General features: G+C 33.1%; 7 protein-coding genes and 1 long non-coding RNA gene across 8 annotated transcripts; 2 read left to right on the forward strand and 6 right to left on the reverse strand.

Annotated features, from left to right (window-relative positions):
- Window positions 1–1467: 1467 nt before the first annotated feature.
- On the reverse strand, window positions 1468–15294 carry LOC115883776. Its single transcript, XM_030902187.1, has 2 exons — window positions 15150–15294; window positions 1468–1805 (listed from the first exon to the last, which is right to left on the reverse strand). The coding sequence occupies exons 1-2, from the start codon at window positions 15292–15294 to the stop codon at window positions 1468–1470; spliced, it is 483 nt and encodes a 160-aa protein (XP_030758047.1).
- Window positions 15295–38464: 23170 nt separating this feature from the next.
- Window positions 38465–39288, reverse strand: LOC115883730. The gene is made up of 3 exons (XR_004050441.1): window positions 39105–39288; window positions 38946–39053; window positions 38465–38893 (listed from the first exon to the last, which is right to left on the reverse strand). It is a non-coding gene; the product is annotated as an uncharacterized LOC115883730 (long non-coding RNA).
- A 3453-nt stretch (window positions 39289–42741) lies between these two features.
- On the reverse strand, window positions 42742–48771 carry LOC115883709. The gene is made up of 2 exons (XM_030902106.1): window positions 48397–48771; window positions 42742–47880 (listed from the first exon to the last, which is right to left on the reverse strand). Exon 2 carries the CDS (start codon window positions 47866–47868, stop codon window positions 42742–42744), a length of 5127 nt encoding a protein of 1708 aa, XP_030757966.1. The 5' UTR covers window positions 47869–47880; window positions 48397–48771.
- A 33704-nt stretch (window positions 48772–82475) lies between these two features.
- LOC115883794 (protein ALP1-like) lies at window positions 82476–85977 on the reverse strand. Its single transcript, XM_030902199.1, has 2 exons — window positions 85491–85977; window positions 82476–83952 (listed from the first exon to the last, which is right to left on the reverse strand). The coding sequence occupies exons 1-2, from the start codon at window positions 85802–85804 to the stop codon at window positions 83031–83033; spliced, it is 1236 nt and encodes a 411-aa protein (XP_030758059.1). The 5' UTR covers window positions 85805–85977; the 3' UTR covers window positions 82476–83030.
- Window positions 85978–103562: 17585 nt separating this feature from the next.
- Window positions 103563–104126, reverse strand: LOC115883710. Its single transcript, XM_030902108.1, has one exon. The coding sequence runs from the start codon at window positions 104124–104126 to the stop codon at window positions 103563–103565; it is 564 nt and encodes a 187-aa protein (XP_030757968.1).
- Window positions 104127–112924: 8798 nt separating this feature from the next.
- LOC115883780 lies at window positions 112925–115671 on the forward strand. The gene is made up of 3 exons (XM_030902189.1): window positions 112925–113214; window positions 113267–113409; window positions 115477–115671. Exons 1-3 carry the CDS (start codon window positions 113087–113089, stop codon window positions 115527–115529), a joined length of 324 nt encoding a protein of 107 aa, XP_030758049.1. The 5' UTR covers window positions 112925–113086; the 3' UTR covers window positions 115530–115671.
- A 1296-nt stretch (window positions 115672–116967) lies between these two features.
- Window positions 116968–117303, reverse strand: LOC115883711. The gene has a single exon (XM_030902109.1). The coding sequence runs from the start codon at window positions 117301–117303 to the stop codon at window positions 116968–116970; it is 336 nt and encodes a 111-aa protein (XP_030757969.1).
- Window positions 117304–118063: 760 nt separating this feature from the next.
- On the forward strand, window positions 118064–119476 carry LOC115883712 (piggyBac transposable element-derived protein 3-like). Its single transcript, XM_030902110.1, has 3 exons — window positions 118064–118092; window positions 118273–118700; window positions 118800–119476. The coding sequence occupies exons 1-3, from the start codon at window positions 118064–118066 to the stop codon at window positions 119474–119476; spliced, it is 1134 nt and encodes a 377-aa protein (XP_030757970.1).
- The last annotated feature ends 24703 nt before the right edge of the window (window positions 119477–144179 follow it).

The following is a 144179-nucleotide window of genomic DNA, read 5'->3' on the forward strand; positions in this document are numbered from 1 at the left end:
ACCAGCTTACCACGTTGCAATGCAACGCCTGAACAGTCTCGCTATCGAGGACTTGAAAGCTTTAATAAACTTTGTAATACTAGTACTCGAATTTTTTAATTATAAACATTCTTTATTAATTTATGTTTTTATTATTTGTTCTTAAAGCGGCACAACAAATACATAATCTGTGAAAATTTGAAGTGTCTAGTTAAAACAGTGTATGAGATAAAGCTTGGGGACAGACGGACTTGACGGATAGACGGACGACGGCGAAGTCTTAGTGGATGGTTACATTGGATGCGGATACGTGCGATTTTTTAGTCTTGCGACGTCGTACGATGTCGTACAATGTCGGAAGTTCAAACAAACTTATTAATTTAAGGTTATGTGGTTACATTACCTGCGTTTTAGGCGGCTATCACACCAGCAATACGCGACGGCGACGATACCGCGACGATATTGAAATGATAGCGACTTGTCGGCGACCAGTTCCTACGAAGACACTACACCACGGCTACGCTACCGCTACGTAACTTTAGTATCAAAAACAAAAAACTGGTATTCAGTGTTCATCATGTCTTCATCAAGTGAAGATGAAGCAGTCGTAGTGGCATTGTATTATTTAAGAAAGCGAAGGCGCAGATTTTGGGTTCACCCTTATATTACAAATAACTCTCATCGAACAGCCTTTATTTGCGCAAGAGAATTATTATATGACGAAAATAAGTTTCAGTCATTTTATCGAATGTCAAAAGAAACATTTAGGTTACTAGTCTGCATAACAGGTCCCGCCATTCAGAAATTGGATACAGAGATGTGTGAGTGCTGAAGAACGATTACTAATAACTTTGAGGTGAGTTTATTTATAATATATTTATAAAAAATATTACCTAATACAATGGTGTACTTACGCTAATAATATTAAAAAATAATAAAGGAAAGTTAAGAATAAGGAAGCTGAGTTAGTGAAGTGCTAGGGCCAGCAAGTAGGTCATACTAGTTAGATCGTGTGGTAGGTACGTGGATTGATGAAGTAGAAGATGGATTACAATATTGCAGAAACGTGGACTCAGAAGGTACCGAATAAGGTGAGGAAGGGCTGGTAAGAGGAGTATATATTTGGGTTGATGCAACAGAAAGTGGATGAGAATAGTGCAGAAGCGAGGACTCAGAAGGTGAGAAATAAGGCAAAGAAGGGCTGTTACGAGGAGTAGATATTTTGGTTGATGCAACAGAAGGTGGATTAGAGAAGTGCTGAAGCGAGGATCCAGGAGGTAGCGAATAAGGTAAAGGACTGTTACTTAGCGTATCAATTATCTCGAAGACTTTACGCTTAAACTGCCTGAAAGTGGTTTCTGGGATCTCGTTGACTTCTGGCAGTAGGCTTTCCAAAAAATTGTCTTCGAGGATTGGCTGATGTTTCAGAAACACTGACCTTTCTCTTCTTTGCGTCGAAAAAATCCATGATTGATTTGTCAACTGTCTTTAAATTTTCGTATTTTCGTTTTCTTTGTATAGGTTTAGGAATAATAGAGGTGGTGGGAGAATCAGTATCTTGTTCCTTTCGACTAAACTGTGATCCTGTTCCGCCATTTTGTCGTTTTCCACAACCTGTTCCACGATAGTATCGCTGGCAGGTGACAATGGGGGCGGCAATACATTACCTTGCCCTGTATTTTGAGTTTTAATTAAAGGAACAATAAATTCCATATATTTGTTTAAATAATATGGCTTTCCTTTCTTTCCTGGTCCACTAGGGGGTAGTTTTCGCTTGCGTACAAAGATAGACGTTAAATTCTTCCATTTGTCTTTTGCCAATGACACTGAAAAAAAATTCACAGATTTTGCAACATGCGCAACCATCATAGGCGTATTGAAAATACCAGACACAAGTCGGCGGTTGTCGGCAATCACCTGTTTTTTTTTACATTTTATATTAATTTGTGACGTCATTTGGAAGAGCTCAATAGAAATATAAAAGAACTAAACCTTGTTTGAAAAGCAATTTGACATTCGTGACGTCAGCACTCCGGCAGTCTATGGTGCGTCCAGACCTGACGAGCCGAGCGCGAGACGAGAGCAAGACAAGAGCGAGACAAGAGCGATACGAGAGCGAGACATTTTCTATCCATTTTTTACGCAAACCTGCCACGAGACAAGTCGAGTGGGATCATAGTGAAAGGAAGCCAAACACATATTAAATTGCAAGTGAATATATATAACAAACGATGGCCAAATAATAACGCATACAGTAATAAATTTTTGTATCTTTAATATGGTATTCGGTCTTTAACATGGTGTTCATCGTCGGTTTTCCCCCTTTTGGCTGTTTTCCCCTTTATCCCTTACACGACGTTTTTTACATAATAAGTTTTTTAATGTTTTTAGAACAAAATGTTAAATAGAAAAGTTATTGGTAAACTTAAGAAGCACATTTTAACATTGCTATAGAGTATACAGGGTACGTCAAAAAAGTGTTGCGGATATATAAGTTGCAGATAGCCGAGAGGAAGCCAAATACATATTAAATTGCAAATGAATATAACAAACGATGGCCAAATAATAACGCATACAGTAATACATTTTTGTATCTTTAATATGGTATTCGGTCTTTAACATGGTATTCATCGTCGGTTTTCCCCTTTATCCCTTACACGACGTTTTTTACATAATACGTTTTTTAATGTTTTTAGAACAAAATATTAAATAGAAAAGTTATTGGTAAGGTTAAGAAGCACATTTTAACATTACTATAGAGTATACAGAGTACTTCAAAAAAGTGTTGCGGATATAACATATTTTCTAATGGGAATACCCTATTTTTTATTTTATTATTGGGTTATACATACGTACAATTCGGTAACTTTTCTTGGATTTTTTGATATTATATATCTAAAATTAATAGATGTTGTAATAATTCAATTTGTTTAAAGAAATGTTGGATTTCGGTAGGGTAAAAATTATCAGTGACGCAAAATTTTGAAATTCTATCAGAAAAAATGATAATACATACGGTGTACGATTTAAAAATTTGAGATTACTTAATTTTAAATAGTCGAAATTTATAAATCAGACCTAATATCTCGCAGTCAGGCGAGCCTACCAAAAACACGTCCAAACTTTCGAGCTTTCTTTGATCGGCCGTTGAAAAACCGACAGGGGACGGATAGCTCCGCGGGTTGACTCGCGAGGCTCCGCGAGACTCGTCCACACAGCGAATTTGGAGTGTCTCGCGCTCGTCTCCATAGGTCTGGACGCACCATCGTATCACTGATCGCCATTCGCAAATATATTCCAGATACGTATAGTGAACAAGTTCGCAACGTTAAATAATTTTGATATTTAATTTTTATCGTGATGGCTTTTTATGAAAGTGTATATATAGAATAAATTGCATTAATTTGCAATACCACCTCGAACCCACAGTTTTGTTATGGAGCCAGATTAAACCAATCATAATGAGTATTATGTTACCGTAAAAGCCCGAATATTGGTTAAACGTAGAGTTGCCCACGTAGGAGCCCGAAGTATACCAAAAAGTGGGTCGGTTCGGTTAAGTTTAGACTAGATATTTTTATTAATTCAAGACCAACTAAAGCCTAATTCTAATCTAACCTAAACTCACCCCTTCTTTTGCATATTTCCGGCTATTACCTGGGTATTCCTAGGTTTAATTAATATTCGAACTTACGGTGTAAATTTATGGAGGTCCCATAAATTTAAATTCGCCGTACAACAAAATTTCAGCAATTTTCTCAATAAAAATTATAAATCATAGTATTTTTTATAGAAATGATGGAATAAGGGTGAACGGGGTGCCGGTAAACCAAGAAGATACTTGGAATGTAAGTGTTAATTTATACTCGAATTGAATTGCCTCACAGTATAGGCATATTTTGAACCCTTACCGTACATATAGTTACTGTAGATAAAAATAAAATAAAATATAGTTGGCTCCAACGATAATTTAGTTTCCAGCTTCTTTTCATCATACCTAATAAAAAAACCGTGACAACCACTACTTATAGTATGTACCTACATATGTATTTTTTAAACACCATTATGAAATTTAAGTATAAAAAGGTGCCCATAATGTGAGTAACGGTATTGATGGTTTTTTGTTATGAGTAAAATAAGCAGCAAAATATATTATCGATTGCAGCAACTATGTATACCTAGTTTACATTCAGTATGTCCAATTAATATGGAATATTATACCTATACATGCTTTTAAACATTTGCTATCATTATATTTTGATAGTTGAGTTTTTGAAATTATTTGTTAGCTTCTTAAACAAAACAGACCCATAATAATTAAAATCTTTATCATCCAAGACTTTCAAGAATTATGAAGTAATCTCACGTCAATTTTTTTTTAAATTATTGCATGCCTTAAGTATTTGCAAAGTTAACAAAAATATTTCTTTGCATACCTTGCAATTAATATATTTGGTCTAATTTATCAGTTCTGCATCATATCCGAAATTCAGATTGTGTGTGACACAACGAAGACTCAACGTGCAACGTGAAAGACAAGAAAAATGGCAAGTAAAAAAATGTAAAGTTTTAATTACTAATTACACAGTCCTTCCATTGAGTTCTTCTGCCTAGAATCTATATTGCCTCCCTAAGATTTTAAATATAAATGATTGAAACTCATAGCAAGTTTACCACAATTTAAACTTAAGATAATTATTTAATTATTAAATCCATAATTATATTAAAATATAACACTTACGAAGTTAATAAATATTAACTATTTTTATTTAATCATTTAATAATTATTCTGATAAAAACACGCTTGAATTTTTATTTTAGAAATCATACAGGCTATAATCATTAATATGACTATATTAACAATACTTAAATTAAAATTTATTTGAAGGAATGCTACTTGAAGTATTAACTCGGAAATAATTATTAAAAACTGCTCATCGCGTTATCGATGTCGGCGTCTTGTCACTGTTGTCTGGCTGATTGGCCGTTTAGATACCTATAGTTTGATTTCAGATAATGCAGATTTTAATGTGCCATTTGTGGATTTTTTATTGGAATTTTTTTTACATATTTGGTATACTCTATGAAGTGCGCATGTCCATTTTTCAATTATTAAAGAGCGTTTTTAGATACATTTAAAATTAATCAATTATAGTAATTGAATTATGGGTTTGTTTATTTTTTATGAAATGTATTTTTTTTTTCTATTAAAATAAACATAGCTTTACTTACAAAATCATTAGCTAGCCATTTTTAAATACAGGGTGTTAATTAAGTAGTATCTGGCCAACTTCAGGAGGTGATTCTTTCCGTGTTTTTAAGGTAAAAAGTTAATTTAAACATGTGTCCGGAAATGCATAATTTTAAAGAAACAGGGTGTCAAGATGTTTCCTAATAGACATTTTTTTATTAATATCTCAAAGACCCGTTGGCCGATTTTATTGAAATTTCGCCGTGTTGTGAACTTTGATAAGTTAGCACTAATTAAATGATAATAATTATTATTTACAACAATATTCAAACGGTAAAAACTTATCAACTTATCCCAATAAATATTTGACAACACCTTTGATTCATTTGTTTTAACGTCTGTTGGCGGTGGAAACCATGCAAGCTTTTTCTTTGTCCTAAGTTGTTAATTAAAAAAATAATAATCATATAAAAAAATATGATAATTAGTCTAAATTTATTATTTATGTGATTCTGCTCTTTCTCGTATAATTTGTCCCTTACGGAAATAGTTAGATTAAAATAGCCAAACTGTACCTAACAACCCATGCCTTAACATATTTTCTTTTAAAATAATATCGCTTTCTTTATCCGCCGGTCCAGATTTGAACGGCCTTGCCCTGTTCGCTCATCAATGCAGGCTCTATCGACATAAGTACGTGTTGACAGGCAGGTTATTGAACCCATGTTGCGTCTAGCATGTCGTTTTTTCAAAGATGGGTCCCATATAAACGCGGCCAGAAGTATTTTCAATACTAAATACTTTATTTATGTGATTCTGCTCTTTCTCGTATAATTTGCCCCTTACTTCTCATACGGAAATAGTTAGATTAAAATAGCCAAACTGTACCTAACAACCCATGCCTTGACATATTTTCTTTTAAAATAATATCGTTTTCTTTATCTGCCGGTCCAGATTCGAATGGCCTTGCCAAAGGCCTTGCCCTATTCGCTCATCAACGGCGGCTCTATCGATAAGTACGTGTTGACAGGCAGGATATTGAACCCATGTTGCTTCTAGCATGTCGTTTTTTCAAAGATGGGTCCCATATAAACGCGGCCAGAAGTATTTTCAATACTAAAATAACTACCAATCAAAATATATTGTGCATTTAGTGATTGAGTAGAAGTTGTGAAGAAAATCGTATGAACCGTTTTTTCAAAAAAAAATTTACAAGTAAACTGGTGTTTTACGACTTTTTTCCAAAATCAAAACAGTAGGTTTTAAATAATCTTCTATTCTTTAAATTTTCTACTTTTGGCCAGTTAGTAAGGCCAATATTACGTACTAATTTCAATATTACGTACTAATTTGTGTTTCTAAGCAAATTTAAAAAAAGCCTCTTTACTCTAGAAAAAATTGAAAAAAAAAAAACGATTTTATCCAGTTATATTATTGTAAAACGTGTTGTGTTTATAAAATCTATCAAAAATATTATCATAGAGCGAGAAAGTGTGTGCAGCCTTGTCATATCACTTATTTTAACATTGAAAATGTTTCTGTTATCCTATATAAGGGAACCCAAATCGAATTAAAATGCTACATTTGCCACACCATGACGTCATATATACAAGGGTATAGGAAATCTCGGCGCAGCGGCGGCAGTCGGCCAGCGCGCGCAAAAACCATTACATCGCTAATTGTTTATTGATATATCTTTATTAGTTTAAAAGCAAAAAATATGGGGTTTGCTTTGATACCTTGTCAAGACATAAGCGAAACTTTTAAATTGTTTCTTTTTTCATTTAGGCCTTCGTTTTCGTTAAATGAAAGTTATATTAAAAAAATCTATTTTTAAACCAAATTTTCGCATGATTGAAATGATTATTCATGTTTAAAGTTTTTTGGTCATAAGCGCTAATGGAGATGTTTTTGTAAATAATTATAAAAATTACTCCCTGCGAAGACTTTATTGTGTACTGGATCAAAAATAAGTATTTGTTTTCTCTATACGGTGGTATTAATATATCGATTTTTGATGATAGTGCCCTTTTACCCGGTCTAATTTTGTACTACTTTCGGAATAAGGGTCCCCATATGATGTACTGTACTTCCATCCCTGAAAAATTCAGCTTGTGACACCGAAGTGAGAGGTAAAGTCAAAATAAGCTTTAATCTACCTACATCATAGGTAGGTGTAGGTACTCTAGTTATATTCTACCTAGACAGTAGCTGAACTAACTGACAGTAGTAATTAATTTGTTATCCAATAAGTAGTTGTCATCATTGTCATTATATAAGTTTAATCATCTTATACCTCCTATAACGGTAGGTTTTGGATTTTTCCTGATTGGTTTGTTAAACAAAAATATACTGGGCATTTAAAATGTCTGTTACACGTTAATTCGTTAAAGAAATATGTTGCACACATATTATTTTAATAATAATAGTATAATAGTAATGGCTATATTATGTTATAACACATACATATGTATTGAATGTACCGTATGATTGAAAAAAAACGGCGTCCAGTTGGCTGGGAAATGAACATCGATGACATTTCCCATATAAGTTTACATATAAAATGACAGCGATCTTCATTCCATAGCCATCGCTGACGCCGTTTTTTCTCGATCATACGGTACTTATTTTAACCAATGCATTGTTTTGTTTTTTTAATCTCACAAATAAGAAATATTTTATAGTTTTTATTATAAAAAACAGTGATTATACAATTTATTTACACCCCTTACACTGTTTTCTATAAGGGGTGTAACCAGGAGTATATTTCGTAACCTCTTACGATATAAGAGGGCACAAAGTGTTTTATTACTTAATGCTTAAAATTTAATAATATATTTGTACATAAAATAAAATAGACTAGAAAGTCAATTAATTAATATTGACGTAATTACTAAATAAGTACAAGATTTTTTTTCTAATTATTTTAGTGTATTTTTAGTCACCTAATTATAAAGGAGAGATATCCAACCATTGCATTATTTTACTCACAAATAAATGTTTTATGGTTTTTATTATAAAACAACGATTAATTTATTATACACCCCTTAACCCAAACACTCCAAGGAGGATATTTCGTGACCCCTTATTTAAAGTGGACAAGCTTTATTAGTCAATGTTTTAATTACCCAGCGTCTTTAATAAAAATCTAATGTAATTTTTCATAGAAATGATCTGACATAAAAAGCAAATTTTATCAAAAAACTTTTTGATTATCTACAAGGAGTAAACCGCTGACAAATGTCTGTATACTAATGCCAAAGTAATGCCAAAAATACAAATTAAATACCAAAATTTCTCATATAATGCCCCACTAATGCCAAGCTGATTCCAATATAATACCACTAATACCACGAATAATATGTAACACATTTGTTTCACGAATTAACCTGTAACAATACTGGTAGGTACGTGCACAGATTTTTTCCTAGGTAACTTAAAAGTCGTTAAAAAGTCTAATTATATTTAAAGAAGATATAATTCCAACAAATTACATTATAAGGCCAATAATGCACAAGTAATACCATTAAAATTTTAGCGTTTTTAACTTGTGTAACATATTTCTTTAACGAATTAACCTGTAACAATAGTGGTAGGTACGCGCACAGATTTTTTCGCTAGGTAACTTATTAAGTCGTTAAACAGGCCTATAAAAGCTATAACAACATAGGTAACTAATATTTATAATTTAATTCGAGTTTTAATCTCAAATAATAAATGTTTTTACTGGTGTATTTCTGAAGTGTTCATTATTAAAAGTAGATATTCTTCAAGTTATGCGAAGTAATAAGTAATGTTTCCGGTGAGACCGCGTATATGTCACCGGATTCTGGTTAGTATAAAGACTTTTTCTATAGAAAGAGTTTTTTCTATATTTTCCTTTCAAAATAAGACTAATTTCTTCTTATTCTTTTAAATATTACAGTGTTTCTTTTTCCTAAAATGTTATACTTAATTTTCGCTTAAAATTAAAAAATCACAAATGGAGGAAAATATACGTTATTGAATAAAGTTTATACAAATCACTTTACCATAACAAAAAAGTAAAAACATGTCATGGCGGAAGATATTCAGGTGGCATTTCACACATTTATCTATTAAAATCGAGATTAAAATAATAAACTTGCGTAACATGTTATACATGAGATAGAAAGTTTCAGAATCGATTAATACGCAATACGCTACGCAGTCAACTTATTCCTACGCGCGGATGAGCGTCTTCAAGACTCTTTCATCGGCCAGGGTCACGACGCCGCCGAAGAGAAATCGGCCTACGTTTGGCTAAACAAGCTGGACACGGTGGACTACGATATTGGCGAGTCTGAATATTTATAAAAATTTGCAAAGTAAAATATGTTGGAAAAATAATTAATCCCTACATACAGGGTTCGGCAATAGTGCGTCGGGCATCTGTAACTTCTAGAATAAAAAACTTGAGAATTTTGTTTAAGAGAAAACCTAGAGTATGTATGAGGATGTATTTCCTGAAAATATTTTAACTTCTATAGGGTGGTTCAAAAAAGTGTGAGTGGATCTGGATGATTTTTTTTAAATGGAACACCCTGTATTATTGTATTTTTTGGCTTCCTTTCAGATCAGTTTACATAATCCTAAGATATCAGTAAATCTATTTCGATAGTTTCAGAGATATTTAAAAATAAATCAAAATATATATTTTTCAACCCTTCTTTAAAAAATATTAAACATACAAGAACTGTTCTGAAATCAAAACTATATTAGATGTTTACATTAGATGGTCTGTTCTTACTTTGCTATAAATATGGTAATCATAAATCATACAGGATGTTCAATATTTTACATACTTTCAAAAATATGAAATAATTTTTCTTCGTTTTTTAAATGGAACACCTTGTATATTATTTTTTCTATTTGATGGAGAAATAAAAATGAACATTTTTGTATTTAAAGTATTTCAAATATTTTAATAATTTTCCGGATACACGCAGTATTATTTCATATGGCGCTTTCAATGGTAAAATACGAGAGAAAAATCATCGGGTGGCTTTGATAAAAATTTACTGCGGAAAATGCCATATAAAATACAAAACCGGGAATATCTGCGAAACCGTTAAAAATTTTGAAATACTCTAAATGCAAAAAATGTTCATTTTTTAATTTTCCATCTATTGAAAAAATAATATACAGGGTGTTTTCCCATTTAAAAAAACGAAGAAAAATTATTTTATATTTTTGAAAGTTTGGCGTAGAATTTTAAACATCCTGTATGATTTACGATTTCCATATTTATAGCAAAGTAAGTACAGACCATCTAAAGTAAATATCTAATATAGGTTTGATTTCAGGACAGTTCTTGTATTATTAATTATTTTTTTAAGAAAAATATATAATTTTTATTTATTTATTAATATCTCTGGAATTATCGAAATATATTTACTCATGTCTTAGAATTATGTAAAGTGATCTGAAAGGAAGCCAAAAATACAATAATATACAGGGTATTCCATTTAAAAAAAATGCATCCCGATCCACTCACACTTTTTTGAGCCACTCAATAGAAGTCAAAATATTTTCTTGAAATGCATCCTAGTACATACTTTAGGTTTGCACTTAAACGAAATTCCCAAGTTTTTTATTTTAGGAGCTACAGATGTCCGACGCACTATTGGCGGACCCTGTATATAAAAGCTCAAAGGTTTTTTTTGGTTTGGTTGCATCCATCCCGCCGAAACCGCTTTACAAATCTTGATGATTCTTTTTTTAAATGAAAGGTATATATGTGTAGATTTGTTATGAAGTATTTTTATAGTGCTTAATGGCTATTTCTTTGTGTAAAACGACTAAATACTAAAACATACCTGAAAAACACCTACACACAATACCTCCAGAAATAAATTATTTGTCATTGTCAGTGGTGTGTCAGTTAGATTATATATTACGTTTTTAGATATTTTAGGAGTGAGTTCATACCGCCAGCTTTAGTTACATAAATATTAGCACAAAGGTTCGTTTAAACGACGTTAGTGAATTAGCTACACAACGCGATTTTAGGAAATTCATCCTCTTAGAGAGTAAAATTATCTCGGAACAGTTTGTTGTATGAAAATTCCTTACTATTTGGTCTAGAAGAATGAAATCCTACAAAAAGAATTAGAAGAAATTTTTGAAATTCTTCAACCAAATGGGTAAAGTTAGTAAATAATAATAATAATAGCTCCCGTATATAGCGTTTAACGCCTTGGGAGTAGCAAGGTACAGCTTGCTATACTAGAGCCGTTCGGTATACAAGGAAGGTAATGTGGCTAGCACTACGCTTCAACCACCTATTGTTACTTCAGGATTGTGAATCCCAAGTACTCATTTAAGGCTGAGTCGACCTAGGTACCCAAACTATTTTTATTTTAATAAAAATAGTCGGCTGATGAAATGCCGGGTGTGGGAATCGAACCCACACCTTGAGACTGGTAGACGAGAGCCTGTACCTCTACGCCACCAGGCACCAAAAGTTAGTAAAAATTTATATAAAACTTGGTGACCTCTGGATTATACACATAAAAATTGGCACAAAGGTAAAGCGAATTTATGAAATTTATACACTTAGGGAGTAGAATAGGGAATGAAAGTTTGCTGTACGAAAATGCAATACTATAACATTATAAAGCAGACAGTATAAAATTTTATACAAGGGTTTATTTAGTGACATCATAACGAAATATATCTTCCTCAATTATCCTTCAAAGAATAAAAAATAACCTATAAAGAGAGTATTAGTGCTCCTAATAAATAAAAAAAGATGAAAAATAAAAAACATCTATGCTCACTAGCTCTCTATAAAGAAGTAAAAAATCGGGAAACACATAAAAATTCAAAAAATTCCAAACACAGGGTCAGCTAATTTTAACTACAAGGGCTATCATTCCATTGTATTAATGTGCCGCGGCCTTTTCTAATTTGAAGTTGAATAAAACACAAGTTTACTTAATCGGGATGAGTTGCATAGAGGACACTAGCTTTTTAATTTTAACAGCCGGGTGGTCGGGGTTCAAAGATATTAATAAAAGGGCGCCACGAGATTATACTCTATGAACTCGGCATAAAAGATGTTACTATTAAGTAGACTTCAACACTAACCTCGAACTCCTCGAACTGTTGAGTGCAACTACCATGAACTTCAATTATACTATAACTCATTGAACTTAAGTGACTCTAACTTAACCATGAGACTAGACTGCAAATAATACTACTAAAAATATTTAAGCAATTTATTGAAATATTAAAGAGTTAAATAGGATATATAAGAAAGAACAAAAGAAATGAAAATGAATGTAAACGATTGAAAATGTAAATTAATCCGACTGTAAATCAATAAGAACTAAACCTATGACGTCAAACCGCCTTATCTAACTTAATACAAGATACAAACAAGGTGGTTTACATAAATGAAATCTATATTATACTAATCTAAACTAAAATTGTACAGTCTTACTCTATTCGATTGTACTTGAAAACTTCCTCCGGCTGAGCTACGGTGTATAGCTACAGGGTGGCTACGACGGTGTACAGCAGCTCGATACAATGTCACTGGAGCCCGTCAGCAAATGTACAGGCAGGTGTAGGACTTCAAAAGGTGAACATAAAAACCCCTAAATCATATTGGTTGTCTTAGAAAAGAGCCTCAATTATAGAACAAGGACTAGTACAACGTGTAGGAGTTAATAAAAGGTAATAAAGAAGGACTAATTAAATCTGAACTTTACCTCAACGAGGGTTTATGATGTCCAACGGGTACCTCTACATGGACAACAGGATGGAATTCTGTACTGTTCTGTGCTCTACGGTCTGGATCGGTCTTCTTGCTCTTGGAACTCTACTCGGGAACTTCTTGGGCACGTGGAATCGGAATATCGGTCGGAAAAAGGCTATTTTAATCCCATTACGGAAATTGGTCGGCGGTCCATGTTAATCCCACATAATACAACCACGTCTCTAACCAAATGTGTTTCGGAAGACTTAGTCCTTCTCTAGGAAAAGACCTGCTAAATACCAACAGGGAATGCTTCACGAAACAAGTAGGCAGCTCATCACGATGATACCCGGTCGGTGGATACACAAGAAGTCATGCCAGGATTCGATTTCCTTCACAAAATCAGATTTCAACCGGAAATCTCCCTCCAGGATATAGATAGAGAACTATATATCTACTCTACTCCAACTCACAAAAAGGCATAAATAAAAAACAATGTTCTAGAATATGTTCCACTGCCATATTCCATATCCGGTCAATGAACGAACTTAACTCAGAAATTCCCACAATTAAATGATCGAATTGCACACTGCGATCCACATCAAAAATAAACAGTTTAACTACGAAATTTTATCTAGTAATTATAAAATTTCAATAACCAAAACAAAGGATAAATAAATCCAACAACATCTGATTTGATCTGACAGTGACAAGTGAAGGACAGGTGATATCAAAGATAAAGAGAGGTCGACAAAAAGTCTGCTGGGGCTCATCCAATGACAATATTGTGTAGCTGTAGCTGTATAATATCGCGGTGTATATCGGGTTGCATAATCGTAAAATTTAAATAAAATAATATTTAACAATAAAATTATAGTAAACATGATGCAAAAATAATAGTTATTTGCGATAATTTATGAGTTAGCACACAGAGGTCGTAGCGAGGAAATTTGACTGTTAGAAATGGCCTGTAGCGATGCAGATGGAATATTTACTACCATAGAAACAGGATTTGCTAGTCGAAACAGTGACGGTGGAATTTTTCGAGGATCAAGACTAGATGGCTGGAAAGGTAGGAAAGAGATGGATTGGATCTACCCACGGAGGAATAAGAGAGGGGAGATGTTACAGCTGTTGCAAAAGAGGTTCACCTAGCCGCCCGCCATCTTAGATTGTGGTACTTTTTGTAACTTGTGCATTTTTCTCGAAATTTAATGTTTTTCATCGATAATTTGAGTGTTTTCTATTACAAAAACATTTAAAACCATGGTGTTGTGTGCTGTACGCAGTTCTAGGAGCAGGAAAGGTATCGACTCGAAGAAACTCACCCGCGTAACATTTCATAGGTTAGATAAACAGTGTGCAGGTCCGTAATGACCGAATTAACGAATGAACATTAATTAGTAATTTATGCCTATTTTAAGTTTGGTGTAGTAATGCCAAGTAATTTGTTCATTGCGATACACACGATTAATATTACACAATGATTTTACATTAGCTCAAGGCAAATTTTCATCATTGTTTGTTTTTATTATTTGAAGTTTTACTTAATCAGGTCCTGTCCAAAGGGTACACTTTTGGCCCCGCCCAAACAACGAAGTGAAACTGTTTTTATCCTACAGAAATACGTGTAGTAGCGACTCCGCTTTCTTATTCCTCCGTGGATCTACCAGAACATACAGTTTTACCACATGATGAAGCTGGGCAAGAGTTCCCGCATTATTTCGTCGGTGATGAAGGTTTCCCTCTAAAACGTTATCTGATGCGGCCATATCCACAAAGGGTACTAAATAATGTAAAACGGATATTTTTAACTGCAGACTGAGCCGAGGGAGCAAAACAGTTGAATGTGCGTTTGGAATGATGTCCCTAAATTCCAGAAAACAAATCAAGTTCCATAAATTTCAAGTTCTTAAAACTGCAATCCTTTGTACGAAACCGACAACTGTAACAGATATTATCAAGCGTTGTTGTGCTTTACATAACTTTATTCGTATTAGAGAAGGACGTTTGTATCAAAATACTATGCTAATAGGAACAGAGGAAATATTTGTATTCGGCCAAGAGAAATCGTACCAGAAAATTTATTAGCGATGCCAAGACGTTCCCCACAACACTTACGAAATTATCTGGCAAATTACTTCATTAAAGACGCAGGAGCACTGCCATGGCGATGGAAATACTGCGTTGTCGAACACGAGAATTGAATCAAACTGTATAATAAATAATTATAATATACACATTTTAAAAATTTACCTGTGCTGTTTGTTTCTTCTGCAATGTCACACCAAGCTTTTTCCGTTACATCTCTTCTGGAATATTCGGATAAATTATAATTGTATAAGCAGGAATACTTCTCAATTATTTGCACAAATCTAATGTTATTTTCTTCCTCACTCATGATAATACATGTACAACGTCGATTACGGTCGCAACGAGACTGAGCATCTCAGTCGCGGGAGATCGGTTTCTTCTACGTAGCGTAGCGATCGCGTCGCCGTTGCCTTGATCTGCAGATTTCCATTTAAAACTATTTGCCGCGACTGCAAAGCTACGTCGCGTCGCGGTATCGTCGCGCGTCGCCGTCGCGTATTGCTGGTGTGATAGCCGCCTTAGTGGGATGTTATCGTACGATATCGGGCGAATACATGAGAATATCAAACAGGTTCCTTTATCTCTGCGACATCGTGCGAGCTAAAGTCAATAATTTAAATTTTAATCTAAAATAATCCATTTACAATGGACCTAGAAAAATTAATTTTGTGTGTTGAGTCAAGAAACCCCTGGTGGGACCAAACAAGCAAAGAATATCATAATACAATTATAGTAAAAAAACATTGGGAAGATGTAGCAAGGGAAATGGCGGAAACAAGTAAGTAAATATGCATTTTTATGTTTATTAAGTACAATACACAATTATTGTATAAACTTAAACAAAAAAAATCATTTAACATTATTACTCTTAGACAAAAAAATATAATACCTACATACAGGGTTTTTATGCGAGAATGCATATAGGCTATTTTTCTTGTTTTCGAATATACCTATACAAAAATGTTAAATACAAAAGTTTAAGCAAATGAAAAGGGTATATCAACGTGTATGGTATATTTAAAATCCGGAAAGAAAGATTCTTCATTTTAGACAGAAATAATAGCGTGTCCCATTTAAAAAAAACGTGTTATACCTCAAAAATACGACAGATATTTTTTGTTGATATATTCCTGAGGATACCCTTATCATTTACTAAAACTTTTGTATTTAACATTTTTGTATACAGTGAGAACGAAAAGTCGCGCATATAATGTCGATAAAAACCAAATAGATTTTTGGTTTTTATCGACACCATACATAATAATAATACATACATTAGTAGGGACATTATTATTATATTATAACTTAATTCAATACGAAGCGGTGGAATGGTAACCCATCCAGGATGCTGTGCCAACGAAAATTTTTATCTTTACTTTGAACTGTGTGAGATTTGCCGTCAAGCGGTGTTACTAGACTCGTCCTATTTATGCAGACGAGGCTGAAATATAATTCTGCAGAATAGCACTGTAGACATCGTAGTTACGCCCACGGATTCCTGCACACCTTCTAAAAAGATCAGGCCATCCTGATGGGAAGATGCGGTCCTTGCAGTTTCCACGAGCACGTCAGTATCTTGAAATTCCTCCAGTGAATATGGCTGCCGACATATTAAAGTATTGGAAAACTTCACCTTACAAATATTTAGATACTTTGGCCCTAAAGTATTTATGTATTCCTGCAACGTCAGTGCCGTCTGAAAGGTTTTTTTCACAGGCAAGTATTATAATTTCAGCTAAACGAAGTTGATTAAAGTCAAAAAATGTAAATAAAATGATTTTTGTAAACAAGAACCAAACATTTTTAAGTTTGTAAAGGAATATTTATCTATGTGATCTCTACCTCTACAGGACGAACAAAGAACTAATGTTTTTTTTTTATTGTTTTGTATTATTTATTTTTTTATTTATTTATTTATGTTAGGTGTGGAGTGTTAACCTAGACCAATAGTAATAGTGTAGTACCATACCAAACATCTTGTTTTGTAACTTGAATGATTTTTATTTTTTATTAATAAAATATAATTAATGTTTAGATACATATTTTAAAAAAAATAAAAATCGGTTTTTTAATCACACCGATTTTTTAAAAAAAAATAATATTTAAATTTATAATCGAAAAATTGATCTATCGGGGAATCGATTTTTTCCCACCTCTAATGCTCAGTCACACTGAACAATTTTTGCCTTAGTTATAATTTGTTTTACTTTTTTCTTTGGACTTATGGTGATTACGATCCAAAATTATACTAAATGAACCATCCGTAACTTAAAAAATAATAATTTAGGAATTTACTTATAATGCCTCATATCTCTGGGGTTATTTAAGTGTTTAATTAGCATCGGTTAAGGAAGATACCAGGATGTCCGATTTGACCACTTATGACCTAGCCCCAGATCACTGTGCGCCGCCCGCCTCACTTCCGTTGGAGAAAATACAGACAAGCAGAGACAAGCGACGCCGACCGACGCGCGACGTGGACGTAAATCTTAAAACAAATACCGTTTGTTATAATATCTGTCTGTCGTTGCCAACACCAAACAACAAGTAGGGCCTACGTATTATTTTTGTTAGTTGTAAAAAATTAGAGTAGAATGAAACCCATTACAAAAGGTAGATAATACAGCAATAACGAAAGGAAAAATAAATTACGGTCGATTTGAGTTTGGGAAGTGGGAGGGGGTGAGTTTTTAAGGGTAAAAATCGGTTTATCTCGATTTTCGGCGAAACTACGAGTCCTATGGAAAAAAGTTAAATGGCAAAGTTGTCGGTAATGAAAAGATCTACAACTTTTGTATTTACACTTTTTTCACATAACCTCAAAATTTATGTGAAAAATTCAAATAACCAAGTTTTTGGTTTTTTATTTTTATCTTTTACAAAAAAAAAATTTCCATGAAATTTGGTGAAAACTTACCTTTTTGTGTACCAAACATACTGTAATTTTTTTGATTTAAAATATTTATTTTTTTACCTTATTTTAATTAAATAGTAAAAAACCTCCCTAATTTTCAATAGAAAATTCACGTGTCAAAATATCCGCTTTTTTTAAAAAGTCGGTGGGCTTTTTGTTCGTTGAAATCTCTATTTTCTGATAGTGCAAAAAAAATATGCCTTGCTATGGTAAATGTTCTCAGAAAATGCAAAAAACCAAAAAAACTCGAATCCTAATTTTTTTTTAATCATTATGTTCCACTTTAAGCTTTTTTATTAAAATTAACACTTTAATTACTCGTATAACGTAAGATTCCATGTTACATTAATTAACAAAAAAATAATAAATCGAAATATACTACTATAATTAACAATCAAAGAAAAATACAGGCCAGTGAACAACATAGTTCATAAAAATACACGTGCAGGCTGAGTTAGTTTAAGAGAATTGTGACAAATTTACTTTAAATGAAACCTTTAGAATCAACATAGCAAGGTAAATATTACTTGTATTTTAATCTGTATCAATCTAAAATAAAAATAGTAATATTTGCTTTCGTAAATAGTATATTTACCGCAACATAACCTAAAAAATTATAATCGAATGATATTTCAGTACAAGATTAAAAAATTTTAACTTCGTTTATTTTGCACAAACTAATTTAGTTATACTCATGATAAAACTATGAAGGCATTATTAATTTGATTTTGTCTTTTCAGATTATCAGTATGGATAAATCTGTTGTATAATTTGCAATAAGGCAGATGATAAGCCAGCGTGTGAAATAAAAAAAAAACAGCTTTGAACCGTTTAGTGGAGTCTAGCAGGAAAAGAATCGATAATAAACACAAAAAATTTGAGACTTTGACGTCAGCATTTATTCATCGAACTTGTCAAAGTCAATATAATAGTGAGACTGCGATAGCTTCGTTCTGTACTTCAAAATACAGAAAATCACAGGAAGGAAAAGAAATAAACAAAGACGCTCTTAAACTTAATTTTCAATATCATTGTTTTCTCTGTGGTAGGTTTTTCGGAAATATTTCAAAAGAAAAAGTTTCATCTGTTCAAAGTAACGATACAAGAGATAAGTAACGATACAAGAGATAAGAGACAATATATTCAAAAACAAAACACATTGAATGATATAGATAAAAAATGTTTAGCCCGTTTGAAAAATGTGCCTGATTTAGTCGCAGTAAAGGCGCATTATCACAGTGCTTGTATTTCTGCTTTTTATAATAAAAGGACTGAAAGGAAAAGGGGTCGCTCAGCATGTGAAGACACGAAGAATTTTATTAATTATATCATTAACAACGAAACAGAATGCCAATTTTCCGTCAATGAAATAAAAGAAAGTTTTTCAGGAGATCTCCCAGACTACACAACTATTAAGACCAAATTGAAAGAGCATTTTCAGAACGATATCGAGTGTCATTTAATTAAAAGAGACATGATAATTTTATTCAAAAATGGTACTGCAAGTAAGAAACTCTGCAAAGATTGGTACGAAAAAAGATTAAAAAGTAAAGAAGACGAACGAAGTAGAATTGTTCAAATGGCTGCTGAAATTGTTTTGGAAGATATACGTTCTAAAGTATACGATATGACATATTACGAAATTCCAGATTTAAATGAAGGTGATCTATTTAAGAATGTTCCTGAAACGTTGAAAGTTTTTTTGAATATTGTGTGTAAAAGTAATAAAGAAAAGAGTACAAATAATGTTCGTAGGATGGATAAAAAAGTGGCCACAATGTCTCATTGCATCATCACATCTGTAAGGCCACGTTCTTTTTTATCTCCTATTTTACTTGGTCTGTCGTCAATGATACACAAAAAATATGCCTCTAAAGGATTGATTGACTCATTATCTAATTTGGGTTTGTGTTCTTCATATAAAGAAACTTTACGCTTTGAAGCATCGATTATCAAGGACCCTGCAAATCATACGATTTCTCCAGATTCATACGTTCAATTTGTTTATGACAATGCGGATCATAATACATGCACGATTGATGGCAAGAATACTTTCAATGCAATGGGTGGAATAATGGTTGTTACTCCCGCGTCTAGTGTCACTTCAAAGTAAACCATCTCTAGATTATAAGAGATTCCATCTTCTGAGGAGATAGGCGAAATCGGATTTGTGAAATTGAAGCATTTTGAAAACAAAAATTCTGATGGATTGAAAATGTTCAAATTGAAGATATTTTAGATCTTACGGACAACTATGAAATTTCTTCTGCAGATTTTACATGGTCTTATTCAAAATTTGCAAACAGCAAATCCGATGGTTGGAATGGGTTCATGGAGAAGTTACATACTAATTCGACTTATCATACTTCAAAAATTATTCCTGTGCCATTTATAAAAAAATCCACCCAGTGATTACTATACAATTTTTACATCGATGGTAGAAGCGGCTAAACAATGCCAAAAACAAGGGCAAAAAATTGTGTTCGTAACGTTTCACCAACCGCTATACCACAAACCTCGTGAAATCTTAGCCAGTATTGATTTATTAAATAATGATCACTACAATTTTTCGCCAATCCAAATAAGACTTGGGGGGTTTCATTTATTAATGTCGTTTCTCGAAACGATTGGATTTATCATGAATGGTAGTGGACTTAAGGAGGCTTTTTGTGAAATATATGCAGAAAATTCATCCGATAAAGCTCTTTCCGGGCACGCATATGCACGAGCTATCAGAGGACATTTTCTAGTACAGCTTGCCTTGTCTGAATTAATTTTTTCATCGATGGAGTTGTCGGACACAGAAAAGGGGCTAATGGATACATTTTTGCTTGATTTTGGAACAGAAAATTTTGAAGATAATTTGCACTGCGAAGAGTTTAAGATCATAAAAGAAAAATTTGTCGAGCATCTAAAATTTGTCCAAAAAAGAGATCCTACAGCAAAACTTTGGGTGCAGTACTGGCAAATGATCTCATTGGTTAAAGATTTCATACGGGCTGAACGTACAGGTAATTGGGAATTACATTTAAAATGCGTGGAAAGAATGCTTCCCTATTTCCATGCAAGTGGGCACTTTTTATACGCAAAATCTGCTCATCTTTATCTGCAAGATATGCGTAAGCTTAGAGAAACAATAAATGCTGATTATGAATTTACGCGATTCACCGAGGGATTCTTTACGATTGGACGTACCCACAAGTTTTGGTCGGGAGTTTAGACAGATATGACGATCGAGCAAGTTTTGATTAGATCTATGAAAACTCAGGGTGGACTTAACACATGGTCGTGGTTTGTCTGAAAGCGTTTTAACAAAATTCGTATTAACCATAATCATACTTGTCGAAGTTTGCAATGAAATGGAAGATTTTTGTAATGTTTCTTTTGCAACTACAGAGCAGCACATTGATTCCAGGGAATATCGAATAAAAAGAGATGTAGCTGATTTGCAATTATTACATAAATTTTTCACCAGGTATGATCCTTTTCCAGAGACTGATAACATTATGTCAATATTTTCTGGAATTATTGGCAGTAATTCCGTAAATTGCCACGAAGCGTATGAAGAAGGGAAAAAATCTTTGCAAGCTATTGTGGGAATGAATTTTGGCAGTGTAAAATTTAAAAGAAAAAACAAAGTCTTATCTCTAAAAACAGTTCAATCTTCCGTTAAAGTAAACGGAGATATTACAGCAATTGATCCGTTATTGCTATTTCAAAGAATATCTCTAACGATCGACAGTAAAAAAGATATGGAAACTTATTTACAATACGAGCTGCACCTTTTCCATTGTCTCTTTTTACCGAAAATGGCCTCAGGAAAAACGTTAAATCTCAGCTCTACGAATTATTTGTGAGTACGAATGGACCAACGCATTCTGACGACATTGTGCATGTCGTCGACGGTGGATTTTTACTGCACAAAGTAACTTGGCAGAAAAATGAAACGGTGGAAGAGATCATGAATATATATTTACGCTATGTAGAAAAACATTACGCAGCAGGCAGCTGTATCGTTTTTGATGGGTATCCCGAAATTGAAAAATCAGTTACTGTGACAACAGTACCAGCAGCTAGTTCAACTAAAAGTGGAGAACGTAGTCGTAGAAAAACATTAGACAATATTCCAGAGTTTCATTATCAGAACCATACAAAAATACCATTTTTGCAAGAAAAATTTTATCTAACGAGAAAAACAAGGACAAAATTATAAAAACGTTAATGGAAACATTACAGTCACAAGGATTTTCTTGTAAACAAGCAGAAGAAGATGCTGATGCTGATATAATTAAGACCTCGATAGAAATTGCCAAAGAACCAAATAAAACTGTCATTCTTGTGGGTCAAGATATTGATCTTTTGGTCCTTTTGAATCAACTAAATTCGAATAATCATGATATTTATTTTCTCAAGCCAGGTTCTGGAAATGTGAAAGATCAATTTTTTACGTCTAATAGTTTTAAATATGAATCTTCCAAGAATATCGTTGCATTTCTGCATTGTTTTTCAGGTTGCGATACAACATCTGGATTTGCCGGAAAAGGAAAGAAAACTATTGTAAATTCATTATTAGACGCTAAAAATTTGTCACATTTGGCCAATATTTTTTTATCAAAAAGATGCAAACAAACAAGATATCGTGAAAAATGGATTAAAATTAATCAAATCTATTTATAAGTGTGAAAAGGATAATATAACACTGAATCAATTACGATATCAAAAATATCTACCGATGACGACATATATCTACCGATGACGACACTTTCGAAGAAGTATTATTGGAAATGAGTGAACGCTCCAAACGTAAACGAAACTTATTAATATTTGGGGTAAACGAGCAGGATCAGGCTGCACCTGCCAATGACAGGTTCGATAGCGACAAACAGGCAGCAGAAGATTGGGGCTGGAAGCAACATCAACGTAGCATTATGCCCAAATTTACACATAAGGAATTAATTCCGGAAATATTGTTCAAAGTATTTGCTGCAGCTGTGAAACTGGATGTAACAATTTAAAATGTGGCTGCCGAAAACATGGTTTAAAATGCACAAATTTATGCTCAAATTGTCATGGCTCTGAAAAATGCTCTAATGCGAAAAAAAAGCCTACGAGGAACTTAATGATTCCGATGAAATTGTGGATGACGAAGCAATTCAGACTGGAAATAATATCGGAGACGAAGACGGTGATGGTCTTGAAGATTTTGAAGATCTGTTGGAATCGGAAAGTTTTGTCGAATCTAACGACGAAGGAAGGCCAGCAAAGAGACAAAAACTGATGTATTAAAAAATATTATCTAAATTCAATAATACGATTCACAGGTATATTTATATATTATAATTTTCTATGACAAAAATGTAATTAGAACTTAATAAACCAGCTTTTTTACTGAAAAAAATTATAGAAGTCACATTTTTTAGATTAAATTCCCTTTAAATCCTATCTATAATATTTTAAACAACTATTTTCGCATGTTTTTTTGCAATCTTATTGTTTTATAGATTTATAATTATTTTGTTAATTAATGTAAAATGGAATCTTATGTTATACGAGTAATTAAAGTGTTAATTTTAATAAAAAAAGCTTAAAAGTGGAACATAATGATTAAAAAAAAAATTAGGATTCCAGTTTTTTTGGGTTTTTGCATTTTCTGAGAACATTTACCATAGCAAGGTATATTTTTTTTTGCACTATCAGAAAATAAAGATTTCAACGAACAAAAAGCCCACCGACTTTTTAAAAAAAGCGGATATTTTGACAATTTTCAATTGAAAATTCGGGTGGTTTTTTACTATTAAATTAAAATAAGGTAAAAAAATAAATATTTTAAATAAAAAAAATTACAGTATGTTTGGTATATAAAAAGGTAAGTTTTCACCAAATTTCATGGAAAAAGATTTTTTTTTGTAAAAGATAAAAATAAAAAACCAAAAACTTGGTTATTTGAATTTTTCACATAAATTTTGAGGTTATGTGAAAAAAGTGTAAATACAAAAGTTGTAGATCTTTTCATTACCAACAACTTTGCCATTTAACTTTTTTCCATAGAACTCGTAGTTTCGCCGAAAATCGAGATAAACCGATTTTTACCCTTAAAAACTCACCCCCTCCTACTTCCTAAACTCAAATCGACCGTAATTTATTTTTCCTTTCATTATTGCTGTATTATCTACCTTTTTTAATGGGTTTCATTCTACTATAATTTTTTTTGGTTTTTTACCTTTTTTAACGGCTTTAGCACTGGTCTACTTCGTGCTGGTTCGTATAAAAGTACTGACAGTAGCGAACCGAGTACAAAATTATACCTATGTATGTTGTATACCTTTGTACCTGTTGTTGTCCCTACCACGTTCGCGTTTTTCGCACAATTAACGGCTAAAATGTCGGATGAAGCGCAGCCATACATACCCCTTTCCCGAGTTAAATAAGACCGGTTAGAACACCTAAGGCTTTTGTTCGAAGCGACCTCGCGCGATCACTCGCTATATAGTCGAGTAAAATCACTGAGAAAAGTCGCTTCCTGCTCTAAAAAAAATTTTTGAAGGTATCTCTCTCTCTCTTCAGTCTTGACCCCCATTAGTGTAGTGGTCAGCGTAATCTCATGGATGATTTTTCTCCATGCGCCTCTGTCTTTTGTCATCTCGATGACATCGTGCATTGGCTTGCTACAGCTAGTCGTGATCTGGTCTATTCATCGAGTTGGAGAGCGGCCACGCGGTCTACGTCCCTCCACCTTGCCTTGAATTATGAGTCTTTCCATATTGTCCGGACTTTTCCTCATTATATGTCCAAAATATTTTAGTTGTTTTAGTCGGATTTTACAGGAATTTTTTTGAAGGTATAACCACATAAAATCTTTATGAAATGATCGGTTAGGGCTTTGTGCATGTGAAATGACTAATTACGACCTTTTTTTGGAGGGGGGGGGGCAGAAATTTTTTATCCGGGAAAATGTCAAAAATCTGTCAAAAATGTATAACCATGTTTTTTCATTTTACCTTTTCTACGCGATAACTCCTAAACTAATCAACTTATTCACATACTCTTTTTTTTAATCGACTGAGAACACATAGGCGATGATAGCTGAAGTAATTAAAGTTCCATAGTGAGTGTATTCTTTTTTGGAAAATGGATTAAATTTCAAACATTAACTTTATTGTATCATGATTTTCGGTAAGCGAGAAGCTTTTTTATTTGAAGGAATTTTTACATAGTATCTGCGTATGAAATAAAGAAAAAATATTGAAAAAGTTTTTAAAACTTGTTACAACTTTCTATTACTATTATTTTTATAGTTATTCTGATTTAAAGTTAGCATTATCCCGTGCGCGAGCTGCAGAGACGCCGCGCACGCAAACCAAACCAAACCGCCCGGCCTGCATCACGTTGTACGGCGTGCTAGATGTGGCATTAATTTATGTTTTAGAGTAAATGTAGAGAATTATTTTTAAGTAATTATTTAATATCTGAGTATATATGTCGGTGTCGATTTAATATGACATTTTATTTTTGTAATAAATAATATAATAAATAAAAAAAAAAAAAAAAAACATTATTTTTATTACATAATAAGGACATATCTTGAAGTTTGCATAGGATTGAAACTCTTTATTAAACTACGAATTTCTTCTTTTTAATATAGGTGTTATTATTTGTGTTTTCTGATTATGCTCTTCATACCACTTACATAAAGATTTAAACAAAAGCCTAAAAAGAGCATCGGCAACTAAAGTTATTCCTCGAATAGCCCTGGAATATTATTTTCATCTTACATCATTGTACAAGTATTTTAGACGTAATTATCTGTTTCCGTAAAATGACAAAAGGCCTCCATCTCCAAAAATATACCCAATATTGAAAAAAAAACAGATTAAGGTTCATTCCGCCTAGCATAAATGTTAATTTCCCATATAATCAGTTAGTACTATTCCGTAATATTTCGCGAGCTGTTGAATAAATAATCAAGTGTGCTGTTATATAAATATGGTTTTGTTTTAAAGTTTGTGCTAAATCTACTAATATTACCATCAAAGTATATGGTATCGCATTCAGTAGGTGGATTGTAAAAATGGCAAGTAAAATATTTTGAAAACACAAATTTCGTTGTCAACTAAAGTGTTATTAAAATCAGTCCAGTTTAAAAAAGTTTCTTCCTACTTAACACTGCGAATAATTTGCCATACTAGATTCTTGTTTTAGATTCTTTTCTACCCAACGTAATAGATTTTAATGGAGGATGTTAGGCTAGATAATATTTATTTGATCTCTACCTAGAACAAATAGCATTTAATATTAAATAAATCAATATAAAATAAATTATTAAAGCGTATTAAAGCAGACTCTACGTATAAATATTTATTTAATATTAAATGCGATATACATACATATTTATGTATTATGTTTTTATTCAACTGTAGTCATATAATGTAAGTATTATTGGTTTTAAGTCAATTCAATTTTAACAATGTTCCATGCTTATCAGGCTTTGTAACAACACTTTGTTCTAGTTAGAGATCAAATAAATATTATCTAGCCTAACATCCTCAATTAAAATCTATTACGTTGGGTATAAAAGAATCTAAAAAAAATATTCGAAGAAGAAAAAAAATAAAAAAAAAGAATCTAGCATGGCAAATTATTTGCAGCGTTAAGTACTATGAAGTAATCGACTAAAATACAACCACTGCTTTGATTATTTTATTACTTTTCATACTTGAACACAGAAAATAGAAAACGAGCCGTGTCCCGCCTAGACTGACTCTCAAACAACGACTATACGACTGACTATAAGTCCCTCATCACCGTCAATAAAACTAATTATATAACACCTTATCGATTAACATACAATCGTAGCAATAATATTTATGCATAAAATATATAGTTCTTCTCCACAAAGTATTTTGTTCCATGGTCGCCGAAAATTACTGCCCACAGTACGAAGAAACTTTTTTAAACTGGACTGATTTTAACAACACTTTAGTTGACAACGAAATTTTTGTCTCCAAAATATTTTACTTGCTTATCCACCTACCGAATGTGATACCATAATATATACTTCGATGGTAAGATTAGTAGATTTAGCACAAACTTTAAAATAAAACCATATTTATATAACAGCACACTTGGTCATTTATTCAAAAGCTCGCGAAATATTGCGGAATAATCCTAAATGATTACATGGGAAATTAACATTTATGCTAGGCTGAATGCACCTTAATCTGTTTTTTTTAATGAAATAACTTTAGTTGACGATGCTCTTTTTAGGCTTTTTTTTAAATCTTTATGTAAGTGGTATGAAGAGCATAATCAGAAAACACAAATTATAACACCTATATGAAAAGAAAACATTCGTAGTTTAATAAAACAGTTTCAATCCTATGCAAACTTCAAGATATGTCCTTATTATGTAATAAAAATAATGTTTTTTTCATGTTTTATTTATTATATTATTTATTACAAAAATAAAATGTCATATTAAATCGACACCGACATATGTGCTACTCAGATATTAAATAATTACTTAAAAATAATTATCTACATTTACTCTAAAACATGAATTAATGCCACATCTAGCACGCCGTACAACGTGATGCAGGCCGGGCGGTATAGCGCGGCGTCTCTACAGCCCGCGCACGGTATAATGATAACTTTAAATCAGAATAACTATAAAAATATTAGTAATAGAAGGTTGTAACAAGTTTTAATAACTTTTTCAATATCTTTTCTATATTTCATATGCAGATACTATGTAAAAATTCCTTCAAATAAAAAAGTTTCTCGCTTACCGAAAATCATGATACAATAAAGTTAATGTTTGAAGTTTAATCCATTTTCCAAAAAAGAATACACTCACTATGGAACTTTAATTACTTCAGCTATCATCGCCTATGTGTTCTCAATTGATTAAAAAGAACAGTGTGTGAATAAGTTGATTAGTTTAGGAGTTATCGCGTAGGAAAGGTAAAAAAATGCAAAACATATAGACATACATCCCTAACTAACTAATGCTAAAGAATAATATTCTTTGCTAATACCAACTAATACAAATATATGGCAACAGCGCCCTTCATAATGCATTCTCTGTGTAAATACTAGCACCTCAATAAAAAAAATAATGTCGCACCTCTAGAAGAACAATGACGTAAGTGCAAAATTCCAAAAAAAATAGTTAAACGTGTCAAACGACTCAAAAATAATAATCCTTTCCAATGGTACAACGACTTAATTGTAATACGCACTGGTGTCGGTAGATGGAAGGTGCGTCGTTGTTCCATTTTCCTAAAAAGACCACGATCCTACGGAGCAGCAATGACGCAACGTTCAGTTGTGTTTTGAAGCTAGACTGGAACGCACGTGTTTCGCTAGAACAACGACGGAATTGCTTATTTTTATGTTTTGTGGAGATTTTCTGGAAAGTTTCTAGTGATATAACGACGTAATTGTAAATTGTGGCATTGTGGATCTATAGTTTAAAGGATTTGGGTTTGCTGTCAGTGGAATAACGACGTAAGTGTTAATTACGGCAATCTTAAACTATATATTTTATTTGTTATAGTGGCGTAAATGTTTCATCGGTCACTGTTCACTTAAATTTTTTAATGTCTTTTTATTGAATTAATGAATTATGATGTATATATAGACTTGGTCTCCGAATAGTTAATTTATTATACTGTTTTTTAGCTTCAATCTCAACAGAACTTAAATACAGAATGACTAGTCGCGGTAAAATGCTGGTTACATTGGCCACAAAAACTGCTAACGATAATGTAAAACCCATGATTCCTGCCCAATCCTGTTTAATACAGCAATCCCATAGTGCCAAATCTACAGGTAAAATGCAAATAATGCCTTCCATGTACATTTTTACCATTAATTTGTTCAGAAATTTCAGAATCTCTCTGCAATTCTAAAAAACCTGCATCGCAGTTATGTCCTAAAGATGATGTGAATGTAAAGTTTAAAGTATCCTATGCTTCTCAAGAAATATTTGCTGCGGCGCTAAAACCTCCACATGAGAATGTTATTGAAGTAGTATCCAATTCTTCACAATTAACTGATAATTCGACTGATAATGGCTTGCCAATTAGTTATGAAACAGAGCAAAACGCTTTTACCAATTCTACAAGTAAGTCGCAAATACTTTTATTATTCACACACCCACTATTTTTTGTTTGATAACTCTAGATGATGTCTCTAATTTGATTGATGCCATTCCACAGCCAAGCACGTCATCTTATGTAACTGGCGAAATGAAAATGAATTTGAGAAAAATATCAAACCCCAAAAAATATGAAAGTGGCTGTTCCGAAGACGAGGATGTTTTTGCGGAGGAGAGCAGTGAGTATGAACCGTCAGAAAGTGGAATATCACATATTTCTTCGGAAGATAATCGGTCAATGCAGTCCAATAATGAAAACAATGACCCATCGCCTCCGAAAAAGGGGAAAAAAAGAACACGAAACCCCGAGAATTGGAAAAGATTGAAGGCCAAATTCTTGAAGAACTCTGGAAAGACATATCAATCAAGAATGGGTAAAACTGTCAAGGAGCGCGTAATGGGTCCACCTTGTCCTAATCGATGCAAACTGTTGTGTTCCACAAAGTTTAAAGACGATATTAGAGCTAGGCTTTTTGAAGAATACTGGAAGTTAGCCTCCTTACAACGTCAACGCGATTTTTTGGCTTCATGCATTGAACCACTCCAGTTAAAATATCGCCGTATTTTTACATCTAATACCGAGCCTAGAAGGCAGAATTGCGCATTCTTCTTATTAAATAACGGAAAGCGAATTCGTGTATGTAAGCCCTTCATAATTTCTACCTTTGGAATAACCGAAAGAACAATTCAGACTGTCATTAAGTCAAAAACATCCGGTACAGGAATAATTGAAGAAGATAAACGCGGACGGCATGGTAACCAAAAGAAGATTGACAATGAATTATTGAATTCTGTAATAGTGCATCAATTCCATTCCTCGGATAGAAAGCCACTATTTAAGAGCCAAAACTACACGCGAATTTGTAGACGGAGGGTTATGTATTGCCGAAATGTATAGGAATTATAAGGAAATACAAAATAATGGGAACAAAGCTGTAGCAAACTACGAGACTTATGCACGAATCTTCAATAATGAGTTCAACATTGGATTTTTTGCTCAGCGAAAAGACCAATGTGATGTCTGCGAAACCTACAAGAATGCACCTACAACAGAAAAAGAAAATTTGGAGAGCGCTTATCAGTTACATCAAACAGAAAAACAGTTGAGTCGTGACGAAAAGACCAGAGACAAGAAAAAAGCTTCCGAAGTTGGATCAAACATGGTTGTAGTAACGTATGATTTGCAAGCCGTTCTTCCTGTGCCGGTGGGACAAACGTCTGCCCTTTTTTATAAATCGAGACTGAATTGTTATAATCTAACCGTAAGTATTTTGGTTTTGAACAATATACGATACGCGACTAACTTACATTATTTTAAAGATATCTGAGATACAAAATGACAAAACAGTCTGTTATTTTTGGCACGAAGGGTTAGGGCATAGAGGCGCTAATGAGATTGGATCCTGCGTTTTAATGTTCCTTGAAGATCTAGCGAGTACTCGGGCTGATACTGAAGTTGTGTTTTATACAGATAATTGTGGTGGTCAACAGAAAAACCGGTAAGAATCACCTATGCAGTAATAATTTTTTAATTAGCTTATAAAAATAGTAATTTTTATTAAATTAATTTCAGATTCATAATAGGAATGTACTTATATGCAGTGGAAAAGTTGCAAGTAAAGTCCATCATACATAAGTTTCTTATCCGAGGGCATACGCAAAACGAGGGAGATTCGGTCCATAGCACTATAGAAAACTCGCTCAAGAAGGCAAAAAAGTCGGGACCAATATACGTACCTGACCAGTACGTTTCTCTAATAAGATCGGCAAAGAAAAAAGGTAATCCTTTTATTGTTAGAGAAATGAATTTCGACGATTTTATGGATTTAAAGCTTCTAAGTGATGAGATGGCCTTCAATTACTCAAAAAATGTAAATGGTGAACAGATTAAAATGTCAGACATCAAAATGCTACGTTTTGAAAAAGGTAGCGATTCTTACTTCTACAAGACAAGCTATAATGATGCGGAATGGCAACGTGTCCAGATTAAAATCGTCAACAGGCGTTCTTCTGGATTAAGGGATATAAAAAATATAATTTTAAAACCCGCATACAATTCCAAATTGCCAATAAGTGCAAATAAGAAGGCAGATATACAAAGTCTAATACAGAGTAACAGTATTCCTAAGTTTTATGAACCTGTTTTTAGTAGCATTTTGTAAGCTATTTTGTTTCTTGTAACATTTCTTTCGTTCTAAAATACTTATTTTAACAAAAAGTTTTGTACAATATAAAGTTTATTAAAATATTTTTGGACTAAAATTGTGTCATAATTTCATAAATAATAAAAGTCCCAGAAGAACAATGACGCAAATAGAAGGTCATTGGCTTCAAGAAGCTGCAGCTGCTATTTTTTTGGAAATATCCAAAAACCGAGAGCACTATCTAAAAAAAGCAAACATTTTCTATATTATTACAGCTTATCAGATTTCATGGAAAATTACTGCTGCTCGGTTAACTAGCGATAAGAAATAAAAAAACTTAAATCGCCTTTTCTGAGAAATCGATTTTTTGCACTTACGTCATTGTTGTTTTAGAGGTGCGATGTGTCCTTATCTTTATTTGACTCCGCAAAAAATCAAAGATGCCGGCTTCTTTCATAGCATTGCCACCGACCGCTGTCGGGTTTCTAGGAAGGAAACCTACGTCGCCGGACGACAACTAAAATCCAGTTTATATTTTATTAAAATCGATCCTGACGAATAAATGAATGTGATAAATGAATGGTTTTTGCTGCCGAATTACTAGAATACAATATTTCAAGGCAGATGACGCATCTATTCGATAATTTTTATTCGAATAGTTTTCGACGAATGTTTTCTTACTAGCTATCGAATTATTCGAATGAATTGCAACTATCGAATGTTTCGATAGTATTAATTCGATAGTTCCCACTACTATCATTCCTGTTTATATGACAGACTATTATATGACAGATTTAAATTAATAAATGTTTTTGATGAGGCTATTGGCAATTCTGGCACCACAGCTGAAAATATTTATAAAACGCTTACAAGTACCTTTACGTCTCATAATGTTCCCCTTGAAAACATATTGAGCTTTGTGTCTGATGGCTGTAATACAATGATGGGAGCACACAATTCAGTCGCTTCACGCCTTCGAGAAAACTTTGAAGGGATAGTAATAAATAAGTGTATTTGTCATTCTTGACATTTAGTGGTAAGTCAGGCCTGTAAAGTACTCCCAAGAACATGCGAGGATATGTCAAGAGATATTTATATTTTTTTTTAAAAATAGCGTCAAACGCCAAACTGAGCTTAAGGAGTTTCAGCACTTTTGTGAAGTCGAACCGCATAAAATTCTAAAAGCATCAAAAACGAGATGGTTGTCACTATTAAGTGTTAAAATAATTTTAGAGCAGTGAACTTACAAGAAGTGCTTTGGAAGATAGAAGAAGAATGTTATCATCATAAAATATTTTATATGCTTTAAAAAATCCTCTTAATAAAACATATTTTAATTTTTTAAATTGGGCCCTTCCAAAGGTAGTTCAGCTTAATGAATATTTTCAGAGCGATAAGGTGGTAATTTCTGATGTCTACCATAAAATGTATTCTACATTATCAAAAGCAACCCTGAAATTATTGATTCTCTAGTTAGCATTGAAATAGATAAATTTTGGGCGGAACTGCGTATTTTAGAATATTTGTCAGGGGAGAAACCGTTTCAGAATATAGCTTATTTCGCACTTGTATCGTGCTATCCACATTCAAATGCGGAATGTGAAAGACTATTTTCGAAGTGTAATCTCATAAAAATTGATATACGTAACAAGCTGGAATGTGATACAGTAGATGCATTATTGCTTTCTTCTCAGGCTATCGAATGAATAGTGATATGTATAAAAAATCAGCAGATGCAATATATTTGACGAATATATCTGCTGATTACTCATCGGTTAATTAGGTAGTTAAGTAAAATCCTATAATATCGATCTCTATTATTACAAATTTATTATACCTAGGTAGGTATATTTTATGTTGTTTTTTAAATCACCACTTGAATCCTTTATTTGGTGTGATTTTTTTAGTGTATAAGTTTCCATTTTCCATGTTAGAATATGTAAATGTTAAATATTTTGTTGTTTTTTTTATAGGTATTCTTTCTTGAAAAGTTTTACCTATATTTTCAAAGCCAAATATGTAGATTATTAATGTTGAATTATTAATAATATATTTTATGGTACCTACTAGAGGTGTGTAGTTCGTGAAGGAACTAGTTCCAATGAACTATTCCAACCCCGGAATGAAAGGACCTAGTTCCCGATTTCTTAAAAACTAGTTCCTCAGGAACTATTCGCATTCGCTCCGCGCTCCAACAGGTCCGAGACCGATACTATACCACTTATACCAGAGGTACAATACGCGACTGCGACGGATCGGCTAGCGGCTAGCGGCGATCGCTAAGCGAGAGCGCGGGAGTGGGGAGTGCCAGCCATATGCCATACGTTACTATTCCCGGACCTAAAGTAATGTTTTTTAATTATTTACTATTAGTTACTGCTGAAAAATACGTAAACATTAAAAAAAGAAAGAAAATTAAACATTAAACTTTTTTTTTCTAAGTTTTTTTTTATTTTTTTTTCAAGTTTTTTTTACTTTTTTTTAGTTTTTTTTACTTTATTTTTTCAGACTTGAATAATGTAATTATTGAGTCTGCTAAACGTCCTAAGAAAGAATTCATGACATTGATAGTTGTTGTCACAGTTAAATTGAATTCTATATTAGGTATTAGGTATTATACAAATTTGAAGCTTTATTTCTAACAAACAAAAAAAAATAAATTGTAATCATTCGGATTATAATTTACTAACATTTACACAAAGAAATAATTTTGTATTACCGTATTACTATTATAAGAAATTCAGGTGGTAGTGGTTTTTTGTAGTAGTGGTGGAATTTTGAGCACGAAGTAATGGGATAAATCGCCAACAGTTAGCGCCACTGATAACTTCTAACTGATAAAATTTTACGTCTGCATAACCGTTCCTGTTTTGCGCAAATGGTGGTTTAGTTTTTTTGTATATTAATTGGTTTACCCAAAATTAATATTTCATTAATATGCCTAAAAAGCGCAGTGATGTGTGGATGCACTTTGATGTTTTATCCCAAGATAGAAATAAAGCAAAATGTTGCTGCTGCAAACAAGTTTTTTCGATATCCGTTAGGAAACTTATATAGACATATGAGAAGAGTTCATCCCAGTGTGGCCAGATTTCTCACGGCGTAGTCGCCACGCAGACTCCAATTTATCGCCCAAAATCGCCACTTTAAGGCGATTTTCGAGTACTTAACAGTTTGTTATGGTTGATAAACATGCTTTAAACGTCAATAGTCAACCGATCGGTAGCTAAATGACATTTAAAAGCATTGTTTATCTGTCAACCATAACCAGCGGTGGTTCGCTCGAAGTAGTTTACATCCCAACCAATAGATGGTATAAGAAAAAAAAACAATCGGTTATCTTAAATCATTCTTATTGCTTAGCTATACTTATATATGTACCGCTTTACAAAAGCTGTTCACAAATGTTAATACATCATCAATATCAATAATTAATAGTAGAATCTTGAACATTTTCTGATAGTTTTAAGGAGTAGTTTTATTATTATTATACATCAATTCGAGAATTAAATTTAGAAAACATATCTGTCGTGGGTTCAAAAGATTTGCAACATATTTGCCTAACATAAAAAAATAACGAATTACCATTATCGAATTTAATAAATTTAGCATCATTTGATTTCTGATTTTACATTTGACCAGATTCATTATTGAGAATGTTCTTTCCACAACAGCATTGAGGACGGGCAAACTGAGAAATGTAAACGCCAATAAAGAAAGATCTTAAACATTAATTCGCTCGTTGCTTTTATGTCACAACTTTTTCCAAAAAGTTACCGCGTCGTCTGGGATGTTTCAAATATTTCCGCCCAGTTATTTAGTATATTTCGGTACTGTGCCTCTAGGTCAGTCAAGGTTCCGATTTGCATACATTAAAGGTAGCTTCAAATTTTTTTTCGTTTTTGGTTTAAAATCAGACCTGACTAAAGTTTCGTATTTGTAAAAATACATCTAAATGATTAGCATTCTATTTATTAATTGTGTTAAAAGATCTTTGATAAATTGAAACATTTTTTCTTTTTTATACCTATTATTTCTTCAGAATTTAGTTATTGCATCTATTTCTGTTCAAAATAATAAATCAAGATCACAAGAGTCTAGGTCTAAAAAAAATTTTGATCGTATTTCATTACATTACTTAAAAGCTCCAGATTCTTTATCAAGATGAATAATTATCAGTGGCTTAATAATTTGTCCTGCTAATGACCATATTGTTGTAATTACGTCCTCAAATGCTTTATAGAAACTACATTTGCACTTTGAAAATATAAATTAAGATAGTATATCTGTTTTAATATTGACATAAAAAGTTAAATAAACCTTGTTAGTTTTATTTTTTATAAGCATTACTCAATTGTGCACTGTGACATCTTTCTTTATTAGCGTTTATTGTAAAAAATGTTTCTAGTTCTAAATATTGGGCTAAAATTTTCTCCACTGCTCGGTATCTCGACAACCAACGTGTACCAGATAATTTTGTCATCTTAGTAAATTTGTTATCATTGTTTATTAAACTAACATTTCTTTATATTTACTTTGTCTTAGAGTGCTATTTTGAAACCAATTATGTTTCTTTAAGTAAGAAATCAATTTCATCAGCAAATATTTCCGCGAGGCCTCAGCTAACAGAGATGTAGGCTATGACATATACATTTTTACAAGTACTAAATTATTTAGCTCAAATTTAGTTTTTAAAAGGGTAAAAGAGAATGATTTTTTTCCGCATAAATTAGATCCCCCATCTGTACCTAGTCCTATCAGATTTTTAGAGGCAATTTAATTGATTCAAAATTCCCACATACTTTTCAAACAAAACCTGAGCAGTAGCTTCAACTACACTAATAAATGATAAAAAATTGTGTAACAACATCATTTCTTTTTGAGAATAATACTTTATCATTATGCATAATAATTCTGTTGGTGGACACATCCGTCGACTCATCTAAAATAATAGAAAATGGAGAAGTACCTACGTCTTCAATTAATTCATTCAGTATGATGGAGCTATCACATTCTTGATTATGGCTGAACATTTTGTCCTGTGAAGATGTAACTTCGTGGTGGTTGAGATCGAAACGATGTTGGTTCGTTCGTTATCATTAAAGCTGTTAATGATGTCTGTCAGGTGGTCGACACTTCGAATAGTTGTGTGAGTAGCTACGTAACAAGCCAATATTATTTCTTTTTTTAATGGAATTATTTGCTACAGATATACCTAAAAGTAAAAAATTAATGTGTAACTAAAAAAATAAAACATACACTGCAGAAAGTTATTAACATACCAAAACTTGAAGGGGTAATTGACGTTTATCCACCTTACAGGCTTGCTGTTTGTGTTTAGAGGTATTTGCATGCTTTTCAGATCAGATTTGTGGGACCTCAATCCAGTTTCACACTTTGCAATAGCTCGGAAACATCTGAATTGGGGTTGGGATTAGATGTGAGCCAAGCTACAATAACAACAATTTCTATTTCTACCAACCATAACCAAACCAACCAGTAATCAACGCGCCAATAACTACTAATAATTAAAACAACTGTCCCATGGGGGTAACATCATGTCTACTTTCTAAATAGCAAGATAACACCAAATGCAATAAGGTTAGAAAATAAAAATTTTAAATTACGTTTCCATAAAACCCTGCTTAAACATGAATAAAAATGTTATAAGTTATGTTATGTAGGTAATAATACAACCATGATATTCTACCAAAGTCTAACCCAAACGACCACAGAAAACAGGGATATGTGGTTTTACTTTACGGAAATGTTGTTTTTACTTCTGGTAATTACTCTCAACAAGGCTTCACGTTCCATTCCTTCTTGTGTTTTTTTTTCATATTTCGCCCATTTACCCATAGTCTAAATGCGACAGGCGACACAAATGCAAATATATTATAGTATAAATCACAGGTATAAATCTCTGGTATAAATAAGATTAACAGAACACGAACGCCTAAAAGTCCCTAGATATATAAAGTACCGCAATTGGTTTGTTCAATGTTATTGGCGCCAAAATGGCGGATTTTTGTGGTATTTCTGGAAAAACTGTAGTGGTAGGACTGTTTAAATGTCACATTTGTCTGAATTTGTCATGTCAAATGTAGAGAAGCTGTCAATTTCAGGTTAAAAATATTTATCCACATATTTTAAAATAATTATAAAGCCACTAAAATGCTACAAATTTATTAGTTAATAATGTATAGGCGTCGATATCTTTAGTGAAGAAATGTGTATTACACGAAAAGGCCGCCATTTGATGTGTTTTCTAACATCGTCGATATTCAATACACGTTAGGTAGTGGATTGAATTATTTGTAGTATAACCTATTGGTACATAAAACTTCATTATAGAACAAGACAAGACCACAATAGATCTGGGAAGGTCGCAGTGGGTCTGGCCGAGATCAACCTCTAGAAATCTAATCTAGAACAAGACAAAGACCGTATTTGCAAACTACCATACATATCTTTTAAAAAGGATGCTAAGTGTAAGTGAAATCTCTACGTAATCATTCCCTAAAATGTTTAGTGTAGTTTAGTTTTCAACATTTTGCAGCAAGAAGTTTAGATAAATCTACAATATATTATCATCAGACCAAACGAAGGATAATTATTTAAAAGAATAAGTTATGTTATGATACATATATAGATTTGGATGACATCGCTTCAGGTGGTTTTACCAGTCAGGACTAACAGGGATATTAATCAAAACAATGAAAAAAAGCTCAAATAAATTTGATCCTAATAACAAGAATGTTGTTTATGCATATGCTAACTATATAGTTATTTTCATGGACTTAAATAGATTAGTTTTTATGTATTTATTGATAGTAATTAATATTTTTTGGTTCATATTGTAATTACTAATAAAAAGTAAAGAATATAATGTAAGCATGTAAAGTTATATTTAAAAATTTGGTCTTATACTGTCAGTTATAAATAAAAGTGTGTGATTTAAATTTGATTTTTATACATGGCATAAAATTGTTAAGATTCGTTTGAAGTTTTACATATTGTCGAGGTAAAATTATGCCTACTTAATTTATGTATAACAATAATTACAGTTATTTCAATGTTAAATTTATAGCAGTATAACTTTTTTATAATAATGATACTTAAACATTATGACTATGACACTTGTTGTTTTAAAAATATAACATTAAATTGCAGAGCAAAATATATTTTAATTGAATTATGTGGTATTAACTTGCTTTTATTCAACTAATAATAAATTTGTTGTATAAACATGACTCCATAACATACAAACCTTAATTATACAGCACACATAAAGAGCCCCTATGCGTTTCAAGCTTCTTTCTAAGTTATTTATAAAATAAGTGCACAATTACATACCTAAAATGCTGAAACTACCTGAAGTCATACTAACTGAAACAATCTTTCTATCAATATATTAATATATTTCAAAAATAGCAGGTATGTATCATATCAATTTAATTATTACATTTATTTGTTTCAACCATGGTTCAAAATTTTCTCGTATAAAAGCCGGCCTTCAAATTTAAGTTTGTAGCTTATTCATAGTTCCAAAGACTTTCGTTAAATCATGCTTATTTGTCAAAACTAACTACAGCATAACTGGTATAATAGGGAAAGTTTACTTATGGTATAGGTATCCCGTTCTCATCAACAAACAAAGTTTTTCCAATTGTTTCGACTGAATTAAGTACTAAAATTCTAAATGTTATTCCAACTTTATTTCTTCTTACCTATTAACTTACTTCTGTTGGCGTACTTTGCGCTAAAAGGTAACATAAAATAAATGCTAATACAAATGAAAAACACTTGTACGGAAACCATTCGTTTATAACCTCTTAACATATATAGGCCTAAAAAATTAAATTTATGAAATTGAATATTAATATACCACCTGATATTACGTTAAAATGAAGGTAAACTGTAGATAATAAACGTAATTCTATTACAATTAATAAATATTTTATTTTACGGCTTGCCTGTCAATGTTGGTCGGCCATATTGGCGCCGGACCGACCAGCTGCTTAAAAAGCCGAAACAGCGAAATGTTGGCCTCCTTTTTAAATTTGCCGCTAGTTTTGGCGCCAATATGGCGTAATTGCGGTACTTTATATATCTAGGACTTTTAGGAACGCCCTGAACGCAGCGCCAGTTTTCTAGTGTCAGAACAGGGTGCGGAGAAACCAGAGATATTGGGAGAAACTAAACTTTTCTTCTTTGAGTTGTAATGGCCTATTAATATACACCTTTACGATATTACGATTCGACAGATAATGATCAGCCGATATTTTGATTTCGCTTAGTCGCACAATTGATTTTGAACGTCTAATTTGCGACTCTTGCGATTTTGCTAAAAAATGGTCGCCAAATTTTGAAAAAAGTAGCCCAAATTGCGACAAATCGCCCAATCTGGCCACACTGGTTCATCCTACTATACCAATTATGAGATCTGCAGTTCCCGAACCGTTTATCAATATCAATCGCAATCTGAATCAAATAATGATAATGATGGTAAGTAATTTATTTTCTAGCTTACTCAGGCAATTGAGATAATTAAGTGTTGCATTTATTTATCGGGTAACTATATTTTTTAGAACCCACAACAAATAACGGCGCTAGTCAGACAAAAAAATATAAACCATCGCCATCAGAATTACAAACAGATATAACATCTTATTTGAAGACCACCAAACTTATGTCAATAAATAAAAGTAAAGAATTGGACAGTCAGTTGTTAAGAATGATTATTAAAAGATATTACCCCTTCTCTTTAGTTGAAGATCCGGAATTTATCCAATTAATGAATATGGCTGCCCCCGGATATAAAGTACCAACAAGAAAAACTTTAAGTGAAGGGCTGATGTTACAAACATATCAGAACACTAGAGTATCTATACAGGAACAGCTAAATTCTATTGATTTTTTGTTTTTACTCTTGGCTTTAGGTCGTTGGGGTTGCAAAGATGTTTCTAGATTTTGTTCATTATTTTATTTTATGACGACGTTTCGACAGTATATGTCTTTTTCAAGCCTCTCGAACGTAGATTCCTACAGAGTTAAAAATTGTTAAAACTGGACAAAACACAATAACACATATTAACTATTATTTTAATTGTTTTTGGACATCACACTTTAGTATAGAGCACGTATGTATTTCCTAGCAGACCGTTCTGTATAAAACACATTTATCATTTCAATACCCGATGTCTACTCGATGTCTCTACAGTAGACATCGGGCATTGAAATGATAAATGTGTTTTATACAGAACGGTCTGCTAGGAAATACATACGTGCTCTATACTAAAGTGTGATGTCGACTAAACTCGATGTCTCTACAGTAGACATCGGGTATTGAAATGATAAATGTGTTTTATACAGAACGGTCTGCTAGGAAAACATACGTGCTCTATACTAAAGTGTGATGTCGACTAAACTCGATGTCTCTACAGTAGACATCGGGTATTGAAATGATAAATGTGTTTTATACAGAACGGTCTGCTAGGAAATACATACGTGCTCTATACTAAAGTGTGATGTCGACTAAACTCGATGTCCCTACAGTAGACATCGGGTATTGAAATGATAAATGTGTTTTATACAGAACGGTCTGCTAGGAAATACATACGTGCTCTATAAAGTGTGCGAAAATGTCCAAAAACAATTAAAATAATAGTTAATATGTGTTATTGTGTTTTGTCCAGTTTTAACAATTTTTAACTCTGTAGGAATCTACGTTCGAGAGGCTTGAAAAAGACATATACTGTCGAAACGTCGTCATAAAATAAAATAATGAACAAAATCTAGAAACATCTTTGCAACCCCAACGACCTAAAGCCAAGAGTAAAAACAAAAAATATATAGTATACAGGTCAAAGAAACGAAAAAAAAAATTCTATTGATTATGTCAGTGTGACAACAAATTCATGGACTTCGATAACTAATGAAAATTATACAGCAATTACTGCTCATTATTTGTTAGAAAAAAATGATAATCTTACGTTAAAGTCGCACTTAATAGATTGCTTTACATATAGTGACCGACACACTGCTGAAAATTTAATTGCTCTTTTAATAGGAAAATTCGAGGAATTTGAAATAGACAAGAAAGTTGTCTGCATTGTAAGCGATAATGCTGCTAATATTCTAGCAGCGAGCGGTAAGAAACGGTGGTTGGAAATCAGCTGTTTTGCACATTCGCTTAATTTAGTAGTACAACGCGGATTAAAAGCAGCTCTTTTTATAAATAAAATTAAACATATTGTTACATACTTCAAACAAAGTTCAGCAGCTCTTTCAAAATTAAACCAAATCGAAAGTTAAATGGGGTTGCCACAATTAAAATTGAAAACTCCACCTTGGATATGATCGAAAGAGCGGTAAAGATTAAGGCATAAGGCACTAATCTCTACCTTACCATTAGGAAATCCCGAGTTAAATACAATAAGTACTGAAGAGTGGATTGTTTTGGAAAAACTAGTGGATATACTAAATATCTTTAAAGACATTACTATAGAGATAAGTGCTGAAAAAAACGTTACCAAATCTAAAGTTTTAATATTTGTTAATGCTATTTATCATCATATTCAAGAACATTATAAACATTATATGCAAGTCAAAGAACCAGAATTAAAAGCTGTCCTGGAAATATTTAGAGATAATGTTTCCAAGAGATTTACCGATGTGGAAAATAATGAGATTTTTCCAGAGTCGACAGTACTGGACCCAAGGTTCACAAAATACGGATTTAGAAATGAACAAAAATACAATAGTTGCGTTTTAACATTAAACAAAAAAATTATCTTCTCTATATCCCAATCCAAATAGTTCCGGCAGTAATGTTACACAAGCCACCGATAGCCAGTCGACTAAGCCAGAACAATCAAGATTATCAACAAAATGGTCACTTTTCGACAAAGCAGTAAGCAATTTAGTTCAAGAAACCAATCCTACAGCAACAGTTATTATAGAATTTGAACGCTATCTCGCCGAACCGTTGGTTAACCGGGAGGATGATCCACTGAAATGGTGGTATGGACGGCGACACGTCTATCAAACTGTCTATAAATATATAAAAAGTAGGCTTTGTATACCTGCCACTTCCGTTCCTTGTGAACGCACTTTTTCGAAAGCAGGACAAATTGTAACTGAAAAACGATCACAAATAAAATACAAAAAAGGTCTCTCAAATATTGTTTTTGAATAGTAATTTATAGCTTCGTTTTTATGATTTTTTTGTGTTAACTATTTACCCATTATTAATGTTGTTGCGGTTGGTCACCTTAAAATGATAGCTCGAAGGACCATAGATAATTCTTTATTTTACTTGTAAATTTAACAACAAATTTTTACTTTTAACTGAAAAAATGTCTTTCTTGCTGAGGTTCGCAGCCATCTTCTTTTCAAGCGTCGCAAGCGAAATCGACCTTGTCGACCGACTGCTTGTAGCGCCCTCTCTTCGAAACCTCCTTGAATCCCGAGGCGATTCATATTACAGAAATCATAAAATCCGAACATACCGGCCACCTTAAATGTTTCCGAACTTTAATCGACTGGCATTAAACAAACTTTAGCAATAGACCGCTTAACTATGCGACCGTTCGGCACTTTCACAGAAACGACGCGCACAAGTCCATCGGATCCTGGATGAATGTCGACTATTCGGCCTCTCGTCCATTGTAAAGGTGGTGATGACTCTTCCTTCAGGATGACCAAACGCCCAATATTTAGATTATTTTGTTGACTGGTCTTCCATTTGGATCTGGTTTGTAATGTAGACAAATACTCTCGTGACCATCTTTGCCAAAAGTGTTGATGAATTTGTTTCAACCTTTGGTAATGATTCAAACGTGAAACATTTGCTTCAATGATGTTGGTTTCAGGTATGGCCAATAAAGAGTCTCCAATAAGAAAGTGACTTGGGGTAAGCAAGGAGAAATCTAGGGGATCATTGGATATTTGGGTAAGGGGTCTAGAATTCAGACATGCTTCAACTTCAACCAATAATGTGTACATATCTTCAAAAGTTAAATATGCTTGAGATAATATGCGTTTTATATGATACTTGGCTGATTTGATCGCGGCCTCCCAAATACCTCCCATATGCGGCGAATTTGACGGAATGAAATGCCATGAAATTTTATCCTGTCCCAAGAAATTCAAAATTTCTTCATTAACTGACTTATCAGAAAGGAAACTATATAATTGTTGCAACTCTCTAGCTGCACCTCGAAAATTTGTTCCATTGTCTGAATAGATGTCAGAAGGTTTACCTCTTCGTGATATAAACCGTTTTAAAGAATTTATAAAAGCATCAGTTGAGAGATCACGCACTAGTTCAATATGAACTGCCTTTGTTGATAGGCAAATAAATAAACATATATAAGCTTTTACATTTTTTGCTTTTCTAGAAGTACTATTTTTAATATATAAAGGACCTGCGTAATCTACACCGCACTTATAAAATGGTCTTAATGTTGAAAAACGATCGGAAGGTAAATCTCCCATTATTTGAGTTACAGACTTTGGTTTAGCTCTAAAGCATTTAATACATTTCCGCAAGATGCGCTTGACGGCAACTTTCCCTGATAATGGCCAATATTCTAAACGAATTGTAGCTAGAAGTGCTTGAGTACCCATATGTAAATATCGTAAATGAGTGTGTAATATTAACAGTTCTGTGAAGGTGTGCTTTGTAGGTAATATTGTCGGATGCTTCTGATTATAACTTAAATGCGAATGTTTTAATCTTCCGCCGACTCTAATAATACCATCTTCATCTAAAAATGGATTCAAATTCAACAGCTTGCTAGAATTGGACAGTTTAATTTTAGAAGTAAGATTTTTTATATCGTCAGCAAACTCTTGAAATTGTACAATCTTAATTAGAATAGTCATAGCTTTGTTTAACTCATTTACTCTAAGAGGACCTGAAATTTTATTATCTTTACATAAAGCGTTGTTTTTAAAACGTAAAACATATGCAATTACGCGTTTAAGCTTTGTTAGGGAAGAAAATTTAGTAAAGATATTAGATATCTCAGCAGTATTTGAAACTAAAGCTACAGTTCTTTTCATTTCTGGTACATTACTATCTCTGTAGTCAGGAGTTCTGCTTGAGAACGGCTTGGCATTATCATTTAAAAAATTAGGACCGCACCACCATAATTTTTTATCTTTTAAAATGTTTGGATTTGTGCCTCGCGAAATAATATCAGCAGGATTTAATTCTGACTTTACATGATACCATTTATCTTTTGACGTTAATTCGGTAATTTCCGCAATTCGATTGGCGACGAATGTTTTTAAATAACATGGTTCTGTCGATATCCATGATAATACAATGCTGGAATCAGTAAAAAGAAATGTTTTTTCTATGTTTACCGTTAAAGATCTAAGAACTCGTTTTGTTAACTTAGCCAGAAGTAAAGCTCCACACAATTCCAATTTAGGTAAAGTTATTCGTTTGAGTGGTGCTACTTTTGATTTTGCACACAATAATCTCACTGTACATTCTCCGAAATTAGTTAATGATCGTAGGTAGATACAACAGCCATATGCACTCTCGGAGGCGTCACAAAAACCGTGAAGTTCAACATAATTTGAAGAATTACATAATACATGTCTAGGCACTGAAATATCATTTAATGAATTTAATTGTTTACTAAAATCTTGCCAGATTTCAGCTATGTCTGATGGAATTGGATCGTCCCAATTTATCTCACATTGCCACAAATTTTGCATAATAATCTTAGCTTTTATAGTAGCTGGGCCAATCAATCCCAGAGGATCATATATTTGTGATATTAATGATAAAATTTGCCTTTTAGTAATATTTGTTTTATTATAGTTCACGTTTACTGAGTATCGTAGTATATCTGTTTTTGAATCCCAAATTAAACCTAGTAACTTAAAATCTGTTTTATCTGAAAATAAATGAGTAGAATTAGAATTTATATCTTCAACAAAGGCTCGTGAATTTGATGACCATTTTCGTAATTCAAATCCACCGGACTTTAAAATCTCATATATCTCGTTTTTTAATTTAAGTGCATCCTTTACCGTATTAGTACCGGTTAGTAAGTCATCTACGTAAAAATCTTTAAGTATCTTATTGCAAGCTTCAGGATATCTATGTTGATTTTGATATGCTAATTCATGGAGACATCGAATGGCTAAAAATGATGCTGGAGCTGTACCGTAAGTTAAAGTATTTAACGTATAAGATTGAACAGGTTCATTATCATTTTCACGCCAAAGAATTCTTTGTAGATTCCTATGCTCAGGATGTACTAAAACCATGCGATACATTTTCGCGATGTCACCAGTAAATACTATAGGATACGTTCTAAACCGAATTACTATATCAAATAAATCATCCTGTATAGTTGGGCCTACATGCAAACAATTATTCAATGATATTCCTGTATTTGTAATCGCACTACCATCGAAAACTACTCTTAATTTTGTGGTACTGCTGTCTTCCTTTCTAACAGCATGATGAGGTAAATAAAAACAATGATCAATATTATCTGAATCTGTGTTTACTAGTGTCATATGCTCCATATCTAAATATTCTTTTAAAAATTCATTATAAAGTGTTTTATATGTTTGATCCTTTTCAAATTTCAATTCGATTTGATTTAATCTTTTTAAAGCGATGGCCTTAGAATCCCCAAGTTTATTAACTGAATCATTATGTGGTAGCTTGACAATAAATCTACCATCTTCGTTACGTGTGGTAGTTTCTTTAAAGTATGATTCACAATATTGTTCTTCAAGGGAAAAATGTTTTTTAAATGGTACTTCTTCTATTTCCCAGAATCGTGTCAATTGTTTATTTAAAGATAAATTACATATTTGTTTATTTACTTGTTTATTGTGAATGATACCTGACAATATCCAACCTAACTTAGTTTTTCTTAATGTAGGCTGTTTTGTACCTAAACTTATTGATTCGCCCATTATTAAGTCATAAAATATTGAAGCGCCTATAAGAATATCTATATTATTTGGAATATTAAATTTTGGATCAGCCAGTTGTATATTATCTGGAATTTTAATATGACTTATATCAAATTTTATTTGAGGTATCTCTTCAGTAATCTGAGAAATTATGAAAAAACTTAAATTAGTTGTAAATGAACCGTACATTGACTTTATTGTAGAATTTACTGCTTTTGAAATATTAGTATTATTTTTACCAATACAAGATATTGAAATGTTAGTATGATTTTGATCTAACTGTAATTTTTCTGCTAATGACTTTGTAATAAAATTACTTTGGCTACCTGAGTCTAAAAGAGCACGACAGGTATGCAAATTTCCAAATTTATCTTTTATATATATAACAGCTGTCGATAACATGACATAATTTGATAAAGAATGAGCAGCAGTAGAAGATAAATTTAATGAAGATTGATTCTCACTATTATCTTTTTCATTTTCAGAAACTTCAGTTGGTATTTTATTATTACATGCGCAATGAGAACAGGAAGTTACATTTGTTTTGTTACTCGAATAGTCATGTAATAACGTATGATGTTTTAGGTTACATTTAAAACATGTTCTAAGAGATTGACACTGATCTGTAGCGTGATTTGGTTTTAAACAGTTTGCACATAATTTTAATTTTTTAATTTCTTTATGTTTATTCTCTAAATTAAGTTTAAAAAATGATTGACATCTATAAATAGGATGAGGTTGATTACAATAATAGCATGAAAAACTGGAGTTTTGAGTTGTGGCAAAAGAATGACTCTTATTATCATGGCCTTTTCTGTATGAAATAGATATATCTGATTTTGTTTTGTTTACATTTATTGTTTCTAATATCATACATCTTTGCTTTAGAAAATCCGTTAAGTTGACCATAGTAGGCAAATTGTTACTCTTTAATGAACATTCCCACTCTTTTCTTGTGTTATAATCGAGTTTAGATGTTAATAAATAAATTAAGAGTGTATCCCATTGATCTGTGGGTTGTCCTAGTGAATGTAAGGCTCTAATATTTTTCAAAAACGTGTCTAATAAATTTCTTAAATCTTTACAAGATTCTTTCTGAACTGGAGATATTTCAAATAAAGTTTTAATGTAATTATGAATTATTAATCTTTGATTTTCATAACGTTCTTGTAACAATTTCCAAGCTATTGAATAATTGCTACTAGTTACCTCTAAAGAACTTATAATCTGAGCTGCGTCTTCTCGAAGACAAGATTTCAGATAATGAAATTTTTGAATCGCATCTAATGATACATTATTATCTATTAAGGAATTAAAAGTATCCTTAAAATTAATCCAATTCTCATAACCTCCGCTAAAAATAGGAAAATTTATAGGATGTAGCTTTATGTTACTTACTGGATTTTGAGGTGTATGTAATATTTGTGAATTAATATTAGCATCAACGCATGCATTTTTACCTGTAGAAATAGCTTTGTAAAATACATTTTCTATTTCTTCTCTAACTTCTGTTTCTTCTTCATCTAATAGCTCTAATTCGGACTGAACTTGATCGAACTCTACAAACGCGGACTCTACTTTTTCCAACCTAGTTTTTACTTCTAGAACATCCTGCATGTTAGACATAAAACTTTGAAACCGAGTGGCTATGCCTCTCAACTGACCTCGCCTAGTTCTTAACCTTCTGAGATCTATTGCTTCAGCCATTTCAAATCTTACCTATTGCAATATAAATTATAATATTTAACACAATTCTATAGCTTCTTCTGTTGCAGTATATTCTTTTTACTAAATTTATAGCAATGTTATCTTATTATCAATTTGTTTTTTCAATTACACTCACAATAAATCGTTAAGTTACTAAATATTATTTCTGTGGTACCTTAAACTTAAAAAATACCCTTAAATTAAATTATACAATATGATTCTTTTGTTAAATATGTAATGAAGCCGTTGATAAAATATCTCGTAGTAGTGAGACCCTTAAGAGAATATCCCGTAGTAGTGGGACTCTTAATAAAATCTCCCGTATTAAAACTCTTAAGAAAATAACCTTGATCAATTATTTATGACAAATCTACGTATACCGATCTGTATAACTATATAACTTTATCGTCTTTAGTCTTTATTAACTTGAAAAACTACTGAATTTACTATGAATATATTATAAACATTATTAGTCGAGCACAGCATGCATGAATAGGAAAATAAGGAAATAGATAGGGACAGACTCACTTCTTGCGTTTTGTTGCTAGCCGGCCACCATGGATGTTCTTCCAGTTCGTGACAAAAGGCTCGTTTCTAGCCCGGCAATATCCAGTTTTTAAAATGATCAAAATGGCACTTATCCGGCTCGTAGGACCAAAATGTTGCGGTTGGGGTCACCTTAAAATGATAGCTCGAAGGACCATAGATAATTCTTTATTTTACTTGTAAATTTAACAACAAATTTTTACTTTTAACTGAAAAAATGTCTTTCTTGCTGAGGTTCGCAACCATCTTCTTTTTCAAGCGTCGCAAGCGAAATCGACCCTTGTCGACCGACTACGGTAGCGCCCTCTCTTCGAAACCTCTTGAATCCCGAGGCGATTCATATTACAGAAATCATAAAATCCGAACAAATGTTCTAAATTACTGTTTTTATATAGAATTTTTTAGTCTCGTTTTTGGAATATTGTATTATTTGTTGAGGTTATTAGATAGTTATTTTTATCTTCATATAATATATATTAGGTATTTTATACCTACAAAAAGTGTCATTTTTAATTTCGTTTTTCGAATACATAATATATACTTTATATATCTGATTTTATTTTCCCTTATTCTTATTTAATTACAATAAACCATACTATATCTGAATATATGTATTATTATACAAGGTGGCCCATCGAAAACGTTCCGCAAGGCATAACGACCAGGGTAATTTTTTTTTCAGAAAATCCAAAAACAGTTCAATTTTGTTTGTGAGGGGGACCACTTTTGCCCCAAAAATGATTGCAAAATTTTTAACCCTCTAAGCGGAGGTGTCATCCCCCAACTTTTTTCAAATGGGAAGGGGGGTCAAGTGGCACCGCAATGAAAAGAACTTTCTATTCTCTATATTTCCCCGCTTCGTTTTTTAAAAATCGGTCGAGTCATTGAGAAAATATGAAGGATTGAAATTTGAAAAGTTTATTTAAACATTTATCAGAGTAAATGATAAGGATAAATTCCTTCGACCAATTTGCTGTTTTTTTTTATTATTTCTAGATGTTTACGCATTTTTTCACTTGCCACAAGGTTGAACGCTCAGGTGCGGTAGTTGCTAGATAGCTGTTCTGTGACTTTTGTGCATTGAAATTCTTCTCAATATCGTTAAACTGACCCACGGTAGAATTTCCAAACATACGAGCCCACACGTTCAATTTCTGAGGGTTTTGTGTGTGCACCTCGTGAAACCCCCTGGGGTTGTCCTTAGTCCAGTACCGACAGTTGTGCCAATTAACTACACCGTTCAAAAAAAAAGTACACTCATCCGAAAAATACACATTAAATAGGAAATTATTATCATTCGCCACTCGTTCACTCATAGTTTCAAAAAATTGCAAGCGACGATCAGATTCGTTGAGTTCTTTTACCAAGTGAATTTTGTACGGGTGGAACTTGTGTTTTTTTTTAATATTCTTTGGACACTTGTACGATGCACGCCGGTCTCATTGGCTAATTTTCTTGTACTCAGCGTACTATCCATGGCAACTTGGCCCAATACGAATACCTCCATAGCTTCGTTTACTACAGGATTTTCCCTCTGCCTCTTTTTATTCATAACGGAACCAGTTTCACGAAATTTTGCTACTAACTCGCGAACAATTTTGCCATAAATGTGTTTGTCAGGATAGCGTTCATTGAATATGTGCGCAACCCGATACATTCATTATTTTTAAAACAGAGTTCGATTATTTCCACTTTTTCTGCAAGTGAGTACACCATAATTGTTAAAAAGTTTAACGATATTGAGGAGAACTTCGATGCACAAGTCACAGAACAGCTAAATAATAAGAAAAAACAGCAAATTGGTCGAAGGAATTTATCCTTATCATTTACTCTGATAAATGTTTAAATAAACTTTTCAAATTTCAATCCTTCATATTTTCTCAATGACTAGACCGATTTTCATAAACGAAGCGGGGGAATATAGAGAATAGAAAGCTCTTTTCATTGCGGTGCCACTTGGCTCCCCTTTCCATTTGAATAAAGTTGGGGGATGACACCCCCGCTTAGAGGGTTGAAGATTTTGCAGTCATTTTTGGGGCAAAAGTTGTCCCCCTCACAAACAAAATTGACGTGTTTTTGGATTTTCTGAAAAAAAATTGCCCTGGCCGTTATGCCTTGCGGAACGTTTTCGAAGGGCCACCCTGTATATATATATATATATATATATATATATATATATATATATATATATATATATATATATATATATATATATATATATATATATATATATATATATATATATATATATATATTATGAACTATCCGTAAAAATGAACTATCCGTAAAATAAATTAAACCATGAATAGTATCACAAAATATTGTTGTGACTAAACTGTGAACAACCCTGATGCGTATTTGTGATTATGATTAAATGACTAAAGAATAAAATAAAATTTAAATGTAAAATCCCCTGGTATACCAAGTTCACCTACGATCGTAGATTAAATGTAATAAATTTTAATCAATCATAAACGCAATAAAATAAGAGATGATCAAAGTCTTATCTGTTATCCAGTGGTCGTTCCAGTCATTCCATGAGAAAATCCAGGTGTCTGGTCTTCAGTGTCACAGTGGCATTCCTCGTCACAGTGGTATTCACGTCACAGTGGCATTCACGTCACAGTGGCATCAAATTTCAATCCTTCATATTTTCTCAAAGACTCGACCGATTTTTAAAAATGAAGCGTGGAAATATAGAGAATACAAAGCTCTTTTCATTGCGGCGCCACTTGACCCCCCTTCCCATTTGAAAAAAGTTGGGGGATGACACCCCCGCTTAGAGGGTTGAAGATTTTGCAATCATTTTTGGGGCAAAAGTTGTCCCCCTCTTGACATAAATACTCTAGACATCCCCCTCATAAACAAAATTGACTTTTGAATTTGAATTCTTGAATTGAATTGAATTTTCTAAAAAAAATACTCTGGCCGTTATGCCTTGCGGAACGTTTTCGGTGGGCCACCCTGTATATGCATTTCGTATTATTTTTTATTTTATAAAAATTATACAGATTATTTTATAAATAGATTTGACTTTAAAGTAGTATCGTTTTTTGCAGTTTTCCTTTTAAACGACCTGAAATATTAAAGCTTTGGATTCAGGCTCTTCGTACAGATAAGTGGACACAATCTAAAACGGCTCTGTGGGGACTGGGGGCTCTCGTCCAACTGACTACATTGATCAGCCAGGACTGGCTGTTAAAAAGTTTAAAGCCTGATTCTGATGCTGTACCAAGTGTGTTTTCTTTTAAAAAACACTTGTTAACAAAAGCCAATGCTCCTCGTACAAAAATAATAAAACAGGTTGGTAAATGGTATAATGTTATTCTGTGGTAATCAATCACCACATAACATAATTTTCAGATTCCTACTACAAGCGTTCATACTGAAAGTGAATTAATGGATATTGATTTACCTTTAATAGTAGCTTCAACATCAACTACTTCAGACAATAGAAGTGAAAAGTTTGGGAAAATATTATTGGATAAAGAAACACAAACAGTTCCAGTTAATATTGAACAACTACTTAGAAAAATAAAAAATGTCTATACCTATGTGGCGGATTCCAAAAAAAATTAACAGAACGTCAACGGTTCTTGTAGACGTATCTGTTTAAAAAAAAGTGTTCTCGAATAGTTGAATTTAAATATTTTAAATAGTTTTTTTTTCTTTATTCTTTGTATTTTTTTGCTTCCGACGGAAAGAGATAAACTTTCCGAAACGTCAAGCCTTTTTTTCTTTGTTAGGCAAATTTGTATAACTGTAAACATAATTTCTGACAAGTAGTTTCCGTTTGGGTTTAACGCAGATGTGTTTACAAAAAATAACTATTTTATTTTGTAGATTTTCTTGCAGTGCAGTGGTGAAATACCCATATAGGATTTTACGTAGAAAAGTAAAAACACTTAAACAAAAAGTGAACCGGAAGAATCTTAAAATTCGTAACATGAAAGATGTTATTAGTACAATAACAAAAGTGGCCACAGCAACGAACATTTAGATATTGTATTAGATAAATACTTTGAAGGTATCAAAATTAATAATATTCATGAATTTTTATGTTTAATAGTCTAAATTAAATTTCTTTATTTTAAGGTTTACGTCTGGAACTGGTCCTACTTCAAAAACAATAAGACAAAGGGGTAAACCGAGGACAGAGGAGATACTCGGCGTTCATGAAGCAATTTGCTCATACGCTCTACTCCTATTCTCCCAAAGCTTATCATTTTCTACGCAATTATTTTGTGTTACCAAATGGTTGGACGATTAGAAAATGGCTCAGTGGCCTTAACTGTGAACCAGGAATTTTAAGTGAAGTTTTAAAATTTTTAGAAGACTCAAGTAACTTCTAAAAATTATTTAAAAAACTTGCAAACGTGCTTTAATAATTGATGCTATGGCAATCAGGAAGCAAATTGTATGGGACCATAGTGCAGGAAAATTTATGGGTAATGTAAATTATGGTGGCATAACTGATGTAGATCAAGAAACCCCGGCATCAGAAGCATTTGAATTTGAAAAAACAAATTGTCGGTTACACATATAACTTTAAATGTCCAGTGGCTTATTTTTTAATAAACAAAACTGACTCGCATTTGCAAACTCAGCTGGTAATGTCCTGCTTAAGAAGTTTATTTGAAGTAGGCATAACAGTTAGGTCTATCACTTCTGATAGTGCTCACTACCTATAATCAGTTGGGTGCTAACGTCTACAACGCTAGCCAGCTACTTCCCTATTTTTTTCATCCATGTGACAAAAGCATTCGTGTTTATTGTATATTGGATATTTGCCATATGTTAAAGTTAGCACGAAATGCTTTAGCTGAAAAAAAATTAAAGTCAAAAACAGGCATAATTAACTGGGAATTTCTTAAAGCATTAGATAAAATTAAAAATTTGGAAAAATTAAAATTAGCCAACTCTCTTAGTTCTAGTCACATTAATTATAAGAATAAGGTAATGAATGTACGACTTGCAGCACAAACCTTAAGTAGTGGTGTGGCAGATGCCATAAAATATTTAGCTAAATGTGAAGTTGTTGAATTCAAAGACCGCCATGCTACTGTTGAATTTATTAGGACTATTGATCGGGTTTTCGATATTTTAAACTCCAGAAATCCTGTTGGTAAGGGCTTTAAAACACCCATCAGACCAAATAATTTAAAATATTTTGAGGATATTTTCTCAAAAACAAAATAATTTCTGGAAAACATAAGTATGGATGGTATTCCATTGTTAAATAGTACACGAAAAACTTTTGCTTTAGGGTTTATAATATAATATATGGAAAGGGTAATTTTGCTAGCGAAAGACCTTTTATGTTTGAATGAAGACCCATTGCAATATTTTTTGACCTATAAATGTTCCCAGGATCATCTGGAAATATTTTTTTCCTGTATAAGATCAAGAGGTGGTTGGAACAACAACCCAAATACGCAACAGCTTAAGTGGGCACTGAGACAGTTGCTATACCGGAATTCAGTAACTTCTAGTGTCAGTGCAAATTGCTCTGAATTTGGAAGTTACTGCACTCCAGCTTTTGAATTCCGGTCAGAAGAAAGACAAAGTCAAGTCCTTTCAGAGCAAACCAAAGCAAATAGCGAAATTTCAAAGTATATTGAATATTTATAAAAAACAAAATTAAGTGATTTTCAAGAAAATATTTTATTTTATATATCTGGATATATTATCCGTCGCCTTGTTAATGAGACCACTTGCCATCACTGTATAGAAATTTTATTAAAAAAAGATAGTGATATTAACAGTGATCATAGCTACAGCGCATCCTCAGAAACATTTACGCAATTCACAAATTTTGTATCTCGTGGTGGCCTTGTTTTTGCATCCAACATATATAATGTATATACATATATATATAATGTATACAAAATTTTACATTTTGCAGAAAGGCAATTTCGTCTTGTTAGCGGCACGCCTATGGCTATGCCATGACGCCCTCTGTGAAATGCAAGTCCAGGTGGTAATTCGATGCGCGTGTGTTAGTTAGTTAGTTAGAGAGAACACTGCGATCTAATAACCTCGTGCCTTGTAAATCTCTATAAGAATAATCCTTTAATAAAGAGATTAGTTCAGTTTATTACTTTAATTTCTAACATCACAAGTGGGATTAACCCGTAATGAAGCGCCCATTGTTAGTTTGTGATTTGTTTTGTGAGATCAATTCAGTTTCTGAAAAAAAAATGCTAAATGGCGTTCCCAAGGTATTAATTTCAAATTGTTTTGATTGGAAGATAGGTGAGTGGTCAAGTCCACAAAAAATGTAGGTATATCACCGTTCTTGGGTAAGTTTGAAATGAGATTTATACGAAAGTTTATATAGTAATTTTGGTCGTCATTTAGAACATGACGCCATTTTTATCACTCCCAAGCCTAATTTTTGTACAGTTTTTACGGCCTAATGAAATAGTAAAGAACTGTTGCATTTCTTTTATACTAGCACAGATTGTTAGTATAATTAGCTTTGATAGACAGATTTTTCTTTTTATAATTTCATTTACCATAGGCGTGGAGTGGAACTACCAGTACATTTTTATTAACTATGTTGTCAAGTGTTTTGACTGTGGTATGTGAATACGAAATGCTTTTCGTGGGTTTTTATTTTGTTGAGAGAAACAACAGTTTCAATAAAAACTATTTATTTCGCACATTATTGTTTTTCACCTCGACCAGCCTTGAAACATTGCTGGAAAAACTTGGCGCGTCGTCTTCGAAGAGAGTCGTTAGGCTCCTTCTACTTCCTTTCGGTTTTTCCCGTCAAGGCAAGGCGCCAAATTTGAATTATAAGTAGGGAGGGGCATATTTAGTGCTATATCGATATACGATAACATATGTTTACATAAATATGCCTTATTATGTCATTTTTGTATAAGGATGATATACATTCAAATAATTGCTTTAAATGAAAATTCTTCGAAAGAAAATTTATAACGATGTTCTGTTTAGCCGAGAGCGAGAGATAGACAAAATTAATAATGTAAAATGTGTGTTTCTGTGTATATCGTATCTCTCACCTCAAAACACCCTTGCAGGTCAAATATTTTTTAGAGTGCAGGCGTTCAAGTGTCACAGATTTGTAAAATAATATACAGACCCTTTCTTTGAAAAGCAAGTCTACCATAGGCGTAGAAAACATTTCTTCAAATAAAATGCAGTTGGTTTGGTTTGGTTTGGTTTGGTATAAGAATAGTACTATAATATTATATGAAAAAAAAATAGGCGTGGATAAAACCCAGTTAGTACATATTATAAATCGATTATATATAATATTATATGATCAGTACATTCCGTCAGTACAAGTTATAATTCAAATTAGTAGTTAAAGAATGAAAATTAATGAAAAATGAAGATGGTTGTTGTCACTTAATGTGCAGCGACCAGTTAAATATTCAGCAATTTAAACTTTTAAACTGAAAAATAAAAGTGAATTAAGTGAATGCCTTGTTTTGTATATTTTATAGGTACAGATACAATGTTATTTAAGCGAGATAGATTCAAAGTGAATACTAATAATTTTGTAATATAAAAGCTTCTTGTGCTTTGTTGAGAGTGTTCTCATGATCATGCATATATGGCTTGGGATAAACTATTCTAAGCAACTTAAGTATTTTCTCTCAATCCTGGTTCCTCAAAATAATCCATTTTGAAATGTCTAATGAGTGTTGTAGAAGGCGTGTTACTGGAAGAATTGCGCACGAGATGCATATTCCATGAGTGTATTATATGTGTTTGTAACATGAGTTGTGCGCTGTAATTTAGCTTACAATCTGAGATTTTATAAACTGAGATTTTAATCTAAAAGTTTATTGGATAAAGTCACTGGCGCATGCCTATGTCATTTACTTCATACCGATAACAGCCATTCTTTTCAAGATCCTCGAGATCTTTACCAAAAATACAATACAACTTTGTCTACGAGTTTGTAACACTTGTGTGAAGGCAATGAAATTGTAGACTTGGGGTTGTCAGACGTCCCAAATTTTAATTTTTCCTCAAACGACTTAAAAATGTTCATTTGTCCCTAATTTTGCTAATGTGACGAAAGAACTGTATTAGCTAAAATTGGATGAAAATTTTTAAAGATAACATCACTTTTCCAGATTTTTTTTAAATATGTGTATACCGAGACCGGTATACATTTATGTTTTCGAATCCATCCATTAGATATTAATTCCAATGTTCATAAGAAATTGTCCATATTGAGTATCCAATGAATTATAATATCATCAAAAAGCTTAATGATGAAAAAAAAAATAAAGTTCAATAAATGTCATTGATGTGGAGTGCAAGATAAATTACTCCATATTTATATTTTAATTGACTTCACGTAAGTTATTTTTTTTGCCGTGTTAGCGGTAGTCTGGAGTCTGGGCATACTAGTGCTGGCTGACATTTCATTTGTTTGAAATTGTCTGGGTGTAGTATTGCTTTCTGACTTGTTATTTGTTTGAAATAGTCTGGGCGTACTAGTGCTGGCTGACATTTCATTTGTTTGAAATTGTCTGGGTGTAGTATTGCTTTCTGACTTGTTATTTGTTTGAAATAGTCTGGGCGTACTAGTGCTGGCTGACATTTCATTTGTTTGAAATTGTCTGGGTGTAGTATTGCTTTCTGACTTGTTATTTGTTTGAAATAGTCTGGGCGTACTAGTGCTGGCTGACATTTCATTTGTTTGAAATTGTCTGGGTGTAGTATTGCTTTCTGGCTTGTTATTTGTTTGAAATAGTCTGGGCATACTAGTGCTGGCTGACATTTCATTTGTTTGAAATTGTCTGGGTGTAGTATTGCTTTCTGACTTGTTATTTGTTTGAAATAATCTGGGCATACTAGTACTGGCTGACATCTCATTTGTTTGAAATTGTCTGGGTGTAGTATTGCTTTCTGACTTGTTATTTGTTTGAAATAGTCTGGGCATACTAGTGCTGTCTGACATTTCAGTTTGAAATTGTCTGGGTGTAGTATTGCTTTCTGACTTGTTATTGGTGAAGTAGTCTGGGCATCATTTCATGCATTTGAAACTGCCTAGATTTATTATTGCTGGCTAGCGTAAATTTGTAAATTAGTCGTGCGTGGTATTGCTGACTGACCTTTCATTTGTTTGAAAGTGCCTGTTTGTACTATCGCTTACTGATTTGTGAATATGGCTGTATTATTAGTTTTTGATTTTAAATTATTTTAATTTGTTAGAGCAGAGTATTGTTTACAGATATTTTACAAGTTCTATATCTGTTTCTGAATAACACTGTTACGTGTTCTGATTATTTATTTTCATTCTATATAATGATAGAGGTTTGAAAATGTTTTAGTATATTTCTAAGAATAGTCAGGATATGGTCGAGCTGAATGGGCCGAGAACGTCCCATTGTCAGGCTGGCCGTGTTAGCGGCCCGCCTATGGCTATGCCATGACGCCCTCTGTGAAATGCAAGTCCAGGTGGTAATTCGATGCGCGTGTGTTAGTTAGAGAGAACACTGCGATCTAATAACCTCGTGCCTTGTAAATCTCTATAAGAATAATTCTTTAATAAAGAGATTAGTTCAGTTTATTACTTTAATTTCTAACACGTCTTATGATGAAAAAAAACGAAATTACATTTCATATTAAAAAGGTCATATTAAAAAATACATTAAATGTTAAAAGACGAATTGTTAATACGGTTATTAATTATTTTGGCCAAAATATTCAAATATTTCAACCTAAGCACCCTGTAACACAAGAATTCATGAGTGAAGAAAATCATGAGTTCCAGATCGTTAGAAATCATCAGCCTTCACTCCTGAATTTAAAATTACATGGAGGTGCTGCTACAGTTAGACAAAAAATGACCAAACTTATAATATACTTATATGAATTTTGCGGTACTTGATTTTTGAATTTCCCTATCCTTGGCCCTTGCCTCGTCCGCTTGTCTCACTTTATCTACCAAAATAAGGCCTTTTCCCTAAATACCGCTAATTTTAGGCTTTCTGAAGTGTTAAGAACGATAAAACTACCTATGAGTTCCGAGTTATTAATATTATGTCATCATTTAAAGGCTCAGTAGACTCGGCTGAGTCTAAATATTACCGGTTTTTAGTTTTTTAAAAAGTTATTATAAAATAAGCTTTAATACCTTTTTTGTCGTTGCTTTTTTCTCTCATGTTAAAGCCGACGCTCTAAAATTCATCGTCTGCATCGGTAAAATACTTAAGTTTTGCTAAAATTGTTAAATAAAACACTTATCTAATTCTTATCTTCCTATATGTTTTCAATAAAAGAGGTGGGTTATTCAAATTATCGAAAGTTATATTTCAGGTCCAGTCCTCAATATTACATAATTATTCACATTCTTCTCCTACTCTCGAGCACAAGGTTTAAAGAAAATTTTAATACCGGTCCTGTTCCGTCCCTGCTGTCAGTAGTCCTCTCCTTAACGCGCCATTATGTTTTGTGTGCTCAGAGCGCTAGGTTCCGCTTCGTCGTTTAAAGTGTTTACGGGCATTTTAAGCAGGGATAGCGGTTTGTTTAGCAACTTTCAGGGTTTGTCGCTTTAAATTAGGAACTCAGACGTAAGTATATAATAACATTTTTCCGTTTTTTTTTTCGCTACATTAATAAACCTATGTCGATTTTAAAGTCTACTGTTTTACGGTAGGCCGATCTTAACCAATTTATTTTCAGCATGGACAGAACAAAAAAAGTTAGAACATGAATTAAAGAGGCTTTTGAGGTCCCCGGTGTAAGGTAAGTACGTAGCATTCAGTTCATTGGAAAAGGTAGCCGCGACCCGACCGCCATTGTTGTGCGCCATTGTTCGTTGTTGTCTTAGACCTTGGATAGCTTCGTAATTTTTTCTGTTTTTTTTTCTCGTTATTGTGTGTTTGAGCGAAAGACTTATTACCTAGCTTTATTTTTGCATTTTTTTGAGTGTGTTTATTTGTATATTTTATACATGGCATAGCTAGCATCATAATAAACATACCCATATAATAATATGAGGCGTCCATCAGTTCCAAACCTCAAATCACAATTGTTTTTATTAGAACCTTTAGAACCAGAAATTATTGAAGATCCTTCTGCTCGAAGTAAACTTCATCTCAACCGCAGTTTGATACTGCATCTGTAGCTGCAAGCCCTATTACTTTGAAGTTACAAAAATCATTAAGTGCTCAGTTTGTTAAAGCCAGAGACATAGAAAGATTGGCATCAGGATCCGAACCTGTTAGTGAAGCTAGTTGTCCAAGCGAGTATGAATTACGTAAGCACAAAGCTACGACGGCGCAGCAGTAATGAGTGGCAAAAATAATGGAGTACAGGCAATAATCAAGAACATATTTTCCCACGCTCACTTCGATCATTGTTATGCATATCAATTTAATTTAGTTATGGAACGCGCCACACAATGTAACAGGAATATCAAAATATTTTATGCAAATGTTCAGTCCTTCTCAACTTTTTTTTCCCGATCCCCAAAACGTACAGCGGTTTTCGATCAAGTGGTTACCACGCGGCGCGGCGCAAAATAGTCATTTTTCGAAATCTAGGTGGATAAAAATCCGGGTTCCTTACGTGTACTAATTTACATTTGTTTATGTATATTGTAAAGTAAGAACTCATACTAAGAAAATATGCACAAACAGAATGCTATATTAGTGGATGTTTGATAAAAAAAATATTGTATCGAGCAATTTAAAACAGGTATGGACTGCTTTGCAAATCCGCGCAGTAATAAAGTGAATTTTATTGACTTGTGTTCACTAGTTCAAAAGATTTCAAAAATTTTAAAACATGGAAGGTGTAGATCAAGGTATGTACTACTAATTAAAAATATAACACATTGCAACTTGAAAGGTTTTAATAATATAGATAATTAATTGTTTGGTGGCCCGTGCAAAAATGTTTATTTTTATTCTTCTTTCAAATTCAAAAAGCTATATAAATCGATTCCCGCGGATTTCCGCTTTGATTCTGGCTTTATAAATACACTTAGGGTTTCATATTAATTGTGATATATTCTTGTTTTGCATATATTTGCAAGTTTTATGAATATTTTTTTGTTCTCAGCGACATGTTCGGTCACCCGTAGAACACTTTTTGAAGTTTGGTGCCAAGAACCCGAAAAAATCTAAAGGTATATGCACTTTTTAATTGGCTACTTGGTGTAGATCATCTATTTTAAAAAAAGGAGTTATCGATGCTAAATAAAATTCGAAAATTTTCATATAAAATTAGTGAAAAATGGGAAAGCTGTCATATTTGTTTTCGATCGAAAAAACGGTAGACCTTTGCTGTTTCTAGAACAAAAATTATATTCATAATCTCCGACTAGTTTCTAACAAAAACGGCCTCTAGACAATTTTCTGTTCGACAAAAGGTTTTTGCGTAAAAAATAAAATAACCCTATCTACATGTCCTATGCATCTTTAGGAATATATTATACGAGTAGATAATTTTATTTTATTTTCTCACGCAAAAACCGTTCGTCGGACAGAAAAATGTCAAGAGGCCGTTTTTGTTAGAAACTGGTCAGAGATTATGAAAATGATTTATGTTCTAAAAAAAGCAGTGGCGTACCCTTTTTTCAATCATATACAAATATGATATTTTTACTTTCAACACCCTGTCTCTAAGAAATGATGCATTTCCGGACCTATGTTCATAGGAACTTTTTTGCTTTATTTCATCTAAGGAACACGTCCCTGAATTTTGTGGTAATATTAAAAAACACCCTGAATATTGGGGATATTTTTTTATTGTTTTCTGATAATACTATTAGATTTGTGCTTAATTGGCCACTATTTGAATTCACTAATACTTACTATTAATATGCAATAATAACTTTGTCGGAATTTAATAAGAACATTTATGTCCACCTAGAACAGATAAATGACCACTGTGCGGCGTAGCTAGGAGATGGAATTTTAAAAGTAGAGTCGTAAATACTGTTTTTGAATATAATGAATTGTTTAAAGAATGCTTGGAAAATATTATTTATCAACCAGGAATGGATTCAAAAACAATAAGCGAGGCATCTGGTTTATTAAAGTTCTTAGATTGTCCAGAGTTCATGTACTGGTTGAATATGTTCATAGATTAATGCCTCATATCGAGATTTTTTTCAATCAGGCACAAACTCGAGGAATTGAGAGCTCCCAAATGCAAGCCGCAGTTGATCAATATGAGCAACAAATTGTTCAAATGAGGCAAAGCTTTAATGATATGGAGTGTGACGAAGAAGAAGTAATACATCCTGCCAAGCGACAACGTGTGACATCAGCTGGAGACAGACGGAGTACCTGCAATCGCAAAAGAAGTATTGGATACAATTTTAATTCATGTCAAAGACCGTTTCGATTTTAAGGATCATTTAAGTGCAGCCAAACTATTTGATGCCAGAAGTTTCAAATCTTATAGGAAGTCATTTCCAGAAAATCATTTTGAATCTACTGTAAAATCATATACAATGTTAGACAGTATAAAATTAAAAACGGAGCTTACAGCAATTTATGAGAAAGATGATTTGTGCAGTGTAGACGGTGTTTTATCAATCTTAGTCTTTATATCGGAAAATAACTTGACGACAGTGTTTTCGGAAACTAACAAATTAGTAGACATAATCTGTACAACTCCCATGACGACGGTGGAATGCGAAAGATGTTTTTCAACTCTGAAACGTATAGAAACTTTTTTGAGAAGTACGATGTCCGAGGATAGACTGAACGCGTTGGCAACATTGTCAATAGAAAAAAAGTTGATACCTGTCTTTGACAACAAAGTGATCGACGTTTTCAGCAAAAAAAAAGACAGGAGGATGGATTTTTTATACAAATAATTTTTTTGTGTTAATTTTTTATATATGTATATTAAAAAATTAATAATAATAAATTAATTTGGTTACTAAACGTGTTTAAAGAATATAAAAATTATTATAATTATCTTTTAGTTACTAGAAAGCTTTTCATTTTTTTTGTGCCCTCCCATGAAAGAAAGTCACGAGCCCCCACTGTTCCAGTATGGATCGTATACGCAAACAATTTTTTGAAAGTCAGATCGAAAATGCTGATCGAAAAACCCAAAAGTCGGAAGTATTCCCTGGAAGATAAGGCTTTGGCATTAGCTTTATACAAGCAAAGTGGATGTGGATACAGGTTTCTATCAAAGCTTTTTGCGTTGCCATCAAGGAAGAATATCATGAAGCTCTTCAACCGAGTTCCAATTCGCCCAGTACTACACGAGGAGGTATTTTCAGTGTTGAAAGCTGAAACGAAGAATTTCAAAAATCATTTAGACAAAAATTGTGTTCTGATGTTTGATGAAATTAGTATCCAACCAAATCTACAGCCAAACAGCTTTGAAAACTTTGGTTTCAAACAAACACAAGAAATAGCCAATCATTCTCAGGTAAGGATACAAATTTTATTCAAGTTCTGAAAAAATTGATTTTTTCAAGGTTATTATTAAGTTATTCTTCTTTTCTTCAAGGTGTTTATGCTAAGGGGGATACGGCGTAAATGGAAGCAACCAATCTACTATAACTTTGTTAATGGTGATGCCAAAAACTATGATTTGGTCAATATCCTTAAACAAATCATTAGAAAATGCCAGGCTATTGGTTTAAATATAGTAGCCACAATACGCGATCAAGGATCAAACAATCAGGCAGCAATTAATACTCTAGTTGAAGATACAAAGAGTCAATATTTACGTCAGGGAAACAGCTTTGCAGAACATTCTTTTCAAATAGTCATTCAATTAGTCATTCCAGGAGTCATTCCCCCTATGATGTGCCCCACCTCTTCAAAGGACTTCGAAACAATTTTGTGAACTATAACATTGGTTTCGAAGAGAAAGGCATTACCAAGCTGGCAAAATGGTAGCATATCTTCAAGGCCTATCAACTTGACCCCTATTGAGGAAGCCTTAGACTAATGATTAAAATAACGGACGCTCATGTCACTCCTGAGAAGCATAAGATGAAAGTGTCAAAGTGTACACAGGTTCTCGCTGTCGCTGTCGCAATTAATGTGTTTGCATTTTCAGGTACTTAGTTAATTTACTTTAAACAATAACAACAATTTTAAAAATGTTATATTATTTGATTATCATGATTACTATTTTTTTTATTATAGAAACAACGGTGACTATAGGAGACAAAAAGTGCAAATGGAAAAAGAAGCGACTGATACAGCTTCTCTTTTAGATTTTCTTGATCAGCTGTTTGACAGCCTCAATGGGAGCTCTTTGTCAACTGTCCCAGAGAAAGATCTAAGGGTTGCAGTCACCAAAAGTTCCCCTCATTCCAAGTTTTGGGAAGAGGCTATCAAGATGCTGAATAGCATACATTTTAAAAAGAGGAAATATGGAAGAGTGGTAAAGTTTATACCACCTTCATTAAAAAATCTAATCAAAACAATGAAAAACATCCAAGAGTTATGGAGAGTTCTACAAAGTCTAGAATTTTCCTATCTAATGCCCAGAACCTTCAACCAAGATCCATTAGAGAACTTCTTTGGGCAAATTAGGCAAAGGAGACAAAGGAATAACAACCCAACCGCAATTGTTCTCTGTCACCTGTCAACCATAACCAATGGTCATTCGCTTGAATGTATTTATACTATTTTCTTGTTTAATTTGATAGTTTTCTTGCCAAGGACTACAGCAAGCTGCTACAAATCTGGCCATAAGTATATAAGTAAAACTTATTATAGTTAGGGGTTCTTCCAGAAGGTGTTTGGTGCTAGCTGTTCATATTTTTTTAATGTATTTACAATGAAACTTCTATAACTCGAAAGGGTGTTAGTCAAAAAGAGTGATCTGTAAAGAGTTCCAGTTGGAGAAAAGCTACGTAGGTACATAGAGGGTCCCCCTAGGTAGAGAGGGATAGTAAGGTTAAAGTTGGAGAGTAATTTGAGTTCTGTAAGTTCAACTGTATTTACTTAGAAATGTGTTTGGTGCTACTATTGGTTTTATTATAGTATGTTGATTTTAATTTTGTACATTTTCTTGTTTTTTTTAATGTTTTTCCTTTTTTCTTTAACTTTTTTTATTTACCACAGATCAAGATGAAACCGAAGAAGCCGACTTACAAATAGTCGAATGTGAAAATATCAACGATGAAACTGTCGCCATTATTTCGGAATTGAAGCAAAAGCCCTCTATAAGACGTCATTCCTTTTTTTTGCATAGTTCTTCAATAAAATATTGGATATTCTGAACAAGATGGATTTAATAATAAATTCTGACGTATGTGAGGGGCAACTGTGACCTAAAAAGACTTACATCCAGGCCATTTATATTTTCAAATGTCAATGTTGTCAATATTTTCTGTGATCTTTTTGATGTAAAAAGCTTGATTCTTCTTCCAATATTTCACTTATAGTGAGGTAAGTGTAAGCAGTAGCCATAACTACATCCTCACTAGGGTAACAAAGGCCCCCTTTATCATTGGCTATGATAAGACCAAAATCTAACGTACTATCACCTTGCTGCTGTATATTATCTAAAAATGTAATTAAATTTTGGCAATTTAAAATTATTTGATGTAATGTATTTTGGATATTCAAATATTGTGCAGAATTTCTAATTTGTTTTTCCAAATTTTGTATTTTATTTCTTATCATCTTTTGGTTTTCATTAAGGAGAGTTATAGAGTCATTATAACTATTAATGAGTTGCCTTGTTAAAGATATTTGTAGAGATATTTCTTTATGCAAAGAATTTTGATTATTTGATAGTATTGTGACGACTTTTTCTGTCATCACTCAAACAGAAAGAAAAAGGTATCCGTTGCTCAGGGTTAGAGGAGAGCTGGGTTCGTAGGTAAGACTTGTGACCTGTGGTGACTTAATAATGTTGTTAAATAATAAAATAAGTAATAAGGTATAGGCTGCAAAGATTCTAAAATCGATGTTAAGTATTCAAATAGTAATGGTCAAAGACAGTAAAAGTGCGCCACTTACTTTGGGTGTGAAAGGTAAAGTAAGAAACCCAAGAAAATTTGATCATGAAATAGCTAAAATAAAATAATCAACAGCAATAAGGGTCTATTATGTTCATCAAGAATAAAAGTCGATATAACTATCCTATGCTGAACATTTATTTGGGTAAAACGAACACAATTATCAATCAGTTTAAACCCAGTTTCAATTATCCCAATGAAATCGTTAGTTACTTGGCAAACTCAAATTTAGTTAGAGTTCTCTCTCCAGTATACTATACTACGTAATATATAAACAAATTTATGTAAGTACCCAATACGATGTATGTTTCTTGAAACAAGTCGTGTACAATAACCTTCAAAATGAATCCGTGTTATGATTCTCACATAAAAGATCATACTGAAGTAAACGTACCGTTAAGGACAAAGCATGACTTATAATGTTAACTAAAAGGTAAATTTTACTATAATATATGGAATAAATGACAACAATTTTTACAGAGATATTCAAAATATTGTCTCAAAGTAAAAAAATTTAGGGAATACTCTTGTGTGTTGAACTTAGAACTTATCTGTATTTTTTAATTTTGTGACGTAGTGAACAGGTAGGCAGGCAGTCTCCAGACCAACGAAAGTGGATGTAGATTTTCGATAGTAGCAGGAGTCTTCGATATCATCAGTAGAATAAATGTAGAGTCATACTGTCTCAAAAGTGGTTACTCATATGCCAATTACTTATACGTCAATTCTTATACAGTTACTTATAAAGAAACTCTCAGAACAGTCACCGAATACCAAAAAAAAAAATAACTTACGGTCTGAAAATCGAAGTACACATTCCAAAAAATATAGCCAAACTATATGCTGATCCAAATCAGTAATGCCCAATCAAACATTAATAAAATAAATAAAAACGGGAATAACTGAAATAAAATTTAGTTAGACATGGCGATACAAAATGGTAGATACACTTACTGTGATCTTATTCCAAAAAGGCCAAAAACACGAACTAGGCTCTGAACAGTATATTTCTACAGGATTTCAAATCTCCACTTTTGGATACCCAAAAGCCTTTACTGTTAGAAAAGTGTTTCAGAAAGCCCTTTTCTCGAGACGGACGCTGAACCACGCGTCTTTTCTGATCTCACTGAAAGCCTCCTTCCTCCTTTTCGCAAAACGGAAGTCTTCGAATTGACAGGTCATATGACCAAAGGCAATTAAGTGAACTCTATCGTCTATACTGAATGAAATTTGTTTTTATGGAAAGGAACCGCTACCTGTACTGAATGAAGTTTAACATCTAGCGAATAGATGGCGCCAGCAATATTAAAATTTGGAATTTTATAAAAAGAAAAATAAAACGCTACACTGCCCCCCTCCAAAAAAAAGAAAGGCCCTCAAAGAGGACTTTCGCCCAAACACCACATAGGAAAACTAAACTAAGTTTGTACAGGGTTTTGGATTTTTCAAATGAAAATTTGGTGGATGATAACTTCGTGTATCACACGTCCATAAAGGAGTCACTATTGGTAAGTCGCAATCGGTATGTCAAATCAGTGAGATTACACAATCGGGAAAGTCAAATCACCATATAATCCAAATAAAAACATTCATATAAACTATATATGAAAACTAAAACTAAATCTAAACCTAAAAGTATGGGATAGGAAAAGAAAGAAAGAAAGAATCCCATGGAAGCGCAGATGTTCCTGAAGAAATCCTCAAGCTGATTGTCCGTACTCAACCCACCTAGTGTGAGGCAACGAAAGATTCACAAATCGCGTGTAATCAGTCATGCGACCCCTCACACCCAAGGAAGCGGAGAACAAAACAAACAACAAAAGAACCTCAACAAAAGCCATGCTACGGATCACTATAAGAGGTAAGTTTGGCGTGACCAAAACAAACTACCTTCGCCACAACCTGTGTGCTCACCGGTTAACCATTCAAGGTAACTCACCTGTATGAGAAAAAGAAAGGAAAATAACAATAGAAATCACAATAGATAAACATATAAAGGAAGAGAGAAAAGATTGTCACGAATGACCCAAAATATCCGTAACATAGGATTCCAGCCTATGAAACGCTATTGCAAATATGGAAAGAAAATCACAATCATACCCAATACACAGTAAACTTACGAAGTTATGAGGTCAGCTATGTCTCACCATTAGGTTGCAATCAGAATCATAACAACTTTTCGTTTTGTCACGAAGTCGTGTTCTCAAAATACAAGAATTGCTTAAATTTCAGATTCTTGTGAACTGAATGTCATAGAATGGAGCAAATGGCACAAAACCATATGAGTGATTAACAGAATTACCATCCCACAAAATATTTACTCAAAATTAGGTAATCTGTAGAATACTCGGAAAAAGAAAAATACTGCTATATGCTCGCATTTCTAAATAGAAATACTATATTATACTGAAAATATACGCAAAAAAACTAAATAACACAATAGTTATGCTGATTCGCGACAAATCCGTAAAAACGATAAGCGAATTGTTGTATAACTTTTTAATATAAACTAAAAAAACTAAAATATAATCTATGTATCCTTTAGACTAAACCCTAAAAAGGAATCGGACATAATAGATTATTTAAATTACTGTGACGTAGTAGAGACATTTCCTGTATCATCGTCGTCAATCATGTGACCTTGGTATGGTTTAAGATCTTTTATATGCCAGCGGCCTGCGTTATTACCATCCTCGTCTACTAAAACATAAACTAAATTCGAAATTTTCTTTCGTACTGAAGATAAAACAAAACGAGGGGCTAACTTGGCTGAAAAGTTAACACCAGCATTTGATAAGACCTTATTACGTCTCCAAACCAAATCACCAACCTGAAAAGATAGATCACGTCTACGCAAATTATAAGACTTTGAGTTTCTTTCGTAAGCAGCATGAAGTTTCTTACGGACTTCGCTAAAGACACTATAAAGATTTTTGAGTTCTGAAGCGTAAGAGTTGCGATCGCCAGGCATAATTTCAAAATCTTCAGAGAACTTAACTTGACCATAATAATTACCAGAGATGGGAATATGCCTACCGAAAACTAAAAACGAAGGAGAAAAACCTGTGACCTCATGTTTAGAAGTGTTTAAAGCAAACTGAATATTAGAGAGTTGAACATCCCAATCTGTATGTTGTTTAACATAAGTTCTAATAGCTGTTCCTATTGTTTTATTCATTCGCTCAACAAAGTTACATTGAGGAGAATACACAGCATTATACCAGATCTTCTGAACTTGATATTTCTTTGCTAAATCTCTGAACTCTTTAGCAACAAACTGAGGACCATTATCACAAATTATATATTGAGGTACTCCATAAGTAGGAAAACTTCACTCTCAAGATACTTCACAACATACGAGATTTTGATGAACGTAACGGACAGAAGAACATACTGGAAACCAATCGCCAACAACTAAAAGCCACTTATGACCCTTTGATCTAGGAAAGCGACCCATAAGTAAAGCGATTGTCTGAAAAGGCATATTAACTTGTTTTTCTCTTCCCATCCTAGCCCAACGGCATAGTATTTGAAGATTTCTGAGCCCACAAACACGACAAACTCCTAACAACCAAGAACATCGGCTCTCATCTTGGGCCAGTAAAATTGTTCTGGAAGTCTTGATAAAGTCTTATAGAACCCAAATGCGAGCAAGTTGGCGGATTATGACATGATTCGATAATATTACGACGTTGAGGACGTGGAACAACCTTCTTCCATTCTTGAAGATTTGATGAAAATGGTAGTCACCGGGAATAAACTTAAAAAGAAAACCATCTTCAACTTTCCACTGTGGAAATGAACTAGGCGGAAGCAAGTCTTTCGCTTCATTGTCTCATACCATGGCATCAGTATGATCTAAATCTATATTCAAAATAGAAATTTGTGACATACAAAGGAATCATTATCTGAAATATCTGAAGGAGAAACTTTTAGTGATTGGTAGTGGTGGATCTATAAAAATTCTTAACACATAATAAATCCACTTCTTCCAATCAGATTCTGAAAATAAATTTCTGGGTTTGAATTTTTGAACCAATGACCAGAAACACGAGTTCTGTCCAATTAGTTTTTGAACATTTGGGACACGCCGGTGACTTAACACCTAAATTACCACATTTAAAACAAAAACCTTACGTTTCTGTCGACAATCATGAAATGTATGATTGGACCAGAACAATTCCAACAAACTAAACGCGAGGTTGCTTCCTTACCTGAATTTTCTACAGATCGGGGCATACTCGAAGAAGTATTTACCATATCAGGTCAAGACGACGACGACGCTACAGAATAACCATGACCGAACAGTAGTATTTTATTTTGTTTTGAGCATTGACATTCTTAGATTCTTTACAAAAACTGTACTCGATGAGAATCAGACGAGCTAGAAATCTGTGAGTGGTATTCAATTGAGAAACATTTAAACTTCTAGATCGTTTTTCATTCTGATGTTTAGTGCATTTTCTAATTTTCTACACAAATTAGAGAGTCTCAGACACAGATAAAAACATCAACTAAAGCTAACTGAGTAATGTATTCAGGAAGTAAATTTTGTCTAATACTTAATCTTATTAACCTCACTAGGCATTTATTTAATCTACTAAAAGATTCTCTAAAGTTGCTATAAAATTAAAATACTTTCATTTTTCTGCTGTTTATAAGATTTAATTTAGACCAAATATTATCATCATTATCTGGTGGTAAAAGTCTTTCTTAATCTTTCTACAAGAGATTTCAATTCAAGTGACATGTTGTTTAATACTTCTATACCAAAAGCATTACCAGTAAAAAGTTTACTGCAGAAGAAAATAAATCTTGTTCACTAACTTACGTGATTCAGAAAGCTCAGTAACAGTTTCTAAAAAATGAAAATAAATCTTGAGGATTACCTACAATTCTAATAGGCCAGTCTGACACTGACAAGGTTTAGCAACATAAGTAACAATAGGAGGCAGCTAATAACCGGTCCTGAAGGGACAGAACTAACATTTAAAAATTTCATTTGTGTCAGAAATTTTGAAAATGTCAGCTTCGTTGGTAACAACTATAAACATCAGTTTGAATAGTCTCTGCATCAGCACGATTTTCATCTAAAATTATTCTTCTAATTCTTCTACTCAGCCAAATGTGTACAAGACGAGATTTTATAACTTTAAACATTGAATCATTTACTCCACCCTCGAATTCAGAAATTGACAAAGAAATTGAATCCAAAGTTAAGCTTTTAATTTCGAAAATTTCTTGGATCAAAAGAAAGAGGATACTCTTTCCATGCCAATCAAACAAAAAAGGGTTATTAATTTCTCTACTTAAAAGACCTGACAAAATTTTACGTTTACTCATTTTTAGATGTCTTAATACCCCAAATAAGAAGTTCATAATCTAATTCTACTTGTCGCAAATGATTAACTTAAAAGATTCTTTCTCCATTGTAATTCAGTTATATAAGATATTAAAGATTAAATGATTCAGAAAAAATTTACCACTTTAACAAAAGTTGTTATAACTCGACGCAATCTAACAGAAAGAAATTATGTTCAATGTCAAAACCAAAAAGACCAAATATTCAAAACAAACCCAAAATTTTACGAAGTACTAACAGTGCTACCCTGTATACTGAAATTATGTCCACTCTGTATATTCAAAAATATAACCATACCTGTATATTTAAATCAAAATCGAAACGTCAATAAAAAAATGTAGTCAGAAATACGTATTAAGTTATTATCTGGGTTTTAAATAGATAAACAAACACCCTCACAATTTATAAAACAAAAAAATTGCCGGTTGAACTGAAATTATTAGAATTTAATTGCGAAATAATGAAAATAAAATTTCAAACTATAGTTCCTTGCCTTATAGAAAATTTATCTGAGCCTAACAAAATTATTTTACAAAGTCTACCAAATAAGTAAATTAAATTAAATTGAGCCAATTAAACTAAGCTTGTTTTAATTAAACCAAGTAAAGCCCCACGACAGGGCGTCATATTCTTTATTCTTTCTCTATTTGTGTGACGACTTTTTCTGTCACCAAACAGAAAGAAAAAAGGTATCCGTTGCTCAGGGTTAGAGGAGAGCTGGGTCTGTGGTGGCAAGACTTGTACCTGTGGTGACTTAATAATGTTGTTAAATAATAAAAATAAAAGTAATAAGGTATAGGCTGCAAAGATTCTAAAATTGATGTTAAGTAATAAATAGTAATGGTCAAAGACAGTAAAAAGGGCGCCACTTAATGGGTATGAAAAGGTAAAGTAAGAAACCAGTAAGAAAATTTGATCATGAAATAGCTAAAATAAAATAATCAACAGCAATAAGGGTCTATTATGTTCACGAAGAATAAAAAGTCGATATAACTATCCTAATGTTGAATATCTATTTAAAAACGAACACAATTATCAATCAAGTTTAAACCCAGTTTCAATTATCCCAATGAAATCGTTAGTTACTTTAAGCAAACTCAAATTTAGTTAGAGTTCTCTCTCCAGTATACTATACTACGTAATATATAAACAGGTGAAATTTATGGGGTACCAATACGATGTTTCGAAACAAGTCGTGTACACAACCTTCAAAATGAATCCGTGTTAGCGATTCTCACATAAAGATCATACTGAAGTAAAAACGTACCGTTAAGGACAAAGCATGACTTATAATGTTAACTAAAAGGTAAATTTTGGACTATATATGGAATAAATGACAAACAATTTACAGAGATATTCAAAATATTGTCTCAAAGTAAAAAAAATTTAGGGAATACCTTGTGTGTTGAACTTAGAACTTATCTGTATTTTTTTTTAATTTTGTGACGTAGTGAACAGGGTAGGCAGGCAGTCTCCAGACTAACGGAAGTGGATGACTCTTCGATGGCAGCAGGAGTCTTCGACATCAATAGAATAAATGAGTCATAAATACTGTCTCAAAGTGGTTACCATATGCCAATTACTTATACTACTTATACGTCAGTTACTTATACGTCAAGTTACTCTATAAAAACTCTCAGAACAGTCACCGAATACCAAAAAATAACTACGGTCTGAAAAGTAGCTGCACACATTCCAAAAATATAGCCAAACTATATGCTGATCCAAACCAGTACGCCTAAATCAAACATTAATGTTAAATAAAAACGGAATAACTGGAAAATGTAAAATTTAGTTAGACATGGCGATACAAATGGTAGATACACTTACTGTGATCTTATTCCAGAAAATAAAAACACGTAAACTAGGGCTCTGAACAGTATATTCCCATACAGGATTTCAAATCTCCACTTTTGGATACCCGTGCCTTTACTGTTAGGAAAGTGTTTCAGAAAGCCCTTTTCTGAGATTCGTCGGACGCCGAACCACGCGTCTTTTCTGATCTCACCTTCGGAAAAGCCTTCCTCCTTTTCGCAAACGGAAGTCTTCTAATTGACAGGTCATAAGGACCAAAGGCCGTGAACTCATCGTCTATACTACCACGAAATTTGTTTATGGAAAGGAACCGTTACCTGTACTGAATGAAGTTTAACATCTAGCGAATAGATGGCGCCAGCAATATTAAAATTTGGAATTTTAAGGGAAAAGAAAAATAAAAACGCTACAGTATAGAAATGCCTGTTGCTTTTGCCATATTTTTCACCATTCGCTAAGTGCCAAATAACTATTTTTGATGTTTTGCCTATAATATTACTTAAACCGGCGCTTATTTCGGCGATGAGGCGTAATATTATTTAATTTAGTTTTGGCTGTCAGTATGAAATGTTTCGCATGCGCAAGCATGTTCGGAAAATGAATGTAGTTTGTGGAATGTACTGAGTCATGTGATATCTATAAATAGAGTCTTCTAAATGATTATAAAATTGTTCAATGATAGCGGTCATAAATGTAAGTTGTGCTTCTGAAACGTAATGTAAGAATGCTTTGTGTTCTGTTATTCGCGTCTTGCCTAAATAAAAAGGAAGCAAAGGAGAGTTTAGAGTGGATATTATAACTTTAGAAAAGGATAGGTTAATGATTAGTGTTAGTATAGCTACATGAAGGTTGAGACGGGTCAACTTCATCTTCGTTTTGTGTGTCCTGTGAAGAAATATTAGTACTATTAAGAGGTCTCTTAATTTGGGACTTATGAATAACTTTATTTTTGTCAGTAATTATTTTGTTCTCTAAGTTTTGTCGGACGGTATGTTTCGTATGTTTGGCTTTTGTTTTACTTCTTGCTGCCATTTTATTTTTAACATAACATTTGGATCCTGGAGAGAAAGTAGGCGGATTTTCGCGTTTCTCATTTCTCTTCCGAATAGTCTTTTCTTTTGAATTATTACTTTGTTCGGTAATTTTATTATAAAGAAGTTTTAATTTTTCTTTTCTATCGGAAATATATTGGTTAACAATAATATCGTCTGTAAGGTCGAAAGGGTCGATAGATTTTAATCGTCCGTGTATAATATCAAACGGTTTTGCTTAGTGACACTGTGCACAGACGAATTGTAACCTAAAATTGCATATTGCATGGTTTGTTTTATAGGATAAATTTCGTCTTGAAGTTTTAATACTTACAATTTTCTAAGAGCGATGAATGAACTCTTCAAATTGGACTATTATTACTGTTTGAAATTACCAGGTGTTGTGTAAAATGAATGGAACAGTAATTTGCAAAAGTCTATTAATAAAGAAGTTTTGAATTCTGTTCCGTTGTCACATGTAATCAATTTTCGGATACCAAAATGTGTTATGTAAATTTAAAAATCCTCGTATACTGTCGCGGCTGTACACACCATTCTAAAGGGTATGCCTGCGTATCGAGAAAATACGTCTATTATTGTTAAAAATTTGGTGTCTGAATTTGTAAAGTCCATGTGGATTGATTCAAGTGGTTCAGAGGGGGTGGCTGTTAAAGCGAATTTTATTTTTGGCGGATGTCTATCGCATTTTGCCTGTTGACAAATTTCACAATTATTTATGTAATTAACAATATCCTGTTTCATGTTTGGCCAAAATATAATTTTCTACCCAATAGTACTTCGTTAATTCCGCGATGCACGTTTTCTCGTGGTGGTACTTAATTAATTATTACGTCGTTCGTCTCTTTGCCGCATCATTTAACATGGAATTTGATATAGTTAAGTAATAAGAGTGCTCCTAAATGTTCGTTGTAATATTACGCTAATTCTGGATTTAAATTTACATCTGATTTTTTGATAAAAAATGTACAAGCTTTTTAGGGTCATCGCAAGCCTTTAAAGAATTATGTCGGTTTCTACGTTTTTTGATATATGTACTGTTTTTCTATTTTTATTTTCAAAAGGATTTGATCGAATTACGTAGTAGCGTTCTAAATCGTTTTGTATTATAATTATTTGATTATTGTAGAAATTTACGGGATTCTCCGTTATTGGTACATTAAGAATCGGGTCTTCCGCTGAGGAATGAACAGTCTCGTTGTCACTTACTGGTCTTGCTTCGGGTAATTCTATACCTTTATCTAGTTCAAGGGCGTGTTCTAGCTCTTCTAGTGCGTCCATAGATATTTCTGCTGAACAGTCGTCTAGATATTTTAAAATATCCTCGTCGCTATCTCCCGGGTTTCCAATAATGGACTCATTTTCTACCATATTTATCTCCACTCGAGATAGAGCATCGGCGTTAGTATTAGATTTGCCCTTCTTATATACAATTTCATATGTATATTCCTCTAATTTCAGACGCCACCTTACTAACCTCGAACTCGGTTCCTTTAAATTAAACAACCATTGGAGGGGTTTGTGGTCAGTAACTATCAGGAATTTTCTGCCGAAAAGATATGGCCTGAAATACTTCGTGGCCCAAACAATTGCCAGCAATTCCTTTTCAATCGTGCTGTAGTTTGTTTCAGCTGGATTTAGAGTGCGGGACGCGTAAGCAATAGGAAGATCGTTGCCTACCTTTCCTTGGCTTAACACTGCTCCTATGGCTATGTTGGAGGCGTCGGTGGTCAGCACAAATGGTTTCTCAAAATCTGGGTATTTCAGTATAGGATCGTTACATAAAATCTTTTTACATAGTTCGAAGGTGTCGATGAATTCTGACGTGTGTTCGATTTTTTCTCCTTTTTTCAAACATTTTGTGAAAGGTTTCGTCAGTTTTGCGAAATTTTTGATGAATCGTCTGTAATACCCTAATAACCCAAGGAAGGACTTGATTTCTTTGGCTGTTTTAGGTATTGGGAATCTCGTGATTGCCTCGATTTTCCGGGGATTCGGTTTAACGCCTTCTGGTGTTATGACATGTCCTAGGAATTCTACTTCCTTGCATAAAAATTCGGACTTGTCCAACTGCACCTTGAATTTGGCTTCTCGAAGTTTTTGGAATACAGAGCGGAGGTTTTTTATATGTTCTTCTAAAGTGGTGCTAAAAATAATGATGTCGTCCATGTATACTAGACAAACTTTATGTTGCAGGTCACGTAGTACATGGTCCATAACTCGCTGAAAAGTTGCGGGGGCGTTTTTGAGCCCGAACGGCATTCTCAAGTACTCATAATGCCCGTTCTCTACATTAAACGCAGTTTTTTCAATGGAGTTAGGGTGCATCTCAATTTGATGGAACCCTGATGCCAGGTCTAGCGTTGAGAAATATTGGCAACGTCCAAGTTTGTCTAAGATATCGTTGATATTCGGCAACGGATATCGATCGTCTATGGTCTTCTCATTGATTTTCCGATAGTCAACGACTATTCTCCACTTTTGTCTTCCGCTCGCGTCGAGTTTCTTTGGAACAATCCAAATAGGGCTGCTCCATGGACTTTGACTCGGTCTTATGATGCCATCTTCTAACATTTTATTTATTTGCTTCTGTACTTCTTGCTTATGAACAAAAGGATAACGATATGTTTTTGAGTGAGCCGGAATTTCGTCGGAAGTTTTTATTTCATGTTTAATTTTATTGGTGAAAGTTAGTTTTTGATTTTCTTCATGGAATATATCGGAAAAATCCTTACAAAGTGATGTTAACAATTGCTTTTCTTCGGTATTTAAATGTTCAGTTCGAATTAAATTTGCAATATTTAAATTCTTATTTAATTCAGATTTTGGCAAAAATGTTTCGATATTAAAAAATTCAAAGTTCTCTTTCCGCGAATCGGGGAATGGTATCACTTTCACAGGTTCTGAAAATGATATCATCAGATGTTCGTTAGTTCTATTGAAAACTTCAGTTTTCGCATAGCCTCGAACAGCTGTTGTCAATGTTTCAGGGAAATGCAGGTGGTTGATATATGACTCCGGAATTATTATGTCACCTTCGTAGACGTTCACGGGAATTTTCACAGATGCGATCTCATAGCTATTGACCGATACATCGTGAGAAATATTTTCCGTTTTATTAAAATGTAATGGAATTTTAAGAATGTCATTTACTAGGAAATTATTTTTTAAATCAATAAAAAGTTTTAATTTTTTCAATTGATCTAAACCCAAAATTCCATCAAAAAATGAATGAAAATCGAAAAGTGTAAATGTAATTGTCTCGTTAATTTTTAATTCTGAAAAGGCAGGTATATTCGCTTTAAATCGAACCAATTTTTCTCCAATACCTGTCTTAATCAGGGTTTCCTGTTGGAAAATTTCATTAGGAAAATATTTTTCAGCAATTATGGGTCTTAATATTGATTGAGAGCAACCGTATCAATAAGTAATTTTATTGGTGGATTATTGATTTTAATATATGGTAAATTACTATTGATTTCGGTATGCATTTCAAAGTTAAAGTTATGTTTGGTTCTGGCTTGGGCCAGGATCCTGAAAATTTCCGGTGTTTTTGTCATAAGAATTATCAAAGGTTTCAAAATTTTGATTATTTTGTGAGCCATCATCGGTATAAAATTGTTCGTAATTATCAGTTTCGTATTGTTCTATGTTGTCGGTCTCATCAAAGGGTAAATCAGTTGGGTTATCGATGTTCGATTGATTATCGATTTGGAATAACTCCTGCGAAATAAAATTTCGCGGACCTGTAGGTTTAAAGAAATTAGAAACTGGGCGTCTAAGGCTTGGGATTCGAGACGTGGTCGACATAGGTTCCACTTTATCTAAAGGTTTCTGACCTGTGGGTTTGAATACATCTTTTGGAGGGCCAAATACTTGTCTGTTGGTCGGGTAATGTCTAGGCACATATTGTGTCTGAATGTTTATGGGTTGAGAAGGAAAATTCGGGGGTCCTTGATTTAAAAATTGACTGGGGATTTGATTACGGTTCTGGTTTTGAGGTGGGGGGAATCTTGGAGACTGGTTTTGGAAATTTGTCGGATAATTATATGTGGATTAGATTGGATTAGACTGATGAGCTCTTGTGTGAAATATGGACGAGGTGTGGTTGGTAAGTGGGTGTGTGTGGTTTTATGTTATTAAAAGTGACTAAGAAAGCAAATAAATTTGAGTGTATTGAAAATTTTCTTCTTCGGTTATGATTGTGAGAGTTAACTTTCGAGATTTCGGGGTTTAGTCGTGTTATGCTTTGTAAAGGTCCAGGGAGTACAACAAAAGTTCTTAGGGCTATTTGCTCGTATTGCTTTTGGATAAATTGTTTTGGTCGAAACTGGCATTTCAGTCAGAGGAAGACTGTTTAATTTTTGAGCTAATTGACTACGTATTATTTAAATCTTCTTAGCAAAACTAAAGATGTTTCTCCTTTATTTGGCTTAGCCATAAAAAGATCTTGTTCTATTCTAAGCTTCTATTGTCGCCAAACAGGCTTGCAATGCATCTTTGATTTTTGCCAAGTATCTAGTTCTGATCGGCAACCTACTAATAGTTGAGCTCTCAACGACTAACTTAGTTTGTATTACTCTGGATTAAATAATTTATCATAATCGCCTCTAGAAATTACCAAAAGTTGTAAAGAGCATGCAGAAATAAAACTGTGTAAGGTAATAGAATTTCCGTCAAAATTAGAATAATGTCTACATACATTTAAGCATTTGCAGATTATTTTGTGTTTGAGTTTGGCTTTGATTTTCCATCTTATTTGATTTTAAAACTAGTTTATTAGAAAATTCGTTGTCAAATCGTCAATATTCATAAAAAAGAATAAAAATTAAAATAAAATAAAATAGAGAAATTACAGCAAAATATAATATAGTAAAATATGTATTCGTATATTTAACAATCAAAAATAAAAATCGTTTTTGTTTTCCTAAATAGCTAAATTCACCTTTAACTTAAAAATAAAAGAGATTTCATAAACAGGAAAAGTAAAAAAGAAATTGACAAAAGGACTTTGGCACTTTACCGACTAACGCGGTGACAAAACCAATTTGGACTCTGCTCTGGCATATTCGGCTTTCGATGTCTCACTCCACTACCGAAAATCGGACTCGAGCCGTGGCTTTCAGAAGCGTTCGTTCGGATCGGCACTAAGGGATTAAATCCGCGTTTTTCGCGATAATCAATTCAATGATTTTGTTGGGTGACAAACTGCACCAATCATACCGACTGCGCCAATTATGAGTTTCGACAACGAAAATTTTTTAAAAAATTTTATTTTTCATAAAGTATGTTTAACAGATACAATGAATACAATGGTTAAGAACAAAATGACAATTTTAATGCGCTTGGTTATATTTATAAGTTCGGTTTCGCTCGCGTCTTCGTGGGAAAACCATGCTATTTCCTCTCACATAACTAGATAAAGATATCATTTTTTTTTATATAAAATACTGAAATAAAATACAAATTCATTTAATTTCTTTAAAACATATTGTCATTTCATAATAATAATATATATTTCATAATAATAATAATACTTTTCAATATTTATTTCATCCTAAATTTCCAAATCTTGTTTTCTTTTCATCGGGACGTTTCTTATGGGAACAGAGGGTCCATAAGAGGGTTGATTTGAAAAATTGTAGGCACAGCATGTTCTGTAGGTTTTGGACGTGACCCAGTTACAGTTAATATTGTTGGGAAAGAGAATGTAGCCACATCCTGAGGACTTATTATAATTGCTGCTACAAGGCACAGGCACAGAACAATGTCACGGAATTTTTTATTTCACAAAGTAAAAATAAAGAAACGAAAACTGTTTTAAATAAAAATACACGACTTAACTTATTGGATTCAAACAACCCGTTTTTAAAAAAGATTTATTTATAAATTTAATTTAACAAGTGGAGAAATACGTGTTTACAGCTCGACAACAAAGCTCTAACTGAGTTAACAATAATGCTTGTCTCAGCGAAAACAGAATTAAAAAGTCTATACATCTCATGGTAAAGGGTTGTAACACCTCCCTAAGATTCGAATACACAGCTTGGCTAGGGTAGTCGAACATCTTCTAGTGGAACATCCCTCTGTTGTGGTGTAGGTGTTTTCCATTTCTTCCAGGCAACGTAGATACAGACGATGAAAAGCAGAACGTACATACCGATTGTCCACGCACTTGGAATTGCCGATACTTTTTCGAAAACTAATTGCGGTTTATTGTCTTTTATTTCTGATTTTAATTTATACAATTCGTCCAGGTTTACATTGTCTATATGGGCACTTAGATTGACCGAATGTATAAAAAATGTATTTTCGTGAAAATCCGAAAACAGAAAAGGTTGTGTTTTAAATTTTATTGTTTTTTGACTATTGGTTATCAGTTCATTGTTTGTTTTCACTTGGCAGTTCGACGGTATTTCTAATAAATACGTTCCAATTATGCGTACACTTTCTTCTTGCTGAAGACATTTCAAATTTATAATTTCTTCGAAGGGCGTCACGTATATCCAGTTATTCGATGAACTTAATTGTTTTGAGAATGAGTGGGAAATTTGTGCTTCAATTTGATGGCACTGCGATAGGTTTTGAATTTCATCTAACAGCTGTACGGCACAGGAATCCTGGTCTTTGACTTCTCGTACATCGGACTCGTCGCAGATAAACAGCTGGTCTCGGGTATCATGGCATTTGTTGGTTTGAAAGGTGTAGTGCAATTTGTTTTTTAATAAAAATTTATTTTTAGCTATTACAACCTTAAACAAACTCTTTACAAATACTGGTACTGAATAAAGATGAAAATAATCAAAATTTTCTTTAAAGGTTAATGGAATTTTTAATAAATATGTAATTCTATTATTTAATATATAGCACTCAACTTCAATAATTTTTTCGTATATGAGAATATTTTCAAATGTAACGTTTAACGGCATTTTATCGATTCCAACAATATTTTGAATATTAATTAGTTCATTGAATAGATCTTCAGTTTTCACAATACTGGAATGAAATATTCGTGACTTAGAGAAAGCAATAGAATTTTCGATATCTTGTAGAACATTATCGACAATTTCATAAATATTTATTAATTGAATGAGTGTGTCTTTAATAAACATCGAATTTTCTCTATAAACTGCCCCTTGAACTATTTGTTCTATTTGATTGATTTTAAATTCCAAAAGTTTTTCGTTGTGTAAAATTTGTTTAACAGTAGAATTAAATTTATTTATCACTCTGAGCGATAAAGAATTTTGTTTCAAAATATTTTCCGCCAAATTCTTTTGATTGGTTTGTAGATTATTTATTAATGTGTTGTATCTTTCGCCATCGGATGCGTCTAAATTTCCACTGATAGTTTTAAATACTGACCCTAAAGCATTTATTAAGCCTCGCTTTATTCTATCAGATCGTGGTATGATCTGATTTATTTCTGAATTTACTCGCTCTTGTAAAACGTTTAAAATATTTAAATAGTTAATTGAATCAAATGTATAATTTTTATTTTGGTATATTAACAAAGTTAAATTATTACTTTTTATATTAAGTGTATTTATTTCTAATATTAAAGGATTTAAGTCATAATAATGAATCAGCGTAAATGAGCTTTGCCGTAATTTTGCCGTTCCAAGTTTTATCGGAATTATACCGGGGTTGTCATTTAACTGTTTCAAGAGAATTTTTTCTTGTCCGAGACAAAGTCCTGATGTTATGATTCTGAAAATAAATATGAGAACTAATTATTAAAACTATATCTATGTTTCAGAGGACGTTTTAAATTACTTAAATGTATTTTTCCACGTGTTTTACTTGTTGCTGTTTTTCTTGGTAAATCAACTGAGTCTAAGTTTACTGGTTTGTGGAATTTGTCAGAGTTTTTCTGTCTTACAAATTTCTTAGGATAAGCTTTTTGTCCTTCCTTGAATAATAATTCAGGGTCATCGCGATCTTTATTAATTTTATTTGCGACAGATTCTTTGTGATTTATTAATTTTTCGTTTAATTTAGAGTATAAGATTTTCGATTTTTCTCTGTGACTTTCAATATAATCGGTAATTAAAATTTTATTAATATCGATGTCAAATGGATCATCGGAAGAAACATGACCGTTTATGATGTCAATTGGTTTTAAATTTGTTACCGAATGTATTGTATGATTGTATGCTAAAATTGCGTAAGTGATTTTCTGGCTTACAGGTGTTGTTTGAAAACCTTTGTTATTTAATAACCGAATATGTTCAGAAAGAGTAGAGTGTAGTCTTTCAACCATACCGTTCGATTGTGGGTGGTTTGGAGAGCAGAAATGTGTTTTTATCTTATGCAATTCAAATAACTCTGTAACGACTGAATTTTTGAACTCTGTACCGTTATCTAATATAATTTGCGATGGAATCCCATGATGTGAAAAATATATTAATAGATTATTAACAATATCACTAGCTGTCAAAGAGTTTAGATAATACGCTTGCGCATATTTCGAAAAACTGTCTATTATAGTTAAAAATTTGGTTTTCTCATAAGTATAGGTATCTAGGTGTACAATTTGGAAAGGTTTGGTTGGTGTTGGGGTTATGTTTATAGGGATTTTTACAGGGTTTCTCTCATATTTACTAAGTTGACATATTTCACAATCATTAATGTAACTTTGTATAGAGCTTTTTAAATTCGGCCAATAGTATTTTGATTTAATTTTTTGTTCTGTCTCGTCTATGCCTCTGTGATTACTTTTTCCTTCGTGATAATTTTTTATGACATCCTGTATATCATTTTTAGTTACAACATCAATAAGCTTAATCGTACATCGTTTAAATTGTATAGAAGGCCATTTAAAATTTTTACGGATTACTTCACAAAAGGGTTCAAAATTATTTGGATTTTCGAAATACAAATAAAGCTTGTCGCCCACTTGGCCGTCACGTCCCGTCCCGTTCCGGCCCGTCAAAATACGGATAGGATTAAAACCATGCAAATGAATAGACTATCGCACATTAGCCCGTCACGGCACGGAACGGCGAGTCCGTCGACGGAACAGATTCCAGCTCTCCGACTCTCCCCGTCAAATGACGGCCCGTGCCGGGACGGGCCGGGACGGGCCGGCCAAGTGTGCGTGAAGCCGGCCGTCGCCGGCCGGCGCTGGCCTGCACCAACTTGTGGAAGCCTGTCGATCGCATATACATATGTTTTGCAATTATTTCGGCAGTTGTTGTTGTTGAGTCCGAGAAAGCAGTCCTAAGAAAAAAAATTAAAAATGGACGATGAAAAATTAATTTGTTTAGTACAAAAATATAGGGAAATTTATGATATAACTGATAGTGCTTATCATAACCAGCAACAAAAGGACAACATATGGGAGGAAATCGCTGGAGAAATAAACAGACCCGGTATGTATTTATTTTATTATTTATAAATATATCATATATTTTTTATATATATTCAGCCAAAATCACATTTCAAGGTTTTTTCTTTTGCCTTTTCTTACTATTGCTGTTTGCCATGACACCGACCCGGTCCCATTAAAATAATTTTTAAATTTATTTCTAATCTCTATTGCAACTGTAGTTGAAGATCCGCCTATTCCCGATATATCTCTTAATCCTTGGGGGGATTGGTTATCTTCGTCAGCTTCAGTCCAATGACATGTATCATTTCGAAGAAAATTATGTAAACAACATGTAGCAAGTACAACTTTATCTAGGTGCTCAGGGATAATTTGAAGACGCCTCTGGTAAATACGAAATCTCTTTGTCAAAATTCCAAAAGCATTTTCGGAAACTCGCCTAGCTCTACTAAGTCTATAATTATATATTTTAACGTCCTCGTTATTAAGTATTTCGTTACCTGGATATGGACGCATTACATGTTTTTGCAAAGGAAAAGCCTCATCTCCAACGAAGACGTGGGGCATAATTTCATTAGTGCCAGGTAAAGACTTGTCCTGAGGTAAATCTAAAGTATTTTTCAACAATTTCTTTCCGATTGCTGAATTTGCAAATATTCCCCCATCGCTATTTCGTCCATAGGCGCCGACATCAATAGCAATGAATTTACAATGAGCATCTACAAATGCAAGTAAAACAATACTAAATGTTTTCTTGTAGTTAAAAAATAAGGAGCCACTATTGGGGGGTTTGTCGGTAACTACGTGCTTCCCATCGATGGCAGCAACGCAGTTTGGAAAATTCCACATCTTATTGAACACCCTTTCACTATTTATCCAAGTTTCCTTTGAAGGAGAAGGTATTACCAGTGGTCCCAAATTTTTCCATATTGCATCGCAACATCCATAAACAATTTTACGAACTGTTGTTTCTCCAAGTCGGTAGCTAAACGCAATTGTTCGGAATGTGTCTCCCGTAGCAAAAAACCTAAAAAAAGTAATGAAATAGTTACCAAACCAGTTGAACCAGTTGAAATATTTTAAAATATCATAACTTTTATACCAAGACTGCTATCACGCCCTTTTCATATTTAAGTTTGTAAATAAATACTAGAAATTTCGTAATAAGCTCCAATTGTTAAATTTTTTTAATGTAATGGAGTTTCCTGTCAATAAATAAATGAAATAAAATAAAAACTTGGTCAGACCTTTCTCAGAAATATTTCAAAATAAAATTGACTCTCCTCTCTTTCTAGTACCATTTTTTTTTGTTTTTTTTTTTATTATAGTTACCGAATGCAAGAAAAGATGGAGCACGTTAAGAGATACCTATCGAAAATCTCTTAGGTCTCAGAGAACTAAAAGTGGTGAAGGAGCAAAAAAAAAAAAGATTTGGCGATATGACAAACACATGTCTTTTTTGCGATGTTTTTTAGTAGACAGACAGCAAATTAGTAATGTTGAGCAGTGTGATTCATCAGAAGATGAAACACAGGAGCGGGAAGAAGACAGTAATGTCACAGATGATGTTAGCAGTCCCAGCAGTATTCCAAAAGGTCCTTCTACATCCAAACCTTGCAGTTCTGCCTCTAACACATCTCAAACATCAACTCATAAAGGGTCAAAACAGGCAAAAAAAACACTTTCATCAGCAGAAGTGCTTCATGATTATTTAAAAGAAAAAAACAGTCAAAAAAAAACACCACTAGAAAGACAGAACGCTTCAGATGCTATATCAAAATTTTTTGATTGTATGGCAGAAACAGTTAAAACATTGTCTCCTCAGTTACAAATTGAAGTCAAATCAAAAGTTTTTGCAATAGTTAGTGATGCAGAAATAAAAAATCTAAATTTTAGCCCGATAAGTCCAACCACCAGCCAAAAAGTTACTTTAATTTCTAATCAACCACCTCGATCTACAAATGTTCCTCAACAAAATAGGGTCACAATGCCACAACCACATTTTCACCAGCAACAGCAGCATCAGTTGCCATATCCGCAGCCTCAAACACAGCACTCACCAGCCATATCACCAAAGCCCTTTTCACAATCACAATCACTCTTATCATCATATTCTCAGCAACACATACCATTTGCTTCTGTTCTACAACCTACCACCAGTTTCACCGAACATTTTGATGACAATAACGATGATAATGATCTTACACAGATCTAGAATGCTATTTCGTATTCTATAGTCGGTGGTGTTAGTGACATTAAACACCAAAATATTTCACTTCCGGATACCAGCACCAAATTTTGTTAAAAACAGTTTTTACACATATAAGAGATTGAAAAAACTATCCGAAGACTGGGGGTAAGTCTCCTGTATTTTGGGTGGTTGTAAATATTTTTACACAAACGCCACGGACTATTATGCTTTATATTTAGAACAATTAATATTATTTGTTGGTAATTATCAAAGAATGTTTTTTTATTTCGTTTTTTTTAAGAAAAGAATATTACTTTTGTGCTTTGACATTTATAATAAACATTAATAAGCTAAAATACCGATTTATTACTTACCTTAATGCTACGGCAAGCCTTTCTTCTTTCGATATTGCTCTTCGAAATGAGGAATTTTGAAATGATAAATCAGGCTCTAAAATATCAAGCAGTTCTAGGAATTTATTATGCGACATTCTAAAATATTGAAAAAATTTCTTTTCATCTTCTTTTAAATCGTTAAATAAATGATGGAATTCTCCGAGTTCAGCCCTCTTTTGATTAATGGGATGGACCCACATCTTTCTCTTTATCTTCTTTTTATTTTCTTCTTCTTCTGCCAAAAATGCGGCCGCTACAATAACTTCTTCATCAGAACTGCTGCTTTCACACATAGTGACCCAGTCACTGCTACATGTAAACTAAAATAAAAAGATCTTCGCAACACACGACCGCGACGTGACGGTTTGCCGGTTTCCACCGGAAAAGTGGGCGACCAAGCTCTCCGTCGCCTGCAGGCGACGGGCAGCTACGGTCCGTGCTGTGCCGGACAAGTGGGCGACAAGCTTAATACATTTTTTCGGGTAAGACAAATTTTAACAAATTTTAGTATATCGTTTCAAAAATTATTATCTTTGAGAGCTGAACAAGAAATCTACGTTTTTTCTCGAAAAGAATTTTAATTTTAGGTTTTGTAGGAGAGTGTAACACTTCACTAATAATTATTTGATTTGCGCCAAAATTTACAGGTGATTCGCAAATTGGAATTCCTACAATAGGGATCTGTTCGTCGTTTGAATGGATTGTGTTGACGTCATCGTTCTGTTCTTGATTATTTGCTCGTTCTCGATATCTGGTTGTACTAACATAGATACGTTATCGGTATTGTCTACAATATCTTCGTACTGGTACATCTGGCAGAGTATCGGCATACAAGTCTATTGCGTTCTATCTGTTGGGACGTCGTTGGTTTGTCAAATAAGCCTCTTTCGTTTGGTCATATTCAATTAATAATATCGTCTAATTGTTCCCAAAATTCGGTTTCTTTTGTATGAATTCTACACGGGAAAGTGCATCTGCATTTGTGTTAAGTTTTCCTCTTATAAAATATTTTATAGTCGTATTCTTCCAACTTTATCCTCCAACGCAATAATTTTGAATTTGGATCTTTTAACGAAAATAGCCACTGTAGTGGTTTGTGGTCCGTAATGATGTTAAATTGTCGTCCATAAAGGTAAGGCCTAAAATATTTAGTCGCCCACACAATTGCTAACAACTCCTTTTCGATAACAGAATAATTCTGTTCGGACTCATTAAGCGTTCTTGATGCGTACGCCACTGGTAGATCTTGACCAATTGTACCTTGGGAAAGTACTGCTCCAATTGCTACGTTACTAGCGTCCGTTGTCAGGTTAAAAGGTCTTGAAAAATCTGGATACTGGAGTATTGGTTCATTAATCAGTACATTCTTACAGGCTTCGAAGCATGATAGAAATTCTTCGTTATGTACAATTTTTGCACCTTTCTTTAGACACTTCGTTAGCGGCTTGGAAAGTTTAGCGAAGTCCTTTATGAACCTTCGATAGTACCCTAATAAACCTAGAAAGCCTTTTATCTCTTTTGTTGTTCTTGGAATTGGAAATTTCTTTATGGCTTTGATTTTATCGGGGTTGGGCTTAACACCATCGGGTGTCACGATGTGACCCAAATACGCTACTTCCTTTTTGAGAAATTCCGACTTGTCCAATTGAATCTTAAAGTTGGACTCTCTTAGTCTTTTAAATACACACTTTAAGCTATCTAAATGTTCCTGTAAAGATGTTGAAAATACAATTATATCATCTAGATAAGTTAAACATTTCTCGTTTTGTATGCCCCGTAAAATGTTGTCCATTACACGTTGGAATGTCGCTGGCGCGTTCTTAAGTCCAAACGGCATTCTAAGGTATTCGTAATGACCATGTTCGGTGTTGAAGGCGGTTTTCTGAATGTCCTCATCTTCCATCTCAATTTGATGAAAACCACTCGCCAAGTCCAACGTTGTAAAGTACTGGCACCTTCCTAACTTGTCCAGTAAATCGGTTATGTTTGGCAAAGGGTATTTGTCGTTGATGGTTTTTTCATTAAGCTTCCTATAGTCCACCACCACTCGCCATTTTTGCTTCCCAGAAGCATCAAGCTTTTTTGGGACTACCCAAATTGGTGAAGACCAGGGAGAATTGCTTGGTCTTATTATATTTTGTTCCAACATCTTCTTCATCTGTTCAGTTACCTCTTTTCGGTGTATAAAAGGATATCTGTACGATTTAGTGTAGACGGGAACTTCATCAGATGTTTTTATCCTATGTTTAATCTTACTTGTAAAGGTCAAAGGTTGGTGTTCATTATAGAAAATATCAGAAAATTCCTTACAAATTTTTAAAATACTATGCCTTTCTTCGCTGTTTAAATGGTTAACTCGTAATTTAGAAAGATCGAGATTTTGTTTTTCAGAATCATCAAAATTGTTTAAGATAATTTGTTGTATATCTTTATGATAAAATTTTTCTACGTTAATAGGTTTCGAAAAATCTAATGTTAATTTTTGTGTAGTATTATTTAAAATTGTCGTTATAGCTTCACCATTTTTTGCTACAGTTAGGCATTCTGGAATTTCACAGTTATGTATTTTCTGATGTGGGAGTATAATTTCTCCATTTCTAATCGAAGTTTTTACTTTTATAACCTGTTCAGAACGTGGGAAAATTGTTATTAAATTTAAATTATTATTTGTGTTATAATATTTTAATTTAATTTTGGTATAGGGTGTTATTAAAAATCCGTTTGAAAAATCTAATTGTGCTTGTAATAGTTTTAAGTTATCTAAACCTAAAAGTCCGTGAAATGTATTGTGAAATTTAAAAAGAAAGAATTTTAAAGGAATCTGGTTAGGCATATTAAAAATTTTAGAAGGCGGTATTGTCGCACTGTACTTGTGTGCCGATTTTTGGAAAACTGTAGAAACAATAAATGGATCGTTTTTAATTAAATTTGGAAAATACTTTTCTGCAATGTCAGGATCTATAAATGATTTTGTAGAGCCACTATCGATTAAAATTTTAATGTCAAATTCGGGAAAAATAATATAAGATAGTTCACTAGAACTAGATGCATTTAAAGAAATAATTTCTGGTTCTATTCTGGTTCTGTTGTAGGAGGAGCTTCCGTAAAATTTTCGTCATTCGATTCGGTAGTTTCTAAATGTCCCTCGTAATCATACTCTGGTTGATCGAAGTTTTGGTAATCATATTGATCAGAATATTCATAATTACTTTGATCAGTTAACTCACTCGAATTATTTACTGATGAACACTGTGTATTAAAAAGTTCTTCTGATATAAAATTACGCGGTCCTGATGGTTTAAAGAAATTAGATTTAGTTGGCCCAAAATTTGGTTTATACGTTTGACGAGTAGAGATACTCATCGGTGTCGGTTTTGGTAGAGGTTTCGATGGATCGGGTTTAAATACATTTCTATTTTGCTGGCCAAAAACTTCTGCGTTTGTGAACTGTCTAGGAGGTACATAATTAGGATTGGGTCTGATATTAATTGGCTGTGACGGGAATGGTTTAGGATTAAAATTATGTGGTTGTTGATTAAAATTATCAAAATTATGTCTAGGCTGAGTATTAAAATTAGGTCTAAAATTATTAAAATGTTGTTGTGGTTTAGAGTTTTGCTGATTTTGTTTAAAATTTTGAGGTTTATTTTGTGAGAAACTATTTCCCTGAAAATATTTAATATTATTTTCTTCAAGAACTAATTGAATTGCCTCAGTAAGATCTTTAGGTCGCATACAGCGTATTGTATTACCTAAGGGTTCCCTAAGTCCCGATAAGAAAGTCTTAAGAGCTAATTTTTTATATAAATCGCGCTTAGTAGAAGCGGCTAATGTAGTTTCGTGTGCGTCTACGTAACTACATAATAAATTTAATATTTCTAAACATCTATCATAGAAATCTTGAGCAGATTCGTTCGGATTCTGTCTCAACATTACTAAATCCCGATTTAAGCAAGCTTCGTCGCGTCTGTCGGCGAAGTTTCGATACAAAACATCTTTTAATTGATCCCAATTTGTGACATTTTGCACGTTAACAATCAATTTAGCATTACCACTAAGTTTACCTATCAAACTATTTAGCAAATAAATATTTTGAAAACATTGAGGATTAGCAATATCATAGAAAGTATCAATCAATGACTTGCATATAGCTAAAAACCTATTCAATTCACTTGGATTACCGTTGAAAACAGGTACACAATTAAGGTATTCTGGTTTGAATTGAGACATTCTTTTAATGTGATTGATTTTTTCTAAATTAATATTAGGTGTATTAGTTTGATTACTTATATTTAAATTTGAGTTAGAGTTTGCCGAAGGCGTTAAATTTAATCTTTCTAAAGAATTTAAAATATCTTCCACTGACATATATAGCTTAAGAATTGCACTACTTACATAAGAAATGCCAAGTTGTTCTTCATTCCGTCTATAGAGAACAATGGATGATCAGGCGATGTGGGTCCTTCTCAAAACCTATCGATCTCTGTGAAATAGGACAATTTTGGTTCCTATTCCCGTGATTGATCCCCTCACTGGTCTTGTACACTTCCTCGATGGATAGTAAAATGTCTGTACGCACAATAAAGTTATCGATCACTTGTTCGATTGCCGATTAATCAATTGAAATTGAACAACGATGCTCGATGCAAAACGTTTTCGACAATCCTACCGACTGCGCCACTTAACTTATTGGATTCAAACAACCCGTTTTTAAAAAAGATTTATTTATAAATTTAATTTAACAAGTGGAGAAATACGTGTTTACAGCTCGACAACAAAGCTCTAACTGAATACAAATACAATGAGAATTAACGAAGTTAACACACAGTTTTTGTCTCAGCGAAACAGAATTAAAGTCTTTTTCATATGATCTTCATGGTAAAGGGTTGTGTAACACAATGTCACTTACGTTGGTTTAACACTATACACCAACACTAACGCTAATTATGTTTTGGCAGCAAATTCCCCAACTTTTCCTCAGCCTGACACAGCGGCTTCGCCGGTGTTACCACAATTTTACCGAGTACATGTTTTTTTCGCGGGTACGATGTTATGAATCGGATCTCGATAGTTCACTATTCACTCAAAATTATTTAGTATAATTTTATTAGCATAGAAACGCGTAAAAAAGACAGATTTGTTGCGAAACTAATGAAAACAATTGGTTTGTTTACGACTACTAATTCTGGACCACTTCGGTGGAACTGTCAAAACAGTCAGGCCTTGAATATGGCGTTAGCCACGCTATATCCTATCTAAAACAAAAACCGTTGCACGTCAACAATGACACCATGCATCATCTTATGGGATTTACTGGTGGCTGTAGTATTACGTGCAACGCTTTTTGTTTTAGATAGACCGTATATCAATAATACAATAATAATTAAAATTAATCTGATAGGTATATACCGGGTGATGCATCGGCTTAGGACATATAGAAAATCCCATGTGCATTTTGAAAGTGTCGATTATTGGCTCCCCTAATTATTGTTTTACACAAAAATGTATTTAGGTTAATTGAAGAGCACTACAACTTGCATCCAAAAGGACAACTTTAGATATTTTTCATTAAACCGTTTCCGAGTTATTATCAATTTCTTCTTGAATATTTTTTTCTTTTTTATCACCCCGTACTCAGTACAGGCACCAGTCCACCACCCCCTCCACTTAAGGCCATTCAACCTTTTCCAATATGGCGGAGAAGTGCTTTATTTGGCGCGTATTTCAAACCCTGTTTTATTTCCAAATAGAAATTTTTTCACAAATATCGGGTTAGATTACGTAATATTTCATTAATTTTTTAATATACAGGGAGTCTAAAGTTCTCCACATAAGTATGGAATTTTTTGTATTATTACTTTTATGAAAACATCAGTTAGTTACTTTTTATAAAAAGGTCTGCTTTCTCAGAAAATAGGTAGTGTTAAAATATTCAAACTTGAGGTAGCATATATAGGGTGTTCAAAATCATCGGAAAAAGAAATAACCAGAAATATGTGACAGAAAATAGCAATATAAACTAAATATTCAATTGCAAACACTTACCTACCATAGTTTAGAATTTACTGAACGTTTGATAGATATATACTATTATGGACAGTATAGAAAGAATGCTCTTGGAATTATAAATACTATATTAATTATAAATTAGAACTACACTGGCTTGGATCAAAAAATATGGAATATTTTTTCTATGTTTTGCAGCATTACACAAATGGGAATAAATTTAAACTATAATAGGTGAGGATAACTAAAAAATATAATATGTGTTTCAAGATTTTATATAGAAAAAAAACTAAATATCTTTTTGGGGGTTCGTAAGTAAAACTAACGCTTAGTTTAGTTTTCTTTATTCTTTCTCTTTACATAGGGCATTGTCTTTGTGGTAAAGACGTCATTCCTTTTTTTTTGCATAGTTCTTCAATAAAATATTGGATATTCTGAACAAGATGGATTTAATAATAAACTCTGACGTGTGAGGGGCAACTGTGGCCTAAAAAAAAGACTTACATCCAGGCCAATTATATTTTCAAATGTCAATGTTGTCAATATTTTCTGTGATCTTGCTGATCACCTTGCTGCTGTAACAAAAACACCTTGCAGTAATCACATTTTAAATTTTTGATCAAAGCATATGATGAATATCCCCGTATATAGGCAAGGGCAGGTCAAATATTATCACCAATATCTTCAATTTCCCATTCCTCTATGCTAACAATATTTTGTAAATCAAGAGGAAATTGCACTTCACTAAAATTTTGGTCCTCGCAAATTAGGACAGACATGTCTTCTTTACTTATTTTTATATTACCATATTTTGAGGCATATTTAATGCACTTCTTACCCGAGAACTACTAGTAGCTCTCTAAATTATATCTTTTAATAGCTGTCAACCATTTTTTACGAAGCTCGTCATTTTTGGGGAATATAAAAGCAGAAACCTTGGGACCCCCTCTATAATTCCCGTGACAATTTGGAACAGAGCATGTAAAAGGCATGTTACAATAAAATGTTAACCCTTTAATACCAATCATTTGATTATTGTAAGTAACCATTATAAAGTACTATGCAGACTGGCGGTGAAGGCTTTTTACTCATTTAGGTGTAATATCTTGATAAATACTTCTAGTTCTTACCTTAAAATAATTAATAATACAGGAGTACGACAAGCACAAAAGTTTGAAGTTCCGTATGTCGAATGTCTGGTTTGGATTTTTATTACACTCTTATTTTATCACAATTTTCTGATCACACCATGCACTGAACACTAAGAAGTAAACAAACGTGTTGCAGAAGCAGAACAAACTAGAGATAATTAATTATTTCTGGTATGCAATCGGAACGAGAAACCACTACCGGCTTTTCAGGTTAAAGGTAAACAATTTAAAAATGCACTGCCTTCGCCGCCATATTTGCCTTGAGCATATCATGTTGATTGGCCTTGAGTGGAGGGGGTGGTAACCAGTGAAGGCAAAATTGAAGTCTGCCAAATCAGTTTTTGAATGAAAATATCATTTGGTAGACGTCAAGTTTTCTCCTGACTGGTGCCTGTACTGAATACGGGGTGATAAAAAAGAAAAAAATATTCAAAAAGACATTGATAATTTTTTTCCCTGTTGGGTCCGTCCGCTTGATTGCACCGAAAGCACTGCAGCCTATGAAGGCTTATTGTGCTTGCACCGGTAATTACTGCGAAACGATTTAAAGAAAAATATCTAAAGTTATCTTTTTGGATGTGAGTTGTAGTGCTCTTCAATTAACCTAAATACAATTTTTGTGAAAAACAATTAGGGGAGCCAATAATTGACCCTTTTAAAAATTACATGGGATTTCCTATACAGGGTGATGTCAGGTATACAGATATGTATGTAGAGTTGCATACCCTATCAGGCAGAGTTTCGTATAGGTTAGAACTTAAAATAGGAGTGATAAAACGTGTCCTTTGAATTAAGTAATAAAAAGATAGTTATAAACTTATTTGTGTTTCAACTAATGTGACAGGGCGCTGCGTGGCTAAAGTAAAAGTAAAAATAGAGAGAAATTAGTTAAATTTCATACAAATATCAGTATTTTTACAAAGTAGTAAAGATGGAAAACCTAAAACCGCCTAGAGAATTGTCATTGGAAGGTGATGTCGGTATAAATTTCAACAAATGGAAGCAACAGTTTGAAATATTTATGCAGGCTTCAGGAATTGGGGACAAACCAGAGGCTGAAATATCAGGAGAACGTAAAGTAGCTATACTGTGACACAGCATAGCACCAGATGTACTGGAAGTGTACGAAACTTTAGAAATTCCACCGGAAGAAAATAAAGATTGGAAACAAGTGATGAAACGATTCGAAAAAAAATTTGAAAGAATATTTTAAGTCAAAAGAAAACAAAACAATAAACAGACATTTATTCCGACGTATTTATAACAGACCTAAAAAAAGTTAGCAAAAAACTGCAAGTTTGATACACTTAGAGACAGTTTAATCAGAGACAGAATAGTCTGTGGAATAATAGACAATAAAGTAAGAGATTTTTTGCTACGAGATAGTAATTTCACATTTGGCATAAATTTTTGTAAAGCTGCTGAATTAGCTAGTATGCAGTCGAAGGAACTTGAAGAGTCGAGTACTACACAAGTGAATGTAGTCAAGAAAAATAAGCATTTTAGACAAAGAAAAGAGAAACAAGAGGAAAGTGAAGAAGGCAAAACAGATAAATGTCAGAAGAAGTTCAAGCAGTGCACATCATGTGGTTTAAAACATGGAAAGTATTGTCCGGCTTATAGAAAAATGTGGATGAAGTGCAAAAAATATAATCACCTTGCTAAGATGTGTAAAAGTGCAAAGAAAAAAGTCAGCACAATAACAGATGATAAAAATAATGTTTCTAGTGAAGAAGATCTTTTTTTAGGTACAATAAAGTGTACCACAGAAAGAAAACAACAACAAAATGTGTATGTATAGTAAGAGAATGGCATCGAAAAATACTCATAAATGGAAAGAATGTAGATTTCAAAGTGGACACAGGTGCTGAAGTGAATATATTAAACAGAAAGGTAGCAAAAGACCTGAGAGTAAAAATAAATCCATCGAAATTAAAATTAACAGGCTATAATGGGTCAAGAATTAATATAATAGGTGAAACTGAAGTAAAGTGTAAAATGAAGAATGTAGAAAAGTCTGTAAATTTCCAAATAGTTGACCTGGATGCTCCATGCATAGTAGGATTTCCTTTTATAGAAGATTTTAAAATATTAAAGCAAGTACGAACAAAATAAAATCACTTTTAGCACACATATCATACACTATTTTTTCTACAAACAAGTTTATGCTCGTATATATCAAGGTATTATTACTTTTTATGTTAATGAATAATTCTTAATATGTCATTCTGAAATCAAATTAATTATGAAGTTTATGGTTGCTAGGGTAATTGAAAGATTCCAAACATTCGATCATTTGTTGTCAACTAATGTCAAATTTGTGCCTCAACTATTGTAAAATGATGGAAAGTGATCAAGAAACTGAGTGTTTCCCACAGAAATTGAAGAAGCGGCTAATAGAACTACTTTTGATTTATTACCCAACAAGTCCAAGGATCAGTACGAGTTTTCATATAATCGATTTTAGAGATGGTGTGACCTAAAAACTGTTAGTGGCACTGGCAAGTTCAGTGAAAAAGTACTTTTGGCATACTTCGAAGAAAAGTCCAAAATATGGAAATCGTCAACGCTTTAGTCAAAATTATTCAGGACAATAACAAAATCAGGACATAAGCAAATATTACAGGCTTATTGCTTTTTTGAAGCGAAAAGGTGAGGGATATCGTCCAAAGAAGTCGAAAATATTGACCAGACAACAGATCGAAAAATTTCTTGCAGAGGCGTCGGATGAAATATACCTTATGAAAAAAGTTGCCGTAATTTTCGGCATATTTGGAGCGTGCTGTCGTGAAGAACTATGCAATTTGACATTAAATAATATCGAGGATATAGGAACTTCATTAATCGTGCATATTCCAGATACAAAATCTAATGTGGAACGAACATTTGTTATTACTAGTACATTATATTTGAATTATTACAAAAAGTACATAGCTCTCGGTCCAGCGACCATTAATCATTCAAGAATATTTATAAAATATATTAAGAATAAATGTGCCACGACTCCAGTTGGAATCAACACATTTGGTAAGATGCCTGCCAATATTGCTAAATTTCTAAATTTGCCCGATTCTCATCCTTATACTGGACATTGCCTCCGAAGATCCTCGGCTAGTTTGCTGGCAGATTCTGGGGCTAATCTTAATACAATTAAGCGACGCGGTGGATGGAAGTCCAGTACCATAGCGGAGGGTTATATAGAAGACTCTTTACAAAATAAAACGAGTATTGCAGGTCAAATTTTATCCAGAACCTTAACGGATACTACCATTGCTTCTAATCTTGGTACAAGATTCACGTCAGAGATAACTTGTACTACAGCTATAAATGAAATTTATAGGAAATATAGGATAGGAAATTTCAATTTCAAAGTCGAATCAAGCCTTGCTCAAGTCTGAAGTCACCACTGTAGGGGCATTAGTTCTTTTGCATGAAAAGTAGGTATACCTGATGATGCATTGGCGTAGGACATACAGGATGACAGTTTGAAAATTATCAATGGGCATAACTCACAAACGCTCAGAGATAAAAAAAATCGTTGAAACCGTTTTTTCAATATGTAGGGGGAACCAAACCAAACCAAACCAAACACAAAGTAATATGATTAGGTATTACCACAAACTAAATTAAACAGATACGACACCAAGCCGCGTACACACTTAGCGAATGCATACGTTCGACCAAATCCGCACACATGCGGTGATTTTGTTTGAAGTACTTTTTCGCTGTTCGCTGTTACGTACACACTTAGTGAACGCATGCATGCGGAATCGTTCGCCCCTAGCCGCTTCTAGTTGCTAATCTGAACAACTTGTATTTAGTTTAGATTCATCATGTCATCAGATGAAGATTTAATTGCAATTGCGGGTGCAGCTTACGTTATAATACATGAAGAAAGTATCAAGAAAAAGACCAGAAGCCGTCGTCGTCGTTGGTTTGGTTTGGTTGTGAGAGAATTATATTATTTTGAGAAAAATTATATTATTCTAAGAGAATGCGTTTTTGATGAAGCATTGGCTCAATTTCGAAATGATTTTGCCCAAAGATTACTTTTTTAAAGAAAATTATCCTACTGTTTTTTCAACAGATAATGATTTAAAAGAAAGAAAATCTCTTTAAAAATCTTTCGTGTTGTTATTATGCCAATTTCACTTTCTAAAGGCATGTTGGACGTGGATATGTAACTGTAAACATAACATATTAAAAACACATCGACAGGAATTGTATTTCTTAATCAAAAATATTGTTTATGCAGTAACTGAAGATGAGGCATTAAGACATCATGATATTCGCCTGTCTTATCAAATATATAAGATATACCCATCATTTCAGAAGTACTATTTGAAATTATTTAAAAAAACAAAGAAGATTGGGCTACATGCCATAGACAAAAATTTCTGCTTAGGTGTAGCAATACTACAAATTATAATGAAGTATTCAGAATACTGAAAGACTGTATTTTAAACAGAGTCATGGCTTTTAACCTGGTATAGCTAGTAGATTAAATCACAACACGTTATGAAATGTATATGGAGAAACGTCTGATTGATTTTATTAATGGCCGATACCCCACTTCCATGTTAATTAGAATGCTACCAAAGATAACCGATGGAGTTCTACATGAAATTGAAAAAAACAACAGACAATTTCAAGAATTTAATTACTAGAATTAATGATGGGGTTGAAAAAGAACCAAATATTTACGTTCCAGCAGTAAAAAAATTGTTGGAAAATGCTAATAAATTTGCGTCAACAGAAACTGGATTAATACTACACACTTTTGGAACATACAGAGGCTTACTTCCTACTGGAACAAATCAAAAACAATCAAGAAGGAAACATTCTTCATTGATTGGTGTCCAACCAACTGCAATTGGCAGAAGAAAACATTGCATCACCGGGAAAAGAAGATTATCAGCGGGTAGCCTAAGACAAGAAGTAAAGATCTGTGCTAGTTTAAAAGATCATCAGTACACACATTTTAATTAATTACCGCTAAAAAAGAGAACACCGCATAGTTTGCAGACAGCAGTATATTTAAATAAAAGTGTTGGATCAACTAAAAGTAGAAAAACGTAGACTTAATAGGAGTTGTAAATTTTTTGATATTGTTTTTAATAATAAATAGGAGTATATTATCATAATACTGTTGTTTTATTGTCAATATACCTAAAGAATAAAAAATGAAAGATTACCCCTGCGTTACCCAAAGCAATAACCATCAGCAAATACCATGAGATGACGACGCACATGTAATCTCTCAAAATTTTAAATTTATTTATCATAATGCAATTGTGTGATAGAATGTCATTTTGCTAGTTCAGGACCTAAAATGCGATAAAAAAATTATGAATCATGTAGGGACTTTCATTGAATACTGTTTATTTAGTAGGCATATGTAAAATAAATAATATAAAAGTCAGATATAATCAGAACCCAGATATTACAACATAAAATTAACTATTTAGATGTGTCGAATAGAACTTCGTATTATTCGTCTGTCATAAATTAATACATACAGCGCCTTGCCTAAGAAAATAATAGCTATTCGTGCCATTATTTTGCTTATGTGCTTATATTTTAAACAATGGCGCGAAATAGGCATCCAATTAGAACACAGAAAAAGATCTCCATATACCGATCCCATTAGGGTTGGCATAAATGCCACCGGGCAGCGAGATTTTTAAACCTACTAGACTTGTGTAATGGCTGTTACGTGATTGGTTCTAAATGAAAAATGTTGACAAGTGACAGGCAAACCGTCAAACAGCCGATTTCCGATATTCCGATGATGGTTTTGTGTATGGAGTCTAGAGGTAAGGAGAAAAAACTCCCTGTATTAATTGTCAAAAAAGTGAAGAATTAGGATGGCGCACTGTGGTCAATTTTTAAAAATTAACAGGAAATTATTGAAAAATCTGATGAGGCTAACCGGCGTCAAAAAGTCCATAAGTAGGCTTTGAAACAGTTGCTAAGAACATTTCATTATCAAATATGTCAAACGTCGTTGCGAATTTACTGCTATTTTGATTGAAAATGTAGTATAGTTGACAAATTAAACTAAATAATCTTGTTATTTGCACATGAGTAAAGTTTTTAATTTGCGTATTCCGTGCAAAAAGTTATATGTCATTAATACTATATAAAATGGAAAGAACAATAATTGTTGGTAAGTTTTTTGACATTAATGTTCTTCTGTTGAGTATTAAATATGAGTAAATAATTTTGATATGGTTAGATTTTTTTTTAATTATTAGAATATACATTTTTTAATGAACTAGCAGAAAAAAGTCTTATGAGGTTTCAGTTTTAAATAAAGTTAAGTTGATAGTTAAACTATTAGACAACTTTACCAAACCTACAAATTTACCGTCCTAGTCCGTCTATTAAGTCCAGGCCATTTTTTAAGACGTATTGCCTATATTAAACGCTTGGAGGTAGTTAACTTTTTAAAAGCAAACAAGCTTATTTCAAAATCTACTAGTCCGCCAGTATTACAAAAAATATTCCAATATATTAAAGAAATAGTCGGAGACGATAGCTTAATGGAAGGAACGGAAACAGAAATACTGAGCCATATAAAGCAGTTTTGCAGCAATTTATTGTCAAGATATAATGCGTGCTATCAAAATTATAAAAAATTTACAAAAAGTACTCTTGTTGGTTACAAACAAACCTCTTTACTCATGTAAGCGATTATCAGAACAAAAATGTTGGTCGTCCAATAAAATCTTTTTCTGAATGTAGTTTTAAGAGTCAAAAAAATAAGGTTTCACATTTGGTTGAATCGAAAACTGCTGAAGAACTTGCTTTGGCTGCAGAAATTAGTTTTAGATCAGCCGGAAAAAGAAGTGTTGCTAACCTTACAAATAAGGTAGTGACCGCTAATAGCTCAGATATATTGAAAAAAGCCAAAACTTTTTTTGATCAATCAATGGATAACGAAACAATTCCTAAAGCCTATTCGCCGGATGAAGCATTAGCATTAATCGTGGATACAAAGATGACGATGCACCAATACGTTTTATTGCAAACAGGCGCACAAGAACGAAATGCAAATCTTTATCCGCCATATTATTTAGTATTAAAATCTAAATCTCAATGTTATCCATTAAATACCAGAATTTCGGAAGATAGTGCTGTAGTAAAATTACAAGATTTGTTAGATCATACTAGTCAGCGTTTACTTACAGTTCAAGATGAAGTATTAGTACAGATACTAAACCAAATACCTGTAAACGATACGAACTTTAGTCAGCTTGACTGTAAATAGGGCTTAGATGGGAGCGGTGGTCACTCATTATACCAACAAAAATTTACCCAAAACATCGATATTAACGATTCTAATATCTTGTTAACGTCATTAGTGCCTCTACGACTTCATTTTCGTAATAATTCTAATTCATTTAAAAGAATTATTTGGCAAAATCCAAGAAATTCATCGACCAGATTTTGCAGACCCCTTCGTTTTGCATTTACAAAAGAAACAACCGAAATGGTGCAATTAGAAGTAACTAGAGTAGAAAGTGAAATAGCAGCATTAACCCCAACAAAGGTGCTGTTATCTTCAGGCCAAGAAATTTTTGTTAAATATCTTCTATTCAAAACTATGGTCGATGGAAAAATTTGCAACAATTTAATGAAAAATTCGTCTTCTCAAAATTGTTATGTTTGTGGTGCACGTCCAAAAGACATGAATAATATTGATGAAATTCTAAAACGTCCAATAAACAATAACGCATATGAATTGGGACTTTCAACGTTACACGCTCACATACGGTTTTTTGAATGTATTCTTCATTTATCATATAGATTGGACATTAAGAAATGGCAGGTGCGGGGTTCTCAAAATGAAAAATCTGCTTTTGAATTAAGAAAAAAATGTATAATTAGTAAGTTTAAATCTGAATTGGGTCTTCTGGTTGATGTTGTGAAACAAGGTTATGGAAGCACTAATGACGGTAACACGGCCCGTAGATTTTTTGAAAATTACAAAAAATCTAGCGAAATTACAGATATTGACGAAGAACTAATTTATAAATTTTCAATTTTACTTCAGGCATTATCCTCTGGTTTTGATATAGATGTGGATTCGTTTAGAACATATGCGCTAGAAACAGCTAGGCATTTTGTCAAACTTTATCCTTGGTTTTGTATGCCAGCTTCCGTGTATAAAATTTTAATCCACGGTGCTGATATCATAAACTCTTTGTCTTTGCCAATTGGACAACTATCTGAAGATGTCCAAGAGGCAAGGCACAAAGAATATAGACATTATCGTGAACACAATACTCGAAAAACATCTAGAGTAAAGACAAATGAAGACCTGTTTCACATGTTCTTGATATCTTCGGATTCTCTAATATCAAGTATTCGAAAGCTTCCATCTAAAAATGCTAGTGTGTTTTCCCGCGAATTGCTTAGTCTGCTAAAAGAATCGAATGTACAAGAGACATTTTAAACTTATTAAGCCTTATTTTTTAAAATTAGTATTTTCTTTTTTTTATTTTATTTGGCGACCACTTCTAGTATATAAGATCAGCTTTTTGTTCATAATTTAAGTAGCTATTAGGTAATCACGCATCAATGATATTTAATGTTTTTTTTCCCTTTATTAATATTTAAGTAACACTATTTCCCTAAAATAACATATTTCTATAATTTTTCTTAACATGCCACTTACTACTGTTAGCAAAATCTGTAAGATCCCATAGTATTATTCTTATAATATGATAATTTTTAAATATGTAACATATTATGCAAATGATCGTGACCAAAATCTATTTAAAATAAAAAAAATACCGAAACATTTCTAAGTTTTTAATTATTATACACCCTGTATACGACCTGTTCTTATTAATTATATTATTAATGTAATTTTATGATACCTAACATATAAAATCGTATATAGTTATCAATCAAAGTTAAGTAATTTTCACTAATATTTTTTTCCGGCTAATTTGACAAAATTGACCACAGTGTGGCGCTGCTGTAGCAAAAACCTAAAATTTAAGACATGCGCCGAACATTTTTAGAACAGATGATTCAAAACACATAAATATTTGACGTGAATCATATACGTGAAGCCGCGGGTTTCAAAAAAATACAAATTTATTTTCATGTCACATGAAATAAATTACAGATTTTTATTCAGCAGCAATACTAGGCCCTTTTTTATTGTTTCTCATAAGTTATTTCGCAAATATAATTCAAGACGACGAAAAAATATTGTGATCGTTTTAGCTTAAAATTAATGTTAATTATAATTAAGAAAATTTTATTTAAAGTAATAATTGGTGATGGGTTTTAAATAAATAATGCAGCTTTAAAATAACTTCATACATTTATTTAGTATAAAAATTAATTTAATATGTTGTTTTATTATCGATTATTCAGAAGCAATAGACCGTGCCTCTTTTTTCTCAATAAGTTATTTCGTAAATCTTATTCAAGATGAAAAAGCTTTAGTTTAAAATTAAAGTTAATTATAATTTTGAGAACTATTTTTCTATGCAACGTTTTCTTTATTTGACGTAAAATAAACAAATATTTCAAAAGCCGGAGCGCAATGGAATTTCGAATGTAAACAAAAACAAGCCCAAAATTCATGGTACCTGCACTTTTTAAAAAGGTTTCAAATAACACGCAATACAGTATCACCGTCTAAAACAGTATTAGACAGCGTCAGAGAAAGAAGTGGTACGTGCTTATTAAATTAAAATTATTAAAGTTTCTCAGGTTTAGTTAAAGTTTTGTGGTGGTTCTGAGTTCCATTGCTGTGCCGAATAAGAAGTTTAATTAAGGTGAGTTTATTTTATCTTACTGAGCAACTAGTTTGTTACTGTTTATTATTTTTATTGTGATATATTATATTTCTGAATCTCAGATAAATTTTAAGATATTTGATTGAATATGAAGGGTACAGGCTAAATAGGCGGAATGTCAATTTTTGCTCATTTTGATCTGTTCAGTCCATTCAACTTTAAATATGCAGAACTATCACTTAGGAACATTACACAGGCGAAAAAAGGGAGGAGTCGCCAAATATCATAAATTTAAGTTAAGCTGTACTGGCTAAAAAGGAGGAGAGTCCGCGCGCCACATGCTAAGAAGGGGGAACGTCACAAAAAGTCGTTATTCTAATTTGACGCTCTTGTTGCTTTAGTTGCTTTTTTCTGATTCTGTTAACCGGTTCTCGTGTTTATTTATCTATCAAATTTGTTAGATCGCAACCACAAGTCGTATTTGAATATTGTAGAGCTAATAAACATTAAAATGGACCCAATAAGTAGTGTTAATGACAGTGAAGACTTTGTTGTTACGCAAGTTCAGGGAAAAAAGAGAAAACGTTACAGGAAACTCACCGATGTTTCTAAAAAACAACCTACAAAACTACGTGATAGGAAGCGATTGTCGCTGTAAACGGCTCAAGTGTTTTGATAATGTTCCGGCTGACGCAAGACAAAATATAATATATATATATATATATATATATATATATATATATATATATATATATATATATATATATATATATATATATATATATATATATATATATATATAATCGAAGGCCTTCTACCCGAAGGTGTAGGCTTCTAGTAGCTACTTTCCATAAATAAAATTTTGCCACTTCTTGTCCAGGGCATGCTTGCTGCTTCGGCGCAGCCGATCCCTCTAGTTTTAAGTAATTTTGCAACATTTTGATCCCAAGTAGTTGTAGGTCTACCCTTTTTCCTTTTTTCTTGCCTTTTTGCCTCCCATACTCTTCTTACTTGTCTCTCTTTGTTGAGTCTTTTCAAATGTCCGTACCACCTCAACTGGCAGTTTTCGATAGTTGTTAGTACTGGCTGGACTTTCAGCTACTCTCTAATATGGGAATTGCGTAGTTTATTCATCCTCGTAACCCTAGCACTTTTCGTAGGTATTTCATTTCTACTGCTTGTATTAAGCTTTCTTGTCTCTTGGTGAGAACCCAACTCTCACTACCGAATGTTAATATTGGTACGAATACTGAATTAAACACGCTGATTTTGGTCTTCAATGATACCTCTTTTTTACCTAGAAATGTGTTCTTTATGCTATGGTATAGATTTGCAGCGCTTTGGACTCTTGCAGTTATCTCTTGGTTTTGATGTCCCTGGCTTTCTATTTGGACTCCCAGATATTTGAAAGAATTTACCTGCTCTATTATTTGATCATTTATTTCTATGTTAACCATTTCTTCACTCTTTCCGCTAATCATTATTTTTGTTTTGTTCTCATTTATTTTAAGGTTTTTGGAAGATAATTTGTTGTTCCATGTATTGAGATTTCTTTTAAGTTCTGTTTCGTTCCTAGCAAATATAACGATGTCGTCAGCGAAAGCGCATTCATTGATCCACACAGGCTGCATATTTTGGTACCCTACAAGAAGTTTAGATGTCTCTCGTCTGGTTTCTTTCATTACATCATCCATAACTAAATTGAATAAAATTGGGCTTAGGACACTCCCTGTGTCGAACACCTTCACGAATTGAAAACTCTTCTGAATGCATATTATCGGTCCTTACATAGCTTCTAGTGTCGGAATAAAAACTCATTATTGCTCTTCTTAAGTTTTGGTCAATGTTTTTATTTATTAGGGTTTTCTGAACTTCAGATCTTGGAAGTCTGTCAAAGGCTTTTTCAAGATCAAGAAAGGCTTGGTAAACTTGGACATTTGTATTTCTAATTTTTTCCGTTATTTGTTTAATTGTAAATATAGGATCGTGTATACTACGGCCCTTCCTAAATCCACTCTGCGATTCCTCAAGTTGGTTGTCAATTTGATTTACGAGTTTTGCTTCCAGTATTCGCTCATAAACTTTAGAGGCAATGCTAAGAAGTGTGTACACAAAATATAATACGTGAGTTTAATTTATTAAAATCCGTGGACGAGCAGAACATCTATTTGTGTGGACTTATTAGTTTGTGTCATATACAAAAGCGACGCCCACGTAAGACAGAAGAAGTCGCAATATTACATGACAGTTCATATGCTTATCATGTCAGAATTTCTGTAGAAGGCCAGATAAAAGAAGTGCCTGTTTGTTTTAAGGCTTTTCTTTCTTTGCATGGTATAACCAAGAAAAACCTTGAAATTCTTCAAAAATCTCTAAAAATGACTGGCTACGCTCCAACTGATAAACGAGGAAGACTCTCAAACAGACCTTATAAGTTCAAACAGGAAATTAAAGATCTAGTAGTCAATCATATTAGCTCTTTTAAAGGACGTCAAAGTCACTACAGCCTAAAGGATTCGTCAAAAACCTACCTACCTGAGGATTTGAATGTCAAAAAAATGTACGATATGTACAAAAACACCATCGAGGATCAGAAATATTGTGTGTCTTATGAAACTTATAGATCCATCTTCTCACAAGACTTCAACATATCATTTGGATATCCAAGGTCAGATACGTGTAGTATCTGTGATGAATACTTGGCATTTGCCAAATATAGTATTTACTAGGTCCCTAGAAGCCAAAATTAAGAACGTCTCAGGAAATGACATAGAGAAAAAACAACTAAATGACAAAATCAATACCCTCCGACAGGAAAATATGCTGCACAAGCATAAAGCTGAACAGTTTTATTCAAGAAAAAAGGCTGCAAAACTATCTAGTCGATCAAATGAGAACAAAGAAGCAATATGCATGGACTTTGCTAAAAATCTGTCAGTGCCCAACATCAGCACAAACGATGTTTATTATAAGAGACATTTGTCTATATTCTCTTTTAATATTCATATTTTATCGACTAGCCGAAGTATTCTTTATACTTATCCTGAAACAAACGGACGAAAAGGCTCTGACGAGGTTTGCTCGATGTTGCATCATTTCGTCTACAACTTTCTACCCAGCAGTGTTAGAGTCCTTGATATATTTTGCGACTCATGTGGGGGTCAAAATAAGAACTATACGGTTAACCGTTACCTTCATCACTTAGTGCATGTGCAGTAAAGATTTGATGACATCAAAATCAGCTTTCCTATCAGAGGACATTCGTTTATGGAATGCGACAAGGATTTTGGACTTGTACAGCAAAAGTCGCGTGTGGAACTTCCAAATGAATGGGCTGAAGTTTTTAAAGCTGCAAGAGTTAAACCAAATCCTTTTGATGTTATTGAGATCACCTTTGATTTTTTAAATGCTGGACTACGCATTTTTCTACACTTTACAAAAATCTGTGTCCAAGGAAGGTCTGGCCCATACGTGAACTGAAAGTCATCAAAGACTTGTCTACCATCGCTCAACTTTGAATGGCATGTGGGAATCCACTGTTTTAATTGAGCCGAAGAAAAAACGTATCAATAATTTGCCATACTTTTACAAAGGTAACTATGCGCGTAATATTATTTTTTTCTACAGCCGTACGGAAAAATCAATTTTCCGCTCTTGTTAGGTAATTAGCGATTCCATGTTAAGAATGGTTTATCTATTTGCAGAACAGCTGCCTATAACGCTGGCCAAATTCACTGAGTATATTCTCTATCTTCTTTTATTAAGTCTAAGTCTAATTTCATAACCTGTTTTGCTTTTGAAATAATCATTTGTGTATAGAATAAAAAAAGTACTACAAAACCTCATTGTTTATTTTTTGCTTAGAATGAGTCATAATCAGTTCTGTTAATGTAGTGGCTGTATACACATTGTGTAGAGCCATCCAAACCAAAAAAAACTGAGAACAGTCTTTGTGACTAGCTTGTGTGGCATATTCTCTATGTGAGGACAGTCTTTGTGACTACCCCCTGTAGCGTAGTTAGTCCCTTAGCGTAGTTTGGCCTATTAACTTGTGCATTATATTTTCTATGCGAGAACAGTCTTTGTGACTAGCCTGTGTGGCGTATTCTCTGTGTGAGAAGTTTGTGTGACTACACGCCTTTGTGGCATATTATTATTGTTTTTAAACATATATCTTTTATGTTGGAATATTAAGACACTATTGAAGTACCTGTTTAATTTTGAATTCACCTCAACATAATTTTATACTGTACAAGTATTTATTTACGTTTTCCCATCGTAGTTGCCATTCATTCAGAATAGTGGATTTTAAATGTTCGATAGTCGGATGGCTTAATTACCTTAACATCAACTACTTTTAGACAAGAATCGTGTGCAGTATTATCTTCTTTTTCACTCCCAGCTATTCCAACATGGCTTAGGACAGGGAATAATATAATTTTATAGCCCTTCCACATCCTCATGTCTTCCTTGTAGTTCACCCAATAGAATCGTTCTTCAGCTTCCTCTCAAGTTGATAGTTGCTATTCATTCAGAATAGTGGATTTTAAATATGTTTGGTAGTCGGATGGTTTAAGTATCGTAACATTAACTACTTTTAATAATTCTTTTTCTCAATTCTTTGCAGTATAATTTGCATCCCACGTATTGTATTTTTTTCCTTTGAATTTCGTTTCCCATTGTCCCATGGTTTGGGACGTAATTTTATAGCCCTTCCAGATCCTCATGTTTTCCTTGTAGTCCACCCAATAGAACCTTTCTCTTAGCTTCCTCTCAAGTTGGTAGTTGCCATTCATTAAGAATAGTCGATTTTAAACATGTTTTGTTACTAGGATGGTTTAACTACTGTAACATCATAAATAAATTGTATACCAACACATAATGGCCAAACTTCAACAGACTTTTATATTCATAAACCTCATCAGAAGAAAATATTTTTTGATCCAAGTTTTTTTTCGTTATTAGAATAAATAACCTGCAATTTGTTAATTCATTGAATAAAAGATGCAAGATGCAAGTGTTTATATAGTTTATACATACCTACTATAATAAATATACATACTATAATAAATAAATCTTCATTTAAAATTATGTGATTTAAGATCTGCTTGCTTGTAGGATCTACTTATAAACTCAATTTCTTTAGGTTTATTGATATAACCAATAAAGTGGTAATGCTGAAATTTTGTTTTTGATTTGAGCAATAGGGTCCATTATTTCCATTATTCGATGCTGTTATTGCTATACAAAATGTTGATCTTTATCAAGGGATCTTTATGTGTGTAATATTACTCTTTACATATGTGTATAATAATACCGTATGATCGAAGAAAAAACGGCGTCCAGTTGGCTCGGAAATGAACACCGATGACATTCTCCATATCATTTTACATAAATATAAAATGACAGCGATCTTCATTTCATAGGCATCGCTGACGCCGTTTTTTTTGCCGCCGCTGTTTCAGTAGCTGGTGTTCATATTTTGGTATTTTATTCTGTTATTGCTCTACAAAATGTTGATATTTATGTGTATAATATTACTTTTTCTGTGTATAATAATACTTATGTGTATAATATTCATTTAATGGTTCCCTTCTTGCTTGTTGCTGTTGTTGCAACTCCTCAGGTAGTAGATAGAGCTTCATCTTCCAATATTTTCCTATGTAAATACTGTAAGTGGACAGTATTTCTGATGATAATTTTATCATAAACTTTAACATCTCGTTCTTTAAAATGAAACCGCCATACTTTATCTGTAGATTTCAAAGCAATATCTAATGCTTTTGACCATCGCTGTAATCTAATTCTTTTCTGAAAATCAATACCTAATATTATCCCGATGATTTTGATTAAAATGATAGATTATTAAAATACAGCACTTAGTTAAATATATTTCTTGAAAGTACAATTTTTAATGTATTTCCTACTTTTACTTGTTTAAAAAATGCCAACAATTTGTGCATGTCTGTCAAACTTTAAAATCATTAAAAATAAATTTTATTCAGGTTACATTTCAGGTTGTAAAAATATACTTTGTAACATGTAATAATCTTACGAAATAATCTTACGACAAATCTTTACTACACTTTTGATAGACTCTAATTTTTACATATAATACAAATATTATAATACTGAATTTGAATTATATGTACTTTACATACCGTAGGTCGAAAAAAAGCAAAGGAAAAAATAAACCCTTCACCTTGCTATTTATTTTTCCATCAGCTATTCAATCAACTTCGCACCACACACACTTTAACCATTCTTAAATAATAAATAAAGCACAAAATATGGATAAAAAATAATTATTTTATATTCTAAAAAATAAAAACAAAGTTTTTTTCTTGGGTAATGTTTGGTTATGTTATTTATTTATTTTTATTCTCTTTTCTCTTATCTATGGTTACTTTTCACTTTTTAGACTTATGCGTTTTTAGGGCCATTGTGGTTATTTGGTGAAACCTTATTCTTCCCATTTTGTGACCACTTTTTCAATAAAAGTCCCATAACAGTTGTTTCTCCTTACCTCTACACTCCATAGTTTTGTGTAAGAATAATAAATGTGTGTAAACAACATAATTACACTTTCAAACAAACAAAGAAAATATCAAAAGAGCAGAAGTTAGGTGAATTGGGAAAGAAAATAAGAGAAAAATTTGCTGTGGAACATAATAACGATTTAAATGAGGAGGTGGCTGAAGCTTCACATTTTCTTAGAAGCATATGTGTTTTTAATAATGATTATGGTAGATAGTGATATGTATTTTTATATTATTATTTATATTATATATCTTAACACACATAATGCTTTCTAATAGCATTTTCATCAACTATGAATTTAATAAATTGTGGTTAATTCCATACTTAAGTGACAATTATAGTTTAAATACTTTAACAGCAATAATTTATACTTTTTAGTAATGGAAGATTCAATACCAACTGATGGCACTGAAAAAATTATCATTGAAAATCAGGATGCAGTTAATGAAAAAGAAGAGAGCAATGTAGTAGATCAGCCTCAAATATCACCTGCTATACATAAAGCGATTTCTGAAACTTCAATACCAAATAAACCAATTGTTAGTAACAATAAAGTATTAGGTAAGTCTTGTACTATACCTGTAACTACAAATGTAAGTTACCTACATTCTAAACAAAACTGAGAATAGCCTATATTAAAATATTTAAAGAAGGCATCCATTTTTCTCAAAGAGACCTGGTTCAAATTAAAAAACTAGAAAAAAGACTCAAAGTCTCGGTCTCAACGTTTATACAATGTTAAACTGTTACAATTAAAACAACACAGTGTTGTTTTAATTGTAAAATGTGAACGTGTATTTGGATTAATTTTAATTGTATTTGTCTGATGATGCTCGTATATGAGCGAAACACGTGTAACAGTTTAACATTGTATAAACGTTGAGACCGAGACTTTGAGTCTTTTTTCTACTTTTTTATATTAAATATATTATATGATTTATTTAATTTTGAGGTCCCATTCGGAAAAGACTTACCAAAAGAGAACCTATAAGGAAAAAAAATGTTAATCTTACTTAAAAGAAAAAAATGAAAGAGATAACAGTATTAAAATAAAAGAATTACAGTTGGATGAAAGGCGAATTCCTTTGGAAGAATGGAAAATCGCACTGGAAGAGAGGAAAACTGAATTAGAAGAAAGAAAAATTGAAATGGATTTTAAAGAGAGAATTGAAAGAATTGAATTAGAAAAGGGGGTAGAAAATTAATTTGGAGAAAAAGAAATTTGAAAATGAAAAAGGAGAAAATTGAATTAGAAAAAACTACCAGTCAATTATTAAAATCGCAACAATTGCTAATTGACAATCTTTTAAATAATTTCTCTCTTCTTTAAATAAAATTATATTTACTTTTATTAGTTTATAAGTTTGTTCCCAGTTTCGTTAATTAACAATGTTATTCAAATAAATAAAAGCAAAGTAAAGAAAACTATTTCTTATAATTATATCAAGTATACTAGTATTTATAAATTCTTGTTTTAGCAAACCAAATAATAAGTTCCTTATATGTAAAAGTACAAATTAATGTAATCGATACAACTGTCATAATAAAGAATATGATAAATAATACAAATAACATTAAAAAAACTAAATGAAATTTTATAGCGTTTTTTATAAAACATTACCACTGCGAACGGTAGATTTTCGTTGGTAGAGCAGTCGTGGATAAGGTATTTCACTGGACCAGAAACTAACTAACCATAATAAATCAAAAATACAAATATTAGGCGCCAGGCATGAACAGAGAAAGAAAACACAGTTGTTTATTACTTAAAACTAGTGACTATGACATATTCATGATGTATTCTGATGGTAAATAGCATTGTACAATTTTAATAATAATTATAGTGGTTATATGTCGAGTAAAGCTATGTATGTAAATAATATTAAATATGTTCTATGAAAAGACTATGGAAAAATACAATGCGTGTAAAGTTATAGAAAATATATGAAAGGTAGCATTACTTTATTTAATTTGTTAAATTTTATGCGATGTTAAATCTGAGATGTTGCAACCCGTAGATTCTAGAATCTATATTTGGTTATTCATCTGTTAAAATAGTGCAATAGTAATATCTATAGAAAGTAGTACTATTACAAGACGTAATGTAATGAAACCTAAGATCTAAATCATATTGTAACTACTAAATCGACATGAATGTTCTTAACGATCTAACCACTAAACATAGTCTGTACGATATTATTTAAAATGTACGTTATTATGTTAAGAGTGGAAATCGACTGAAAACTAGAACTTAAATCTACACTTAGCTGTTCTTTATGCAATCATGCTTTAAACAGTAAAAGCGTGAGGTGGGCTCGCATCTCTGTACTGTCTCTTGGCTATCCTATTGGCCAATACACCAAAAGGGTCCAGAATGAGGACACCATGAATCAATATAGCCGTAACTATTGACTAGGCTTAGAAATGGAAAAGAAGCAGCATGGGGCTCAAGCTACATCCACGCTGGGGCACTCTATATATAAGATAAACCATCCCTACATGGGACACTCGTCCACAGTACATCCGTACATAGGGCATCCAACCATAGGACCCCAAAAATTCCAAACTCGTGTTTAAAACCTACCAAGGTGTAATAAACACAATAAACCTACCTCGAATTACTTCCGAGGGCTCAATAATAAACAAAGAAATTGTCCATTCTTCCATGTAACATTCTGGAGGACAAAAGAAAAGGAACGCCAACGTGCCAGCAAAATACAAATACAAGTTAAGTTGGGACATCTAAAACTCTACCCTAAAAATATGCAGTAATAATATCGAATCTAAAAGGATAATATCTCATCTTTACCTGTTGCTTTGAAATAGTAGCTGATTCAGATTATACAGCAAGATTTAAATAATTACCATTTCTAAAAGCCGGAATGGTGTGTTGATGATGGTTACAGAGCGACAAAAGCAAAAGTGAGTCCACAGCGCAGAGAGCGAACCTTGAAGCGATGTTGACAGCGCCTCCACAGAGCAGTCAAACGGTAACAGGGTTGTGGACTAGAGAACGTAAAAATTACGCCAAGCGCGTCAAATAAATTATCCGGCCTGAACGATAGGGAATCCGGTGATGATACGCCAGACATCATATATCATATACAAAGACATGTAACGAACTAAAAAAACGTTACAGTTTTTAAAAAAAGAAACTACATTTTTAACAATAAAGTACCACAAATTTTCCAACATAAAAAATACCCTAAACTTCTTCACTATTTTTTGGTTTACATAAGTAAAATTCAATAAAAAAATAAAAACTGGTTTTACAATCCGAAATATTCATTTAATGTAGGTGGGTCTATTTGGAAGTAGGTTGCTGGTTGACTTCCATATAAACAGGTATGACAATTTGTCAACAAAATACATTGAATCAAGATCTTGTAACAGCAATTTTTGATTATTTCCGAAGTCGACAAAAGCAAATTGTCCAATGATTTTTTGGAAACCCCACTCAACTGCAACTCGTAAATTCTTCATAGATTGGTTGAATTCCAGTTGATAGGGAAGCAAATCTTCTACCCTTCCTGGATATGGGGTTAACAGGAACTCCATTTATCCATAGGCCTGATCGCCATAGAAAGTAAATTTCTCTTCACCAAATACTGCTTTTGCCTCTAACTCGGCATATAAAGGGCGTCTCTGAAAATACCAGCATCATGCCTTCTTCCTGGGAAAGTTCCCCTCAAACTAGCAATAATGCCATCAGGTCAGAGGACTGATTGAAACTTTAGACAATGAAATCTTTTATGGGAAAGAATAATACTCCTCTTGATTTATATTTGGCCGGCACATCTGACGTGCAGTACCATCGATAAATCCCCAGCAATTTCTGATGGCACATCCTTTTCCTTGAACAGCTTACAAACATTAACCAACATAAAATACAAAATAAACCCAATAATATGAACAGAAATGTTTTATACGGATTTGTTTACTTTAGTACCTACTTACTTTGGCATAATATCTCATTTTATCCCTAGTTGACCACTGGAGATTGTTCAAATTATTTAGCAACCTTCCATGATTTTGAATTATAATATTTATTGTTTTCAGGCCCATTTACCATAGATTTAGTAAAAAAAGATAGAGACAACTGAGGGATGACTTCATGAGGGCTAAGAAGAAGGTAACTGCGTATGTACCAAGTGGTGCTGGTGCTGCTGATGTACCTCCAAAGCCCACCTTTAAGTATTATGACTTAATGAAGTTTCTGGATGAAACTAATGAAAATACAATGTAAGGATAGAATTCTCATAATTAATGATATTGGTATTATTATTTTTTTTAGGACTATTTCCAATGCAAGCTTGCCCTGCTCGTCTTCATCATCAGTGTCTCAAGAGTTCCAATCTACAGAAGTTCCTGTGGCAACAAATGTTTCACAACTCCATTTACAAGTCCTCCACCTTACTTCAAGAAATAAAAGAAAGAGTTAAGATTATGTTGCATACCATACTTTGTTACACATATGAATTGTTTTTCGTGACCTCAGTGTATAATCTTAACCAAAATATTAGCTGGATGTAGGTCAAAAGAAAACTACTTTAGATGGTCAATTCATATATATTTTTGTCGACGTTTCATCCTCTATAAAGTCATCCTCAGGACTCTAAAAAGTTTTGCATTGAATTTGTAGAATAATAAAAATAAATGAGGTGGTCGCGTTAAAAAATATCAACAATTATTATATATAGAAATTAAAACTTGAAATAAAATAACATAATTAAATTCTACCTTATATCTTTTTAGAAATCTCAGAGATATTATATCTAAACAACAATTGAGTACCCCAGAATGAGAAGTCGGTAAAAACCATTTTTTACCAAAAGCGGTTTTTGCCTGATTTATTGAAAAGTTTTTTTGCTTAGATTTGTGAAAATCTCCCTTTCTTAAATAATAAAAAAAAACACACAAATCTAAGATTTGTCAGCATTCATGGGACACAGGGCACGGAATAAATTTTAATAACGCCAAAATTATAATGAAAGAAGCGATAGCCTCTAAAAGAAAAATAAAAGAGGCTTTTTTAATTCAATCTAATAAAAATAAATGTATTGCTCATGCATCTGTAGATGTTAGTAATGTATGGCAATCGCTTCTTTGATTTTAAAGAACATTACATAAATAAACATAACATACGTAAAATTTAAAAATATTCATACAGAAAGTTTGGGCTTTTTGGTTTTACCTTATTAAGTAATTATCAGGTAGTAATTGTTAATTTTGAAGTTTAACTTAATATAATATCATTTTAACAGAACGTCAACGATTTCTTGTAGACGTATCTGCTTTAAAAAGTAAAGTGTTCTCGAATAGTTCAATTTAAATATTTTAAATAGTTTTTTTTTCTTGATTCTTTATATTCTTTTGCTTCCGACGACGGAAAGAGAAAACTTTCCGAAACGTAAGCATTTTTTCTTTGTTAGGCAAATTTTTATTACTGTAAACACAACTTCTGACAAGCAGCGTCCGTTTAGGTTTAACGCAGAAGTGTTTACAAAAAATAACTATTTTATTTTGTAGATTTTTCTTGCAGTGCAGTGGCGAAAAACCCATAAGGATTTTTTTGGATAGATGAATCCGCCACATAGGTATAGACATTTTTTAGAAAAAGTATATTACAACATAAATGAATTTTTTATGGAAAATGTATAATAAATTGTTAAAATCATACGAAGAAAAAAGAAAGATATTGTTTGTATGAGTATTTTTTCGTTTTCATATAGATGCATAGGTAAAAGGTTTATTATTGTATTTGTTTTGACTATTCTATTGTAATTTAGAAATAAAGTTTATTATTATTATTATATAAAATGAAATTACATACATAAACAGTTAAAATAATAAGTAATGTATACCTAAAAGTGAAAATTTTCAGTCTTCTTCAGTGTAACTGTGTATGTAATTTTATTTTATCTATGTTATTTCATTTCAAGTTTTAACTTCTATGTATAATAATTGTTCATTTTTTTTAATGTGACCCCATTCATTTTTATTATTCTACAAATTCAATGTAAAACATTTTTTAGAGTCACGAAGATGACCTCATCATCGAGGTCGAAACGTCGCGTCGATGAAACATATGCTTTGATCGTCTAAAGCAGTTTTCTTTTGCCCAATATCCAGCTAATCTTTTGGTTAAGATTGAAATTAATTCTTCTTCTTCTTTCTCTGCTTATCCATTAATGGATGTTTGCGACCACACTTTCCATGGCTTCCCTATCTCTGGCTGTGTGGATCAACGTCTGTATGTTACTAATGCCTGTCCACTGTTTTATGTTCCGCAGCCATAAATAATTGTTTCACTTAAAAATGTTTTAAAATGTTAAATGTTCACTTCATCGTTAACTTAAAAATTGTTAACTTAAATCTTAATTTTTATCTTTAATCTTAAAAATGTTCACTTTATAATTACCTGTTTCACCAATTTTTTTTACCACCCTATGTAAACTGAAGTTATATATAAAACTTGTTACAAAACTTTCAAATTACTTTTAGGGAGGTTCTGTTTCTGGAAAACAGGACGTAGAAATCCAGAAGGAAATACTTAAAGTCCTAGGAAGCTCAGAAGGGAATAAACCAGATGGGGTTGATGGTTTTGTAGTTCTCATGGGAGAGGGGTTAAGGAAGTTACCGTTAAGAAACAGAAACCGCCTTTAAATCAAATTTCTTCAGATACTAGAAGAGGAGGAGAATAATGAGACAGATTAATTTTTTAAAAATGTATTAAATTTTATAAATATATATGCATCACAACATATTTGGTTTTATTTAATTAAATTAAATTAAAAAAAAATAATTTTAAATTATTTAATTTTTGAACCAGGTTCAAAAATAAATAAAATATTAGAAGGTATTAGGCCACTTGAGCCAGACAGCCACTTCCGGTCCAGACACCGAATTCCAAAAACCCAATCAGATAAGAACATGTAAAATACGTTAATAAATAAGGATAAACAGGTTTGAGCCACGGTGAACCGCTTTTGAACTGCTTTGAACAACTTTTAGTTTAAAACAACAGACCTGTTCATTTTTTCTTCAAACCTGTTTATTTCTGTTTTAAAGCGGTTCACCGCGGCTCAAACCTGTTTATCCTTATTTATTAACGTATTTTACATGTTCTTATCTGATTGGGTTCCTGGAATTCGGTGTCTGGACCGGAAGTGGCTGTCTAGCTCAAGTGGCCTAATACCTACTAATATTTGCATTGAATGATAAGGTATCCAATAATGAAACACCACACTTCACAGACTGACACACTGTATATTTTTCTTTCACAAATATCTTGCTCTGATAAAAGTGTTAAGAATTGTGGTTATTGGTTCAACACCCTTCTGAACATGATTCAAAACAATTTGATAACAAATTGTGTTTGTTACAACATTGATATGTGTATAAAATTATAATTATCTCTAGACGTTTTGTAAATATTACCAAAAAACCCATCATCATCTTATTTTAAAGACCCTGTAAATTAAAAATGGTGCAGATCCAACCGCCATGTTATCGAACTTTTTTTTTCTTATTTCGCCCTCTCCTATCACCCGTTAAAATAGTTTCATTCAAAATCAATAGTTAAAAAGAGCAGCTACTTATACCCTGTCGAGCACTCTGTGGATCAAAAGCAAAATTCTGTTTTTTACCACTTTATACAAAAAATATATATAATTTATAGACATATATCTGCTTACATACATCTAAAAGTCATTATTTTGCACTTTTTTCAAAATAGTCTGACAATCTGCCTTAGATTAGCAGCATTTCTGGTATAAACATTACTACCATTACTACCGCCTATACTCTGGTATAAACATAACTACCAGTTCGGCCTATATCAATAAGGCCTGTACTTGGTTCTAATGGGTAATTAGAATCCCTGATTGGCAAAGAGGATTCTCTTTTAAGAATAAAATTATGCAAGCAAATTGTGGCTAGCACAATTTTTCTTGTAGTTGCTATAGAAGCAATAATTGGTTTCGCAAAAATTCTTTAACGACCTCTCAGAGCACCAAAAGCTAATTCTACTATACGTCTGGCCCTACTTAACCGGTAGTTGAAAATCTTCTTCCTTCTATTTAGTATTCCACTTCGAGGATAGGGTCTCATCATATAATTGGTGAGAGCAAATGCTTCATCTCCAACTACTACATAGGGGAGTATCAAATTTCTGTCCTTATCAAGAGGACATGCTCTTGTAACTTTCATGAATTGATTCTCCAAGCCCATCCCAATAATACTTCTGCGAAAAACACCACTGTCACTGTTCCTCCTTGGAGTTCCAATATCTACCAATGTAAATCGCATATTGGCATCCACAACAGCCATAAGAACAATATTATGGCTATTGTAATGCTTCTTATAATTGTAGTGGGAAGATCCACTGGTGGGTGGTACCTGTAACAAAAAAATAATTTTTTAAGATATCATTTGTAATTTTGTGACATTAAGTAAATTTATAATTAAACGGACCCCATGATGGGTACCTTCTGCACCTTGTGTGTGAATGTGACTTAAAACCGAACTATGTGCCAAACCAAACCCCTTTTTTTTCTGTTTTATTTAGGTAATTTTTTAAACAAATAAAAAAGAGTGCAAAATGCTATGGGTTGTAAAGTTTACTATCTCTTCTTCTTCTAGTGCAGATCCATTAATGGATGTTTGCGATAACATTTTCCATAGCTTCTCTGTTCCGGGCGGTGTGTATTAACGACTGAACATCTCTGCTCTGAAAGAGCCGTATCACTAAAGTTTTAAATTTTTGGTTTAAATGTTGAGTGTATACTCGTAGTATCATAAAAATACCCTAATAGAAAACTGTGTCTATTTGGAAGATACTAACGCATATTAAAAAAAAATATTTTTATATCTATCCAGAACCGTTTAATTAAAACCCATTTATGCCTATTGACCTATATTTAGGACGGACATAACCTGTTCAATCCTGTCCAAACTTTGACTAATCTCGGTGCATTTCTTACATGGCGATCAGTTTAGAGGTACATGTTGACGAGTAAGCAGAGTTAGGAACGGCAAAAAGTGAAAAGGTGTAAAGTAAAAAATAATTGAATATCGAGAATTTGGCAAAATGTCGGACTATGACGTACGGTTTGCAAGGTGAGTGTCTATTTTTTTGAATTTTTATTTTTTATTGCTGAAATTGCCATAAATATAATCTTAAATGAATGTTACATTGTTTTTTTATTGATTTCAAAAATGTAGTGATCTACAGGGTGTCAAATGTTGATGTCCTATATTTAGGTCAATAAGCATATAGGATACTATGAATTTTTTTAGAGGATTTTCCTTGCATGAGACATTGGCAATGCTTGAGGAAGATGAGGTCAATGCTGATTCTATTATGTTGCTACCACCAAACAATGCTTGTGGCAACATCACGGATGAAGATTCTGGAGCTGAGGATCAACTCGACATAAATAATTTGCCATCAAGTATGAACGAAAGTCAGGTAGAAGTTAACATTCAGGTAACAGAAGAATGGAGTTCTGAAGATGAACTACCACTAAGTGATCTACAGTATAAAGCTAAACACAACCCCGCGCAAAAATCCAAATTACAGGATAAGAAAAAAAAGATTTACCAATTTATGAGAGAGGATTTGCTAGCTGATGACTATGTCTTTCCAGAAGATATAACTGTTGTGAAAATTTGTTGTCTCCAACAGAACTTTTCGAATATTTTTTCGATGATGAAACCTGGACAATGTTAGTGGAAGAAACAAATCGGTACATTCAACAAAAGAATAAGACCGCGTTAGTTGATATTTCAGAAATGAAATGTTTCTTCGGTATTTTGTTCCTAAGTGGATATTCAAGTGTTTCCAGAAGAAGAATGTAGGTACTGGAAAAATTCAAGAGATGCTCATATATTGGTGAGTGAAGCTATTTCTCGTGACAATATGCACCTAGACCAAAATGATAAATTTAGCGAACTGCATCCGTTTTTCAATCGCCTCAATAATTTTTTTTTGGAAAAGGCTCCTCTGGAAGAAAACCGTAGTATAGACGAAGCAATGGTTCCTTATAATGGCCGACATGGCTGTAAACAATTTAATCACAACAAGCCGATTCGTTATGGATTCACGCTTTGGGTTGGAACTACACGTCTAGGATATACAAACTGGTTTGAACCATATCAAGGAGCTTCGACCTATGTAAATTTGGACTACAAAGACCTTGGAGTTGGTGCATCGGTTGTTCTGAGTTATGCTGATAGAATTAGAGAAAGATGGCTGGAGCATAAGTTTCATTTTTTCTTCGATAACTTCTTCTCGTCGCCTTCTTTATTGGAAGCTCTTCTTGAAAAAGGAATCGTTAGCACTGGAACGATGCGCGAGAATCGTTTACCCATGTCTCCTTTGAATTCCAGCGCCACTATGAAGAAGGAAAACCGAGGAGTTTTTGACTATACAAAAATGAGTGATCAGAACATTATATTTGTTAAGTGGAACGATAATAATATAGTGACATTTGGATCTTGAGCAGCTGGAATTGCTCTTATAAATTCCGTAAAAAGGTATTCACAGAAAGAAAAGAAGTTTATACAAGTCGAACAGCCACAGCTTGTAAAATTGTACAATAAAACCCCCTTATTGCTCATTGCCTTGATATGGCAATGACAAACGCTTGGCATCTTCACAAAAAAACAAGAAGGTAAAATGGACCAACTAGCCTTTAGAAGAACTGTTCCTCAAACTATCTTGACACAAAACAAAAAGTCTTTTGCTTTGAGAAGAGGAAAAATTTCATTGAACAGTGAATTTAGATACGACCGCATAAATCTAAGGAAACATAAACAAAATAAGATGTAGTATTCAAGTATTATCTTTGTATACAATATTATCAGTAATTTTTTTTTTGGGGCTGGACAAAAAACTTGGAACTATATTCAAATTGTCAAAAGGTATTCTAGATAATTATAGTTTCTAACTAGCCAGCGTTTGTGTTACACAGTTTTACAATAATTGAACTATTATTATCAGTATGGCAAAAGGAAAAGCGTATTCTAGTGATATTCGTCAGCGAATTCTAGATTTCTACAACCAAGGTATCAAACAGAGTGTAATTTCTGAAAGACTTAAAGTTCCAAAAAACACGGTGTCACGTATTATTAAAAAATATAAAGTGTATGGTCACGTATATCCGGGAAAAAGCATTGGAAGACCTAGAGCTACAAATACCCGCATGGATAAAAGAATTTCAACTGTGTCGCATAATGATCCTTTTTTATCTTCTTGGAAAATTTTACAAAAAATAAGAGAAACTGAACCTTGCAATATTTCGGCAAGAACGATAAGGAGACGATTACTGAGTAGTGGACTCAAAAGCTGCAGACCCGCCAAAAATCCATTACTAAGAAAAAAAACATCAAGTTACGGTTACAATTTGCCGTAGACCACATCCATTGGACTGTGCAAGATTGGAAAAAGGTGTTATTCAGTGACGAGTCCAAATATAATCTGTTTTCTAGTGATGGTATTGTACATGTTAGGCGACCAAAGGGCAAAAGACTAGAAAGAAAATACGTTAGACCGACAGTGAAGCATGGAAGTGGTAACGTAATGGTGTGGGGCTGCTTTTCTTGGTATGGCGTGGAGCCTCTTCATCGAGTGGTAGGAAAAATGGACAGGTTCATGTACAGAGACATCATTCGTGATGTAATGGAGCCATACTCGTTTGAAAGTATGCCCGTTAATTACATTTTTTAACATGATAACGATCCGAAGCACGCTTCAAAGCTTGTAAAGGAGTTGTTGAGCTTGTAAAGGTTTGACACGGAAAAGATCGCAGTATTAAAGTGGCCAGCACAAAGTCCAGATTTAAATCCGATTGAAAATTTATGGGAACATTTAGACCGCAAAGTTCGTGAATTGGGACCCATCAAAAATGCCAATGAGATGTTTGAAAAACTTACTCAAGCCTGGAATACCATTGACAGACCAACAATTGAAAATCTAGTAGAATCAATTCCAAGAAGAATGCAAGCCGTCCTTAACGCCAAAGGTTATCACACTAAATATTAATTTATTAAATTATGTTAAGAAAATTTATTTTGTTTTTCGTTTTTAATAAATGATATGCCTTTGTTCCAACTATTTTGTCCAGCCTATTTTTTTATTTTAAACCCAAAACCCAAACACCGCCCACATTTGATATAAATTTTACTTTATTTTATTAGGTTTGCATTAAGCTATACATTATTTAATAAAAATCTTAAAATGTGTAGTATGTAATAAATATATTGCAAAATATAAAAAGTTCCAACCATTATGGCCAATACTGTATTATATGTCTATTGTCCTACATAATAGGACGGTTCAAAATTTTATTTTTCGTTTAGATTTTTTGTAATAATATAATAAATATCGCCTTTTGAGATGTTTTGTATCAGTTTTTTGCATGAAAGGCCAAAACTTTTCCAAACATAAATTTTTAGGCATATATGGGTTAAAAAATAGTTTATTATAACTATTAGTAGATGTTAAAAATATTAGATACCTATAAATATAGATAGAATATACTCATTTAAATGGCATGTTTTTGTTACATTTAAAGACCCAATTAAATTAGGACTAAACTCTCTCCAACGAATCAGGAATGATTTTGACAGACGGCATGCAGAAAATGACAGAATATACAATTTGCCTGTGAATTAAACACCTGACACCCAACAACTGTCACTGTCATGTATCCTCTTGTTGGTCAGACTATATCAAATATAATAATAATCTCTATACATACAAAAGGAATGGTTATATTTCAATTTATAGTATACAGGGTGGTCCGAATTGTATTCGGGAAACTTAGGCAACATATTCTGCACATAAAAATAAGTAAAAAAGTTTGTATAAATTTATGTGCTAAAATGCCTTTTTTGAAGATACACGGCGTGGCGTAGAATTTTTTTTTCCATTTTTTCCAAATAATTTCTTACTTAGCGGTTTTCGCGCTAGATCTAGGAGTTTATTTTTCAGTTTAACGGGAAAAATATTATTTAGCATTATTATTTCAATTCTAAAAAACGATTTTTTTAATTTACCTCAATAGTCACGTAAAAATCATATATTCTTATAGTACCTAGGCCTAAAATCTTCGAAGTCGCGTTAAATTCGTCTCATCAGCTGATGAGAGCTCTAATAAAATTTTCAGAAATTGGCAAAAAAGCAAAATTTCAGGTTCAATATCGCGGATAAACATCATCTTCCAGAGCTAGCAACCCTGCCTACATGTAGTAGTCAAATTGACATCGAAAATAAATTTATGGTGTCAAAAAACTCCGAGACTAAAATTGATCTAAAAATCGACGTTAGTTCAAAAATTATTTTGAAAAAATCGAAATAAAAATGAAACTTCTACATACAGCATTTTAAAACATAAATTTATACGAACTTTTTTACTTATTTTTATCTGCAGAATAAGCTACTCAAGTTTCCCTAATGCAGTTCGGACCACCCTGTATATCAATATCAAGGGCATCGCCAAAGGGGGGTAGCATATTGCTGTTTGGTGCAGCTGCCCCCTTAGAGATTCAAAAAATGCTCCCAATTTATACTTTCTCCACTCTCCGGTTACATCAACTTGCCCCCCTCTAGACCACTTTGGCAACGCTCTTGTATACTATATCTACTCTCTTATAAATATAATAGAAAGCTTTTTCACAATATACCGTAAAATTGAAAAAAAAACCGTGTCCAGTTGGCTTGGAAATGATAGCGATTTTCATTCATAGCTATCGCTGACGCCGTTTTTTTTTTCGATTATCCGATATATTGAAGATGCTTACGTACACATTCTAATATTTTTATTTTCATCTATACAGGGCCATTAATTACTTACTATTAATTATCTTTATTTGTTTAAATATCACTGTTATTTTTTTTTCATTCAAAGGCTATGAATATTATTAGTTATTTTAAATTTTTATTTTGTGGTGTGGTTTTAATCAGTTCGTTTCTTTTGAATTCTAATAGGACTCAGAGAAAGAGAATTTGAATATCCACTCACAACCGGTATTAGAGATGTACACCAAATCTCCCTTTCCAACCGTCTCTTTCGAAAGATAAAAAACCCCAGAGAAACAGACGTCCCTAGAAATTGTAGACATTTCCCATTTTGATACTCCTCCAAGCCGAAAGAATAAAAAGCGCCACAGAATCCAAAAGGTACAAAAGCTTAATGAATATATCAAAGAAATACATGATTTAAACCAAATAATTAACAAAGAGCGAACACATATTAAAAGGTTAAAAACAAAAATATCAAATCTATCAGTAACGAATCAAATAAATAATTCAATTATTTCGCCCGCTGCTAAAAGTTTTACAAAAATGCAAGTTCTTCACCGAAAACAAAATACCGGGCATGAAGACGAAAAAAAAAATTTCCATTGATTATCATCGAAGTCCTACACCTTACCGATTTTTGAAGGACGATAAAGAATTTATTTTGCCAAGCGTCAGAAGTATTGAGCGATGGACTAACATATTTAATTTGGAACCGGGATTTAACTATAATATTTTAAAAGCTTTAAAAATAAAATGTTTAGAGTTATCAGAGAAGGAAAAAGATTGTGTACTATTATTAGATTTAATGTCAATTAGAAAAGGGTTCACTTATTTAAATAATAAAGATTACATTGAAGGATATAAGGACTTTGGGCACTACGGAAGAACAGCAAATGTCGCAACAGAAGCAACAGTTTTTATAATAGTAGGTCTACATGACTATTATAAAATGCCATTGTTTTATTTTTTATCGGAGACAACCATTAAAGCGGAATTACTAAAATATATAACATTAAATTGCATAGAAAAGATTCAGTCCACCGGCTTTAAAATTCGTGCAATAACGTTTGACCAGGGTACAAATAATCAAAAAACATGCAAATTATTACAAGCTGACAAAGAAAATCCTTTCATTACATTTAACGGAGAGAAAATGTATGTATTTATTGGACATAGTTCACCTTATAAAAAGTGTAAGAAATCGTCTACATGACGCCGATTTCTTAACCGACGGCGGCATTGCTTCTTGGAATGATCTTCGTAATGCTTTTGATATTGACAGCAAACTCTCATTGTCTCGTAATATGCGGGAATAAAAACGATTCATGGAAAAAGATTACAAAGCGTCTCTGCGGAAAATACGGCAAATTTTTTGGAACGAGTTAATAATATTTTTGATATATTAAACTCTAAAAGTAGGTATCAAAAAAATCCATTTTCCAGGGCTTTACAAGTTGGTCAGGATAATGAGAAAATATCGATCTTAAAAAGCGCAATATCTTGGGTTGATCAATGGCAAGTAGATACTAATATTACAAATAAGCGGAAACGTCCCCCTTGTTTTGACGAGTTGGCCCAAACACTTAAGGGTACTTTAATGTTATGGGATGATTTGAAAATGGAAGGGTATCGAATATTTATGCACATCAAGGTTGAATCAGGATCCACTAGAAAATAATTTTAGTGAAGTACGAAGACGGGGGGGATTTAATAAATTTCCCACAGCCACAGAATTTAGATGACCCAAGAAAACGTTATTGTACACAATATAACTTCATTAAATTCTCATAGTAATTCGGAAAGTGACATTTCAAAAATATTTCTTTTAAATATATATGATCTTATAAAATCTAGCTCAGAAACGGGACTTCTTAGTAATGATAATTCTGAAATCGAAGTCCCAAATTGATTTTTAAATTTAGTAGATATTTTAACCTTTGAAAATGAAGAAATAAAATCAGACAATATCGTAGAAGATGATGCTATTACATTTTTTGCTGGGTATGTCATAAAACAATTTTAAAATTAAATGTCAAAATTGTCAAGTAGAATACATCAACTCTGAGCAAACCTTTAACGAAAAGCAAAAATTAATTTTAAATAGGGAATATTCTAAAGATTCTGCAAATTTAATTTCTCCCAGCGAGAATCTTTTCATTACAATTAAGATCCATTTGTCAATATTTTCTTCAGAATTTAGCAATTTAAAATGTAATAAAAATCTAAAAAACAATTTAAAATTAAAGGTATTAGATCAAACTAAAAATTGGTTTAAAACTTGTAATGATCATAAAATTTACATGCTAGATTTATTTTTTAAAGTTAAACTTTATAAAACTTGTAAATGGGAAACACAATATTTGAAATGTCAAACAAGAACAAGACTAAAAAGAGATAATGTTACAAAAGTTCAACATATTTAAATTAATTAGATATTTATTTATTATTAAGCGTCAAACACGGGCAATTATTTTTAATGATTGCTAGCTTCTTCTCCGCGAAGCTCAAGTAGGCCTAATATAAATTTTTAAACAAAACAAAACGAATTTAAATCAGGATTTCAATCGATTCGCATAATAGCTTTATTCGGGTTCGTTTTTGAGAACCGTCCTAGAATCGTTCTCGCACTGCGCAAAACTACTTGCGCAGCGGTTTGAATTCTAGAACTGTTTTTGGATCTTTTGAGGACTATGAACTACTTGATGAAACCCGAACGCTTTGCGAACTATTTTTGGACGAAAGTGAAAGTGACAGAAGCGACTTAACCTCACTATTGAAATGTGAGAGATGTCCTTAAAATTTGTGTGTTTATTACAAAAAGCAACACTTGAGCACCCCAAAAATGGAAGATTACTGGATTAATGGAGTTAAAAAAATAAGATTTAGTAGCGAATTTCTATTGCATTGACCACCAGAAATTATTTCTTTTTCAGGGTAATTTTAAGACATATGGCAGTTCAAGAAATTCAAATATACTCTAGCTTTATTTCGTTATAATATGATCAAAATTTAGTTAATCTTCAATTCCTGGAGGATTACACTATTTATTTTCACAGAAATAATGATTTGAGAAAGCATTTAAGATAGTGCTAGGACAGCATTTATATCATTTGAAAGTAGTTAAGTTAAAATTACAACCGTAACAGGATATGTACAATATACTCGTATAGATAATTGGGATTTTTAGATTGTGATATCTGATTAAATATAAAGGAACAGAATTTTAATAATTTATACCTAAGAGTAGTACATTGGAATGGTCTCGAAATATATCAGGTACGTACATAAAAAACTGCCATTTATCCTTGATATAAGTGCTTTGCTTCTTTCTAATAATATAGCTAACTCTGTATTTTATAATTACGACAACATTATAATTAAAATTGATTGCCAAAAAATTATCTGCCTTTAATATTTAAATTTATACATATTTATGTAAAATATAACACACATACATAGGATACATAATTACCTTTAACTTTAAAAATATAAGTAGGTAGATAATGCAATATTTAAAAAAAGGTTTAATTTATATATTTTATATCTAAATAATTTATTTGATTGCGTATAATAAATTTAAGGTAGCTATTTCAAATTTCAAAATTAAGCCTTACAAAGGAAAGAAAACATATTAGGTAGGCTAACCATGTTTGTTTCCTTTCTTTTTAGATGTGCCAATATTTGCCGAAGGATATTTAAAGAATAACTGGGAATAATAAAAAAACAAATGGATTGCATTAATCAAATACTAATTGTGGAATCAGTGGAAAATGATAAATGTTTAATATAATATATAGTTTTGCACTACAGCCAAAATAGAAACCAAAATTATGAACAAAGTTTTACAGGATATTTAACAATTTAATTTTCTACAAATTTATTTATAAACCTTTTTGCCAAAAAATGCAAAATGGACGCGAAAAAAACACAAAATTCAAGATGGTGGATACTCACCAAATAAAATGTACGTTCAAAAGACCAGATAGTTAATTAAATTTCATATCTACAAACCCTATATTGTACCCTATTTTACTCGGTTGTTTCTTAAACCCCCAGAGTCATTTAAAGAAAAATGTGCAATTTTAGTGTTTTTAAAACCAGTTGTAACGAAGTATCATGCAAATTTTCAATCCTAATATAGTTTGTCTGTGGTCCTAATTACTACCCCTTTAGTATAAAAAAAATTAAAATGTATTTCCAAAAAAAACGTCTTTGTTCACTTCACTTAAGGGTACTTTGAGTAAACTTTATTTCTAGACCAGGCAATAAAACATTTTCGTAAAAATGTTCACCCCTAAAATAAACCCCCGAGGTAATGCATTTCCAAAAATCGCGTTTTACTCCTCAGTTACGTCACTTCAAAAATTGTGCAAAATTTCTTCTAGACCAGATAATAACATTTTTACTAAATTCGCTTAACATAGGAAACTTTCCCTTTTTTTAATAGGTGCCCTTAAGGGATAAATTTCCAAGAATTACTTCTTAGTGCTCTATAACGTCACTTAAAGAAACTGTAAAAAATGATATTTCTAGGCCAGGCAGTAATAAATGTTCACGCCAACCCTGTCTCCTCCGAGAGGATGAACTTTCAAAAATCGCTTCTAAATGCTCATTTATTTCACTTAAGCACATTTGGTCAAATTTTAATACTTCTAAATGAGTAACGAATTTTCATAAAACTTTTGCCCTTAATTTTACCCCTTAGGAAATGAGTTTTCAGAAAACGCTTCCCAATTATGCCACTTAAGGAATGTGTATGTAAAATATCATACTTTTAGACAAAATATTAACGAATATTTGCAAACATTCTTTCCCTTATATTACCCTTATTTTGGGGGATGAATTTTTATTTTTTTTTATTGAATCGCTAGAGAAACCTTTGTATAATGTTTCATAATTTTAGAACAGGATTTTTTTTACTTTATTATCTTTCATCCCTCATTTTCCCTTTCTCGGGGATGAATTTTCATAATCGCTTCATAGTCATCGCGTTACTTAAGAAACCTTTTTAAATTAATAATAATATAATAAATAATAATAATTAATTATAATTATATTATTGCAAAATAAAAACACTAAATCACCACAATACACCAAAACACTTTTACTTTTACACTGGACGCGCGTTTCGCCAACCATGTTAGCATCATCAGCAGATGATTATAAACTGTTCATTTAGTTTATAATCATGCTAACGATGCTAACATGGTTGGCGAAACGCGCGTCCATCGTAAAAGTAAAAGTGTTTTGGTGTATTGTGGTGATTTAGTGTTTTTATTTTGCTGTGTAACACCACAGGTTCCAACCCTCAACTGTAATTATATTATTATTATATCAATATAGTATTTTTATTCGTGCTCATTAAAAAGATACATGAAAATACCGAATAGTAAATAAACATAATTATACGTTTTTTAAAATGTATTAATATTTTTTAATTATCATTAATCATTAATTATGGTGAATGTATAAAAAAATTAAAAAAATATAATGAAATTAATATCATCTATTTCTTGACAAAGGAGGCGTGGCTTCTTAGTAAACGAATGGAGGTTACTTTGCTGGTCCGCTGTAAAATTCGCCCATATGATAAATCTAACCGAAAAACTAACCTGGCGCATATTCCAAAATGTAATTTTCACATTTCACATTTGCATTGTTTGTCGCATCTGTTTAAGTTAGTCTGTGGTATTACTCGTAATCATTAATACCAAAAAATAAAATATAATATACCTGTACTTGCAAATTACAATACAATAATATAATACAATACAACTAGCAGAAGAATGATCGGTCATTGAGCGATGTGGCAACAATGGACTTTTCTGACCGTCCTTTTATTTAAACTTAAGTACCTACTTATTTGTGGTTTCCGTGATTTTTTTTTAATACTATTTGATTTTTGTATTTAGACATTCGTGTGGTTTTCTTGAAAAACATTTAAATAATCTTGGTGGTTTTATTAAATAGCTAAAGTGTGAGAGGAAAGTGAACGTGGGATTAAAAATGATACCCCAGTGCAGTTATAACATTCACCATAGGGTGTAAGGGGTATTTAAGTGATACATATAGCCTAGCTTACCCAAAAGTCAACCTCACCTTCACGTGGTGCACCCTGTTTACACAAACGAGGCTCTGACGGAGTATAGGCGGTATAACGCTATACAACCCTCAGACCTACCATCTTTCTAGGGAAGGAGAAGTAGACTACTCCTACCCGGCCGAGAACGTAGCACAAGGGAAGTATCGTCTCAGTCCTCACTGTGCCATAGCCATCCCGTGCTACAGTTGCAGCCAAACTGTGCAGCAGCGTAACCGTCACAGTTGAACCCTTTTACGCAGCTAACACTCATCAAAGATGGAACATTCGAGTGGGACAAAATCATCGTCCGGAGGTAAAATACCCCCTCGATCGGATCTCCGGGAGGGGGTGCCTACTCCAGCGTATCATAGGAGAACTAAGCAGCGTCAATGTTTCACGTTTGCGGCGTGGTCTCACAGGAACTCAATCGGCTAAGTATAGATGTTGCCGCTCTTAGCGAAACCCGCTTTGCAGACGAAGGTAGTCTGACTGAGGAGCATTACACCTTCTTTTGGAAGGGTCACCCTGCCACACACAGTAGAATTCATGGCGTAGGCATTGCTATCATAAACGAAATCGCCACCAGTTTAACAGAAGTGCCCATTGGAGTCTCCGAACGTCTCATGACCCTAAGGTACCCCATATCAGATAAAACTTTCGTCAACATTATTAGTACCTACGCTCCCACCCTAGACGCTAAGGTTGAGGATAAGGATAAATTTTACCAAGATCTACAAAATGCTCTCCAACGAATTCCAAAGCAGGAGCGAATCATCTTGCTGGGTGACTTTAATGCCCATGTCGGCAATCAGCAAGAAATATGGCCAGACGTTTTGGGAAAACTTGGAATAGGAAACGTAAATAGCAATGGTGAATGCTTGCTAACAACATGCACAGAGTACAATATTTGCATCACCAATACATGGTTTAAGCTGAAAGACAAGTTTAAAGGTACCTGGAAACATTTCAGATCAGGCCACTGGCATCAACTGGACCACGTCATCGTTCGAAGGAAGCATCTGAAAGATGTCAGACTTACAAAAGCCAGAATAGATACCGAATGTGGTACTGACCACCGACTTGTAGTTTCTAAAATGAAACTTCAATTTTCTTCAACCAAACCAAACCCAAACATCCACACTGCAAAAGGCAAAACAACATGACCAGATTGAACGTACGGAGTCTAACGAACAACGACACCGCCAACGCCCTCCGGGAAGCCATCAGAGAAACACTTCCACCAATAACCTCAACCTCGGAAGCTGAACAAGGCTGGACACAATTGAGGGATGCGATTTATAATACCAGCGAAGAAGTACTGGGAAAATCTAACAAAAACAAACAACCAGACTGGTTTAACGAAAATCAACCACATATACAGGCTTTGTTGGAACAAAAGCATAGAGCACATCAAGCAGTCACTGCAAATCCACACAATCCAAGGCTGGTGGACAACTTTAAAGCAGCCAACAACATGCTTCGAAGAAGCCTGCGCCAACTAAAGGATAACTGGTGATCACAAGAAGCAAATCAGATTCAACCGCGCATCACGACCATCGTAAATTCTTCAAGGTTGTAAAAGAAGTATACGGCCCAACTAAGAACGTAAGCCGTCCAATCAAGGTACAAAACGGTGAACTTCTAAAAGAGGAAGAGCAAATCAGAAATCGCTGGAAAAAGCATTACAGCCATATCCTTAACCAAGATAACATCCCCAATATGCAAGCACTAAACACAATACCTCAATATAACAGCATCGATGTATTAGATATCCCAATAACGGAACAGGAAATAAAGGTCTCCATAAAACAACTTAAAAACAACAAATCGGCTGGCTGTGACGCGATTCCAGCGGAAATCTATAAGTGTATAAGTAAAGAACTTATTGATCATCTTAAAGCTCTCTTCGATGTCATATGGGAAAGTGGAGAGGTATCTCAGGACTTTCATAACGCGAATATAGTGAATATATTTAAGAACAAAGGAAGTGCATCAAATTGCGGAAACTAGCGAGGAATTTCACTACTGGTTATCGGAGGAAAAGTTCTCGCAAAAATTATGTCAAATCGCCTTCACCCACATATAGAAAAAATCCTCCCAGAATCGCAAGCGGGTTTTCGCACCAACCACGCTACCGTTGATTCCATATTCTCCGTCCGCCAACTACAGGAAAAAGTGAAGGAACAGCAGAGTAAATTTTATGTTGCATTCATCGACCTAAGGAAAGCCTTCGACTCTGTAAACAGAGATGTACTTTGGGCAATTATGCAAAAGTTCGGAGTGCCCAACGAATTTCTTACTGTGTGTAAAAGCCTCCATAACAACAACAAGTCGAGAGTGTCACATCATAGATCACTGAGCGATCCCTTCCTGACAAATACAGGAGTTAGGCAGGGATGTGTCCTAGCTCCTCTCCTATTCAACATATTCATGGCAGCGCTCTCTATTATACTGGACAGCAAACTGCAGGAAAGAGGAATGGGTGTTAGGTACAGGTATGACGGCGGTTTGTTCAACATAAAAAGACTCAGGACAACAACACGTATAAAATTCATCACAAAACTCCAATACGCTGATGACTGCGCTCTAGTTGCAAATACGTTACAGCAATTACAGGAAATGTTGAACACATATACCTGGGCATACCAGACTTTGGGCCTTAAACTGAACATCGATAAAACTAAAATCATGTGCACTTCCCCGGAAAATCATAACAGTGCTATAAAAACCGGAGAAGAACTATTTGAATATGTATCGGAATTTAATTACCTCGGCAGTTTGATTTCGGAAAAGGTAAATATCGACTCCGAAATTCAGCACAGAATCAGCAGCACCTCAAGAGCATTGTGGAAATTAAAAGACAGGGTTTTCTACAATCATGACTTGAGCACAAAAACGAAACTTGCAGTGTATCGAGCAGTAATAAATCCCACCATGTTATATGGAAGCGAAACCTGGGTGCCGTACCACCGGCACACGAGCGCATTAAACAGTTGCAACAGAGACACCTTAACAACTGTTAAGAATCCAATGGTACCACCATGTCTCAAACGTATCAGTCCTTGAAAAAGCAAGCTGCGAGAGCGCTGAAGTCATGATTACTAAATCTCGTTTAAGATGGGCTGACCACGTATGCAGGATGCAAGAAAACCGCCTACCGAAATCTCTTCTTTACAGTGAACTTATAGAGGGTAAGAGAAACCGGGTGGACAACTCAAAAGATACAAGGATGTTTTTCATGAAAACTTAAAGGGGATAAGTATGCAACATCAGTGGGAGGAAGCAGCGCACAATAGAACGCAATGGAGAAGAATTGTAAATTCATTTAATAACAACCAAAAAGTAAAGAAGCAACAAAGTAATGAGATTTTTGAATGTCCGAAGCGCGGAAGAGAGATAACATCACGTATCGGGCTTTTCAGTCACAGAAAAGGTCATGACAGGAAACGCCTTGCGTAACCATCTTCTGAGGCGTGTCAAATACTCGCCAGCGAGTAATGGCAGTAAGTAAGTAGTCAGTATAAGCAGTCAGCATGTTGAAATTGTAAATTTTTTTAGAAAGCTGCGACCATTGAAAATAGTTAGCCTTAGTAACCCTTATTAACATACTAAAAGTCCCCACTTGTCCGGTGTGTGAGTCATCAAAAAAAATCGGCCGCCATCTTGAATTTTGGTACTTTTTGGGAAAACATGTAAATAACTCGAAAACGGTACGTTTTAGCGAAAAACTTCAAGAGGTAAAAATTGAAGAGAATTAAAAAATCTATCAGACTCATTAAAAACCAATTTAGTCTCGCGGCGAAGGTTCATCTTATGAATTTTTAAATATGGAAATATTCTAGATTCAAGCATACGCGAAGCGAAAATCGTCGAGAGTATAAAATGATATTTAATAGGTTACTTTTTTTGAATTTCCGTACTTGTCTTTAATATTAGCATTCACATAAAAATAAAATATAAAATCAAAAATAAACTGTTGAGTTTGATATCGGTCGCCATAATCATAGTAGGCCTGTTAATAGTAGGTAGTGTTTAGTGTTACTTCTTCCTAAATTTCGCAAAACCAAAAGTAGAAGTTTGATATTTGAGGTAGAAGTGTTGATGTTTACGCCTTAGTAGACTTAGTAGGTAAGTATTACTTTTTTTAGTAATTTTTAAAACACTATATTGTTCACTTTTTGTTCTGATACTATACATATTAGGAAAAGTGTGGTTAGGTTACTCTATAAGATTATCCAAATTCGGGCCCTACTAGATGCGTAGCGGCCAGAAACCTTTTCTGCTTTAATATGATATGACTTGAGTTCTCAAATTATGCGATATTATAGACATTATCGGACAAAAAATTCTATTTTTATGCTTCGGCCTGGAAAATCGTCCAAACCTCACAGAGTAACTGACATCGGTAATATGCAGAACAAGATTGGTGACATGAAGCATTCAATCTTATTTGCCCATGCTAGGCCTATATCAGGATGTGATACAACCTCGTGCTTGTTTAAAAAAAAAGTGAACTGGCGACTTTCAAAACGTTGCAAAAAGATCTGGCCGGATCTGCGACAAATTACATCCGTTTTTGATAGATCTGCTAGACAAAAATCTGAGCTAGTCGAAGCGGGAAATACATTCTTATTTCCATTATATGGTCGACATAGGCTAGCAAAAGATTTAGATAAATTGATGTATAAATATAAAACCCTTACATCTCGCAGGTTTCTAAAAATTTTTGCTAATGAATACTTGCAATAAGTGTAAGATCAAATTTTCAAAAACGTCGAATTTAAGAGCCCACGTCAAAAGAAAACATCCAGATAGCATTAAAATTACATGCTACATTAATTAAAGAGCTGATGCAAATGTTTTTAATTTTTTAGATGATTTAGATATTTTAGCACCACTTATTAAACAAAGCAAATCTGATATGAAGAGTACAGGGAAAAGGGACTCATCGATATTTTTTTGGTTTTTTAACTAAAGGTGCCATTAATTCCAAATTTAATAGCGAATATTTTGGTATAATCCAAAACTACATAAAAGGATGACATCGCTCAATATTCCGATTAAAATAAGATCCAGGCACGTATTAAAGGGGCTGATTGCAAATCAAACTAGATTAAAAGGGGCTCGCTGCCTGACAAACCAAACTAAAAGGTTCAGATTGCGCGCGAACAGAGAAAGAACACGCTCATTGGTGGGAACGCGCTCATTGGTCTCATGCATAAGATGTTTAGTCATTCTTAAAAGTTAGTTGAGAGAGGTTAAGTTTTGTGTGGAAATTTTAGTGTTTGTTAGCTTATATAAGCGAAAAGTGAACTTTAATTTTCAAAATGGATGATAATAGTAGTGACGTAGACGAGAAAGCGTTTCCCGATAAAAAAAACAAAAAGAGAAAGTCACACGGACGTATGGCAGAAGTTGCCAAAAAAATTAAATTGTCGTGTCATGAATCAGGACCGCCATGTAATTGTAGCATGCGGTGTTGCCAAAAAATCACGAAGGAGGCGCGGAAGAAAATATTAAAAAATTTCAATCTGCTGGAATCCCATGATGCTCACAACAGTTAAAGCGGTCTCATATCAGTGTTACCAGTTAAAAGGAGTTCGAAAAATGATAATGCGCGTCACTATGATGCTGAAAAGATTTGCGACCAAATGTGTATGTATTGATGGTACGCATGGTATGAATAGTTACAACTTTGAGTTGGTAACCTTAATGACAATAGATGACATGCATCAGGGATTTCCTTGTGCGTTTTTCTTCACCAACAGAACAGATAAATCTGCCTTGAAAATATTCTTCACCTATATAAAAAAGTTGACCGGAAGCATTTCTCCTAACGTATTCATGTTTCTCCTCACGTATTCAGGTCTCGGCAACTCACACAACTTTCCAGTGCATTCACAAAGGAAATTAGGTTATTGAATGAGAACTGGAGCGCCGGGACAATGCGTTATAAGAACGAGAGAACTCTTAGACAAAAAAGGGCATTAGATTTTATTGGTTCTGGACTGTCATGGTGCTGCGGAGTGGCAACTATGGAAAAATTAACCATGGTCGAAAAAGACGAGGGAAATATAGTGCATAAACTGGAAAAGATATCCGAAGGACTATCAGAAAACATAAGAGCCGTCACCGAACATTCTGAAAACTTCAAAGAATACCAGGATTCAGTAGCACAGACCTTCAAAGAAACTGAGAATACAATCAAAAATATCGAATCCTATATTGGTCGGGTACGGGAGAAGCTCGTAAGGTCCGAAAACCAGCAGGAAACATCAATAATAAATTTATTCCTCAACCAATACTCGGAGCTAAAACGTTCGATACTGTTGACCAGATCGCTCAGAAGACACGCGATACTTAATTCCTGTAAACATCATAAAATACCAGCAGACATAGTCAATCCACAGGTATTGGCTAAAGATTTGGAAAAATTGGCTGAAGAAATTAAACGTTCTGGTCACAGTCTGTCAATAGAGTTGAGTGAGATGTCTAAATATTATGAGATACCCATTGCCGACTGTTCTTTCACATATGAAAAATTATACATCCATATCAAAGTCCCAGTCATACAAATGAACCAAGGATGGCAGTTATTTGAATTGATCACCACACCTTTCGCATGGCATAACCAAACCTGTTCAATAGTACATCAACCACTTTACGTGACGGTCTCGACAAATAGAAGACACAAAGAACACATAAGACAGATCTCAGGAACTGGTTTACACCAATGTAGGCCATATACGGACAAACTTTGTTACATTCCCCGGTTTTCTGCTGATAGCATTCAAGGGCCCGAGTGCGCCAGAAAACTGTACGAAGGATCGACTGTACAAGAAATTAGTCAACACTGTCCCATGCACTGCCACACCGCACAGTCCATGATAATCTCAGAAATATATGAAGAAATGTATGTAGTAACTCACCCGAAGGAGGATCTCACCATTTCTTGTAGGTCCGGAAGAACCTCTAAAATCAACGCAAAGCTGCTAAACCAAGGTGCAGTGAAGATCCATCTTTCATGTAGTTGTCAGCTGCATACCTCCAATGACGTCATTATTCCACAGAGGTTCCCATGTTCAAGCGCGTCGTTAGCAGTTGATGCCAAAGCTACACACATCATCCCAGCCGCTTGGTCCAATTTAAAATCCTTCATCTTAAATCCAAGGATGAACAACCTCTCGCCTACATATAGAGACCTAAAAGAATGTCTAAATACAAACTGGACTCTACACATCCCATATGTTAATTTGACATCAACGGAAACAAATTATAATAATATCATGGAATCCTTAAGGGAACCAATAATTGCTTCATACAGTGATACTTACGGGACCCACAGCGAGACGATCTTCTTAATATGGAACATAACATTATCCATTCTAGTAGCTTTCCTAATATTCGGAAGAAATAGGATAGCTGTAGCAACGCCACTATTTCAGGCAGTACACAGTAAGCCAATCATGTCCAATGTAACCCACGACGCAATTTTTGGAACAGTGTGCCTATGCTTCATCATATTTATCCTCTACTTAACAATTCGTTTTTGCTACTTAATATGGAAACCTAAAATATTAAAAAGAAGGAAAAATAGACGTACTGAAGAAGACGAAGGAGGCGAAGAAGAGGGCATGGAAATGGCCAATATACCAGAAGGTAATATAAAGGTAAAGTACTCTTTCAAAACGCATGATAATAAAAACCTACTACATTTATCTCCTAGGGAAAGATTGAGTGGCGATGTATAGAGATAAAATGACACCTTAAAGCACATCATAGCATGTCCAAATGTGACATTTCGTGAGGTTAAATTTTATTTCAGAACTAGATCCGTTGGTCTTAAAGAACTGCTCGGATGATATTTTGTTAGTTGATTTGTTGTTATTTTTATTTCTAGTATCAACGTCACGGGACTATTTTGGCCTAGGATGCCCATTATTTTTTAGAAAGCCGTGATTGTTTTAGAGGTATTAGTTGAATTTGATTTTTTTTTCCCGAGTCAGAAGCAATATTATTTATAATTTATGTTAGTAATAAAAAAGAAAAATAAACTGCGATAGTTTTGTCAATATGTATGTATGTTGTTCTGTTTTGTAGACTGTTTATTGTATATGTTTCCATGTTGACAAAACATGTTATATTAAAAGCCACGCGACTTTTTCCAAACAATCTTTCACCACTTAGGAGATAAAGGACATGTAATGCAGTAGGCAGAATTAAAAAGATACGTAACGATTTTTGTTTCTCAAGAAAGAATGTGGTGAATTTCGCCATATATATATATTTTTTTTTTCCTTCGTCCTAAATGAAAAGAAAATGTGAACGTTATAATAAATACTTACTTTTCTATTTTTGCTGAAGTACAAATAGTCGGAGGTTATTTTTAAATATAAATAATAATACAAAGTGCTTAGCTCGACTAATTAAATAGTAATAAGTAAAGTCATATTTTAAATCTTTATTTTTTTTATAAATATAAGGAACTTAAGCAAATAATTAGAACTATATATATTTTTTTTTGAGCAAATGCATATTCAAAAAATATTTAAGACAAACATAAGCTGTACATATTTCATAGGGAATTAATAAGAATAGTTGATAACGTAAATGTTATTCTGTTTTAGATATTAGAGATGTGAATAAAATATAGTACTTACTCTTTTTTTTAATCCTTCATGAATCTTTGTATCACACCTGCCGATACCACAATCAACACTAAGAAGTCGGAGGAAGAAATGAGTTGCTGTCTGGAAACACGTACCAACCACACCAGTGAGATGAAACCTTCCAGCATCACAAGCTCTGTTCAGTTGAGTAAATGTTAAACACGCCACTCGCCTTTTTGCCTCGAATTCCAATGGATTGGAGATGTATGGAAATTTTGGATACGGATAGGGAAGCAATAACCAGAAAAAACTAATTTGGATGGTTGAAGTAACAAGCCACTGAACCCATAATACCGCAGAGAAGCCAGAAAACCAAGAAATATTAACAAGTAAATTTTGTTTGGTTCAAATGAAAACAGTACACTAATGAAGAAAAGAAAAATAATTGTCCAGTATTCCGCTGATCCCAGCAATTTCAAAAGGCCGTCGCCCGTTTGACATTGAAACCAAGCGCGCGGACGAATAGAAGTATGCGATGGATAAGAAGGCAACCAGTCAAACAAAGGCAGTGTTGGCGTGTGCATTACTTAACTGATATGAGCTACGGTTAAAGTCTATGGTTGAAACGGACGCAACAGGACGCAACGTACAAGGACGACGCACTTATTCAATACGGGTGGTATCGAGTAGGACCCCTATTACTGTACAGGACTAAAGAGTGAACGATAATTTTTTTTTTATTTTATTTTCATGACTTTCAGGATCACTGTAGCATTGTAATTTACTTTTATATTGTATTTGTTAAAGAATTTATTATGTGTGTTTCCTATTTAAATCTTTATAGAATATTTTTTTTATCGCTGGGGACCAGCTCTCCAAGCCCGGGGGATATGTCAAGACTTAAATAGATGTCAACTTGGGTTTAGATCAAATTGGGAAAAAACACAAATAATATAATTCTAGTAAATAAAATATAATTCGAGTAAATCAATTGGATAGAGGCCCAAGAGATCGGTTACCTGCATGACATCGACCCAGATATGTTTTCAAATAACATTGATAATTAAACAATTAAAATACAACAATCTCGGGTCGATAATCAAACGCAGGCTACCAAAATTCGATTTCCTCATGGTCATAGCCGGGTGAATGTTATTAGATGAAAACAGATTGAACGACGTAACCGGCGATGACCACGAGGGATAGAAAATATAAAAATGTATGCTGAAGAGGGTCGGGAAGTTAGTCCGTCGATGTGAGTCGCATTATTACGGTCAGTAATTCGCTCAGTCCGTTATCAGTCCGTTAGTAGAAGACAGCGCAGAGTGAAGATGTTCCTGTAAGTACTTCTTTAAGTAAACCGTTAAGTCTTGGCATTCCCCAAAATTGTTATACACCATGAACTTTATATTAAATAAATGCATATTTTATCCAATGGTTGTTTTGATTGAGAGAGAGAACCTGGTATAGCGACCCTAGCAAACAACCCCCAGCTAGGTCGCGACAATATTGCCGAGTCCTAGTAGTTATGGATCCAGCAGAGCATAGGTAACTTACCAAATGCTTTAAACATTATTGTTTGTTAATTAAGGATTATTTTTTCAGATTATATTGTGCCTGGCACATTGATAGGGCCTGGAGAAAAAATCTTTCGAAAATTACTGGCAGGGACAAACAGGTAAGCAATTAAATGCTCAATTGGGAATAACCGTATTGGGCTTTTGACTGATTTTTTTCTGTTATAGGCAGAACGAGATGTATCAGCATTCAAAATTTTATTGGAAGTATTTTGTAAAAAGATTATGGATGATGCTGATACAAGCAACTTTGGAAGATATTTCGTGGACAATTATTGCAATAACTTTAGTTCATGGGCGTATTGTTACCGGTTGCGTGCTGGCATAAACACAAATATGCATATTGAGAGGATGCACAAGACAATAAAATATATATGCCTACATGGAAAAAATGTCAAGCGCCTTGACAAAGCAATACATGCTATTATGACGTTCATCAGATATAAAATATTTGATCGATTCGTTCTAAAATAGAAGCCTATGAAAATGTAGTGCTACTGGAGAATCCTTAAGATTTCTTGGACCCAACATACAAGCAAGGAGGAAGTTCTTGAAAAGCTGAACAAAGATCGGGAACTGTTAACCACCATCAAGGCCAGAAAGGTGAGCTACTTCGGACACATAATGCGTGGCACCAAATATTATATTCCTCGTTTGATTATTCAAGGAAAAGTCGAAGGTAGAAGATGAGAGATTAATACTAATGTAATTTCAGGAACCTATAATCTAGATGGGATCAAGTCCATTCAGTGGGGAAGAATGCACGAAAAAATCATACATTCATTTTCATCATATTTCATGATGAAAATGGTAGAATTTGTATCATTGAAAACCATAATTATTTTTTATCAAATTCAAGGGAATTTACAAGTTTTAAAAAGATCTAAATGTTATTTATGTATATGGACTCTTAAGGAAGTAACCACAGTTGTTGTACCCTATGATCCTTTATGGAAGGAAAATATACCTATTTTAGAAAATTTTTATTTTAATAACTATCTGCCAAAACTATTTACAACCTTGAATTTTGTAAATATATTTTTAAGTAGTTTAAGTGTAAAAGTTTAGTGAATCAATAAACATTTTTATCCACGACTCGTCTATAATTTGATTATTATACATCAATTTATGAAATAATAATGATATTCATTAGTGAATAATGGTTTCATTATTCACCGCTTCGTTGCTCCAACCCGCCGCAGAACCGTCACCAAACGATCACGCTCGTGCGCAGTAATTCAAATGTGGTCCAACCGAGGTATGACGGTTATCGGACGATCCTATTTGCGTACCAACCTACTTTGGTATCATTTAGTTACGATTTCAGAACGGTAATTTCGGTACACGGTCCAAACTGTTTGGGTTGACTTGCGCATTAAAGCATATTGGCAGGGATTATTGATTTTTAACAGCTGATTCTGGTCCGGCGTCCGGCTGATGCTTCTGTCTTGGTTATTTTTTACGAATTCGAATACGTGTGCGTTATACTTTTGCTTGTGAGTTTGTGTGGAGTAAATCGTTCGGAAATTTTAATTAATTTTTTATCTATAAAATAATGTTCAAAGATTCTATCACTGCAATGAAATAACAGAAAACCACGCATAACAGGATCATAAAAGAGAGGATAGGTAAGTGATTCTCCATTTCCAGAAAAATATTCCGGACATAGTTTTCGTAGATCTTCGGCTACTATACTTGTAGACGCAGGCGGAGATATAACGGCATTAAAGAGACACGGAGAATGGAAATCTACGGCAGTCGCAGAGGGCTACATCGAAAACTCCATGACAAATAAAATGGACACAGCTAAAAAAAATACAGAATCGATACAACACAATCCTTTTACCGCTAGCACGGCAACTACAACAACTAATCAAAGTATAAATCTAGATTTAAATTCCATCCTACATTTAACTTGTATCAGTGTAAGAGTCGAACGGTACGGACGTGTTTTTCGCTCCCACAAATAAACAATTTATCAGTGGTTTACAACATGTCCAATAGAAGATGCAAAGTCTGCAACGACCAAGTGAGTCGAAAAAAAACTGGGCCTCCAGTGTAGTAGTTTTTGCGAGGGTTTTTATCAGTCACTGTTTGGGTTTATCAAACACCCAGCTCGATGCTCTCCGAGGTGACGGTGTATCATGGCAATGTATCAGCTGCAGGCAGGGTTCCCCAGCACCAGCGGCGTCCACCTCACGCGTCTCGTTGGGTTTCGCAGGGCAGGCAGGAGCACAGCAGCAAGTGCCATCTTCTGGTTTTTCAGATAAGGATAACATCCTAGAAGAACTTAGCAGTTTACGGGACGAGATGCGTATGATAGGAAAATCACTATCGTTCTGTAGTAACAAAATAACTGATTTTCATAATAAGTTAACTAAGTTAAAGAATAAAAATTACGGATAAACTGGTAATTGAAAATAATCAATGAAAATTAAAACTGGAAACCGTAGAAGCAAAAATTAATAAAGTCGACCAAGCATCCCGTTTAAGAAATCTGGAGATACACGGAATTCCTGAAAAAGAAAGTGAACACTTCTTGGAAGTATTTAAAAAGATTGGAGAATCTATAAATATGAACATCGATGATAATACAGTGGAGTTTATTCATCGGGTCCCAACAAATATTAAGTTTGCTCCAAATAACGAAAGAGCGAAAAATATAGTAGTTGGTCTGACTTCACGTAAGATACGAGATAATATATCTGCTATGAAGATATCCAAACTTCAATCTAACACAGCTGTAGCCGGCATTCGAATTGATGGAATTTCAAATAGAATATATATTAATGAACACCTTACCGTTACCAATAAGATATTGCATAAGGAAACAAGCAAACTGTAGAGGCATTCGTCCTAAAATAAATGAAATTTTTCATAACTTATCGATTAGTGAACATAGTGTTGTGTATCTCACCAAGACATGGCTAAATCAAAGTGTTTACTCAAGTGAAGTGTTTCACGACGGCTATGTGGTTTTCAGACGGGATCGGATAGTGCATCCGACAAGCTGTGTAGCGGGGGTATCGTTATAGCAGTCAGTAAATACCTCCATACTGAAGAACATCTTGACCTGCAATCAGACGCAGAAGATCTTTGGGTGTCTTTACATCTGGAAAATGGTGAAAAGATTTTTATGTGCTGTGTATATCTACCACCAGGTAATGGCATAGCTTATCAATCGTTTCTATCTAGACTGCAGGCAAATCAGCATATTATTAATAGTCACAATGTGATTATATTAGGAGACTTTAATTTCTCTACGGTCACATGGATTCGGCGAGAGCATGAGAATTTTTTTGAACCAATAAATGTTAATTATAAATTTGTTGAAATAATAGATATGTTTTCTTTCTTGGAGTTAATGCAATTTAATGATATTCCAAATACAAATAATAAAATGCTCGATTTAGTTTTTTGTAATAACAGCTATATTAAGGTCATTGTCCATAGTGCATCATCCAGCATTAGAAATTAAATTTAAATATGAAAAAGTAAACATTTTAAAGAACAATGAAGCTAATATATTTGATTTTCGCAAAGCTAATTATGATAATATAAATTTTGAGCTATCACTAAGCTGATTTTTTCAGGGTTTGTCTTCTGAGTGTAAAATTAGAAAAATCGGAAAATTTTCCCTTGAACTCTTGACGTATAAAGGTTGTTTTTTAAAAATTATACTAAAACAAAATTATTAGACTGAAAATTTTCATAGTAACATTCTTTATTAATTTGCCTTATAAAAGTTTTTTATAACTGCAATATTGCTGGAATTATGCGGCCGTTTATTGAACCCTTAGGGGTGGTTTTTAAAATTTTGTTTTTCAGCAAATTGTCCCTTACGAAAGTTATTCACAATAAATGTACAAAAACTTTTTCTTATAAACTTTTTTTGTAATTGTATTATTTCCGGACTTAACTACCGTATATTGAACCCTTGCGGGTGGATTTCGAAAATTTTGGTAAACAGCAAATTGTCCCTTACGAAAGTTGTTCACAATAAATGTACAAACAACAACTTTACTGTAAAAATAATAAAATTGAAAACTACCCCAATACTACCTTTAAAAATAATCAAATTAGAAAAAGTCATAGGAAAAACTGTTTGTACATTTATTCTGAACAACTTTCCTAAGGGACAATTTGCTGAATAACAAACCGCCGTGAAAACCACCGCCAAAGGTTGAATAAACGGTCGTTAAGTCCGGAAACAATACAGTTACAAAAAAAGTCCAAAAGAAAAAGTTGTTTGCATATTTATTCTGAAAAACTTTCGAAAAGGACAATTTGCTGAAAAGCAAAATTTTTGAAAACCACCCCCAAGGTTTCAATAAACGGTCTCTAAGTCCGGAAATAATACAGTTACAAAAAAAGTTTATGGGAAAAAGTTGTTTGTAATTTTATTCTCAACAATTTTCGTAACGGACAATTTGCTGAAAAAACAAATTTTTAAAAACCACCCCCAAGGGTTCAATAAACGGCCGGCAATAATACAGTTATAAAAAACTTTCATAAGTAATAGAGAATGTAGTAACATTCAATATGAACAGTTTCCGTCTAATAATTTTATTGCAGTATAATTTAAAAAAAAACGCTTATACTACCAAAATCTGAGGGGAAATTTTCCAATTTCGCTAATTTTACACTTAGAAAACAGTGGCTGACAAACCCTGAAAAAATCAGATTGTCCGGAATTTTTTCGAACGACAATTTTATTGGATATATGAGTAGGTATCAAATGAAAGGGCTGGACAAGGAGAATACAGTAGGTACATCATTTAAAAATTACAAATTCGAAAAGGCGGACTTATTGGTGATTTAATCCCTCTTCTTAAAATAAATTAATTGAATGAATTCAAATTTTTAAAACTTAATAAATTAATAAATAATAAATAAATTCACACTAACTATTTTAAAGTAAAATAGTTACATTTACCCGATTTGGGATTAATATTGGAACATTTTATTTGCAGATTAATCTGTAATAATTCCCCTCGTGCATTATCAAATTGATGAATAATTTTAGCTTCAGCACTCAAAATAATTAATCGAAAATTTGCAATGTACTTGAGATGTTACTACAGATTAATTTTGTTTAAATACATTATATTTACAATTTAATAGTATCTTTA

The sequence above is a fragment of the Sitophilus oryzae genome, unplaced genomic scaffold (assembly GCF_002938485.1).
Source record: "Sitophilus oryzae breed Bouriz unplaced genomic scaffold, Soryzae_2.0 scaffold_1977_pilon_pilon, whole genome shotgun sequence".
NCBI classification, from domain to species: domain Eukaryota; kingdom Metazoa; phylum Arthropoda; class Insecta; order Coleoptera; family Curculionidae; genus Sitophilus; species Sitophilus oryzae.

Bases quoted from the DNA above. Each gene is read 5' to 3' on its own strand.
- LOC115883776 (XM_030902187.1), bottom strand. From the start codon at position 15,294: ATGAGTGAGGAAGAAAATAACATTAGATTTGTGCAAATAATTGAGAAG. The intron at 1,806-15,149 runs GTAAATTTTTAA...ATTTTTTTTCAG, and splicing joins AGAAGAAACAAACAGCACAG to TGTCATTGGCAAAAGACAAA.
- LOC115883709 (XM_030902106.1), bottom strand. From the start codon at position 47,868: ATGGCTGAAGCAATAGATCTCAGAAGGTTAAGAACTAGGCGAGGTCAG.
- LOC115883794 (XM_030902199.1), bottom strand. From the start codon at position 85,804: ATGTGTGAAAGCAGCAGTTCTGATGAAGAAGTTATTGTAGCGGCCGCA. The intron at 83,953-85,490 runs GTAAGTAATAAA...TACTTTTTTTAG, and splicing joins AGGCTTGCCGTAGCATTAAG to GTTTTTTGCTACGGGAGACA.
- LOC115883710 (XM_030902108.1), bottom strand. From the start codon at position 104,126: ATGGATGATGTAATGAAAGAAACCAGACGAGAGACATCTAAACTTCTT.
- LOC115883780 (XM_030902189.1), top strand. From the start codon at position 113,087: ATGAGGGCTAAGAAGAAGGTAACTGCGTATGTACCAAGTGGTGCTGGT. The intron at 113,215-113,266 runs GTAAGGATAGAA...TATTTTTTTTAG, and splicing joins GAAACTAATGAAAATACAAT to GACTATTTCCAATGCAAGCT. The intron at 113,410-115,476 runs GTTAAGATTATG...AATTACTTTTAG, and splicing joins TTCAAGAAATAAAAGAAAGA to GGAGGTTCTGTTTCTGGAAA.
- LOC115883711 (XM_030902109.1), bottom strand. From the start codon at position 117,303: ATGGCTGTTGTGGATGCCAATATGCGATTTACATTGGTAGATATTGGA.
- LOC115883712 (XM_030902110.1), top strand. From the start codon at position 118,064: ATGTCGGACTATGACGTACGGTTTGCAAG. The intron at 118,093-118,272 runs GTGAGTGTCTAT...GAATTTTTTTAG, and splicing joins TATGACGTACGGTTTGCAAG to AGGATTTTCCTTGCATGAGA. The intron at 118,701-118,799 runs GTTAGTGGAAGA...TTTGTTCCTAAG, and splicing joins GATGATGAAACCTGGACAAT to TGGATATTCAAGTGTTTCCA.